General features: G+C 49.6%; 1 protein-coding gene and 1 non-coding gene across 3 annotated transcripts; both read right to left on the reverse strand.

Annotated features, from left to right (window-relative positions):
• Nucleotides 1-9571: 9571 nt before the first annotated feature.
• ITPKB (inositol-trisphosphate 3-kinase B) lies at nt 9572-108767 on the reverse strand. Of its 2 annotated transcripts, none has more exons than XM_066381430.1 (8): nt 108495-108767; nt 105037-107155; nt 24484-24583; nt 23163-23376; nt 18357-18561; nt 16155-16256; nt 14466-14537; nt 9572-12651 (listed from the first exon to the last, which is right to left on the reverse strand). In XM_066381430.1, exons 2-8 carry the CDS (start codon nt 106948-106950, stop codon nt 12430-12432), a joined length of 2829 nt encoding a protein of 942 aa, XP_066237527.1. In that variant the 5' UTR covers nt 106951-107155; nt 108495-108767; the 3' UTR covers nt 9572-12429. The 2 variants fall into 2 exon arrangements, with proteins under 2 accessions (XP_066237527.1, XP_066237536.1); XM_066381439.1 differs by lacking the exon at nt 108495-108767 and adding an exon at nt 107727-108478.
• Nucleotides 59310-59473, reverse strand: LOC136389991 (U1 spliceosomal RNA). Its single transcript, XR_010748523.1, has one exon. It is a non-coding gene; the product is annotated as a U1 spliceosomal RNA (small nuclear RNA).
• Nucleotides 108768-117003: the final 8236 nt, after the last annotated feature.

Consider the following 117003-nt stretch of genomic DNA (forward strand, 5'->3'; position numbering starts at 1 on the left):
GACCTGGAGAGCATATCAACATTGTGGATGAAGGGAACTAAATATATTAGAACAAAACAGAATTCAAAAAGCTCTTGACATCGACCTAGTGTGCGGAGGACCCAGGTTCGATTCCCGGCCAGGGCACACAGGAGAAGCGCCCATTTGCTTCTCCACCCCTCCGCCGCACTTTCCTCTCTGTCTCTCTCTTCCCCTCCCGCAGCCAAGGCTTCATTGGAGCAAAGATGGCCCGAGCGCTGGGGATGGCTCTGTGGCCTCTGCCTCAGGCGCTAGAGTGGCTCTGGTCGCAACATGGCGACGCCCAGGATGGGCAGAGCATTGCCCCCTGGTGGGCAGAGCATTGCCCCTGGTGGGCGTGCCGGGTGGATCCCGGTCGGGCGTATGCGGGAGTCTGTCTGACTGTCTCTCCCTGTTTCCAGCTTCATAAAAATGAAAAGAAAAAAAAAAAAAAAAAAAAAAGCTCTTGACAGGCAGGGGCAAGCTCACAAGATGAAATCTAATCACTAAATCTAATAGTTAAATGAAAGGGCAGTGCTTGGGATTAAGAACACTCCACACTTTTGCTCTTACCCAGGGAGTTATCTGATGGGGCCACTCAGTGTTATCAGCACCGTGATGTGGTTGACAGGACAGATCTTTTGATTTTGGGTGCACTGGGAGCAGCAGGCCGGGCTCTAGAACGAGGCCATGTCTGCAGTGTTGTATTCAGCCCCGGGTACTGTGGGGAGCAAGTCTCACATTCCAAGGAAAGGCTCTGCCTCTTACCATTTCCTCATTCAGCCCCGAACACTGGGGAACTGGCCATCCCGGCCTTACTACTGGTGGTGTTCTGGTCTGTCTATTGAGAGATGTTGCCAGCTCAAGAGCCCTGGTGTGACCATTGGCCAACAGAGTGAATCGCTTCAAAGTACCACCTTTCAGGGAGATTCCAGGCTCAGCCACAGTGACCCTTTCAAAGCCCCAGAAATGATGTCTGTGCCCAGGGTTGACTTGAATCACTGCTAAAGCTAGGACTCAAAGCCCAAGGCAGCATAATGACCCAAGGCACTCTCAAGGTCGCCCAGACACCCCAAGGTGCATTTCTTGATTTTTGTGTGTCTTCCAAATACTGCCTATGCTCAGATTATGCCACAGAATTCTTTCTGCAGAGGTGTCCAGCTTCAGAGAGGCTGGCAGGAAGCACAATGGGAGGGGAAGATAGCATTACTCCACAGTCCTGCCACGTGAAGGGAAGGAGCCTTCAGATACACTGAGATCTCCTCTCCTCAACCTGAGCCAGCCAATGGACAGGAAGACAGACCAAAGCGAGAGAAGAGAGAGGACAGAAGGGAGGGAGGGAGGACGGGTCTGCTGGGGAAGCCGCAGGCCTGGGCAGCTCCTTGAACAGGGTGGCGTGTCCTGTTTGCATGGCTCCTCTCCTGCGGCCATGTGACTTGTCCCTTAATCCTGGCTGGCCAGAGCTCTATGAGATGCTGAAATAGAAAGCTTCTGGAATGGGGGATGGCTGCCAGCTGAGTCAGTGAGATCTTTTCACAGTGACAAGAACCAGGAATTACTGAGATGGTCACTGGGCCAATAACAGAAGGAGAATGGGGTACCTCAAAAAAAAAAAAAAAAAAAAAAAAAAAAAGAAAGAAAGAAAAAGAGGAGACAGCAATGGCTGGTCATGTGAATGAGGAACACATTCATGCCTTAGGGGAGCGGCATACCCCGGGCTGAGGTGCCTTGGATTCTTCTGGTGCTTACCCATGTTCAGGTCTCTGGGAAGCACAGCTTTGCAGTGACTCCTGTGGCCTGTAGCCTGAATGTCCTTGTGATAAACCTGGAGACCTGCATGGCCCCTGGTTTAAGTCTTCTCCGTGCTCCGATGCTGCGTTCAGACCCCCAGAAGGGACTGGCTCTGTGGAGAGTTACTAAGGCAGGGGCCTGCAGCTGCGTCTGAAGTCTGAGCAGTGGGTATTTATATTTTCACCCAAAATAGCTACGTTTAAAAAAATGAACAACTCTAGAAAGCAAAAAAACTTTTAAAACTTGGAATGTCAGCGGTAGGAGAAATTAGCATTTTCTAAACACTTAGAAGTTGTCCTCATCTACAGAAGTTCCAGGATGGGAGGGGAGCCCACAAGTCAGAGAAGAGGATTCGCCTCTACTGTTGACTTTTGGGAAGCTTGAAACACATCCAGAACCTTTTGAAGAGGTTGAAGAGAGGTATGAATTTTATTTTATGACAGACAGAGAGAGGGACAAACAGGAAAGGAGAGAGATGAGAAGCATCAATTTTTTGTTGCGGCACCTTAGTTGTTCATTGATTGCTTTCTCATATAGGCCTTGACTGGGAGGTACAGCAGAGTGAGTGACCCCTTGCTCAAGCCGGCGACCTCGGGGTTTTGAAATTGGGTCCTACATGTCCCAATCTGATGCTCTATCCACTGTGCCACCGCCTGGTCAGGCGAGGTATGGATTTTATTGCAAAGAAATCAGTGTTGTTGCTTTGAGGCTTCTATCCCCCAGCATGGTGGTGGCCCAGAGTCTGCACCTGCTCTCTCTCCCTAAGTGGAATGCAGCCCGGTCCCCCATCAAATGTTCCCTGGCTCCCCAGGCCCAGCTCAAGGCTACCAGGATAAGACCTTGTTTGTTTGCTCTGCTCTTCACCCTGTTCCAGGGGCTAGCTCCTCCCCCTACTTCAACCATGTGATTCTGGCAGTGCCTGCAATCACAGACCCCTCCCCCCCACAAAGCAGGGTTGCTCCCTTCATCCCTCTGTTTCTTTCTTTCCACAAACTTGTTCAAGATGAGCTTCCCTCATGAATACAAGAAAAAAATCTCCACTAAATATTTGCTCCCAAAGCCCCCTCTGACTTATTCTGACTTCACTGTTCTTCCCACCAACAGTAGCCACCATTGGCAGAGCTTCTATAATGTGCCTGGCAGTCAAGATCTTTACGTCTATGACAGCTACACACACACACAGACATGTGCACATGTACACACATGAGTGCACACCAGGCCTGGGCACATATGTAATTGTATTCCACATGTGACGAGTGATGGCTTTGGCACTTACACATGACACGTTTTTGTTCCTTCCAGCCCCGCTCCCACCTTCCCACTCTCCCTGACCTCTCCTGTCTCAAACAGTATTGGAGAACAGTATTTAAAGAAATGTAGCTATATACGTGCACAATGATTTCAATTAAAACTGTTTTGTTTTAAAATATGAAACATTCCAGAAAAGGTTAACATATATGTACCCTTTCTTTTCCCATCAACCCGATTATAGGTGTAGAAGCCCCAGGTGAGGCAGAGCCTTCGGGGGCACTTGGTGAGGCACCTCAGGCTTGTTGGGACTTAGTGGGTTCATAAGGGGCCATTTAAGGGAACGGAGCCTGAAGTCTCAATAAATACCTACATTTAAGTCTCTCCTTTCTGAGCCCTTGTGAAAACTGAATCCAATGTTGGCATTCTGAAGTCCCTGGGAATTCTTGGATTCTTGACCCTCAGCCAAGGTCCCACTGTCTTGCCTGAGAAGTTCTCCACAAAGCAATGCCGGTGATCCAAGTCTCTTCACAGAGGGAACCCGGTTTCTCAGGCACAAAACTCTCCCCTAAATAGCACCACTTCCTATAATATTTTTATTTTCCTCGTGTTACCTAGGCTCTGTTCCAGGTGAACTCACTGCAGGGGAAACGTGCAATTAGAAGCATCAAGTTGCTAATTGATATAAAGTGCACCTGCATATTGGCTGCCCCTGCCCACCTCCTACCTAAAATGGAAGCTATTTTATGCAGAATCCTCTCTGCACCTAGCATAGAAGCAGACTTTGTTTCCATTGGCTTCCTTCCTATCTGGGTTGGTTACTTAGTTAGCCATGCAAATAAGCCACCAGGCCTGGGAGCTTCAAGATTTTAATTTGGACCCAAAAGAAGCCAGACAGAAAGAAAGCAAACATTTAGGAGAAGATGAACAGCCAAGTGGCAGGAAGGGGTGGTGACGCTTTGGTGGCCTGATAAGGATTTCCAAAATAACTTGCAATTTCAACAAAAGCATTTCACTTATACGCTTTGTTCTTTGCTGTGTTCTGTGAGATATTGTTCATTGTGGCCATATGGCAGCCCGGAGTCCTAAGGTCTTAGGTCACGGGGCGGGGGTGGGGGGTGACTGGAAACATTGCAGCTCGCTGGCCTGGGGGGCCCAGCCTGCAGATTTCCCAGGACAGGGAGCCGGCAAATCAGTCTGGCCTATCCCATGGAGATGGATTTTAGTCATGTGTATCAAGTACCTGCGCAGCAACACCAGGTTGACACATAGAACCAACCGCGACACTTGGTTTCTGTAAATGCTAACCATGTTTAAGGCTTAATAAGATAACACACACACAATGCCTTCCAGGGCCGACACAGAGAAGACAAAGGGTGAACGGTGGTGGTGCACAGGAAGAGAGGTAGAAATAATCAGTCCAGGACACCAACAGGGACTGTGGGTGAATTTTCTCTGCTCTATGTACCAGGCTTTTTAAATTCATATTGGAGGTCAACTGATTTTTTAGTTAGGTTTTCTGAGGAGTGATTTCCATGTAGTAAAACTCACTTGTAGTTCTACACACAGTCCTGTGTACAATTTGTCAAACACATGCAGCTATAGAACTGTGACCACAGTGGAGACATGGAATGTTTCCTTCAGACCAAAGAGTTTCCTGGTGCTCCTCTGTATTCAAACCACATAAGGGGTGAGACTGGATCCCAGTTTGAAAATTAATCAGTGCAATTCATTATATCAACAGATTGTCAGGCCAAAGAGGTAGCTAGGTTGGATCAAGTCACAAAAAGAAAGGAACTTTCTCTTCCCCTGGGCATTCCTGGGGGACAGAGGTGGAGGCTCCCTGAGCAATGTGGCTTCCAGACCTGTAAATTAAACAAACTTCTGACCAACTCTGTAATGCACCTAACTGTCCAGAAGGGGGCAGCCTCCCCTGGTGGGGTCCCCTAACTCTTGATTTCACTCCACCATGTGTTCTCAGAAAGCATGACTAAAACTGGGCATTTTTTCCCATTGGAAAAAAAACAGAAAACAAAAAATAGGGCTGCTGGAAACAGCAAATTGTCTCTCTGATACTGTTTGCCCATGATTTGCAGAAACTATTTTTAAAATAACCCAAATACATGTTGCCACATTAAAAACCACAGAAATTAGCATCGCACCCCACCTCTCCTTCACACCCCAAAACTGCTTTACTCATTCACATTCACAAGCTTGGAAGGTGCAGGACAGAAGGTGGAGTTGGAAACAGTCCGCGATGCTAGTTAGCAAGAGGGGGCACTCTTAGGGGCTGAGTTCTTGTGTCCTCCTACCCAAATTCGTATGTTGAAGCCCTAACCCAGGGGTCTCAAACTCAACTCAGCATGTGGGCCGCAGAGCAAGATCACAGCCGTTTGGCGGGCCGCACTAGGTCTACAAAAGGCAACTGTTACGCAACACTTTTCTCACTGCAGTTGAAAACAAAAAAAAAATCAGTACAACAAGCACAATCGTACATGCAGTTTACTCAGTGTCACAAAACGACCAGAAACTGTAGTTCGCATCACAACTGCTATTAACTAAGCTAATATCTAGCTAGGATGCTAGAGAAATGAAAAATACAAGTAGGCCCCTAGGCTTACTTAATTTTATCCAAAATATTTTGAACTTCGTGGATTAGTCTGCGGGCCGCACAAAATTGTTCGGCGGGCCGCGAGTTTGAGACCCCTGCCCTAACCCCTAGCGTGCGGTGTTTGGAGCTGGGGCTATGAGGACCTGATAAAAGTGAGGTCATAATGATGCGGATATCCCAACTGGATAGGGCTGCTGCCCTCAGAAGAAGAGGGAGGGACACCAGAGTTCTCTCTGCCAGGGGAGGACACAACGATAAGGTGGCCATCTGCAAGCCAGGAAGAAGGTCTCACCAGAAACCAAACCTGCCAGTGCTTGATCTTGGACTATCAGCCTCCAGACCCGAGACAAATTCATTTCTGTTGCTTAAGCCACCCAGTCTGTGGTATCTCGTTATGCCACACCTACTCCAGGGAGCACTTCCCTTTTTTATATTATTATTGTTAGCATTATATCAAACTAGTTTTTTTAACCCTACAAGCCCTCACCTCACATTTCATGAGTGTGAAAGTCCTCTTCTCCCTGGCCATTTGCTGTTCCCTTCCTCATTTCTCTGTAGAATTTTTCACCTCAAGCCTGCATGCACTAAGGGGGTGCATGTACTAAATGCCAGGAGCAGGCCACAGCTGCCACAGTAGAGAGAAAAATGACATGCATGCTGTTTCTGGGTGTGAACAAGGAGGATCCGTCTTCTGTTTTTCGGGGTGGGGGGGCATGTGAGCCAGCCCGTGAGTTGGCAAATGAACTTGGTTCTGCAGTCTGTTGTGGGATAGGGTGGGGGGAGGGGGGAGGGGCAACAATGACTGCATGTCTGTGTATCACAGTGCTCTGAGGAACAGAGGGCTGCGTGGGCTGCACTTCCCTGAGGGTCACCCAGAACCTAGAACAAACAGGACTAGTGTCAGAAAGCTCTGATCCAGGGTCCCCACCCCACCCCACCCCACCTCACCTCACCTCACCTCACCTCACCCCACCCTGACTCCTCCAGGCAGTCTGTTGGTCTTGGGGACCAGAGTCAAGGTCTAGGTTTTACAGCTCAGCCCCCACCCCCAGGAGAGGGCTACACTGGGATCAACATTCCCAGGGCCTGGTCATGTTTACAGTGACCAAAACCAAGACTCATGGCTTGACAGTAAGCTGTCCCAGCAATCCTGTGACACAGCTGGGACCAACCCTGCTCTTGGGAAACTCAGTCATGTGGGGTCGGGAAAAATCCTGAGCTTTGATTCTGTGATTTTAGATAAGTTACTCACCCTCTGGTACCTCTGCTTTCTTACAGACCAATGGGGTTAGGAAAGCTCACCTGATGGGAGTTTTTATTAGGATTAAACTCATTAACCTTAAATCACCTGGTATGGTGCTTGACAGGTAGTAATCATCATCAGCAGTCGTCATCATTCTGAGGCAGGTATTGGAGGACTTTTCTATAAAGGCCCAGACAGTAAACATTTTAGGCTTTGCAACTAGCAGTCTCTGGCGAACTCAACTCTGCTGTTTTAGTAGAAAGCAGCAATAGACAGTGCATAAAGAAATGGGCGTGGTTGTTTCCAATAACATTCTGTTTAAAAACAGGTGGGGGGCCCTGGCTGGTTGGCTTGGTGGTAGAGCGTCAGCTCGGCGTGTGGAAGTCCCAGGTTCGATTCCCAGTCAGGGCACACAGGAGAAGCGCCCATCTGCTTCTCCACCCCTCCCCCTCTCCTTCCTCTCAGTCTCTCTCTTCCCCTCCCACAGCCAAAGCTCCATTGGAACAAAGTTGGCCCGGGCGCTGAGGACGGCTCCATGGCCTCCGCCTCAGGCTCTAGAATGGCTCTGATTGCAACAGGGCAACACCCCAGACAGGCAGAGCATCGCCCCCTAGTGGGCATGCCGAGTGGATCCCGGTCGGGCACATGTGGGAGTCTGTCTCTCTGCCTCCCTGCTTCTCACTTCAGAAAAATAAAAAACAACAACAACAAAACAGGTGGTCCCTAGTTCTAAGTGGGTGGTTTAGGGAGGAAAAAAGAGGGGAGCAGAGATGTTGAAGGGTTGGAACATTGTCGGTCAGCCTGGGGAGTGGGCAGAGGAGGGTGGGTGGAGAAGCCTGGGTGAACACAAGGGGCCATGTTTAATGACCACAGGGCAGCACGTGGTGAGGGGTGATCACAAAGCCCCTGGGGTGACCACAGAGGAAGAGAGTGTGAGGTGAAAGGGAGTGAGGCTCATCCAGCTGAAGCCTTATAGGGAAGCACCTCCCCTGGGCAGTCCTTGGTAATGACAAGGTCTACAGTGAGACACAGAGAAGGGACAGCCGTAGGATGAGGTCACTGGAGGAGAGGACCAAGAGGCCAGGGACCCGCACCAACTGAGAGTTGTTCTTCTGCTTAAGAAGGGGCATCCATGCACCCCAACTGCCGTAGTCGTCAGGGGCGCTCAGCCACCCGGCCCAACAGCACTTACTAAGCATCTGTCTCATGCGTGGCACTGTCGGATGCTGAAGAAACAAGTTACAGGATCAAGCAGGGGAACATCTCAATGGAGGAGACAGACCCCAGTGCCACAGATGGCTGTGAACGCTTGTGACCCTGGAGGAGACACTGGCTGGGGTAGCCTTGCTTTAGCTGGGGGATAGAGACCTTTCTAAGGTGAGAACATCTGAGCCAAGACCTAAATGACGTGTCTCTGTCCGGGTTCTCTAGTGAACACAGTCTGAGGGGAGGCTTTTTTCTGCTGCTTTGTTAGAGTGCAACCCTAAGTGGAAGTGAGGGACAAGGCCAGGGAGCCCTGACCCAAGGACAGTGGTCGAGGGGGGCCCACTAAGTGCAGCTGGCTGCTCCATCTCATGGGACCATCCTCTGGAAGGACAGGCAGGCTGCGCCCAACTGCAAGGAGGGAGGTAAATAAGGAAAGACCTATCAAACCTGTTCTTATCTGCCGAGGTGTGAGGTCTGTACCATGGGGCTTAAGTCCCCGGACTTCAGGTTACATAGGCGCAAGCCTGGTGGATCCCAGGATGAAACAGGGTGGTTGTTGGTGGGAGCTCACAGAGCCTGTCGCTGGGGCACTGACAGGAATAAGATACAGATGGGAGAATCTGAAGTTGCCATAGTTACCACGTGATGACCTGGGGAGTGCATCACAGGCAGAAGGGACAGAAGGTGCAAAGGCCTTTTGGCTTTTCTATGGCTTTTCAAAAACGATTTAGGATTCACCCACCCCCAATTAGAGAATTCTGCAAATGAAGCCCCTAGCAGCACAGAGCTGGGAGTGGCCTGAAGTGGGTGGTGGATGGCACTAAGTCCTTGACGTGTGGCAGGTGTTCCTGCTTTCAGCCATCTTCCTCATCAGCCCAGCCGGACGCCATTCATTAGGGTGCCAAGCACTCACTGTGACTGCTTGGTGCCAAGCCCAGTGCTTGGTGCCTGGGACCAGGGCATAGGCAACACAAGCTCTGTGCCCTCACCATGCTCCTCAGGTAGGAAGACAGAATTGGTTTGGAAACCTGGCGATTTCTGGATCCCAATCCCTGCTTCCCACTTGTTACCCAGGTCAAGGTGTTGGATCTTTCAAAACCTGTTTGCCCATCCGTAGAATGGAAATGGCACAGCATTCTTTATCGACTTAATATGGAGATAAAAAGGGACTACAGGTGTGAGCCCCCAAAAGGCTGCAGGGCCTCCCCCACCTGGGAGGAGGGGAAGCACTTCTTCATGGCTGTTCAATGTCCCTGAGCTACTATATAAAGGTTTTGTGGAGAAGGTACAAAAGTCTAGCTTTTGAAGAGAGTTTCAAATCGTTTGCTGATTAAAATGTTATCCAATCTGACCCCACTACTGGGGGGGGGGGATGTCATCATAGGCCCAACTCAATCCTCCAGCTTCCAAACAGCCCCCCACCCCCCGCTGCTTCTCCAGGGCTCGGGGTAGAAGGACCACACTGCAGACGGCACTGTGGTCTCCAAGGCCTTTATTCAGGAAGGTACAGAGCATCTGTGGCCCGACAGGCACCGTGCGTGGGTTTGTAACAGTTCAGTTTTCTCCAAGTTGTCACGGGGAGAGGGGTGCAGAGGACAGGGGACCCTCGTCTAGGGGATCCTCTCCTCTGGAGAAAAGGCACTGGCTTGGGGTGAACACTCTGCCTCTTCCTGAGAAGGGGTCTGGCTTATGTACACACAAGGGTTGACCAGATGGATGCAGAGAAACTCAAGGCTAAATACAGCTAACAGAGGACAGAGTCCATTGGGGGGCGGGGGCGGGGAGAGGGCACCAGGGCTGTATCCAGGCTCTTTCTGCCGAACAAGGAAGAAGCTCAGAAAGAAGGCAGAGCTTCGGAGGAGAAACAGAATCCAGCCTCTCAGTCTTAGTGTTTTGTGCAATTAAAAAACCCAACAAAATAAATATAACTTAAAAACTTCTTACATGACACTAAAGGCAAGTCTGGGACAAGCAGTTGAGAAACCTTCCTGGAAGGCTAAGCATTACTGAACACCAAGAATGCTGGGGTGGGGAGTACAAGGGCAGGGCAGGAAGGGTGCTCACCCTCCTGGCACCAGCATGGCTAGGACCCCAGGAGTCCCTGCCCGGACTGGGGCTGGGTGGGGAAGGCCCTTTATACAACCTGGGCTGGGGTTCTGGAAAATTCTATTCCAGGATCCTTACAAGGGGGTAGGAGGTCGAAGGGTTGAGAGTAGGTGTGGAAAAAGGGAACTAGCACAGTAAATACAAAGACCCGAACCCCTAAGAAATAGAATAACCCTAAAAAGATGACACTTTCACATATAAATGTAACCCAAAGCAAAGAGTTGCCTCTAAGAGGCCCCATGGGTCTCCTTTAATAAACAAATTATTTGCTTACTAGCACATCATTTGCAAACACTCCTGCCTGCTTAAAGTGCTTGTTTGTTCTCTGAAGTAGGTGAAGCTGGTCCTGTGTAATTTCTGTTCATAGCATTAACTTGCTTTAGCAAATGTTTTTCATAGATAGGAGGAGGGTAAATTTTGGTCAGCCCATAGTTGTAGAACCTGGAAGTCTAAATTAACGATGTCCCCTCCCACAGACCACTGGGGTCCCTCTAACCCACAAGTGAGCACAGCACGGGTGCTCCTCCTGCCTTCCAGGATCACATGCTGTCACGAGGTCTCCCCCGCTGCTGGGGCAGGGGTGTGACCTTTAGCAAGTCAGCCCACACAGGAGTTCACCACTGTTTTTGAACAAGAGCCAGGAAGTTGAAAAGTGATTTCCTTTTTTAAAATCTGAACTTATACATCCTTGTGTCCCACCCTCTACCCTTGCCAACTGTCACTCACCCAGCATGAAAGGGGAACCGTGTCACGTGGGCGAGTTGACAGTTCCCTCAGAGACCCTGGAGTGACAGGCAGGTGACCAAGGAAGCCCTCCCTTTGGATTGGTCCTTCCAGGAGCACACACCTAGCACTCAGTCTCCACCGTGTCCCGGAAGCAGCTCCCTGCAGAGCAGCTGGCCCCAGTGTCTGCTGGCCTGGTCCCCAACTCTCCTCCAACAAAGGGAGAGCACGAGGTGGGCAAGCAGCTCAAAATGGCCATAACTGGAATTGTCTTTTAAAGGTCATGCAAATTTTATGTTCTGCTCCATAATATAGACCTTCTTGATTTACAATTAGAATAAGGCTTATAATTGGTTCCTCCCAAATCTCCAAGTGACCTACAGACTCCTAGAATACCCCCTGCTGCCCACCTCGTACCCCAGAAGCTGCCTGCACCATGTTGGGGAGCATGGTCCTTATTTCAGGGGGAAAATCCAATGCCAGCAAGCCAGCTTCCTCCCTGCCCAGTGCTGGCCTGAAGCCCTGCCTGCAACTACTGGGGACTCTGGACCTCATTAAAGAACCCCTGGTGCATAGACAGGGCAACCGAGTGTCACCAGGGAGGTGTGAGAGGTGAGGTACATGAGAGGACTGTCCTATGTAGGTTCTGTCTGTCTTCTGGGGGCTGCCTGTGCCCTGGCCAACCATCACAGCAAGGTCCCCAGGGTGTGGGGGGCACAAGTGGCCCTGGGGTCAGGCTACAGGCCTGGAAATTCAGGTTTGCAGAGGCCCTCTGAATTCGTGGGCGATAATCACAGATGGCAGTCACAGCTCCTGCTTCCAACAGGGAGGTCAACATCAGAGAGCGCAGCTAAGTCGGCTCTGGCCTTCTCCTGGGTCTGGCCCAAAGCTGGAGGATTTCAATACCAGACCATACCTACGAAGGCCACCACACATCTCTGAACCACCAGGGCTGCTAATCAAAAGGGGTTTACTCACGGCTGACATGTGGCTCCCCGTGATTATGTGTCCCAACCATGAGAAAGCTTGGCACTAGGCACCTGCTGAAACATGGGCTGGTACAGCCCGTGCCAGGCGGGGAGAATAGGGCAGAAACAGGCTGTGCTGGGCAGTGGCACTAATGACACCAGCCACCAGGGGGCAGCAGGCCCCCACAGTTAGCCCACCCAGAGGCTGGGGGCTGGACCCCAGGGCCACCTGAGCCTCCATCCAGATCTAAACCCAACTGGCCTTCCCTGCAGGCAGCTGAGCCTGTTTGGGCATTACTCTTCTAGAAGGAGATCTTATTTACAGAGAGAAGGGGGGGCCCTGGCGCCAAAGCCCTTCACTTAGGAAAATAACTGGGAAATCTCATCTCCTCTTCTAAAAAGTGTCTGGTAGTGCAGTTTAGGAGGGTCAGTTCTGGGGCTTGCACCCAGGAAGACATGAAAGAAAAATGAAGGAGCAGGGAAGGGAAGGGGGAGAAAATAGGCCAGGAACACGGTGAGGTGGGCACAGGGCAGCCTCAGGCTACAGGGGCACCAGGGCCCGGGCACATTTCTGTCAGGATGTCGATGAGGTTGTTCAGGCCCGAGAGGTAGCCATCCTCCCGGTTCCCTTCCTGCCAGGGGACGTCGTGCAGCAGTGTCTGGCCCTCGGGCAGGGGTGTGGTTTTCCCAAAGTCGATCATCCACACCTTGGCCTGCTCCTTCTTGTCGTGGATGAAGAGGAGCGAGCTGCCAATGACCTGCAGGGGGGCAAGGAGGTGAGCCGGGCTGTAAGGGTTCACCCCGTCCTGCTCTCCCCACTGCAACCTGGGTCCCTAAGAGACCTGAATGAAATGGGACAGGTCAATCAGGACGCCCAGAGCCGGCAACTCTGCCCCCTTTCTCACCTGTGCAGCAGAGCCTCAGAGAGTGCACACAGGTGGGGGGGGGGGGGGACGGACACACCAGATTCCAGAACAACAACCGCCCTGGTGTGGGCAGGGCGGGGAGGAAGTCCCGGATGGCCGACTACCGCACCCCCTCCCTGACTCCAGCCTGCGCTCTTTCCACTATTTCAGACCACGACTGAACCCTGGGACCTTGCCTTTCACCTCCTTGCCCATGACTCCCCAACATACTGAGTAACTGCTTGTGTGAAAGGGAGGGTGCCAAGGGGATGCCACACTGCACCTTGGGGTAGAGGAAAGGACCCTGTGCAAATGCATACACAACACGCCCAGGAGGGCAGGCAGGTCCAGATCCCGCACCCATCCCACAGGATAACCCCTGGCAAATCCGGGCAGACAGGCCTGGAGGGGTCTCCGAAGCTGGACCCTGTCTGTGGTCTCTCCTGGGCAGCAGGCACCAAAGGGCTCTTGTGCTCTGGGCAGGTCAGAGCAACTGTACAGGGTGAGGTGCTTTCCCAGATAGGAAACAGCCACCAAACCCTCACCTGAGTCACCTGCATGGGGCCAGAAGAAGATAAGGGGTATGAAGAGGGGCTGAGGGGTCACAATAGCTCCTAGGGCTCTGGGTAGGCTCTCTGGGCACAGAGAAGGGACTTCGTCCTAGGTGAGAAATAACAGAAAGCCCAGCTAATCTGGCCTCTTTCTGGACCTGAGGTTTCCTAGTGAGACTCCAGAAGAGTCTGGAGAAAAACAAATTTCAAGAAATAACAGCACAGGTGTTAAGAAAGGAGAGCAAAGGTGTGACACTAAGCCTGCGGCTGCCACGTGGGCAGCAGTGGGGTCCTTCTGCCCAGTGCAGGAGGTCACAGGAGGCTCTGTGGCCTGAAGTCCTTCCAGGCCAGGCCCCGGGCAGGCTGTCCTCCAGAGGGAGCAGGCAGGAGGGAGCAAAGGGAGGCTCAGCGGGCTGCACCAAGACCTTGTGTCAGGCTGGGAAGACAGGGGCCCCAGGAGGAGCGGAGGACCTGAGGACAGCTGGGCTCAGCGAGGCCAAGGAGAGAAAAGGGTGCCCAAGAACATTCCTGGGGGAGTGGTGTTTCTGCTGAGAGGGCTGCAGCAGTGTGCGCACATGTGCACACACATGGGGCTAGGGGTCCTGGACTCCCTGATGTCAGGAGCTTAGAAACCCCTCCAGGGAATCTGCTGACAATTCCCAAATCCTCTCGCAGGTGTCTTGGTTCCTTGTCTGCTGCCTGCTGGCCTTGCAGACAAAGGCAGGAGCAGGCAGAACATCCAGGCCCTGCTCTGGCAGTGGTCCCTGAAGACCCGCCTGCAGGTCTCAGGGTGGCAATGGAGATTATGTGGCTATTCTAGCACCTCAGAGGGAGCTTCTACCATAAGACCCTTGGGCATGTAGACCAGAAGTCCTGCCATAGCCACCTGGAATGGATGAGCCACAGCGGCTGGGAGGGAGAAGGAGGGCATGACCCCAGATCTCCTGGGACAGATGCGTTACGACGCAGTTCCTGCACGAGGCGAGTGGCCTGATCCTGGATGGCACCCAGGGCTTTTGGAGCAAGCAGGTCTATTAACGAGAAAGGCATGCACACACTCAGGCAGCAGGCCCAAAGGTCACAGCCAAACCAAGATGGCAACGCCCGAACACCTACCTCATGGCACTTGAAGAAGGGAGATACTTCCAGGGTGGCCCGAATGTCCTTCAGCCGGTCCCGATAGGCGATCTGGGCATAGTAAGATGACCAGATTTTTAAACACTTGGGACTGGGGGAGGGGGTGGATTTTAAGCCCTATTTGGCTCATTAGAGTCACTGAGTGTCAGGCAGAGGGATCAACTTCCTTATCTACAAGTGAAGCAACAGAGGCCCAGAGATGGCTGGCGGCCAGGATCCTGGTCCCAGGCTTTCTCCAGTCTGCACTGCTCCAGGATGGGGAGGGCGTCCTGAGCACCCGGCCACCTCTGGGAGCTCCTCACATGAGGGTTAAGTCCATTCTGGAATGCAGTGTACAGGCTGGCAGCCCCCTAGGAGTCCAGTTGCCATGGTGTCTTCCTGAATACAAATTTGAGTGCCCTGACTTTTGAAAGGGCAGAGTGAGCAGGAGAACCACAAATACCTCTGCCAGAGGCCTCTCCAGAGCCCTCCACACCCGGGCTGACTGTGCTGGCCCTGAGGGTGCCTGCCTCCCCTGGGGACCGCTGGGGAAGCCCGGGGAATGCAGAAATACATGGTCCCTTAGCGCCCATCTGTAGCAGGGCCAGCCTGGGCTCAGCACCAAGAAAAAACCCTCTCGTCGGGGCACAGGAAGCATGTGCTCTGAGCAGGCTTTGCCGAGGAGCTGGTGAGCCAGCACCCAGAGGCTCAGGCTGGGGCAGGGTTGGGTGCGTGCCCCACGACTGAAGGCTCAGCATGCGCTGGGAGCCACGGATGCCTCCCCAGTGGAAAAGGAGGGAGGGAGAGGCCCCGTTCCAGTCTGTGCCGAGTCTCCTTGGAGACAGGTGTCTGATCCTCCCTTACCGTGCTCGGCAGCCCTGGCAGCCAGTTCAAGAGAAGGTGCCTCTCAGTGCCCATGTCTCTGACTGTCACAGGGTGCCCGGCCTCTGGGGTACAGAAGCATGACACACCCTGCCTCCACTGGAGGGCTAGGGTCCTGATCCCCATGGTCAGAGCACCTGTCCTGTCAGCATGCTGCTGCAGGAAGTCACTTTGTCATGAACTTCTGTTATCCACACCTCCAAGCTGAGTGACAGCTGGTAGGTTCTTCCCAGGAAAGGTACTGCTACCCCTACCCCTGCCCTGGCACACTCTCTCAGCCTAACAGCCTGGGAGAGGCCTGGCCAGGCCTGAGGGCACCGGGGGTGCAGGGAGCAGCAGGCTGCCAGCCATCTGGGCAAATCCTCGGCTCCGTCCTGTCCTTGCTGTGTGTTCTTGACCTCAGTTTCCTCCCCTGTGGAATGGGGACAAGAATGTCCACCCACCCCAGAGGCTGCTGTACGGACTGGATGAGCACCTGGCACAATCCTTGGCAGACGGCGGATGCTAAGGCAACCCGCAATGGAAAGGATTGCTTAAAGAGGATGGAAAATGTTTTCGGGAGCTGGGACAGTGCCAGCTAAGGGAAAGAGTGGGTGAGTGCTCACCGAGCTTCCCAGTTTACCCACAGAATGGGGCAGACAACCACATCACCTTCCTCTTCACCTTCCAAACAGAAGTTTGGGGCCAGGGTTGTATGTGGGCACTGTGGCCTCTGCTGCTGCGGCCGGGCAGCACTCCCCAGAGTGGGCACAGTCACACTGCCTGAGACCTCATGGCCAGCTCCCTCTCAGGGGTGCCCTGACTCACCAGGATGTTCCGGTTTCCTTTAGTGAATTCTCTGAAGGCCTCCATGACCTGCTCCCGCGTTTTGGTTTTCTTGAAGTCCCGGTTCACGGAGCCGTCTTCTTTCTGAGAAGGAGAATCCAGGAGGGGGTCAGCAGAGGGGCCAAGAGGCAGGCACTCTGCTAATCCACCCGGGGGTCTGAGAAAGCCGCTCTGACCATTGAGCAGTGGAGTGTCCACCTGTAGGCTGGCATCCGCACAACCAGGCATAGGGTGGTTCATCGAGTGGCACGGCAGAGGGCAGCCTGTAATGGGACCTGGAGGGTGGGTCCCGTGTCCCAGGCAGAGTGAAGAGCTTTAGGAAAGGTTCAGAGGTGTGAGGGCCACTTGGGCCATTAATGTAGGGGTAAGGCCATGGGAGCAGACCCTCCTGCACGGAAGCAGCAGGGCTGGAAGGAGATGAACAGCCCTTGGGTTCCCCTAGAGAACTTGACTGCCACTACGCCCCTGCTGTCCAGGGGCACCCTCCACCATCCCAAGGGAGAGAAGCACACCTTATCCCAAGTTCAGCTTGATTTCCTGTGTAATTTAAGATTTTTTTTAATCATAGGATCCCTGAAAGCCAACTAATACTGCTCTGATCTCTGGTGTTTACCCAGCAGGTGAGATGGCCCCATTTCCTGAGCCCACGCCATGTCTGTTCCAGGGCAGCACCTGGAGCTTCCTCCTCTCAGAGGAAATCAGTTCTTTGGGACAAAGGGTGAGAAAGGATGGCCCTACACTTGGGCCTGTGCACCACCAGGCTGGAGGTTAGTGAAAGCCCCATGCTACCTTTGAAAACGCAGGCAGGGCCCTGGCTATGGGGGGACAGAGGGCGGATGCGGGGTGGACTTCGCATCTCGACAGAGCCTTTCCCGCGGGGCCTCTGCGGGGCATTCCCTGGACCAAGGTGGGCAGAGGCAGCGGGACTGCCAGTGAAGACAGTGGCTGCCTTCAGAGCTGGTGGCCATCAGTCCGAGGAGAGGGGCTGCTGGCTGTTACTGCAGCTGGACAAGGGACAGAGAGGAGGCCACCTAGCCTGAGAGGGAGACATGAAGGAAAGTGGATTGTTTCAAGTAGATAAAGGAAATGAGCATGAGGAGGAGGAGGAGGAGGAGCATGCTGTTTGCGTCCAGTCTGATGGCTGGATATAAACACACAAAAGCTGGTTTTGGAAGACAGGGAAGGGGGCAAATGGCTTTTTCAGCCCAGAGCTCAAAGAGCAGCTGTCCCAGGGAAGGCGGGCACTTCCCCAGGCTCACCACCATCCGTCGCAAGGCACCATCACAAACTGCAGAACCTCACACCTAAATGCCCTATGAACGAGGCTGCGGAGCTTGCCCTGGCTTTGGCATGCCTGAGTCAGGGCTCCCAACTGCCGGACCCTGATCTATGGCTGGACAGTGAGGACCAAGAATGAATCAATAGGCAACAGAAACCCAAGAACGCTGCAGGGACCACCACCTGCTTTGGAGATGGCTGCCTGAGACCTCGAGGGGCCCAACCCCCCACAGCCCTGCAGCTGGGGGTGAGTGCATGTCTGAGCTGGGTCTTCGGATCCCACAGCAAGGCAGGTGGAGCTAGGGAGTGCATTCCTAGACCCTTCTAGGGAGGAAGAAGAGAGAGCGGCGTGGGCCTGCAGTTGGGGAAAGGCTATGGGGCAGCCTCGCCAGAGCCACTGGGGATATGGAGGAGCACAGCTTGGTCCTGCCTGCCTGGGCAGAGGGAGGGTCATGGCTTGGATGTCAAAGGTGACCAGTGTGCTCCCTCCCTGGCCTGCACCTCACTTCCAGTCTCTGGTTTTCGGGCCATGGGCAGAATGGGCCAGCTACACACACTTGAATCCTATAACCTGGTTCCTGGCCTCCCCCCCATGTCCAGTGGGGTCTGGACTAAGGGCAGCAGGGGACTGAGAGCTGGCAGAACTAGAAGCCACACCTCCTCCAAGGCCCCAGCCCACTAAAAGACCACCCGACCCATCCCCAGACTGAGAAATAGGACAATTTCTCCAAATGTCTGTCCCTGGCTGCCCACACCCTTGGCCTGTGCACAGAAACAGCTTGCAGCCTCTGCAGGGTCCTGAGACCCCTGGGGTAGATGCTGGTGGAGCCCAAGCCCCTTTCCCTTTTATACCTGGGAGCTGGGCGGCCCAGGTAGCTGGGGGGGGGGGCACCTGGCTAGACTCACCTTGATGCCCTCAATCCTGAAGCCGAGTGTGGCTGTGGAGCTGATGGTCTCTCTCCACTGCATGTACCGCGGCTTGGTCACAGCCCGCTGGGCTTTCTCCTCCTCGGTGGGGGCCTCGGGGTCCACCTCGATCATCTTCTGGTACATGTCCTTCCGAAGGCTGGGTTTCTTCCGGGCCTTGGTGAGCTCCTCCTCCAGGTAGGTCCTGCATGGGGCAGGGGGGGGCGGGGGGAGGCGGCATGTGAGACCAGCCTGCCTAACTTACCTATCCCCTTCCCTCCTGTTGGCCCCTACAAGGTTCCCCTTGGAGGAGGAGCGCCTTAGGCTGTCAGGCTTGCCTAGTGGTCTGCAAATGAAGCTGCCCATTCACTCCACCCCTGTTCTTCTTGGTCAGGAGTCAGCCACAGTATGTGTCTACCCAGCCTGAGCATGCCTGATGAAGCTGACCGCAGGGCATCAGTGGGTCAAAGGCAGGGTCCATTCAGGGCCGCAGCTGTCTCTGCTCAACTGCCTGGGACCCTTCCACAAAGCAAGTGCTTCCAAGCCAGCATCTGCGTGGGTCGGAGAGCTCTTTCTGTTCCCCTGCCCCATGCCTCTCCCCATCTCAGGCCGCCTGAGTGGCTGAGCAGGCCTCTAAATGTCTCTGGCTCTCTCCAAAGAGGGGGAATCTTTTTTTTTTTTTTTTTTTTTTTTTTTTACAGGGACAGAGAGAGAGTCAGAGAGTGGGATAGACAGACAGGAACGGAGAGAGATGAGAAGCATCAATCATCAGTTTTTCGTTGCGAGACCTTAGTTGTTCATTGATTGCTTTCTCATATGTGCCTTGACTGGGGGCCTTCAGTAGGCTGAGTAACTCCTTGCTGGAGCCAGCAACCTTGGGTCCAAGCTGGTGAGCTTTTTGCTCAAGCCAGATGAGCCCGCGCTCAAGCTGGCGACCTTGGGGTCTTGAACCTGGGTCCTTCCGCATCCCAGTCTGACGCTCTATCCACTGTGCCACTGCCTGGTCAGGCAAGAGGGGGAATCTTGAGTGCAAAGGTCAGGCCAGAAGGGGGCCTCTCATGGGGCCACTGTCCTGGAGGAGAAGCCAGGACAGGAGGGAAAGGCTGGGGCTCTGTGGTCTCTGTTCCAGTGCAGAGATGCCCCTGGCTCATCCTGCTCATGGACACCAGGCCTCTGCCCAGCCTGAGCCTCCTCACACCCAAGCCCCCGCCCAAAATGCCAGAAAATGTGTCCACCTAAATGGCTCGCTGGCTTGCCCTCTGCACAAGCAGGCTGGGCCTGCCAGCAGACCTGGAGGGGGTTCTCTGGACACTGGTGGGGTAACAGGAGCAGGGACCATGTACAGGATTTAAGTGGCCTTGGCTTTAGCTATCTCCCTTACCCCACTGTGTGCATCTCTTCACCCTTGTGGCCCTTTTCCTGCCCCGTTCTAAACTCCCCTCCTCCATTGCCACACAGCAGACTTAGCTGCAGCCTGTGACCCTTATGAGACAGAAATGTGCAGTGTGACTTGCAGGAGAGGGAAGTTTTATTCCCTGGCCGTGCGTGGGTGGGAGCTGCCCAGAGGCGGCCTGCTGTGACCACAGGCTGGATCCCTATTCTGCTGTCAGTCCCTGGGGCCTTGCTCCATACTTTCCCCAACACCTCCGAGCTAGTTTGGGATCCAGAACAGACTGAATGTCAAATTTATGATTTCTTTAAAAGATACATTTTCAGAAACCACTATATGAACTGATGTAAGCAGAAACCCAAATCCTTGGGTGTAAACTTGGTCATTTAGGACCTTCCAGGGGTGACAGAGAGTGTAAGGAGCACTGCTGGCCCATGGCTTGCACTTGCACACAGCTCATGCCCACGTGTGTGCTCACACCACAGCGCGTGTGGAGCCGGTCAGCGAGGATGAGCTTCAGGGCAGACTCTGCGAGGCAAGATGCGTCTGCGCAGAACCGTGAGAGTGGGTCTGTGTGTGCAGTGGCTGGTGAGGGGCCGCAGGCTGGGGGGCGGCCCCGCTTCTGCAAAGAGCTCGCAGTAGCTCCCTAAACAGGAAGCAGGCCTTGATGTCAAATCCCTTTTCATGCGGGGCTTTTTCCAAAAAAGGGTGCCTGTAGCTCAGTCTGGGCAGAGTTACCCAGCCTCCAGGAGGGGAAAGGGTTGTGCAGAGATGCCCACAAGAGGCACCAGCTGGACAGTGGGGCCGGGGGTCTAGCAGGGAGCAATTTACACTGCCCTGCCGCCTGCCTCTCTCCAGCCAGAAAGGTCAAACCTCCATCTCACATGGTGGGGCTGGTGAGGGGGTGGGGCGGGGGCTGGAGAGCCAACAGAGACACACCAAAGCCATCCACAGCTTCAAACAGGACAGAGGTGCTGGCGACAGTGCTGGTCTCCACCCCTAGACCCTTGTCCGAATGTCAGGAAGACACTTCTGACTTAGTGGCAGGTCACATCACAGATTTACAAGGTCACATCTAAGAAATCTCCCCAGAGTAACGTGAACATCCATCCATGTGGAACCTGAGTCCCGAGATGCCTCTAGAGTAGGACACTACAGACTCCCTCTGGGCTGGAGGCCAGGTTTGCCTGTCAGCCCTTCCACCACTGCTCTATGACAAGTCTCAATCTCCCATGTCTGGGACTCACTGTCTGTGGTAACCCTGGGCTCCCGCCTCCTCCCCCTGCCAAGCACCAGTGACGCTCTGGGGCTGACTGTGGACTGCTGTGTGACCAAGGGTTCTGGGTCAAAGCAGTTGGAAAACGCCACAGCCCTGGCTTGGACGCAGGGCCCACAGAGGCCCCTTGGCAAAAGCAGGGTGGCGTCCAGGCAGATTTGCAGGTGGAGGCCTGAGCTCTGTGAGGCCCTGGGGGCAGGGCTGTGTGGCCATGATGGGTCCCTTACCTTCTGATGCCAAAGCTCAGTCCTAGGGAGACCCTGAGGAGCAAGCACCTAGTGTTGGGGACAGAGGGCTCATCCGTGAGGCCGAGAAGGGGTGGACTGGTTCCAGGAGGCCTACCCCTTCCTCTCCACGAGGGGTCCTCTCTGACCCACTCCTTCGGCCTCCAGACACTGCCCAGGACTAATGAAATGTGTCACGGCCTCGTTGGTCCACTCTGGCTCCCTCCTGAGAGCCCTGGGGTGCAGTGGGGCAGAAGCTACAGGAGGCAGAGGCACAGGGGGCTCCTGTCCCCATCAGCTTCCCAGGGAACAGATGGATTCTCCGGGCAGCCTTGCAGGACTGACTGACTACGTGTTCTTCCCACAGGGTGTACTTTTTTGGCCATGGTCTGAGTGAACACCAATCAGATTATTTATGCTTCCCCTTGAGAGGGCACATCCTCATGCACCCTCTGGGGGCAGCCACTTCCTGGGACAGAAATAAGACTCTGGGGAAGAGCAGTGGCCGAGTGGTGGCTAGAGGGACATTCTGTCTCCTCCCTGTGGGCTAGAACTGGTGAGGGCCCTAGACAGAGGCAGGGACAGTGTAAGAGCAGACAGTGGGACCTGAATCTCCATCCCCCGTCTCTGCCCTGGGGCAGTGCCAGGGGAGCACAGTGTCAGCCTGAAGGGTCAGAATTTAGGACACAGTTCCCAGGAGAAGAGCAGAGAGGAAGAAACCTGGTGGGCTTGGCCTCCTGGCTCCTCCCCCCCCCCACCTTTGCTCTCTCTCTCTCTCTCTCTCTCTCTCTCACTTTCTTCTTTCTCAATCTCCTTTTTTAAGAAATAAAACTGCTTAAACCATCCAAAGCAAACAAGCTCCTATTCTGAGCTCTGCTTCTTAAAGCCTGGCCTACCTGGTCACAGGGGCTGGGGGAGCCCAGTGTCTGGTCATTCTGTCCAGGCACCTGCAGCCAGGTGGCTCTCCCAGGTGAGCCCAGCACACTGGACACCATGAAAGTGACCTCCCCGGGTGACTTGACCACAGCAGACCCAGTTGGGGAGGGAGCCACATGGTGACTCCTGGGATGGAAAGTTGGGGAGGGGATGAGAAACCATACAGCCAAAACAGGGCCCCGAGCTGAGGGCAGTGGGGTCTCAGGGCCTCCAGTTCTGCTCGTCTCACACCCTGGCTCCTCCTGTCAGGTCACCTTCACCTCCGTTCCTCCCAGGTCCTGTCCTGCTACATCTCTGGGCAGACGTCAGGGTCAGCCTGAGTCTTGGGCGGGGGATCCAAAACACCCCTTCCAGCCAACGTGCTTTACCACAGGCCCTGGAGCCGAGCTGGGGCCACCCTCAACCCCAGTCTTCAGTGCGGACCAGCTGGTAAGAGTGGTCAGGGACTCAGCTCCTGGGCTCCCCCCTCCACTGCACCCTGACGCAGGCTCACGTCCTTTCTGGCAAACCGACGAGTTCCACTAGCCAGCTCTACCCATCTCGCCGGCACCGGGTAGGGTGCGGTGGAAGAGAGGAGTCTGCTCCAGTGTCCCCTTCGAAGTTGAGGTGACAGGAAGCTATCACCTTCTACCCCCAGCAACCAGCCCCCACTGGATCTGTAGTCCCTCTGCCCTCTTCCTGGGGACACTCAGCACCGAACCAGGCTACACCAGCTATTGGCTCCTGCCCCACCATAGTTCACCAGAGAAGGAAGGGGACCCTCGGGGGCAAAGCCAGGGTCCCTGTCCCCGCTTCACACAATGTGAGATGGCTGGGGTGGGCATGGCGGGCCTCGTAGTCCACCCAGGCCTGCCCTTGCACACACGAGGCCTCAGAGTCGGCCCAGGATGCCCAGCCCCTGTGAAGCCTTGGGCACAATACCGGTAACTGCCACACGGCTAAGCGTGGTTCGAAGCGAGTGCTCCGAGAGCCCGGCTCACCTGATGCCCATCTTGCAGTCCATCACACAAGGTGAGTCGAAATCGGCCAGCAGGTCGTCCATCTGGTTGTAGCGCTCGCCGTCCTTGACCACGTCACCGTGGTAGGCCGGCACGTAGGGTTTCAGCACGTCGCCCATCAGCCGGTCCAGGCAGCGCTGCTCTGACTCACAGTGCTTCTTCAGGATCCGGCCATTGGCGGCCGCCTTGAAACTCCCTGCACAGCAAGGTGAGAGGAGCCCTTTGGTCCCAGGTTGGCTGAGGTCCGCCCCACTCTGACCCTCTCCCTCCCAGGCCTGCCCCTTCGGTAACAGTGCCTGTGCCCCTCAGGGATGCTGCGGGGGTGGGTCCAGGTCTCCACTGTAAACCGAGCACTTTAAGAGGAGTGGGTACAAGTCCAGGCCCCCCCCACACTGACTGCAGTTCTGCTGGTTCCCAGCTCCCCTGACCCCAGGCTCCTCCTCTGAAGATGGAGGGACCCCAGTGCACCCTGCCAGATGGTCACCTGGGCTAAGGGAGAGAAGTCTGTTTCTTCACTCCTCTCTGAGTTACTGTTAGCATCCCCACCCCCTCATCAATCCTGCTTCTCAGGCAACAAAGGTGACCTCGGTCTCAGGAGACACCCAAGAGCACCTGGCCCCGGGCCAATGTGGTTGGGGATCTGAAAGAAATGTCAGACCCTGTGCTGGCCTGAAGTGATACAGGCCAAGTCCATGGGCAGCCACTGCAATGCCCCTGCAGGACGATGTCTGCCAAAGAGCCCTCGCATGTGGACTAGACAGCTCTGGGGCTTTGGCTCCAGGCGTCCTTCCTCCGTCCCTGATAAGAGAACTAGAGATGACATGGCTGACCTGGTGCCCTGGCCACCTGCACCCAGCACACCACCCTGTCTTCCACCTACGAGTTCCTTCAGGGCGGGTACATTTTCATTAATGGTGTGACCCCTGGCAATGAGAGTATACAGTAGATGCTCAATGAAGGGGCTAGCATTGCCTCTTTGTCCAAATGTCAAGTGGCAGGCAAGCTCTAAGTTCTATGACTTCATCCATTTTTACTGAGTTAAACTGGAAGAGAGAGAAAGAGACAGACTGTGTTTGGGGAGGGGCGGCAGCTGTCCTCGTGCCTTTTCAGGACAGCGTTAAAGCCCCATCTTGAAAGTGTGGCTGCAATTGCCATCGTGACCTCTCAGAGAAAACCTGTTCCCGACAGGGTCACCCCGGGAGCATCTGGGGTCAGTGCCCACCCCCCCACCCTGCCCCCATGTGCTGGGCAACTCCCCAGGGAGCCAAACGTCCCAGGGGAAAGCCCAGGGGAGCTGTGCTACCTGCATGTCCTGCCAGCTGGATCCAGGGGTACTTCTTCTTGAAAGACATGACAAAGGGAGACCAGTGCACCATGTTTTTTATTTTCCTCCATGATTTGCTCTAGAAACAAGCAAATGAAAAGCTCTACATTAGAGAGAGAACTGCTCCAGTCAGGATGCATTCAAAGCAGGGTAACTCTGGAAGAGAGGCGCCATGCCCACAGCGCAGGTGCCTTTGGTGGGACCTCACCTCTGTCAGAGGGGGCTTTGCAAAGGCTGAACAAAACTCCCAGAAGCAAGGGGACCTTCGGGAATGAGGGTCTTACAGGTTTCGGAGGTGGGAGGAGCGGGGAAGAGTGCTTTCAAACCAGGGCTGACTCCATCCCATGTCTGGGATCGAACTGGCAACCTTTGCATATCAGAATGATGCTAAACCCACACTGCCCTCCTTCATGTCCCTTCTCGGAGGCTTAGTTTCTTCATCTCTCTGGTGAGGATGAAACAGCTGGTCCTCCAGGCTCCTTGGCCCAATGGACACTCTAGGACTCTGAAAATGACCTCCTACATTCCAATAGCCATGGCCACTCAGAGGAAGACTAGGGCCACTACACCCACTGCAGTGTCATTTCCCATTTCATTTATAGACATGGTAACAATAGAGACAGCTCTTGCCTGCAAGTGGTTTAAAGAGTGATCTTAAAGGGAGTTTCCCAGGGACAGCACCCTCATCCCCCTCCATAGGCACATGGGGTGAGCAGGCCTGCAAGTCTCTCCTCCTCACTAACTGTGCTTCTCCTTCTGGGTGTGTGTGTGTGCGTGGGCGTGTGGCTCCATGGGCAGAAAGGAGAACTAACATTCATCGAGCACCTTCTTTTCCCAACAAGCATGCAAGGCAGTTACGGCCATTTGTAGAACCCGAGCCTCAAGGAAGTAAGTGGTAAAACTGGCATTTAAACCTTCACCTATATGACTACTTAAAAAAAAATCCCTTCTGCCCCAGCAATAAACATTTCTCTAGAAAAGACATCCCTAAGTTAACTTTAATAAAAAAAACCCAGCCAGATAGCTCAGTTGGTACAGGATCATCCTGATATGCAAAGGTTGCCAGTTTGGTCTCCAGGCAGGGCACATACAAAAACAGATTGATGTTTCCGTGTCTCTCTCTCTCTCTTTCTCTCTTTCTCTCTGTCTAAAATCAATAAATAAAAATTAAAAAGAAAAACAGGCTACAGAGATGGAGATTGAGTAGTTTACCCCCCCACCCACAAAAAAAAAAAAGAAAAAAAAAAAAGAAGAAGATTAAGGACCCCAGACACATGAGCGCCTGACAGGGAGATGAGAACCTGAGCCAAGAAGGTTTCTAACTTCACGAGGAAGTGGACCCTGAGCCACCGGACCCAGAGCCGGACCCAGAGCCGATGCCATGAGGCTCTTACTGGGAAAGGGGAACTAGGAATTCTGCAGAAGGAGGTGAGGAGGGGCCCCACCCTGACATGGGACCCTGCAGATGCGTCCCCTCACTCCCCATCCCACAGCGGCCAGCAACTGCCCTAAGGAGACCTCACAGTCGCTGACTGCGGAGGCTGTTGGAGCCCAAGGTGAAATCAGCCTCTTGTTTTTTTTCTCTTTGCTGAGACTCACCGCTTCTGTCATCAAGTTTTCAAGTTAAAAATCTGTTTAAGGAGAAGAATGCTTCCCCCCGAACCTGGCGATTTCCCCTGATCCCAGAAGCCCTCGTCCTAATGCCAAGACTTAGTCTGTCTTAAGTGAGGGCAGTGCTGCCAGGCCATGTGACTCAAGGGCTGTGCCTTTACAGACAAGGGTGTTTTTCCTACATCCTTCTGATGGAGATCACCAAAGAAGGCTAAGGAAGGCGAGGTATTTCTTATCTAAGCGCCCAGAAGGCTGCATAAACAATCAGGGCAGACAATACCGAGGCAACAATGGAAAAACGTACTGACGCCAGATTAGCAAAGCAGCGGCTTGCTGGGTGCATGGGGAAGACATTAAGGTAGGTCCAGAGGAAAAGTGCACAGCCGGCTGCCACCTGCTGGTCACGTCCCTGCAACCAAGCTCAGAAGGGACAAGGGTCTCAGCAGTCCGAGGGTGGGGGTTGGGGGAGGCAGAATGCTTCAATCCAGGGCTGACCCCATCCCATCCCACCTCATCAGGGAACAGTAAACCTCTCTTCATGCTTCACTTTCCTCACCTATCTACTAAGGGGTGGACAGCTGGTTAACCAGGACTCTGGGAAATGACCTCCCACTTTCCAACAGCCATGACCACTCAGAGGGACTAGAGAGGGTTGCTGTCATCTGCTGCAATGTGTCACTTCACATTTCATTTGTAGACCCGGTGGCAACAGAGGACCCAGGGAAGATGTGTCCCAGGCCAGGGAGGGGTCATGCAAAGACTGATGATGGCCCCATGGCTGCACCCAACAGAGGTAGTCTGGGGAAAGACTTGGAGAGAGGAAAGAAGAAAGGGGGGGCTGTGGGAACAGGTCTGGGACAGGGATTTGGAGCAGCAGGGACCAGATCTGCCAGAATGGGAGCTAGAAGCAATGGAGGAGGAGGCTGAGCAGGTGGGTGTGGTGTGCCAACAGCAGGCCCACCTGGGCCTGAGCCCTGGCTCCGTCCCCTCCTCACTGACAAACCTTGAACAGTGTGTGACCTTCCTTAAGGCGCTATTATCTTACCTGTAAAATGGGGATAACACAGATCTCCCTGATAGCAGGCGGTAAAGCCATCTGATTATGGGGTGTTTGTGAAAGTCTTAGTTCTGTGTTCAGGGAAGAGGGGTCTTTAAGGTTATCCCGGGAGCTGTCAGTCCAGAGCTGAGCGGAGGGGCTACCAGTTACTAAGGAATAAAGACCATGAAGCCTTGGGCTGGGTCAGCCTGCCCTGTCGGGATGCAGCTCTCTACAGACCCATGGTGACACACTGAATGTGCAAGCTGAGACCCTGGGAGGCAGGAGAGAACAGGCTGGATGAGAAGAGGGAGGCATGGACCCAACAGGGCTCTCTTCAGAGGCGAAAGACCAGGGATCCAGCCAGGAGAGGGGCGCTGGAGGTCCCTCTGATAGTCCACGGATCCAAGACTCTTCCGACATCACTGAACTCAGAGTCAATGGGCCATTTTCTGCTCAGCTTCCCCTTTCCCAGTCTCCTCCACGAGGAAGCATTTCTACAACAGGCAAAGGGGCCCCACATGGCCAGACCACGAGAGCCCGGCATGGAGAGGAGATGGAGAGCCCTCCATCCCATGGCTGCCTTGCGCAGCAGAAGGGGTGGAATATTCCACTCAGGCGGGCTTGCGCACCGGGGGACCTCACTGCTGGCAGCAGCATGCAGGGGGTTTTCCTGTGGTTTTTAAATAGCAGCACCCAGGCAGTGCCTCATGGCTGCCAAACATGAAACAGAAGAGGGACTTCCCAATCCAGGTCCAGGTCCAGGTCCACGCCTGGGAAAGGAGCCTGCACAGTGACCCACTCTCCTCATTTCCAGCCCACAGGAGCCAAGACAAAGGACAGGGCAGAGGGAGATGTCAGATCATCAGTTCCTTTCTGGCCCCAGAGACCACGGCCCCCATTCAGGCACTAAACCTACTCGAGGCAGAAACTGCTTTCGAGGCTGGAGTCAGGGCCCGCTAGGCTAAGAGTCTCCCTCCAAGCCCCTCGCTGGAGGAAGCCATGGTCCTCAGAAATGGACACCAGGTATCTCCCTCCCCCTAGCTATGACAGGTGATGAGTCAAGAAAGGAAGGTAGCTCAACAATCTGCAAGAATCCTGTGTAGAAGAGTTGATCCCTGTAAGCTCTGGCTCTCCACCTCTTCTCTCCCAGGAGGTTCTGAATAGCCTCAGTCCCTTCTCTGAAACCGGACCACTGTCCCAAGCTGCCCGCTTCTCAGGCTGAGCTCTGTTAAATACTAAAGCAGCCATCGGGTGCCTTGAACAAAGTGTGACAAAGGGCACCGGGTCTCCTCTCCCCGGGCAGTGCTGGCTGCCTACTGATTTCACTGACCCTGTTCCTTCATCACCTCCCAATCACAGGGGCATCTAGTCACTCTCTGCTGACCCTTCTTGGAGTGTCCCCAAAGTTCCATATACCTGACAGGCCCCATTGCCATCTCACTGGAAGCAGAAGGGCTCAGTTCTCTAGGTGTGCAACACATCCGCCAGCCCGGAGACTGGTGTTTGCACTCAGGACTCTTATCAGTTAAGGAGCTCTTACTACATGACAGGCACTGGACCAGGCACTTTATGGCCATATCTCTGATCTGCAAAACTGCCTGATATGTAGAAGTGTTTTCTCTGTAATGTGAAGAATCCAAGACCTAGCTCATTCCACTCTCCACCCTTGCCAGTATGTGTAAGCTCACCCTGGGAACCTCAAACCAATTCACCAATTGCCACACCTATCAGCAAGCAAGGGCCTCCATCCGTGAGTGCTCCCTGCTTTGGGGAATGCTCTGGGGCTGACCAACCAAGACCCCAGGTATGTTCCATTCTGGGGCTGGGCAGGTGCCATGTCTGGTTTAGCTTCCCAGTAATACAAGGTTCTTCTATGGATCAGATCAGACCAGCTAAACACCTCTAGATAGTGGTAGGAATTCTGCTCTTGGAATGCTCTTGAGAGCACTTAAAGCAGGGGTCTCAAACTCGGGCCCGCCCACCAATTTTGTGCGGCCCGCAGACTAATCAAACTTTGTGGGTTAGTCTGCGGGCCAGTCTGCGGGCCGCACAAAATTGGTGGGCAGGCCCGAGTTTGAGACCCCCTGACTTAAAGGGAAAGGAAAGCACCAAGCTGATTAACTGCTGAGCAGGCAAGGGGCCACCAGGTAGGCTGGAGATACACAGCATTCACCTTGATTCTGAGCTGGGTGGTTAAGCTCACGGGAAGACCAGAAAGAGGTTTTCTTGGGTAGCATCTCAGGTTTATGGGCTTGGAGGAAACTCAACCACACACATGCCTAGGTGATGGCACTTTGGGGTGAATAAGCACTAGTTTTGGCTTTGCTCTGTCTTCTACATGAGTGCACGGCGGGCAGTGATTTCTGCTGATGTCTGAAGCGGCCCTGACCTCCTTCTCTAAGAGGGGGGGTCTCCTACGATCCTCAGGCTGCACAACTCACTCAGAGCAATGTAGGAGGAAAGAACCAGAAAACAGCCAGATGGGGTGTGTGGTCCTTGAAGACCCAGAGTGGCCTGGAGACTTCTGATGTTTCGAAGCTGCTCTGGACAGATCCCTCCCCTGGTACCTGACTTGACAGGTACTAAAATATTCAGAGAATGTGGGGAGAGATGTGCAGTGGGAGAACAAACCCTGCCACAACAAAACCCCAGCCCTCTTTACGCCTGGGGCGGCAGCAGTCACGGGGAAAGGGAGTTTCAGAACCAGGCAAACACCCGTTGAGACCTCTCCAGCTGGAGCCAGCCAGCCTGTCCCTACTGCCCATTCTCCACACACCCAGCATGACCAGCCAGGAGGGCTGGCACCCTTGGGAGGCTCAGGGCAGAAGCGACCCACCGGCCAGGGAGAAGCCTGGGCAGCGTCTAGTATGCTGTGTGTTTATTTAAACCAGATTCCAAGCCTCCTCTTGCGTGATGCTCATGGCTCCTGGGTAAACGCCATCCTCTGGCTGGTTCTCCTAGTCGGGCGTCTCTGCTTAGGCTGTGGGGAAATACCGCCTTAAACAAATAAAAGGGCTAACTGGGATAACAACCTCCAGTTTGGCCTCTGTCTTCCATAAAACAGGCAAAAAGGACTGGAGGAGGAGAGGAAGGAGGGGAAGCAGGGACCCAGGCTGGGGATGGAGGGGCCTCTAGCCACACCGCTCACAGAATGCTTTAGCTACTGATCAGCCCGGTAGATAGACGGGGCCCGGTGCACAGTGAAAATGTGTGCCCCTTGTCCAACAGTAGGAATGTCAAGACGGAGAGGGCAGAGCATGAGCCAAGAGTGGGACCCATTCGAAGGCCTGCCTGACTGTCCAGCTCTCACACCCAGGAATCAGTCTGTTTTGTGGAGACAAGTGATCCTGGGCCTGCAGGGGGCCCTCTGAGTTCTGACCCCCTGGCTCTCTGCTGATGACATAGGCTGCTCTGTTGCTCTTCTCATACTGGGGGCGGGGGAGGGTTGGAGGCCACAGGCATTGGAAGCTATCCTTGGGGGGTCCCAGCAGCGCTCCATACAAGACGTGGCAGGAGGGACAAGAATGGTCACCCACTTTAGGCCTCTCCTCATTCATCTTTCCATGTTTTTCATGGTCTGTTCTGGCTTCCTCCTCCCTCATGGCTTCCTTCTCGTCTATGAAGAAGTGAGGGATCCCTGCAGTGTAGTCTGAGCAGGGGGCCAGTCCAGCCTCCCCCACGGGATGGTGAGCCATCCAGGACTAGCACTACCTTCTCCTCAGTTCAGCCCACAGTGCCCTAAGGAGTCTACTTCCTGTCTTCTGCCTGCCCCTCCATACCAAACGTGTGTTTTCCCATGTGGTCTGGGGTGGAGGGTGAGGGGAGAAAGGGGTGACACCGGGCCAGATGTCCCTTTGCTGCAAGGACTGCTTCACGCAATGCAGGATGTGCAGCAGGCCCGGTGCTCCACCCCCATCCACCCAGGGAAGTGTCTGCAGTTCACTACACACACATTCTCAGGCCTGTGAGATTCTGCGGGCGGCTTCTGGCTCTCTATACCTCTCCCCACCCCCTCAGATGCCACCAAGGGTGTGAGCATCTCCATCAGAGATTTTCACAAGAATGGCCACAGAAGCACACAACTCAGGGACCCCTACCCCATTCCAGTTGCCCTTCCTGGGTGCTCTCAAAATGCCCCAGCGCACCTGCACCCATTCATATCTGAGTGAATGTACGCCTCCTAGCAGCTGGCCCACCAGGCACGCAGCAAGCCCTTGCTGGGTTGTCCGAGAGGCCACCATAGTCAGCCAAGCCACAAACAACAGGTGTGCGAGGGGCTGCGTCTGCCCACCGGGCTTCTGGTCAGAGCCTCCTGAAGCAAGTTCCAGGCAGGTGGGGGTTCCACTCCACCTCACCAGGGCCCCTGTGCTCCTGTCCTGTCAGCCACAGCGACACCTGGACTGCCTTACAGAAGCAGGCCTCCTGAAGACAGCTGCTCACAGCCCCACGGTCACCCCCAGACGGGGCCTCTCCTCCAGCTCCTTCCCACTGACTTGGCCAGGCTGGCCCTATTCCACAGCCCCCACAATGAACCCCTCCCCCCTGTCTGGATTCTGTCTAAAATCCCCTGCTTCTGAGCTGGAGGGGCAGCCCATAGCGTTGGGATTCGTTTCCAGAGCCATGAAGCAGAGCTGTCCAGGTTCTGCTTCCCCACCTCAGGGTTCTCATCTGTAAATTGGGCATGATACCATGGCAATGCCCTGCCCACCCCATGCGGGTCACAGTGAGAACTGATGAGGCAATGGTACATCTTATACAGGTGCTCTGGTGACTGTCACGGGACAGGCCAACCTTCTACGCTTACTTTATTTTGATTCCTCGTCTGTTTTCTCGTTTTTTTTTTTCTTTGTTGTTGTTTTTTTTTAATTGAAATAGTTTTCTCCTCCAAGCCACCATAGACAGGCAAGATTCCAACTGGGCACTGCCACAGGGTCAGATCGTTGCCGAGAGGCAAGAAGACAAGCTGTGTGATTAATTACTTACAAAGCTGCCCCTCGATGCTCAGGGTTGCTGGGAACCCCCTGGGAACCCACAGGGCAGAGACTTCCGTGACTCAGGGAGAGTCGGAGCCGGCCAGAGATAGGTGTCTTCACACCAGTTTCTGGGTCAGAAGATCAGCAAAATTACCAAAAGGAGAGTTTCTCAAAGAACCCCTCTGCCCAGAGGCACCCCTGAGAAGTTGTATTTGGGATGAAAATAGTGGGACTGCTGAACAAACTTCATTTTATCAAGGAGGTCTACATACACTCATTAACCTCTTTCCACCTGACAAATTGTTCCCCCAATTTGTGACTTTCTTCTCTAGCACTTCTTTTTCTAGTTAAACATTTTGATCATTTGGCTCACTTTCAGTTTTATTTCATTATAAAATGTCTCCATTTTTTATTTAAGCATGAAAGAGATGAGAGGAAATCTCTAAAATGTCAGAAAAGGGAAATTACCTCTGGATCATGCGACTCTCCTAAACAATATAACCAGAATTTTTTGCTTTGCTGCATGTGTGTGCACGTTAATGGAGAAACCCTGGCTTGTGGGGGAAAGCAGCAAAGAAATCCCATTTTAAATACCTAACATATCACGGGGCATTTGACTGTGCTAAAATCTCATGTAATCCTCACTCACAACACTGCAACTGTTATCTCCATTCTGCAAATGAGAACACATGCTCAGAGAGGTTAAGTGTGTTGCCCAAGGTCACACAGCTTCCTGGTTTGCACCATCCAATTAGGAGGATCTTGTTTTGTTCCAACAAGATAACTGGGCCCCCATTCTCACTCCCCTGTCCCTGGGCTATCTGCCTCTCCCCCACTTAAAAAAGGGCCACAGATAAACAGCAAGTGCTTTGTCAGAAGAGTGACCTTTCAGACGGGGGAGGCCTGAATAAAGACTGGCTCCCAGAAGGCCTCAGTGACACACATTCAGGGAAGGCACATTCAACAAAGCACTGCAAGTGGACAAAAGGTGCCCCTGCCCAGGGAAGGTTCACCTTCTATCAGTGCCTTGGTTCTGCTCTTGCAAGAGTCTGAGTGAAAGTCACTGTGTTGTCCAAGTTTGGAAAATAAAATGCTTTTTCTCCCCCCTCCCTTCTTCTTCTGTTGGCCTTTCTAAAACAGCAGTTAGGGTTTCCCTGGTGAGCGTTCTTTCCTTCGCTGGGGCAAGGCCTTGCTTTTCCCAGGCCCCGACCAGCCAGCTTTGTCCATTGTGTGCACTCTGGCAGAGCCCTCCGGTGACGGTGACGGTGACGGTGACGGCGGCTGGGTACAGGCCCGGGCAGGTAGGGGGCCCTGGCTCAACAGCTCCCTCCCTGGAGCCCTGGTTAGAAACCTGGCTGGGGCCAAGAGCGAAACCTGCTGTTGCCAAAAGTGAGCTGTGGGATTGGATGGGAGGAGGGAAGGCCTTTCAAAACTAAGACACCAAGGATCGGAAAAATTAAGCCCAAGGACTTGGCAGGGCAGGTAGCTCCGGCTAAAAATAAGTCTGGATTTGAAGGCTAACCATTTGCCCCCTTTAACAAACAAGAAACCTCCCCTAAAAAAATCCAATGCAAAAATGCTTTTTGAAAAAGACTTGAGTAATGTTTAATCCCACCCCTTCCCAGTCCTATCACATGATGGTCCCACCAGCTGGGTGGTTCAGAACACCTTTTGCAGAGTTCATGGCTGGGCACCAGCTTTTCTTCATCTGTCTTTCTGGAAACCCACTCGAGGAGGGATGGGGGAAGAGCTCCCTTGGAATCAATGGCTGGTCTAGGGCAGAGCAAGGAATGTGGCCCTCCCAGCGCCTTGGCCACCGCAGGAGCTAGAGGAACTCGCTCTGTATTCTCAGGGTGAGTGCCGTGTCTGCTCCGCTCCTAATCGGGTCCAAGGGGCTGCTACGCTTCAGGTTGGGAGTGTAGGACCCGGTTGGGACCCCTAGCTCCTGTTGTACAATGGCAGCCCGGGCTGGCTGTTTCTGAGAGGAGCTCCCTTGGTCAGTCAACTCCTGGAAGCAACTCCGGCCAAAGCCAGGAAAATCCTGAGTGGCTGCCTAGCTGTCCTCTCCTGATTAGCTGCCTTCTTCCTGTTGCATCTGGAGGCTCAGTTTCTAGGCCAAGGGCAGCATCCAGGCTTCACATAGGGGTCATCCATCATGGCCACTCTCCCTCCCCTACCATCAGCTAGGATCCCTGCTAGACAGGCTGCTGTGGGGCCCCACTGAGTGCTCCCTGACTACCCACAGGGGGCAGTGAGGTCTCACTGGGGACACAGGGACACCCCAGACCCCTTTCTGTCCTCATTCCCCACACTCGCTCTCTCAGGTGCCCTCTCTGATCCAGCAGGGCTGGCCATCTTCTTGCCTTACACCTGGCCCGCACCCAGGTCTCTGCTCACGCAGGTGCTCTGCCTGCAATGTTCTCCCTCCTTCGTCTCACGGAGCCACATCCTACCTACCCCTCCCGCTGATCCTGCTGGTACCTGAGCTGGCCTTCCCCTCCCCATAAAACTTCTTGGACCATTCCTGGAATCCTCCCCTAGCAGGACAGGATGTGGGTGCTCTGTGCTTCTTCTGTACCATATTGTGTCTCCCAGCAGAGGGGAAGCTTCTGGAGAACTGGAAACGTGGCCTAACGCTGCTATATGCCCCCTAGGCTGGACCACAGTGGGCATATAATAATACATCAGCCATCTGACTGATAAGAAAACTACCGGGAGGAGGGCAGCACACCTCAAGGGAGTGAGTGCCACCATCCCGGCTCCTCGAACCAGCTCACGCTACTTATGCTCACTCGCTCAAGCCTGAATTTTTCCAGAGACATCGCCAGGGAGCAGGAGGGGCACACTTGTGGGAACTTCCGTTCAATCTGCCTGGGGTCCTCTCCATGTCCCCAAGGATCCGGGACGGTTGGCAGCCTGGCCTCTGGGGCCTCCTGACATGCACACATCAAGGTGTGGAGCTCCCCTTTCATGCAGGTTAGCCAGCCCAGCAAAGAAAGCCCTTCCATTATAGACCTTTTCAGATCCACCCCTTCCCCTTCCTAACTTTACTGGAGCTGGCACCAAAGGGGCCCACTCTTGCCAAACGAGCCTTTTTTTGGCAAGAGGTATCCTTCACCCAAAATGGAAATGCCTCTAACACTCCCTGTCGGGCTGGGCCCAGCAAGTACTCCTCCTCTGCTCTAGGAGGTTACTCCTTCCTGGATTCCATCTTCTTTATAACTAAAAATAATGGAGGTCTGGAGGAAAGAGGCAAGAGAGAGGAAGCAGAAGAAAACATAGGAAATGCCTCGGTGCACACAGGGGCCGAGCAAGCCTCACACATCAGGAGCCCGTCGGGGCCTCAAAGGCTGCTGGGACCAGAGGCTGGGGGACAAACAATAGCAGGAAACAGGGAGTGGTAGGGCCAGGGAAGAGCCCTGGGAGTGGGGCTGGCCTCTAGCAGCTGGCTTCCTAATGGACAAAGCTCATAGGACAAAAAGGCTGAGCCTTTCCTCTGGGAAAGGGCATCCGGGGCTCTGCCCAGCTGGTGGGGGCTACCCCTGCAGCACACACCAGGCCCCTTCCCTCCCCAGAGATTTTATTTTTACTTCGGTAAAATGCAAAAAAAAAAAAAAAAAAAGTCAAGTTATGGAGCGTGGAAATTTACTGGAGGTCTGCACTGCTCAGCAGACAACGGGCACTGAAGGTCTGGGAGTACCAAGCCATCCTCATGCCCCTCCCGGGCCAACTCCTGAGAAGGGCCCATCCCACCCTGGGCCCACACACCTCCTCCAGCTTCGCAAAGGCTTTCGATCCCTCCTTCTCAGCCCTTTTGGAGATGTCAGAGTAAGGCCAGGCGGGCAGCGAGTGGAGCTGTCCTAGAACTGGTAATAAATAGCTAATACATACTGAGTGCTTACCAGACACAGTGCTCACTGCTTCATAGGGATTATGTATGTATGACATGAGTATCTCAGCCTATCACACAGGCATTCTCACTCCATTTTCAAGGGGACATTGAGGGACACAGAGATTAAACAACTTGCCCAAGGTTCAATAGATGGGAAGTGGCAAAGCCAGGATTTGAACCCAGACTATCTGGCTTGCAGTGTCCAAGTTCCTTATCCTCTGTTAGGCTGCCTGGTTTCTTGTTATTTGTAGCCTGTAACCGTATAACCAGATAAACCCAGGTTCAGACCCTGATTAGATCCTGGCTGGTGGTTATCAGGCAAATTGCCAAACCTCTCTGAACTTGGGTGTCCTTGTCTGTAAAATGGAAACATCACCAGCCCTGCAGGGTTGTTTTCAGGCCTGAATTCTGTGTGTGTGGCCCCTGCTTCACAGATAGCACTCAGTAAAGGTGAGTACTGCATACCTCTCCTGTGTCAACCTGGTGTCTAAGCCCCGAGGGCATAAGCCTGTATATGGGGTGGAACACAAGGGAGGGGCTCTGTGCTGGCCCAACAGATGTCAGCAGCAGGGTCTGATCTCTTCCTCTGCCCCCAGCCCTGGCCTTCATATCCCACCTTCTCATGAGGACAGTGCAGAGGTGCATGCCACAGCCAGCAGGACGTGGGCGCCCCACAGCAGTCCTATTCCTTGCCATGAAACAAACCCTGGAGGAGGTTGGAGCTTGCTTAGCAGAGTTTTTCTGGAAGTCCAGAATACCCAGGAGCCGCTTTAAAGCTGGGTGGCAGAGACAGCGGGGGAGAGGGCAGCCTCGAACAGAAGCCACCAGTCTGTGCCACCGATGGCACTTCTGTTTCCTGCAGTCCCTCCCTGCCCACCCCCATCTTCCCCAGGGACCTGTGGTCTGAAAGAAGTCACTCTGCTTGTTCCCCAGGAGACCCAGCCAGGCAACAGGACCCAGGCAGCTCAGCCCCAGTGACCCACGTGGAAACAGGCTTCTTTATCTCATGCTGGAAGATGACATTTAAAAAGCCAGGAATCTGAAAGGAAGTTTTCTGCAAAATGATGAAGAATCTAAAATGTCATCTTCTCTCCCCACAGCTCTCACAAGCACAGCCCTGCCCAAGGAAACAAACCTGTCCTGTGTTAGCAGACACTCGCTCAGACTGAAAACCTTCTGGTTATAAATGAATAAGCCCACGGGTACAACAGAACATAGCAGAAGAAACACGATTTCTTCAACCAGCTTGCTAAAAGTTTATTTCTCTGGGCCAAGAATACTAACAGACAAAATACTGCCTTTTAAGTAGCTTCTGAGAACCCAGAAAGCACTAGGAAGAGATCTGGGAAGGGGGTTACTCTGGACTAATGCCAAAGCCAGATTTATTTTATTTATTTATTTTTTTGCTAACTCCCACATAAGGAATTTCTATCAAGGAGACTTTTCAGAAAGAGCTTGAAAACCACACACGAACTTCAAGCAATATATCAAATATTTTACTATATTTAGAAAATATTTCCAAGCAAGAGAGTTGGTGTGATTCTGATTTCTGACAGATGACACTGATTTGCCTGTGGAGAAATGGCGCTTGGCAAATGGGAACGCAGGCAGGCTCATGGAGGGAAGCAGGAACCCCCAGCGGCTTTCCAAGGAAGCCTCTGCAGGCCTGCCCATTGGAGGCCCAGGCACGGTTCAGCATTCTGTATGAGTCACCCGGCCTCCCTCTCCTAACCAGAGCGTTCAGCTCAGCAGTCACAGATGTTCACGTGGAGACTGCCGAAGGCACAGGAAACAGGCTGCCAAAAAAGACATACCAGTGAACCCCCAAGACTCATCAGCTCTCAGAACGCGGCTGTCCCCCGGGTCATCTTGACGTTTGCGTCAGTGTGTGATTTTCATAAACAGATTGACTCATCGTCCTTCCCTAAGTATCTCTCTGTCAACTGGAGCCCCAAGAGCTTACTTAGCACTTTTCTGTGTAGCAAGAGCCTCCCGGGGCCCCTGAGGGGCAGGCTGTGGACCCACCTCCAATTTCCAGAGAAGCAAACAGGGACCAAAGGGCTTAGCCAGGTGTTCCAATCAGGGGATATATCTCGGGGACCTGTTCCAACTCCTACCCTGGGGCAGCCTGCACACCCAGCTGCAATGGGGGGGGTCTTCCATCCACTGGAAGCAGGGATCCCCCCCTAACAACTATTTCCTTCACGTTTTGCTTTAGGCTACAATGAATGAACATTTATTTTATATTGGGGTATTTTTCAGCAGCTTCTAGGATAAATACAAACAGGATGGGTTTTCACAAAACTGCAGTGGGACCCCAGTCTCTGTCTCCTTCCTCAGATTTACAGAGATACTAACCCACAGACACAGCATTGGCATCTGTGTATGGCAGCCAGGTTTTCTATCTGTAGTGTCCTGCCCTCTGCCTCAAAGCCTGACTCAATGTCCTGGCCATGCCTCTTGCCTGCATGGCCCACAGAACAATCCTGGTTCTCTTAGACGCCTTTGGTCTCCCTGCCACAGAGTTAGGGGAAATGAAACGTCATAGAGATATGCGAGTGGGTTATCTGAAAAATGTATTCTGAAACGATAGAGGCTGAGGAACGGGCTTAATGACCTCGGAGAATCCTTCTAGCCAGTGGCCCTGAAGCAAAGGAACTAGAGAGACAACTTGGGGGGCTGCTCAGGGGAGACAGGATTTAGGTCTCACCGAGGTCCAGGCCTCCGTACACAGGGAAGAGGCAGGTGTCAAGGGAGGGCCCCTGTCTGTCAATCTGTGGAGAGAGAGGCTGCTAAGCTGACATCTGGATGAGGCATGGGAGCTGCCCTGCTGGGCAAAGACTTGCAGGACTCGGCCCCAGAGAGAGGGGCTCTGAGGTCTCACGGAGACCACAGCCTTCTCATGGGCCCAGCCCGCTGAGGTCTCTGGGAACGACCCACATTTAGGAACTAGAACATCACTTCTAGGGAACAGGACCAGCTGACTGATCTCTTCCCCTTAACTCTCAGTGTTATTATTAGGGCACATCTGTCTCTGAGTGAAGTCACCAAGGAAAAACGAAATGGCGCTTGGCAAATGGGAACGCAGGCAGGCTCGCGGAGGGAAGCAGGAGCCCCCTGAAGAAAATCTTTTTTTCAAGCAGTTGTCTTTTCAATCTTTGGAAAAGGAAGCGAGGCGATGAACTGCCTAAGGACCCCAGAATTCAGGGTGGCCCAGACGGAAAATGGAAAGGATCTGCCTGGGAAACGTAGGCGGCTGAGCGAGTGACGTGGTGCTTGGCCAGCAGAGTGCGAACGGACCGGCAGCTTCTCAAACTGTTTCCTCTTCCCTTTCCCCAAAGTCGGTTGGAAGTTCCCCCTCAACCCTAAATCAGGCCCAGAGGAGAGCCAGTTAATGACAAGTGGCCCGATGATATAGGGCAAAGATTCCAGCCAGTGGTCAGCCAGCCGACTTATTTTCTTTGGCTCCAATTTTTTTTTCTTTTCTAAATTAGTTGTCAACATTTAATAAATCAGGAATCTTGACAAAAAAAATCCACTTTCTTTTAAATACTGGGCTTGCATTTCCGGGTGGCATCCTGTCGTGGGCTGGAGCTGGACAGTACACCTTGAAATGGGCCTTCCTTTCCCGTCACTGAGCCCTGCGCACCCTTATCACTTGCCTGGCCCTGGACAGCATTTGAGCTGAGCCCCTGGGTTTAGAGACAAAGAGAAAAGAGGCCCAAGGACAGCCTTAGGACCCCTGCTGGTCTTAAGTAGTCTACTTTCTGGCCATGTAAATGTGGACAAGTCACCTATTTCTCTGAGCTTCCGTTTCTCCATCTGTAGTAGTTAAGAGAAGGCATAGCACCACCCATGCCTCTAAGACTGTAGGTTAGGTAGGAAAACACAGGGCAGTGCTCTGCACACCTGATTGCATCACAGATGCAAGGTAAGACATGATCATTCAGGTCTACAGGATCAGAGATCAAATGCCCAAAGAAAGCTGGCCTCTGACTGGACTAGAAGCCACGGAGGTGGGAGTGGGGAAACAGAAGCACGTGGGATGGCTCTGTGGTCACTTACCTACAGGGGCTGAAACAGAAGCCGGGATTTCTGAATCACCCAACCATGGCACCCTGCTTTGCCTGACCCATTTCATTGCCTGCTCACCAGAGAAGTGGAATGTCACTTGGTCAAGACTGAACAGAATGGGCTCTGACTGGCTTCTGCCTCCAACCAGAGCAGAATTCAGAACTGGGGCGCTTCACCTTTGGGACTGCCAGTCATGGCCCAGCCTGGGACAGGAGACACGCACATGGTGTCTGAGCTGGGCTGGAGGAAGCCCAACATCTCTTGGCTATAAAACGCAAAACTGTTGAGCATGCTAGGGAGGAATCAGAGGGCGCAGTGGCCTGAGGATTTCCCAGTGCGGGCTCCAACTGAACTCAGGGCTGACTTGCACCAAAGACTCTTAGTCATCCTCTCTCTTCCCCCACAGGCTGCCAAAAACAAGAAAGAAATGAAAGAAACAGAGTCCAGAGGGCTAGCTACCAATGGGCTTCTTGTAGACAAGGAGGGGCTTAAATGATAAATGTCTCAGTCCCCTACCTGTCCTCAAGTTTTCCCAAAAGTGAGGCATGAGGGCTCAGGCTTTCTGCAGGGAAAGATCAAGAGAGCAAGCAGCTGTGACAAGAAGCGATGGGAGCACATGATCCAGTGGGATCTGGTGCCTACGGCCGGAGGCTAGGGAGGCAGCAGTGATTCAGGCCACCCACTCAGGGCGCCTTTCCCGGAGCCTGCAGAGCTCAGAGGGTGGTGGTGGGGCGAGTTCTCACTGCTCTCCAGACCCACAAGTTGTCTTTCTGCTCACCAGGCCCCCCCAAAGGGCAGGGGCTCCCTCGCTGCCAGTCATCACCCCACCTGCGGTCTCCTCGCAGGTAGGGGCTCGAGAGACACCCAGACAGGTGAACCCCTGCCCCACCGGTCTGAGGGGACCATGCCGAACTAATAAAGATCACAAACTTTGTGGGTGACTGTGAGATATCCTCTTGGGGGACAGCTAAGGTGACCACAGCACAGTTTTCTAGAACATTCAGATCATCAAAGTTGCACAGATCTACCACTCTGGCACCTCCCTTGTCGCCAGCGCCTTTGCTCTTCTTGTCTCTGCTGGATTAGGACAGCCATCCTGCCTCGGGCGCTGCCCTCCTGCAGTCCTCTCTCTACACTTCAGCCCTGGAGATCTTTCTAAAATGTCCATCTCATCATGCCAATTCCAGAAGGTCCCTCCATGCTTTAAATGTCCCACAGCTCCCCAAAATCTTCAGGACAAAGACCAAACTCCTTCAGACAGATTCTCCAGGGCTCCTGCTGGGCCACACCTTTTACCCACGTGCTGAAGCAAAAGTAGCCTATTCGCCAACAGCACTTCACGCTCTTTTGTGCTCCATGCCCTTCCCTCTGGCTGGATACCCCAACCCTAGCCCACTCAGAGGACTCATCTTCATTTTTTTTTTGTATTTTTTTTTTGTTTGTTTGTTTTTGTATTTTTTCGAAGCCAGAAACGGGGAGGCAGTCAGACAGACTCCCGCATGCGCCCGACAGGGATCCACCCGGCACGCCCACCAGGGGGCGATGCTCTGCCCATCCGGGGCGTCGCTCTGTTGTGACCAGAGCCATTCTGAGCCTGAGGCAGAGGCCATAGAGCCATCCCCAGCGCCCGGGCCAACTTTGCTCCAATGGAGCCTTGGCTGTGGGAGGGTAAGAGAGAGACAGAGAGGAAGGAGAGGGGGAGAGGTGGAAAAGCAGATGGGCGCCTCTCCTGTGTGCCCTGGCTGGGAATCAAACCCAGGACTCCTGCACGCCAGGCCGACGTTCTACCACTAAGCCAACCGGTCGGGGCCTTTTTTTTTTTTTTTTTTTTGTATTTTTCTGAAGTTAGAAACGGGGAGGCAGTCAGACAGACTCCCGCATGTGCCCGACCAGGATCCACCCGGCATGCCCACCAGGGGGCGACGCTCTGCCCATCTGGGGTGTTGCTCTGTTGCAACCAGAGCCATTCTAGCGCCTGAGGCAGAGGCCACAGAGCCATTCTCAGCGCCTGGGCCAACTTTGCTCCAATGGAGCCCCGGCTGCGGGAGGGGAAGAGAGAGACAGAGAGGAAGGAGAGGGGGAGGGGTGGAGAAGCAGATGGGCGCTTCCCTGTGTGCCCTGGCTGGGAATCGAACCCGGGACTCCTGCACGCCAGGTCGACGCTCTACCACTGAGCCAACCGGCCAGGGCTTCATTTTTTAAATGTATGCTCAGTTATCACTACCTCCTCTTTGCACATTCCCCCGACCCCGTTTCCCTTGCTTATGCAAAGCAGGAGAAGAGCTAACTGCTTCCTCTCTGCAGTCCTGTTCCTCCACACCTTGCACATTCATTCATTCCTTTGCCTAGAGCGCATTCAAATGACCTGGTGGCACCATAAGTGCCAACCCCACCAGCGTGAGAATTCCTTGAGGACAGCAAATGGCTAATTCATGGCTGAATCCCTAGCCACCAGCACCTTACTTTCTCAGGGTCAGGCATCATTAACTGCCTGTTAAACTAAGCAGTGGGGAGCCCCCCCCCCCAAGACTCAGAGCCTGGCTGGGAAATCAGACAAGGCGCCTTGTTCAGAATCCCTAACTGCAGGGTCTGGCTTAAGGCTGGGGCCCCCAAACTACAAAGGGAACCCTCATGTATGCCCAGAGGTCAAGAACCAGAGGCTGCAGCCTTTGACACTCTATGTGAGGTCCTACCACAGGGCCAGCCCCTCAGGAGCAGAGGCAGATGAGGAGAGCCCCTGAATCAGGACCTGGCTCCCTGGTCTTCCATGAAATGGCTCCTGTCCTCCTCCCAGAGTCAGGTCGCACACACCTTCCATGCTGTCCCTGACTGCACACAACATGCACTGGGGCTGCTTTCCTCCCAGAACCGGGGTAGGGCTGCCGGGACTTGGGATGCCCAGAAAGGAAGAGCCCAGCGGCACCTGAGTGATGCTCTGGACGCCAGAGCAAGAAGTAGCTGAAGTTAGATCCCTTTCAGGGCCCACATGCAGACAAGGCCTTGACAGGGAAGGAGGCTTGCTCGGGGCACAGTTCGGCAGAGAAGAATCCAGGCCTTCTCACACCCAGGCCAATGCTGGTTCCACAAACGTGTCACCTTCTTTCATGAGTCCTCCCCTCCAGAAGGGGTTATCCTTGTTAAAAGCAAACCAGTCCTCCTCTGCCCTCTCCAGGCCCCAGGCCCAGGCCCTTCTCTGACTGAAACAGTCCCTGCTCATCTCTTGTGTCCACGAACACCCAAACCTGGTGGCCCCTGCGCATCGTTCTGCCACCGTTTCCACTTGACCACCTGGGACCATTTCTACCTATTCGACCCCACAATAATACAGAGCAGGCTTGGTGCTAAGTCCTGGGAAGCCCAGTCCATTACAGGGGATGAGCAGAGGCCTGAATAACTACCATGGAGGGTAGAAAATGTCCGTGACTTCAGAGAGGCACAATACTGGGTGTTTGAAAGGAAATTCATTAAGGAAGCTTCAGGGGAAAGCTGTCATTTCAGCTAAATCTTGAAAGATAAGGAAAATGAGTAGGGTGTGTGTGTGTGTGTGTGTGTGTGTGTGTGTGTGTGTGTGTGTGTGCGCGCACACACGCAGAGAAACCAAAAAAGCACCAACAGCTCAGCTAACCTTGGCACCAAGGGCTGGGCAGTGGGTACATTGTACTGTCTGCAGGGAATTTGAAACAGTAGCACCAAGCACACTTATGATTCATCCTTTAAAAAATATTCTATTCTACATGGCAGTTAATTCAGAGAACTTGCAGCTACACAGTCAGGCCCGGACACACAGAGACACAACTACACCTGTTTCAAGAGCAAGTTCACAGGATTCAGAATCATCCATGCCTGACTCGGGTACGGTTTGTTGTCCCCAAATCCTGTGGTACTCCACGTTCCTGAACTTCAAGAGCAGACCAGAAATAAAACTTCAGACCAGAAATAAACACCGGTAGCCCAGGAAGAAGACAAAGAAACAGAACCTGGCTACTTCCATCCTGTCATTCTATGAGATCACTCAGAGTTTTGATTTGTTTCAAGTTTTTCAACAGCAGAGACATGGAATCAATCCCAAAGAAACACAAATAAGGACAGTAACACAATTTCTGGATTTTCTGTGAAATGGGAAATTTGTGAATTTTTAACAAATTTATCTTTATGTTTATGGGTTTTATTCCATCTGTTGCTTCAACTGAAAGAAACTTTTCAAAGTTAAAACTGATAATCAACTAAGGAAAGATAAGACAAATCTGTCCCTGTCTACTGAACATGAATATGCAAATGAGATCAGTTTTTATAAAGCCTGACCAATTTATACAAGATCAAAAATAGCAACGATCGTGTTACTATTCATTACAGCTGGAGACAAATATGTAAGTATCATTTCCCCCTTTTCCCAAAACACGCATTAATGCATTTATCAAGTATTACATCCATCATCGTTTTTGTTGTTGTTGCTTGTTTGTTTTTTATGGCATGATTACGTACACAAAATCCAATAGAAAGGTTTCCCTGCCTACAATTCCTTTTTGGCTATTTCCATGATTTATTTCTTGATTACTACTGAAAATAATTTTTTGTACAGACGAGAAGACTGTTTTAAAAAACTAATATGCTAAATACACCACTGGCTGTAGCTCCTGATAAGAAGGTGTCAGAGAACAGGTGAGCCGAAATCACCAGGGCCTTGACTGCCAGGCCGATGAACTTGGACTAGAGTCTCTAGGTCAGGGGTCCCCAAACTACGGCCCATGGGCCACATGCGGCCCCCTGAGGTCATTTATCTGGCCCCCGCTGCACTTCCGGAAGGGGCACCTCTTTCATTGGTGGTCAGTGAGAGGAGCATAGTTCCCATTGAAATACTGGTCAGTTTGTTGATTTAAATTTACTTGTTCTTTATTTTAAATAGTGTATTTGTTCCCGTTTTGTTTTTTACTTTAAAATAAGATATGTGCAGTGTGCATAGCGATTTGTTCATAGTTTTTTTTATAGTCCGGCCCTCCAACAGTCTGAGGGACAGTGAACTGGCCCCCTGTGTAAAAAGTTTGGGGACCCCTGCTCTAGGTAAACAGGTAGAAATAATGGAGGGAACTATCAAGAGCTCTAATTACACAAACTGTAAAAAATTTTAAGCATCAAAGGCAAAGAAACCCTCAAATTAAAGTAAAAGTCAAATAAACTAGAGGAAGAGAGTTTACAAAATCTATTATGGTGGGAGGGTTAATCCATTTGATACATAAAGAATTCAAATAGGTGAAAATAAGGCTGAGATGCCAATAGGTCGTTAGCAACACACATGTAATTCAACATACACATAATGAAGATAGCAATATACTATTTCCCTATTAAGTTAGCAAAACACAGAAAAATAATCAATAAAAGTGCTCTTGAGTCCCACCAAAATGCCGCTGGAAGCATCCCAAATGCACATGGGGAAAGCAGCCCAGGAATATATTTCAAAGGCCACAAAAAAATTTCTGAACCTTTCATAAATTATTTTACCTCTGGAAATCTACTTAAGGAAATACTCTAAAATACGAAAAAAGTTACAAGCACAGAGATGTCAATTATGCCATTGTTTACTTAACAATAGCATTGAAAATAACCCAACATCCAACAATAGAGGACTGGTTAAATAAATTAAGGGCACATCCTTAGGATTGATCCTTCAGTCCTGAGTAAGAGTTAGAAAGAAAAATGAACATTTTTTAACATTTGGGGGAAAGCACAATAGGCTATACAGATGTACATAGTTTCAAAGTCTGGGAAAACATACACCAATTTATAAGAATAGCTGTATCAGTATGCATTTCTGCATTTTAAGTTTACACTAATTTCGACAAAACTATTTGACCCTTTGCTCTGATTTCTTAGCTATTTATTATGTTCTAAGGCAATGCATAAAAGTTTGTAAGCAACCTGAATCCTTTTTGAAGACAATATAAATTAACCAATTAATTAATAATCAACAGAATATGTTTAGTTATGAGGGTAGGGTTACAATGAAACATATCATTTTAAAAATGTCTGTAATGTGGCTAAGTGTGCTTTACAATTTAAAATGTGTAGAGATCACAAAAGTAACAGGTTAGACAAAGAAATTGCTACTGTGTCTTCCCCTACACCTTCAATACTTCTCCCTGCACGGATCTGAGAACACAGCCCCCTCCAGATGCCCCTTCCTCTGAGAGAGAAACACAGCTTCCTTCTTCTCCATGTAGCTTCCCTGAGGTCAAGACTGAGCCTGTCCCCCCCCAAGGGACCCTATGGAACTCTAGGAACTGAGGAACATTAGCGGAGGACCACTTTGATAACAAGCAGCTAGGGATGGTCCAGGGGAGGAGCCTTCCCCATATTCAAAAAAGCACATTCAAGGACAGGAGTGGTGAAGAGAATGTGGGAAATCTTCCACAGAGAAGGTATCACAATTGTGAGCTGAGAGAGAGAGAGAGAGAGAGAGAGAACTTAAAAGCTCAACAGGACGCCCAACCAACAGCTCAGTCCATGCTGTTGCTAATGGATTCATTTGTTTGTTCACTGATGGGCAAGTATTTACAGACTACCCACAATGTGCCACTGTCCTAGGTGCAGGGATGTTGCAGTGAACACAGTCAAGTCCCTGCCCTTGAAGGGGCTTAGGTTCTAAGTGGAAGGAGGCAAACAATGAATAAATAGATATATAATACATCAGAGAGCATCAAGTGTTTTGAAGAAAAACACAGCAAGGGGGGGGGGGGAGAAAGGAGTGGTCCAGGGCAGGGGAGGCAGGCGTGCCACTCAGCGGGGCCAGGGGAAGGACTTTCTGCAAGAAGTGAAGAGCTGAGCAGAGAGCTGAGGTGCTGGAACCCTCCAGCAAAGGGGGAGTGTGGAGTGAAGCGAGGTCCCCTCACTCAGAGCCCCTCGGGCTGCACTTGGGATTTGAGATTTGATGTGAAGGAGGGGAGGGCACTAGAGGACTTTGAGGCAGGAGTGTCATGATCTTGCTAATGAAAGGGTCCCTCAGTCTGTGGGTAGAGCAGACTCGGGAATAGAAGGCACGTGAGAAAAGGTAAAGCCAAAATAGATTGCTTCTGAGGCTGCTGTAATCGTCCAGGAGGAAGATGGATTAAACAAAACAAAACCCTTTGCTTCAGACCATGACTGTCTTTTGGTTGCTTCCCATTCCCACTGGACCCTGGAGGTGTGATCCCTGTGGAAGGAGGTGCCTCCCAAGGATCTGACTACAGGGCAGCGCGATGGTTCTGGTTCTGGTCCTGTAGATGAAGAGCCTGCAGGTGGGCCTGGGTCGGGGAGCGGCCTCTGGCAAGTCTGGCCAGAGATGGGGTCCTGGAAGAGTTCCAGGTTGGAGCAGGTGGTGCGCACCCCTCACTCTCTTCAGGGACTCCTCTGAGAGGTGTGAACTTGGGCAAACAGAAAGAAGGCTACAGAAACACAGCTTGCACTTGGTTTCTGTACCCCAATTCTAGTAATTAAGAAAACCTGCCATGCTCAGAGGAATGCCCCTTCCTAACCAGCATCCTGTTTCTGATGAGCAGAAAATATGCTTTGCACTGTACCAGGTAGGTATATGACAAGGACATTCTTCCAGACATTGCCACTGAAGATAGGGATGCACTGGACAAGTTATAGACACGTAGGTGCTGTCTTGCCAGGAGTGGGGGTGACTGGAGGAAGGCCAACACAAATCTGCCAGAGCTGCAGGAGGCGCCTGCTTATTCTGTCCAGAGAGCTCTGCCAGCAACCACTGAGTGAATCAGCAACCAGTTCAGCCGCCTCCCAAGTTCTCTTCGATTTTCGAGACGTATGGAAACACCTTTGACATGTCTTCTGCAGCCTACAGACACAGATCAAATACCTAATCCACATCTGCTACACTAGACATATGTCATATATTGAGGTTTCTTGACCTTCAGTTCTATCATGTATCTGCACAAAATTGGTAGGAAACATGACAAGCCTGTTTGCAATGTAAGTTTCTATATCTTGACAGTCTTGCAACTCTGGCAGAGTTGCAGGAAGCTCCTGCTTATTCTGCCCAGAGATCTCTGCCAGATAGGCTCAGAGACTTGCTCTTTTATTGTTCTGTTTAATAAATGTTAAGCACGAACACACACAGAGTGGCTCTACTCCTTCCACCACCACCCCTCCCCCCCCGGCCCTGCCCCGACTCAGTCATAGCCATGGCTGGAGCAGGGAGTGGAAAGGTTATACAGCCATTCACATCTCTAACTCTCCCACTTCCCTACAATTGGGGTGATCAGTTCCACTGCATAAATATTTTCTGATGATGAAATTCCATGGTCTCAAGGATGCTAAGAAAAACTGGGTGGCCCTGGCTGATTGGCTCTGCGGTAGAGCATTGGCCCGGTGTGTGGAAGTCCCAGGTTTGATTCCCGGCCAGGGCACACAGGAGAGGCACCCATCTGCTTCTCCACCCTTCCCCCTCTCTTTTCTCTCTATCTTTCTTCCCTTCCCACAGCTAAGGCTCCATTGGAGCCAGGTTGGCCCAGGTGCTGAGGATGGCTCCATAAACTCTGCCTCGGGTGCTAGAATGGTTCCTGATGCAACAGAGCAATGCCCCAGATGGGCAGAGCATTGCCTGCTAGTGGGCATGCTGGGTGGATCCCTGTTGGGTGCATGTGGGAGTCTGTGTCTCTCTGCCTCCCCACTTCTCACTTCAGAAAAATACAAAAAAAAAGAGCCAAAACAAAACAAAACTGGGGTAGGGACGTTCAATAGTTCTTGTAACCCCAAACCAGCAATAACAAAAAAAAGTATTAAAGTATTTTTTAAATATCCAATAAAATATCTAAAATGAATGCCTCTCTTTAAACACTTTGCTCACCCCTTTACTGAACCTTTCCTTATACCCACACACACACACCCTTTCAGCGTCGGGAACATTCCTGATTGCTCCTTTTCCCCATCACCTAACCACCAGGTCCTGCTCGGCTCCCTTCACCCCTGTCAGAATAACTATGCGAGATCTGCTCCTCACCATCCTAATGACCCCAATTTGCCACCATGTTGTTCACCCGCACGCCCTGGCTCAGGCTCATCCAGTGCCTCTAGTAATTAACAGTTCTCTATTTCTCCTCAGTTGACTCCAACACAAGTCCCTCCAAAATGAAGCAGAACGACAAAGGACCTCATGAGAACTGCATCTGACCTGTGTGTGGGTTTTCTGTTTCCAGGGCCACTGTGAGGTACTCTGAGAACTGTGAACCAGAGGGGAAAGGGACCTATCCTTAAGAACCGTGTGTGTGTGTGTGTGTGTGTGTGTGTGTGTGTGTGTGTGTACAACTAAAGACAAGGGGGAAAAAAACGGAACCCACCGAGGCTCAGAAGGGAATACTCGCTGTAACTGGTGTTTACCACTTTCCACTGGGTGCTGAGGAGGAAGTGGTTACTCTAACCCCAAGGGGGAAATGCTCGCTTGAAACAGGAAAATGGAACTCTTACTACTTTCCACTAACAGCGTGCAAAAAGCTGGCCACACTTGGAAACACTTGTGCAAATACTCTCCAGAGGTGAGTGTCTGAGACTCAGTCCCATCACACCAAACCCAAAAGCACAGATCAAGGCAGAGATACAGTTCCACTTTTTTCCCAGCAACACCTCAAGCACTGGAAAAATCCTCGTTATCACTTCCCTTACCTCTGAGCAAAAGGAATGAATGGCCAGGAACCCCTGGGGAGCCCAGGGGAGGGGAGGAAGGGTAAGAAGACTGGATGGCAGACTGGAAAGAACACTGAACTAAGTAGTCCCGGCTCTGCCATTTACTAGCTGTGGAACTTTGGGCAAATTACTCAATCTTCCTGCCTCTCCATTTCTACTTCCTCTATAAAACAGAGATATTATTAACCGCTCTGCTCATGTCCTTGGCTGCTATGAGACTCCCACTGAATACAGCATAAAGATGAAGGTTTTCTGGACACTCTCATGTGCTCTACAAACACAGGTTGTTACTATCAACCAGATTAAAGTCTTTCTTAAATTCTCTTGAGCGCTGACCTCTGGCTCCTCAAATTCATCCCCTCAGCAACATTTCCACTTGAGTACTTCCCCAACTCACCCTTCTGAGCCTTATTTATAATTCTGTTCACATTTCTGCAGAATTTGGGTAGACTATTCAATACAGTCTGGGCAGAGGAGTATAAACAAGACTGAATAGAAGAAGTGAGAATAAATAAATGAAACTATTTGAACGCAGGCCCCCTGCTCCCACATTCTCTACAATCCAGAGACAAAGACGTCACTCTCAATGGCTTAATTTGCCTGCCTGGAGGTTCAGATTGGCCCCAGTTCTGAGTCATATTTTCCATTTATTAAAATGAACATCTGGCTGCTGTCTGATGCCTTTTGTGCGTAGTCTTTTAACTCACGATTACCTGCAAGGTAATTCTGATGTTTAAAGCAATGTGGAAAGAAAAACCATGGATACCCCCATGCTAACCCATGCCACTATGGCCTGTGGAGAAGCAGGTGAGGTCAGGCACGGTGAAAGTCGGCCATCTTGGTTTCAATCTGACATGTAAATTCTAAGGAAGAAAATAAGGCAGTTCAGAAAACTAATGATGGGCAGGTCACACAAAACATAAAGAACTGGTAAGTTAATTTAAGTTCAAAGGGACCTTGGGTCTCAGGAACCATTATGCTGTTTCATCTCAGTGGGAGACAGAATAGTTAAGAAAAGACTGAGCTTGGATGCTTTTTCCAGACCCCCCCCCCCCCCCCCCCCCCGGTGTGACCTTGAACAGACCACTCAACATTCCAAAACTTTGACTTCCTCATCAGTAAAACAGGGATAATAACAAGGCATGTCCTGCCTGGTTCCCAAGGTTATTGTGACAACCAAGTGAGAAAACAGATGTGAAAACGCTCTGTAAACCACAGAACATCATCATTCATATGCAAGGTATTATCTAGCAAAAGTGCCTTGAAAATAACCCCCAAATCTGAAAGTGTTTTACTTTAATCCCTTAATAGATGTATATCCTATTTTGATTTAAAAAGAATTTAAGGTAGCTGCCCAGAGAAATTTTTCAATAATTTCTAAATAACTGTATCCAAGCAAGTTCTAAAACAACTCCCTGAGTTGGGCAGTAGATTTTCGAATTTTTTTTTAATAGGAAAGCTGAAGATGTTGCACTTTTCTTCTTTTACTCTTATTTTGAAAAGGACTAATAATAAGGAGTACCATGTTGTCTTGTAGGTAACACTACATGTATGCACCTCACACTCACCACCTTCCTTCCTCTCTGTTCCCATTTCTTCCCAAGCACCTTGGTGAGGTCCTTGGCCATGCCAACAAACCCTCCCTTCCTGGGCCCCAGGCCGGTTTGGAAGCCTAGAGCTATTTGAAACAATGCTTTCCTAAGATCTGGAGGCCAAAGGCATCCTCCGTCCCCATTCCAGGAGGGTGTCGCCCTCTGGGAGGGACAGCAGGAGTTCCCAGGACACACAAAGGCTTATTCTGCTCACAAAGGGTTTTTTACCAAATCGGCCCTGCCAGTCTGCCAGGATCCTGGTGAACAGCACAGACTGCCTTCTGATTCACTGCCTGGCAGATCTACCCTTCTCTATTATTAGCACCACCGGCAAGGTGCCACTAGGCTTGGGAGAGAGACCTTTGTGTCAAGGTAGAGAAAGCAGGAAGAGGTGTGTGCACAGGAGACAAGTGAAGGAGGGAAGGGGAGGGGAGGGAAGTGGAGGGGAGGGGAAGGGAGGGGAGGGGAGGAGAGGGAGGAATGGGGGTTAAGGTAGTCTTCTTCCTCCTCAGTTCTCTAACCTCACCTGAACCTTAGACAAGCCCAGCCTCAGGATCAAAAGGCCCCGGGGCCTGACCTGTGGTGGCTCAGTGGATAAAGCATCGACCTGGAAATGCTGAGGTCGCTGGTTTGAAACCCCGGGCTTGCCTGGTCAAGGCACATATGGGAGTTGATGCTTCCAGCTCCTCCCCCTTTCTCTCTCTCCCTCTCTCTCTCCTCTCTAAAAATTAATAAATAAAAATAAAAAATAAAAAAACTTAAAAAAAAAAAAAAAACAAACCCGGCGACCTCAGTGTTCCAGGTCGATGCTTAAAAAAAAAAAAAAAAAAAAAAAGGCCCCGGGACTTAGACCCACACTGGCTGTGGCTCCAGGTGGGGAAAATGTGCTCCCACAGAACCTTCTAGGCCTGTTGGGAGTCACCCCTGCTGACTCCACTGGGTTCCGGGCTGTACCAGAGGCTACAAGATGTGAGAAACAGAGTGAGTGGGGAAGCTGGAGAACCCCTCCTTCTATGGCCAAAGGGCAACTTACCGCAGCCCTAAAGCACATATGTTCCCTCCACTTAACAGCTATTTAAAGAGCTCCTTCAATATACTGTCTCAGTCCTCCAGAGTAGAGTGTCATCCTTAGTTATGGATAAGAAAACAACCTTTTCTTTCAAGTAAGGTGCCCAGGGGAAGAACATGGCTAACAATGAGAGGGACAGGGATGAGGGGCAGGCGATTAGGTTCCCTTTAGACATCTTGTAATGCATTAATCCGTCTATACAGGTATTTTGTTTGTTGTATTATTTCACTCACTATATCAAGTTTGTATAGGCATTATGTGAATATTATGAAACATATCAAATGAAGGTATTCAGAAAAAGATAGGTAGCCAGTCAGTGGTGGAGTCTATATTTAAATAGATTTGTCGGGTTCTGGAATAAAGTCTCTGGCCACACCTCCACACTTGTCCAAACCCAAACCATGACATGGATGTTGACAAGATTATTTTTCTTACATTACTCATATGGAAATCTTTAAAAACAAACTAAGTAACAGTTATTAAACAGGACAAAAATGCCCTGTGAACAACGAAATGACACCAAATGAAAATCAGCTGCTGTGAAAACTCAGGACAGAGCACAGGAAGTAAGGCCCCTGCCTCGTGTGCAAGACCCCAGACTCTCACTGAAGAAGGAAGAGATTAAAATTCCTGTGCAGACGGCCTCCATGAGCTGCCACACAGTGCTACGGGCCAAGCCCCCGTAGGAAACCAACTAGTCTCGTCTAGTGGTTTGAAAAGTGGTCTCTGGAGCAGGGCTAAGTGTGAATTCTGACTCCGCCATTTATCAGCTATGTGACTGTGGGCAAGCTTGTCGGTGTCTTATCCATTTCCTCATCTATAAAATGAGTGTGGGACACTATGAGATGGCATTAGACCCTCGCTAGGTGTTCATTTGTATTATCATTATCAGTCCCAGCCCAGGCTAAGGCTTTGGTCAGGTTCTTACAGGGTCTTGAAAACCCTGTTCACAACAGACTTATTTTAGGCTGCTCAAAGGAAGAAGGTTTCCTATGTGGTGAGTGATGCTTCCCAGGAAGTGACACAGAGGTGTCAATGAATACTCCCTGCAGGTAAAGTAGGGGACAGGCCCCAGCAATAGTGCTACTGGTGGAGGAAAGGAGAATGGTGACTGGCCAGGGGGAGCCCATAGCTGTCAGGAGTTAGGCTAGGGGGTTCATGGGGCCACCTTCTTCAGGACTGGTCCACATGTCCCAAAGAACTGGGTGCCTCATCTCCTTGTTGGTGTTTTCTTCCAGTGGGCACAACATTTACTTTGTCTTAGAAAATGTCACTTTGTTCACATTTGTAAAAAAAATTTTTAAATGTATCAAAATTCCAAATGAAATGGTCCCTTTCTATTATTTCCTCTCTTCCCTTCCCTACTTTGATTTTAAATTTCCAGCCTGTAAGTAAGTGGTCATATTCAGTGCACCTGGAGTTTTGGAAAGAGCTCAACTTCCAGGTAGAACGTCTGGGATCTTATGCTTCCAGTCTTCCACTAATTAATTAGGAAAGCCCTAGCAAGTTGTGCCACTGCTGAGTATCAGTCCACAAAACGGAAGGATTAACCACATAAACTCAAAAATAATACCCGACACTGAAATTCCGTGGTCTTAGGATAGTCTCAAAAAAAACTGAATTGTGGGGACTGACCTGCGTTAATATTCCACTTCCCTTTTGAAGTGGTTTTTAAGGGAGAAGGCAGATAAGAGAATGGAAATTTTCTTCTTTATCAGAGTAACCCAAAAGAGTATCCTTAAATAGCATTTTGACAGTATGAAAGCACTTTTTAAAAAATGCTTAGAAAAAAAAAAGTCCAAACGGGTGCGTATAGGTGACTTTCATTTCTTTACAGTTCTCTAGATTTATCCAATTATCTACAATGGACGTATAACATGTTTCAAATAAACAGAAGTTATTGCTTTAAACTATTCTTTGCTGGGGATTGGGTTAAGAAAGAGTCTGCTGAAATCTCTCTTTTCACCAATATTAAATGCCCTCCCTCCAACAGGGAGAAACCAGAGAAGAGTTCATTAAAGCAATGCCAGGAGGGGGAGAAAGGGAAATGCAAAAAGCTCCCAAAATCTGTTGTTTTCCTACTGATATGGACACCTCTGCCCTGTGTCTGAGCCTCTGACTTGCTTACGGAGACCAACCACCTCCTAATTCTAAACTCCAGGCTGAACTTCAACCCAAAAAGTGCTAGTAAGAGTCTCCTCGTTTTGCGGGTCCAGGGACCATGTAACCGGACCAGACTCTCGCCGCCTTTCCAGACAGGACGCTGGGCGGAGCGTGGGTGGGCGGGGCTGAGCGCCAAGAGGGCGGGGATAAGCTCAGGGGGGGCGGGACCAAGTGCGGGACCCACATTCCGGCACCCAATGGCCCAAATCAGTGTGACCCCCAAAGAGCGCCCGGCTTCTTGAAACTTAATTCGCATTCTTTTGGATATGAAGGGGAGCATCGAGGTTCTAAAATCCTTGTTGGCAGAGGTGGAATGTAGGAAAGTCTGAGGGCAGCTGAGCACTGACAGGAATAACAGAAACTCTTCCCTTAAAGAGATGAATGCTGAATGTTTTAGGGTCCTTGTCCAGGAACATTTGGTGAAAGAAGCACTGGAGAGTTGACTTTACCGTGATTAACTGTATTAAAGTTACCCGCTATTCTTATTTAAAAGGACAGCAACATCTCACAGATTGGGAAGGAAGAAAAAGGGGACAGCAAGGGCATTTGCAAAGAGGCTGACATCTGTGACAGAGAAGAGGCGCAGCTTAATTGGGATGTAACTCAAACCAAAGGAAAGTCAGATTGAGGAAACTGAGCCAGGGAAATGTTGTGTGAGAGACATTTTAAATGCCTTCTCTCACCAGAAGGATTCACACTGCTCTCTTGCCTTGTTGCCCACTGGGCACAGGAGAGCTGGCAAATTCACCAAGGGTGACAAGACTGTTCACCCCAGAGGTCTTTCAGCTGAGCCCCTTGGTCAGAAACACAACCATCCACATCCTCTCATCATGTTAGACCCAGGGGTCTAGTGAGAGGATCTAAGTCTGGGCACTTCTCAGCCCAGGGGACTATTGTGGGTTCTCAGGGAGAAGCCAGATGGTTCCTCTCCTCCAAGCCTGTTGGTAACACTCCCGTCTAGGAGCTCCAGTGGCGCAATTGGTTAGCGCGCGGTACTTATACAACACTCCCGTCTAGACCAGCCCTTCTGTTCTTGACAAGTTTTATCTCAGTTACCATTTACTTCATTTACCATTGTGTTGACTAGCAAGTTTACTATCACAGACAGAGCAACAGACATCCCCATCACTAAAATGGGGCAGGGGAGGGAAGAGAATCCAAATGTGTTGGGCGTACGCTCTGTGCCTGGCACTGTGAGAGAGGTTGAATCCATTCTCCTTCATCTTTACAGCTACTCTGGCAAGGGCGCAGAGTTGGTAAGTGTAGAAACTTGAATAATTTCAGCGCCCAGATCCAGTCGGGCTGCCTTCCTGCAATTGCCAGAAGCAACCAGGGAACACCTATTCAAGGTAATATATTTGATTTAAAAATTAGAAGTCATTTATTTTAAAACCCAATTTTCATATTTTTGCATTGTGCAGATTTGGATCTGTGCTTTCTCCTTCCCACCTGCAACATTTAAATGCCCACAACCTTGGCACTGGACTAGTAAGCGAACGCAGGTCCAGCTGGCCATCGTTTTGGCAACCCTGCAGACACAGCCCTCCTGACAATACCCCACCTCCCCCCTTCAAAACAAAAGCCTGCGTTCCAGCGTCTATCTCTGAGAAGCTCAAGCTGGGAGTTCAGGTGCTGCTTATAAGCTTATAGGCAGAATGACACCATTAAATAAAATGTCAGTCGCAGAGCTATCTGGAAAGAGTGTGGCAGTCATGGCAGTGGGCCACCTAAAAGGGCTGCCTGAAGAACTTCTTGGCCTTCTGAAGGATCCTAGGCAGCTGCCACCATCCCACCTCTGTAACTCAAAAAAGCAGCACCAGCCGATGGCCAGGTGGGCGAGTGCAGTGGGCCTTAACATTGGCTTCCCGTCAGCCTCACCTGGGAGCTTTATTATTGCTGCCCGGGTCCAAGTCCCAGGGGTTCTGACTTACTGGGTGTGGGATGCTGTCTGGCTACAGCTCCCACATTTCTAACATGCAGCCTAGGTGAGAACCACTGGGCTGGTGGTTGGTCATATTAGCTTAAGAGAGCTGGAAAAACGTTAAGTCCCTTCAGCAAGCTAGTCAGGGTTCTGGAGAACAGGTAAAGCCCAAAGGGACTTCTGTTGATTTGCAGTGAAAGGTAAGATGGCATGGTGGAGCAAAGGTTTTGGAGCCAATCAAACAGAAATTTGGATCGTAGCTCCAGCCTTGTGCCTACTGTTTGACATAGGCCAAACCACTTAATGGTTCTGAGCTTTAGGTTCCTTGTCTATAAAACGGGGATGATGATAACACTTCCCTCGCAGGGCTCTTTTAAGAACCAGCTATACTAGGACATTGCTGGCATGTAGGTCCTCAGTATGGGGTACCTATGACTGCAAACAAGCAACTGCACCTGGGAATAACTTGCATGAGGTCTGAAGAGAAGTGAAGAGAAGATATGCTGTGGGCTGACAGTCCCCTTCAGAGGGAACTCTGTGGGAGAGCGAGACTCATACCTGCTCGGGGAGGAGCCATGGAAGCTAAATGAAGCTAAGAGTGGTGTGGGAGACAGGGGGGGCCGCTGCAGCCTCCAGGACACCCCCAGGCCCTTCGCCAATTCCAAGTACAGCCTCAAGAGGAGGTGTAATATTTACAGGGAAAGTCCAAATGCATTTGGCCGCAACTCTAACTCCCAAGGTGGGTGGCAATCAGAACAGATTGTGTCACCCTGGATTGTGTCACCCCAAGCAGCTCTGCCCAAGACAGGTCTGTCTGCCCAAGGACCCACACCTACCCACCCTCTCCCTTCTACTTTAAACCATGATGCTCTAAGGGGAGCGAGGCCCCAGAGGGGCAGCCAGCATGGAACCTGTCACCTGTTCTGTACAAATGTGTGTAAACCTGGGTAGAAGAGACAGACCTTGGGAATCTGTGACAGTGTCTGAGGGAAGAGGAGGTGTGCTCTGAGCAGCCCAGCTAAAAGACCCTACTTTCAATGTGATCAGTTCTCCTTTTCATCCCCTCTCCTTCAACATCTGTAGAGCTGATGAAGCTCTATCACGTATGTTATTTTTTTATGATGCTCAAAACAGGCCTGAGGCAGGTGATGGCAGAGACTAAGTGCCCCGATTCACCAGTTAAGAAAACAGAAGCTAGGAGATCCCCTGACTTGCTCAAGATCATAGAACAGTCAGAGGCAGAACCAGGACATAAATCCATGTCTGTGTACTAGAACCCATGTCTGTGTATCAGAACCCATGTCTGTCCACCATGCTGTGTCCCCTGGCCCCCTATAAGCCAGCCGTGAAATGGAACGGAGTGGGGAGGTGGCTGGTTCACTTCTCAATTCTGAAACTGGCTTGGACAACACACCATTCCCTCTTTTCTGCTCCTCTCTCCTATTGTCATTTGAGAAATAGCAAAGCTGCTGCCCAATGCCAGGGTGAAGGAGAACTCAGAAGACCCAGCCAAGCACAAGGTTTTATCTTACCAAATTTCATATTAAAAAACTAAAGGAATGAGGGCAACACAAGGCATTTTACAAAGAGAGTTTATAAGTTGCTGGTCCAAAGTGGGAAATGTTAAATACAGCCAAAGAGGGCACGGCTATCCTACAAATACCAGAGGCATGCCCCATATTGACAAGCCATCTGGCTTTCTGGGTCTTGGGGAAATTTCCAATACAAAGAGTAAATGAACTTCAACTAATAGAAAAACAGCCCCTTTTCAGAACCCAGTTCTCACCAACTGAGAATTGCCTCTTACCCTTGGCATGAACACCAATGTTGGGGCCATTAGGAATAAAACCAAGGGAATGAGATGCAACCAGCATAGCATTACAAGAAGGGAATATGGAAGCAAGTGCAGAATCACCCCAAAGAACTCATGCCACGAGGCACCCTTGTTCATCTATTACCAGGCGCTCTCCGGCCAGCCTGCCTGGCACAAGGTTTCCAGGAGAGGGGCAGCTAGCTGGTAGACACCCCAACGTCCTCTCTCAAAAGCCTGTGTGAAATGCCCACATGTGGAGGAGAAGACAAAAGGTAGCACTTCTTTTTAAACCTGGGACACTCACGGGTGCAGTCCACACAAACCCAAAGTCAGTCTTGTCCCAGAACCGGAATCTCTAGGAGCCCTTCTCAGGCAGGAAGTTCTCTCCACAATGAGGAGCCAGCCCTTGGGAAGGCCAGCCAAAGGGATATACAGTGTGTCCGTAAAGTCATGGTGCACTTTTGACCGGTCACAGGAAAGCAACAAAAGATGATAGAAATGTGAAATCTTCACCAAATAAAAGGAAAACTCTCCCAGTTTCATACCTATTCAGTGCAGTGCGATGTGGGCTCATGCACAGATTATTTAGGGCTCCTTAGGTAGCTATCCTGTATAGCCTCTACAGACTCGTCACTGACTGATGGCCTACCAGAACGGGGTTTCTCCACCAAACTGCCGGTTTCCTTCAACTGCTTATCCCACTGAGTAATGTTATTCCTATGTGGTGGCGCTTTGTTATAAACGCGCCAATATTCACGTTGCACTTTGGTCACGGATTCTAATTTATCGAGCCACAGAACACACTGAACTTTCCTCTGTACCGTCCACATCTTGACTGGCATGGCCATGGGCTGCTCTGCTGTATACACGGTGTTATGTCATCATCTGTGCATGCGCACATGCTGCCACATCATCCTACAGAAACTGGAAGGGTTTTCCTTTTATTTGGTGCAGATTTCACATTTCTATTGTCTTTTTTTTTTTTTTAGGGGAGAGCGCGAACACAGTCCCCCACTACCACAAATTATGCAGTCGAGTTTCCCACATTTGGGGAAATCGTAGGGGTCAGCACATCCGGAGTGCAATGGATAAGCCTCGCCCTGGGAAAACCACCTTCGTGATCATGGTATCTCCCCTGCCAAGTAAGTATCTCTATTGTCTTTTGTTGCTTTCCTGTGACCAGTCAAAAGTGTACCATGACTTTACAGACACACTGTAGATCAATGCATGCGAGGTTCTCAGGCCTCACGCTTTTAAAATGACATTCTTATCCAGTATTTCATTTGCTCTTCATGGAGACCCCAGAAGGTAGGCAGTCATTCACATCTAACTACAGATAGGGAAACCCAGGCCGAGGGCTCGATGACTTCCTGGAAGGCACACAGGTGGGCTCGGAGTCCAGAGGAACCAAGGCCACAGTGCTGTTCTGTCCATCACAGGACCCCGCCTGCTCCCACCATTCACACACATGGAGTACTCATTCCTGGGGCAGCAGAATGTGGAACTCAGAACCAGCCTGATTCTCAGGTCCTATATGGTGACAGCAGAATGGGGTCAGGAAAAACTGTTGGTTTCTGTGTCCCTTAAAGCCTGAGCAGACACCGAGACCAAGGTGGAGAATGAAGGAGGTCACCTTCCCCACGCCAGGAAGGAAATGGTCCTTCAGTGGAAACCCAGTAAAATAGGCAACCAAAGTCCCTGTCACCAGTTACCTCTCCCTGCCTAGACTTACTGATGCCACTTTTACAACTTGACATGTCCTCTTGTCACCTACAGGATATTCTAATTTTCTGCAAGAGCTGCACTTCAAAATTCAGCTCATGCTGAGCTCAACAGCCAGGACACTGGGCACACATGCTCCAGCTCTTCCCCACCACTGCCCCAAGTCCTGGTGACACCAGCCCACTCACCATCTCCTGGTCCCGCCACCTTCTCTCAGGTGCCTTGGCTGCTGGATCTTTCTATTTGGAATCTTACTTCCCTTCCTGTCCAGCCACTGAAGTCCAAGTCAACAGGGAAGACCTGGCTGATTGGCCTGCTTCAGGGAAACCTTCACAGAGAGCTCTCATTTGGGGCTTCCCAGCATACCCCGGGGCTGTGCCACCGCCCTGTCCCTGCACGCCTGGCTCTGGGATGATTGCACATCGCTATCACCAGCTACACCTCCAGCTCCTCCGTCCAGGGCAGGCACTGGGTCTTGCTCAGCTGGAATATTTAGCATGTAATACATGTTCAGTTCAGTGTTGTGAACTAAGGAAAAGTCCAAACATACTGTAGAAGAGGGGAAAAAATTCCCTATCCTTGGTCACAAGGCCCTAGATCTGGGGAAATGAAGCCACTTGCCTCTGAGTGCAGTGGCTGATGACAGGGGTTTTCGGGAAGAGGCTGCTCCTGGGCAGATAAGTGGGGAGCATCCCAGAAGCTAATGATGGGTGCAGACAGTGGGGGGAAGGCTGGGGGAGGATGGAAATCCCTATCCCAGATGAACAGGGCAAGCTGCTACAGGAAGGGGAGGAGCCCATCCAGCATGGCAGATAGGCCGACACAGAGGGGGCTTCAGGAGAACCAAGGGAGAGCCATGCATGCCAGCAGGCTTCCCAACCAGTTTAGTCTGCTGTAATGAGGTGACAGAGGTGGGTGGGCAGGGGGAAGGATACAGAAGCACCTGACCTTAAGTCAACAGTGAGGTTCTGACAGGCAGAAGAACGTCTCCATTCCCTGGCCACCCAGTGGGCAGGCCGAATTTAATTTCTGGCATGTCTGGTATTGATTAAAAAGGAGGTCATGGGTAGTTACCAAAGGAAGTGGAAAAGTTCCCCTGGGCTCACAGAAATACCATGACAGGACTTGGGTCCCCACATGTGTTTTAATAGACCGGAGCTGAGGATGTACCCGGGCTTTGGGGAAATGGGAAAAATTCAAAAAGATCAGCCCAATGAAACCATTTCCCTCCTTAAGCTCCTGGGGAAAACAAAAGCTCCTACACTGTCTATTGCCATCCTTATGGAGGCTTGAACCTCCTCCAGCCTGTGGTGTGACAGGCCCTCTACCTCAGCACAGACCTAACACAACAACCAGCCCATGTACCCTCAATTCTGAATCAGTGCTAAGAGGCTAGCCCCCTGACTACGTGCCCCTTGTCTAACCAAGACTGCTTTTTGAAATGGAATATGTAGCTATGTCTGATGTTGGAAAAAGGCATCCCAAAGGGCTTGGGTGTGTGACCAGTCTTCCTAAGCATAGTCCTGTGACCTGCATAGTAAGTGTGAATTTGCCATCATGCCCCGGGGGGCTCCATGCAGCTGCTTAAATGCTGACTTGGAGGCTGGAGCAGAGGGTGAGGTGCAGAAGGGCACAGAGAAGGAAGAGTTACTTACTGCTCATCAGGCTGTGACAGTGTGCGACAACAAAAGCCCCTGGAGCAGCGAGCCGCAGGGTGGGGTGCCTGAGCCTAGGCTGCGTTGAAACCTTGGACCCTGCTGCCTCGCAGATGTGGCACAAGTCATTGGCTGCCTTAGGTTTCCAGTACTGTAGTCAGGGTGCAAAAAGGAACCCTTAAAAATGGTATCTTCCTATAGTATCACTTACACTCGGCTGAAATAAATTCAGAGTGGAGCAAAACAGACTCTGGTCAAGAAGACAAGGCAGAAATAGAGCAGAATTCTGTGAATATAGACTGTGAGATACAGAACTGTGAATTATTAACGAAGAGAGCTCTCTCAGCATCACGAGTCTATGACTCTCATCCTTGGAGGCAATCAGATCTCACCAGCTGTGCACACTGAACCACCAATAAGTGGGCCTAAAAAGGGACCAATAGGGCCTGGGGTCTATGTGCAATCTGCCATGGGCCCACACAACACCCAACTCTCTTGTCTCTGTTCTCCAGCTCAAGGACCAGCCTGGAAAACACTCTGCCTTTCATCCCAGGAATAGCTTTTTCCACTGGGCACTCACACACAGAGAGGGAACACAAGTGACCTCTGAGACCAGATCTGCTTCTGAACTTACCAACCTGAGGCCAGCAAAACCAAGGAGAGTCCTTGAAAACCCAGTCCCACCAGCTCCACTCCTCTGGAGACACGGCGTCTCCTCCCATCCTGAGACCCTGCTTAGCAGAGACAGGACCACACAGAAGCCAGCGGCAGTAGGTCCTCTAACCTGGGCAAAACCTAAATTGCTCCTCACTTTGAAGGGCCACCTATGTGTGGCTCTCTGCCCAAGACAACGAAGACCGAGGTCCTAAAGCACCACTCCTGCACCTCCCCAAGGAGCTTACCAGCTCCCATAAGCATTTGGGGATGGTGAAGAGCTGCTCTCAGGAACCAGGAATCTGCCACCACCAGCTGAGGGAGTTTCTGCAACAACGCTTCTCTTTCCTTTCCTATGTTTAATAAGAAACAGGAGAAAGTTCCCAATCTGCCCAAGTTTTCCTTAGGATAAACAGACCTAAGTGGAAAGCAATACCAAGTCTGGCCCAAGACCAAGGAAGGAAAAACACTGGACTTAACCCCTTCAGACAGTCTTAACCCTTCTGATTAAGCAAAAATTCAAGTCCCTCTGAAATGACAGATCAGGTGAGTGACACTACTGTGAAAAAGATATCTACAGCCCTCGGGGTCCCAGAAAAGAAGAGCACCCCCTTTTTAACTGTAGCCCCTGTCTGTGACAGGTGCCATGCTTTACAGAGCTGCTCCTGGTGACTCAGAATGTAAATTCTAGGCTCTTCCAGGGCGGTCTTATTTGTTTCGGGTCCATTTTGACAAAGAGAAGAGCCACCCACATTCTGCTGTATTTGGCATTAGATAATACTAAGGGCCACAAGGAGAAGAGAAGAAAAGAGGTCTCAGTGGCCAAAGCAACCCCACCAGCAGCAGGAACCCATCACGATTAACAGGTGCTCAGGGGCCACCTGGACCACAGAGCTGCTGCCACCTTCCCTTGTGCTGGAGGAGACTGTCCAGTCCACCTGGAGCTTTGATGCTAGCACTTTATCCTCTGACTGTTGTCACCTGGCATTTGGAACCCCACCAACAACCCTTGGGCCCTTGTCTCTGCTTGAGCCACAACCTACCCATGGAGGCAGATATAATTCATTGGTCAAACCAAAGACAGGTGCCCTTGGTGGGAGTGGGGGGTTCAGAAAAAAATGAACTCTCTTTGTTCCCATTATCAACCATTCAATCCCCCCCCAACACACAAGTCCTCCCCACTTTACTGACATCTTGATTTCATGCCATCAGCTTGGGACTAAGTTAGGTCTCCGACCTCCTCGGGGTATTCAGCAACTCTTGATCAAAACAGCCCCTCTCCAAGGAGAAACATTTCGCTTTATGAAAATTCCTGAAGCCATTGGGATATGTTTTCTTGCCAATACATCTGACAACAGGCCTATTTTTAAAGTTCTAACTAATAATCTTTTAAAAGCACTCCACGTACAAACAAGGAGGCAACGACCAAAACAGTAATGAGGCCAGGATTAGGTTTTTGTTTTTCAAACAAGCCAGAATTTATCCATCCAAATAAATAATATTTCATTCAAAGGGTCCCCTTAGGAGGCCCTGCATTCATCCCACTTGTGCTGTGTTTGCTCAAATCATTTTTGAAAACTGATGGCTGTGGAACAGCCGTTGTATCACATACGGTGTCCAGCGCAACATTAGTAAGCCTTCACCTGGCACCCACCACTGCGTTAGGCAAAGTTTAGGCCCTGGGAGCCATGATAGTATGAAACAAGGTGTCTCCTGGCAAGGTGTTCACTATCTGGTGGAGAAGGGAAGAAAAAGTGAACAAAGATTTTTTTTAATGCATACCAAAAGCCTGGTACTAGATTAACAATTTTTGATATGTTGTATTTTATACGCACATGCAAAAATCCCCTTAAATACAAAGACTGAGGTTAAAAGAGGTTAAGTGACTTAGCCAATGTCACACAGCCAGGAAATTACAGGACTCGTTCTGGCCCAAGACTGTCAGGCTCCTGGGCTGGACCTCCAACCACCCCCTCCACCCGGGCCCTGCAGTAAACAGGTCATCCCAGTAGAGGAGATACAGCGAGGCTGGGAGAGGCTGCTCAGCTCAGTGAAGCTTTGTCTGGGTGGTTCCAGGACCCAGGGGAGGAGCTGCCACTGTCTTCTCACATCAGTACTGGCCTCACATGTACCTCTTGTTTACTATCCTTTCATCAAGGGGTTTTTGACAAGCCAGGTAGGCAAAGTGACTTTCTCTAGATACAAAACAGAACTTTTTTTTCCTGACCTGTGGTGGTGCAGTGGAGCAAGCATGATCTAGAATGCTGAGGTAGCCAGTTCAAAACCCCAGACTTGCCCAGTCTAGGCACGTATGAGAAGCAACTACTGTAAGTTGATACTTCCCGCTCCTCCCCTTCCTTCTTCCCCCCCCCACTCTGTAAAATCAATAAATAAAATCTTTAAAAATGACAACAGGACTTTTACACACCCTATTTACATAAACTCATAGATGGACACTCAAACACATTCGCATATACCTCCTTCACTCATACAGAGAATACTGCCTATTCATTCAATTTGTCTACCTCTCAAGGAGGCAGAGAAAGCAGGCCTTCATCTCAACATGTCAAAAGTAGTTTCTTACAACAGCCAAAAGCTTGGAAGCAACTCAAGTGTCTGACGGATGAATGATGAACAAAATATGCTATATCCCTGGAGTAGAATATTATTCAGCCTTGAAGAGGAAATTCTGACACATGCTACAACATGGATGAATCTTGAGGACACTATGCTAATGCCAAATGAAATAATCCGACCACCAATGGATAGATACTATATAAATCCACTTATAGGAGGTGCCTCTACTAGTCAACCCAATAGAGAGCAGCAAGGTGGCCACCAGGGAATGGGGAGCTGTTGTCTAATGGCTACAGACTGTCAGCTGGGAAGGTGGAAAAGTTCTGCAGATGAACAATGATGACGGCTGCACAACAGTGTGAATGTACTTAATGACACTGAACTATATACTTAAAAATGGTTAAAATGGTATATTTCATGTATATTTCACCACAAATTTTAAAAATCTAGTTTATTCTCTTTGGAGGTAAGGATGCATACTCTCTTCCTCAAACTAACTTCAGACATGTTTGTAAGACCAATTTCTTCTATTGTCTTCCCGATCTTGGAGCATGAGGCTTCCAATATGGCAGCAGGTGGCAGGCAGTGGCCAAGTATGGCTGGGGAGAGCTCTGCACACACAGTGAGTAGGTATTCTAAAATCCCCAGAAAATCCCCCAAATGTACATGAAAGCTTTAGCCTGGGCTTGAATCAGCAGCAGGAAGGGGAGGACATAGAATTAGCAGGTACTCCCGCCTCCCAGTTTGCAAAATAGTATTCTGGCTAGTGCATTTGGCCCAGTGAGAGCAGAGCAAACAGTTTTAGTGGAGGAACAATAAAAGGAGACTGCTAGTCTCAGACTTATGTCTTACAGGAAATTGTTCTCTGCCCAATTTCAACTTTCCCTGATAAATAATAGCACCGTGATGCCAAGCTGTCCGTTATGCCATCTCAACAGTGGCGCGCTCTGCTTCCAAATATGATCTGTTTATGTTACCTCCATTTCTCCCAATTGCATCATTGTACTTGATGGGTTCAACGGTAATGACCCCAAACCAGAGCAAACACGGAAGAGCTGTGGGAGCAACACTAGACTGCACCAATCCTGATCTTGAAGGCAGGTTTCAGTGGGTCCCCGGAGGCCCAGCAAGAGCCCACCCACAGCTCACAGTACTCTCTGTTCTGGGCCCCCAGGTACATTCTGTTGCTGAAGCCCAAATGGATGACCAACCAATGGCCAGTATCAAAAAGTAACAGTCCTAGGAAGACAAGAACAAGGTCTGAGGGGAAATCGGTATTTATCAAGGGCCTACTACACACAAGGAAGTACAGTATATCTTTATACTTTTCATGGAGCCTTCACAAACCTGTAACTGTCAAGTGTTAGAAAGGAGAAAAGATTCAGCAATAAGCCCAAGGAGCAGAGCTAGAACTCAACTTGAAGTCATCTGACTCCACAAAATTTACACTCTTTCCATTACACTAAGGCTGCCTCTCAGAATGCCTTTTAAAAAGAAAAAAACAACCATCTTTAACTTCTTCAAGTTTTCCCTAGCCCCACTCAGCCCAACTTTCCATTCGGGTAAAAAGAACATCATCCCAGTTGCTATGTCCCAAGTCCCATGAAACAGTGGGAAAAGATTTCATAAACATGCGTTCAAAAGCCTCTTTAAATAAATAGGAAAGTGGAAACCATTTTTCAAGGGGTGAGCTTCTAAAGAAAGCACTCCCGTTCTGCAGCCCTGGAATCCTCAACATCAACCAGCATGGGTCTGCACCCTGCCAGCCACAGAGCTGCCGAGCTGAACTTGGCCTCCAAATCCTAAGTCCTCCAGAGAGCCTGGTGTCCAGGCAATAAGCGTGCTGCCTTCTGAGCCAGACACCGTTGGAAAGTCACATCACACCACCACCTGGCTGGAAGCAGCCTGTCATTCAAGTTCAAGACCTTTATCTTTCAAATGTAGAACTGCCCAAAATATAACATAAATAATTATTCAGGTTTGAGAAACATGCCAACCTGGAAGGAAGGGAAGGAAGGAGGGAGCGAAGGAAGGAGGGAGGGGAAGAAGGAGGGAGGGAAGGAAGGAGGGAGGGAAAGAAGGAAGGAAGGAGGGAGGGAAGGAAGGAGGAAGGGAAAGAAGGAAGGAAGGAGGGAGGGAGGGAGGGAGGGAGGGAGGGAAGGAAGAAGGAAAGAAGGAAAGAAAAACTGTTCATGAAGTAACACCGCTTTGTGTAAGTATTTCTGTCAATGTTAACACTGTCTTTCATTTGTCCTTTTCCTCTTTTCCTAATGAGCACCAACAATCAGCAGACAAAATCTCAACATCTGGCTCCTACATCCACTAGCTTTGTAGTCTTCTCCTGGACGCTGGGGGCTCTTTCCTCAGCTGGAATGTCTGACCAGCTGCCTCAGGCCTGACTGCAACAGAGCTTGGCTGGTCAGGGAACAAAGAAGGCACTTTGGTCCTAACTCTGGTACTGCTTTCGTCCAGGGACAAGGAACCCTTCAAGGCAGCTCTGTTACAACAAGCCCTTCTGGTCCACTTCTGCATGCAGGTAGCATAGAGTCCTGCTTTCCCAGAAGCTGGACTAGTTACTGATGGGAACGGAGAGACCTGGAAGCCAAAAAGGAGAGTGTGGAAGATACTTAGCTAAGGACTGTCTTGGGCTTCTGGAAGTAGTCAGGCCCCCTCCATCATCCCCTTCTTCCTCTCCTGCCTCTGCCTGGCTGGTCTAAACTGAACAGTCAAGGGATTCTGAAACCCTCTTTATGACACAGAAATTAGGCAACACCTAAGAGTTGTTGTTTTAGAAAGTAGCCCCGAGATGTTAGAACTACTTCTGATGTGGGTCTGTAGAGACCACCACCTGCTGCTCTCCCAACCTTTTTAATTGTGAGCTTTTGTAAATAATCAAATTTATAGCATGCCTCAATATTTTCTCAAATACACACATAAAACTGAGAACAGCAGTTTCACAAAACAATTACCACTGCTTTGTGCAATGTACTTGAACACTTCTATTCTATACTATTATAGTCTACTTAATCACAACATGTTGGTCATGACCGCCTAAATAGACCTGTTTGAGGGTCTTGATCTACAGCGGTTCACGGGAGTCAAGCCCCCCTTTTTAACATTATGTGCTGACATCACGGGTCAGAGAGAGGCATAAATTAGTCGATTTGTATCTTATTCCCCTTTCCTGGATAACTCAAGTTTACCTATAAAGCTCCACACTGGTGCTTTTTAGAGAATTCAAATAATCCGATGGCCCAGCCACAGTGGGTTCTCATGGCACGCCTTGCTCACTATCCTTGTCTTCAAGGCAGCCATGAAGGAACTCAACAATGTGTTGAAAGAACCATTGCTGGTAACGTTTAAGACAGCACAGAGAATCTGAGGATGGTCAGGGGACTACAGATGGGCAAATATTTGCCCAATGTTTTGCTAAATTGGATTCTGGAAGCTTCCTACTGGCAAACACAGCACTGAATTACAGAACAGGTGATCCGTGAATGTTTGCAGGGAAAAGTAGCAATCACTAACAGTTGATATGGGTTTACTAAGGAAAAGTCTCAACTAACCCATCTCATTCCTTCTTTTGAGGCAGACTATAAAACCAGGGATGTGTTGCCTGGCTTGTAGTGGTGCAGTGGATAAAGCGTGGACCTGGAACGCTGAGATCACCGGCTCAAAACCCTGGGCTTGTCTGGTCAAGGCACATATGGGAGTTGATGCTTCCTGCTCTCCCCCCACCTTCTCTCTCTCTCACTCTCTCCCCTCTAAAATGAATAAAAAATTTTTAAAAAATAAAAAATAATAATAATAAAACCAGGAATGTGTTTAAGACCTCATCAAGTTGCATGAAACAACAGAAAAATAAATATTTGCATCAGAGTGTGATTGAATATTTTAGAAGCTGTTTGAACAACTATACCCTATGCTACTGATAATAAACTCTTAAGAACCTGGAAGAATGCTTCTATTGGAACCCCAGAGGATTCCTTCCTCAGTCCAATTTTAGTCAACCTTTTAATCAATGACTTCTTTAATTTGTGAATAGCTACACTACTAACTGGTGTCACGTGCCCACAATCATAACTGATAAATGGTTGAACTGAGCACCCATACAGCACTTTATAGTTTTATCAAGTATTTTCACAAATCTTACCTCATTTGAGCTTCCCAAACAGGGAGCCACGTATCGTTACATTGATTTTGCAGTTGAAACCCAGATATCAGGGTTTCTCAACCTCGTCCATAGTGACGTTTCAGATAGAGAACTTCTTTGCTTCTCTGTGCACTGAGGAATGTTTAACAGCATCCCTGGCCTCTACCCACAAAATCCCAGTAGCACCCCCCTCAGAGCTGTGACAAACAAAAATGTCTCCAGACATTCCAAATGTCCCCTGGGGGTCTAAATCATCCTTGGTTTTTCAAACGCTGGGTAAAGTATCTTGACCTATGTCCAGAGTTTAAAAAGTTGTTATGGCAGCACTGGAATTAAGTCTCCTCATTCTTCCTCCCCTCTCTTCGTCCCTTTATCCCTTCTTGCACCTGACTCCAAGTACCAGCTTAGTCCATTATCCACCCATTACTGTCCCTCCTGGGAGTCTTTGGAATTCAGAATACTTGGTTAAAATCCTGGCTTCACCAATTATTAGCTGTGTGCTTTGGGCCAGTTATTTCAACTCTCTAAGCCTTAATTTCCATATCTGGGAAATGGGGGTAGTATCTACCTCATAGTTTTGCTACAAGACCTAATAAGAATTAGGCCAGCACCTAGAAGGTGCTCACCAGTAGCTAGTATTTAGTTGTAACAGAAAACGCTGGCATGAAGCTAGTAATCAGTCTACTTACCTGAGTGCCAGCCAGCTCTGCCTCTGACAAGGCCAAGGCTTAGAGAGGAAACAGTGGCAGGCCTGGCCCTGTGCTTTCTCCTCTTTCCCAAGGACACATTTTCTAGTTGGAGGAAGAGCTGTTAGTATTTCTCTGGGTCCCTTTGGAGACAAAGTGACCAACTAAAATGACTAACTTTCTCCAGAGATTTCAGTGCTGACATTAGCAATGAGTAAAAAACAACAACACTATGATACCTGAACATCCGGTGAGGGTTGTATTTCCTAGGTTTCTATCCACTTACTAAGATCACAGAATCTCAAAGTGGAGACACTGCAGAGATGTGGTCCAAGCCTCTGCCCTAGGCTTGAGTCCCCTTGCAGCCCCATACTGGGGGCCAGGGTTGTTCCCATAACTTGTCCCCACTCCCAGGAAACCATCCTAGCATGGATCACACACTCAATGAAGCCAGCTTCTTATAGGGACAGCTACAGTGTCACTAATTAAAAAGAGGACACAACCCTGAAGTTCATTCATCCAGGCCTTTGGAAATAAAGCATACATTGCACCCCCAGATCAAATTGGTTCACCTTAATTTGGAGGTGTTATTATGAATAATACTATATAATTCACTGAACCAGAAAGCATGGGCAAGCACTGACTGACAGTTGGTAGGTTCAGAAAGAAATTCACTGATTCAGGCTACGTGCCTGTTGCAACCTGGTTAACCTTTCTGAATCTCCTTCCTTGTCTGAAAGGTGAGGGAAATAATCGTCAGGAGGCATGATTTACAACACGATGTGTTTAAGGGCATGGCGCAATATCTGGAGACTATTCAACAAATGTTAAGTGTCTTTCTCTTTCCTCCACCAAAGCAAATCTGAAAAAAAAATCACAAATACTCAGTGTAGAAAACATAATTTCCATAATTTCCCTCTTTTAGATGAATGAGCACTTGCAGTCGACATAACCCCGGTATCGGGGAACTATATGTTCCCTGGGCTTCTGTCTTCTCTCGGCATGGCTTTTTTGGGCCCTGCAGTGAAACTGCACACAGGATGATAAAATGGAATGGCATACCCTTTCCAGACTTATGATTCTGAAAGGTCACCGACATAACCCCGGTATCGAGGAACTATCTTCATGTCACCCCAACTGCCTGAAAGGCAGGTGCAGGACTCTCTTTGTGCCTGAAGACAATGGCACCCTGCTTCAGGTGGTGTCAGTGAGAGAGAGAGAGCTCTCCAGCTTCCTCAGCACAGGTCCCAGAACTGCCCTGTCCTGGCGACAGCTGCCTCAGGAATGCCACGGTGCTCTGGCCTTGCCTGGTACTTCGGGCACCGGCCATGCCCCGTGCCAGGACAATCAGCTAGGGTTGGCTGATGTCTCTTGGGAGACCTCACAGGGGTGGGTGCAGGCCCAAGGACTTAGGACAAATGGGCAGCAGGTTCAACGCCTTCCTTCCCTGAGCCAAACACTCAAAGGAGAAAGTAACTGCCAGAACCAAACCCTGATGGGGACACAAAATTTGATGATGTAGCCAGCCCTCTGCTACATATTATTCCCCAAAGAAGTGCATTTTCCATGTCCACAGAAGCTGAAGCACCCCTTGGAGATCATTCCAGGGAAGGGGCCTGCTGGATTGAGCAAGAGCAGCCAGTAAAACAGATATGCCTTTCCATCTAGGGGTAGAGCGTCCCAGAGAAGAGCATAAACCCTCCTGTGAAACCCTGTCACAGCCACCAGACCCAAATGCTGGCTCTCCTGCACTGCACTTTCCAGACAGATGGCCTGTGCCACTGCCCTGAGGCAGGACAGCACTGCAAGCTAAAAGGCAGCTTTGGGTTCTCTGCCCAACCAGTTAAATCTTGTTTTCTGTCCCTTAAATGTCATGGGTGTAACTGTCAAGGAGCCAAGGGAAATCACCACACAACAGTTCCTTAAGGGCGGGTGCTCTGTTGGAGTTCTTTGTGTCCACAGCACCTAGCATGTCGCCTGGCACTGCCTACCTGCGTGTTTGGGAAATCCTTGCCGTGGTGAAAGAAGAGAAAGGTCTCCGACTCCTTACGGCTCCCTAAGGCAGTTACAGCTCACTTCTGGACTGAACACAGCTGACCTCAAGGCTGAGGGGCAGGGATAGGGAGGCTGAATGCATGCGTGACCAAAAACCTCTCTGTGAATGTGGATGCTCTGAGCCAATCAGAGGAGGAGCAGTGACCTTTCAGAATCATAAGTCTGGAAAGGGTGTGCCATTCCATTTTATCATCCTGTGTGCAGTTTCACTGCAGGGCCCAAAAAAGCCATGCCGAGAGAAGACAGAGGCCCAGGGGACAGACAGTGCTCACCCACATGTGAGTGGGTCAAGACTAATTCCCCAGAAGCTGGAGAAGAATGGAAAAGAAAGACCCTCTCCTGGGGATGGCCAATCCCAAAGCTAGGGAGGGCGCTGTTGACCGGGGTCCCAGGTCCAAGGAGGAAGAAAGAGGAAAGGCAGCATCAGTGGAGGTTATGGAAAGCAAAGCTGCTTCCGGAAGCAGCCACCCTCCTGGCTTGGTCCCAGAGTGAGAGCTCAGCTCTGGACCTGGCTTCTCATTTTGTCCTGCTGACTTGGTACTCACACATCTACCAAAGGTCTCCAGTAAGAGAGAGCCCTAGGATGCATCTGCTTGGCTTCTCTAGTCATATGTCAGGATGGTGCCCACACCACACTTATATGCTTAAAATTTAAAAAGGCTGAGAGCCTGGCAGCGCAGGGAAGAGCTGGAAAACCAATATTAAACCACTGTCATCTGGGAACTCCAATAACAGCCAGGGAGGACCCAGGGAAGAGCCACTGGGCATAGAACAATGCCTTAAGTTTTCCTCAGTCCTTGAACTCTCCATGGCCCTCGGGCCTCCTCTCACCCCCACCATCTCCCATAAAGAACAGCCTTTGCTTTCTAACATGTTGATAATAAGGGCCTAGCAGGCCAAGAGGGAGGGAAAGATCTCAGCCAAACAAGAGCTCAGTGGACTGTTTGTTCAGTAGGAAAGCTGAATGCAGCAGCCTCCTGGTCACAGTGGCACTATGACAAAGTGAGCAAAGGCATAAGGGCAGAGCGCCTGGAGGATGACATCTGAGGGTCTCAGCACCGTCAGGCACCCCCACAGGCTGCTGACAACATTGATTCCCTGACCTAACCGCCTTTGCTGAGAGGCAAGGTAGAGCAGAGCAGTTAAGAGCCCAGACTACAGGACCAGGTTGCCTGTGTTCACATACTAGAATCTTTCCTGACCTTGAGAAGTTACTTATCCTCTCTGTATCTCAGTTTCCTCATCCATAAAATAGACATATTAAGAGCACTGACCTCACAGGGCCATTTATGAGGATTAAATATGCCAAAATACTTGAGCACTTAGAACAGGGGTCAGGAAACTTTTTGGCTGAGAGAGCCATGAATGCCACATATTTTAAAATGTAATTCCATGAGAGCCATACAACGACCCATGTACATTACGCATTATCCAATAAAAATTTGGTGTTGTCTCGGAGGACAGCTGTGATTGGCTCCAGCCACCCGCAACCATGAACATGAGTGGTAGGAAATGAATGGATTGTAATACATGAGAATGTTTTATATTTTTAACATTATTTTTTTTTATTAAAGATTTGTCTGCAAGTCAGATGCAGTCATCAAAAGAGCCACATCTGGCTCGCGAGCCATAGGTTCCCGACCCAACTTAGAACAATGCCTGGCACATATTAAGCACTTGATCATCAACCATCATCATCTTTACTGTCAGCTTCTGAGAGCAGTTGTTTCTCAGATATTCCCCATAGCGTCCAGTCAAGCATGGCCTCATTCATTTAAAAGCAAAAACACTCAGTGCCACTTACCACGCAGACAAGGCACTTTACGTCCATCTCCCCATCCCCCCATAAACCCAGTGCAGGAAGCATCTCCACCGAAGATAAATATCTTGCCTAAGATGACATTAGTGATTGGCCAGGCTGAGATTGAAACCCAACCTCCGACTCCAGAGCCTGGCCCTTCTTCCCACAGGCTATACTGCCCGACCGCTGGACACCATCTACCCAACACAGGGCCAGAAGGGAACAAGAGCCCAGAGAGGTGTCAGGCAAGAGGGGAACAGAATACAAGAAGACATGCTGTGACCTTCAGAAGAAATTCACTATCTTGTAAAGGCCTGTATCTTTTTCTGGACCTAGGTTTGGCACTATTGGTGGCTTTCCCTTCATCTCTGGATTTTAGATTACACAGGGCATTACCTGGCAACACATAGCACCTGCAATTCTTTGAAATTCTGCAAGAATTCCAAATGCTCTTGGCATTCTGATCAGAAGTAAGCAGGGTCTGTGTACACTGCAGGCGAGACTCCCTGCTGCATAAGCCAGAACTCCTGTTTTTGAAATAAGTGTCATAGTTACAGTACAGAAAGCACAATCCCAGCAGAATTCCTATAAGACTCAGCAGGTTCTAACAACTTGCTAATAACAGCTCTACTTCAAAAACTTGACTTTCCCTGTTTCCTCCAAGGACCTCATGTTTTAAGCTACACAGATACACAGAAATCTACTAAGTAAACTGTCAGCATGCAGGGAATAAGGGGAGTAGGGAGTTTCCCCAAAGCCCGCTGCTGACTGGGCACTCAACACACCTGGTTGTGATGAGAGAGCTCAATGTCAGGACCAACTGAATCCTAACTGACCTCACATCAGCACCAAAACCTTCTGATTCTGCAGAACAATCAGTACCAAGTTGCCATTTCCTGCTCCCCAATTGCTCCTTTATCATAAATCTTCCTCCTCTAACCCCCATGCACACACAAAGGGGATCAGAAAAGGAAGTGCTTGCCTAAGATCAGAGAAAATATCAGGGAAACAGAAAAAGACAAGAAAATGACATAAAATATTTGTTGAGCAGGGCAATTATTTAGAGATGGTTCCTCCTGTTTCTTCCTGGTGAGGCTCCCAGAAAGAATTACCGTCTGCTGGACTGCCTATATTCTTCTCAGGGCCACAACTGCTCTGCTACAAAGGCAGAAAGCAACTGGCACCACAGCTAGAAAAAGATGATCTGAGAACCACACACGAACAGTAAGAGCATAGCTTGAATTCAATCATTAGGTTCCAAGAAATCCAACTCCTCTAAGTCTCTTTACTGGGCAGGTAGGTGCTAATGAAGATCAATTACTAGGGAGCCTTCCCCACTTTGACAGCTAGAACCATCTAAGACTAGAGTGGCAGTACAACTGGGAAGCCTGGAGCAGCAGGCTAAGAGCAAGGAAGTCAATTTAAGGAACACTGACCTACCAGGAGCCAAGAGATACTACATTCCAATAATGGTTTCTTTGGCTCCTCGTATTTTTTTTTTTTAACTTAATCTATAACTGTTCCTTGTCCTAGCTTCCCCCCAAGTTCAAGAAACTGGGAGCTTGAAACATTTTATTTTTTTATTAAACATTTTTTCCTCCAGTAGATCATCTACACCAGGGGTCCCCAAACTACAGCCCCGTGGGCCACATGCGGCCCCCTGAGGCCATTTATCCGGCCCCCGCCGCACTTCTGGAAGGGTACCTCTTTCATTGGTGGTCAGTGAGAGGAGCATAGTTCCCATTGAAATATTGGTCAGTTTGTTGATTTAAATTTACTTGTTCTTTATTTTAAATATTGTATTTGTTCCCGTTTTGTTTTTTTACTTTAAAATAAGATATGTGCAGTGTGCATAGGAATTTGTTCATAGTTTTTTTTGTAGTCCGGCTCTCCAACGGTCTGAGGGGCAGTGAACTGGCCCCCTGTGTAAAAATTTTGGGGACCCCTGATCTACACCAACCCTATCGAGGACAAATCTGAGCTGGTTTAAGTGCAGGACGTGGTTTATTTTCACAACAGTAAACTACCTAAACCAATGACTCCCTGTGTTTCACCAGCTTAAACACTGAGGTCTCAGAAGATCCTGAGACTCCACTTGCCTTGCCAAGGGCTAAGTGAGCACGTTTCACTGGAGAAAGTGATTCTGAGGAATGGCCGAGTAAGCGCAGGAAAAAAAGTGCAGGTGCCTGACCAGGCGGTGGCGCAGTGGATAGAGCGTTGGACTGGGATCCTGAGGACCCAGGTTCGAGACCCCGAGGTCGCCAGCTTGAGCGTGGGCTCATCTGGTTTGAGCAAAACCTCACCAGCTTGGACCCAAGGTCGCTGGCTCAAGCAAGGGTTACGCGGTCTGCTGAAGGCCCGTGGTCAAGGCACGTATGAGAAAGCAATCAATGAACAACTAAGGTGTCGCAATGCGCAACGAAAAACTAATGACTGATGCTTCTCATCTCTCCGTCCCTGTCTATCCCTCTCTCTGACTCTCTGTCTCTGTAAATAAATTAATTTTTTTTTTTTTTTCATTTTTCTTAAGCTGGAAACAGGGAGAGACAGACAGACTCCCGCATGCGCCAGAGGGGGATCCACCCGGCACGCCCACCAGGGGCGACGCTCTGCCCACCAGGGGGCGATGCTCTGCCCTTCCTGGGCGTCGCCATGTTGCGACCAGAGCCACTCTAGCGCCTGGGGCAGAGGCCACAGAGCCATCCCCAGCGCCCGGGCCATCTTTGCTCCAATGGAGCCTTGGCTGCGGGAGGGGAAGAGAGAGACAGAGAGGAAAGCGCGGCGGAGGGGTGGAGAAGCAAATGGGCGCTTCTCCTGTGTGCCCTGGCCGGGAATCGAACCCTAATTAATTTTTTTTTTTTAAAAAGTGCAGGTGCTGCTGGAAAAACGAGAAGGCACACGAAGTCCCATCACCTAAGCATGAGAAAACCGAGTGCTGGCACCCTAGATGTGAAGGGCTGAGCTTTCCCTGAACCCAGCAAAGGCCAGCACCCGGGACTCAGGGATCCCCGCCTGGTTTCTTTTCTCACTCGAGTTTACAATCAACAAACAGAGCAGCGGTCCCTCCGCCCTGCCCTCCACCCGGCCGGGTTCGCGCAGCCCGCCGTTGATGGGCCGAAGCGGGAAGTCGTCCGGGGAGGTCGGAGGGGAGCCAGCTCAAGGAGCGCGCTCTTCCTCCCGGCGGTTTCTTCTTGGCCTTGGCCGGGCCCCAGCAAGCACGCCTCCAGCGCGCCCCTCCCACCGCCCACCGCCCACGCGCGGAAACCCGCGGCCTGGGAGGGGGCGCCGCCTCCCGGCGTGCTCCACGGCGGTCACGTGACGGGGGCGGTGCCCGGGAGGCGAGGCAAAGGTTGTACCTCCCCGGGAGGCGGGCTGTATGCTGTTTTGTGCGTTTGCTTTGTAACCCCCCCCCCCCCCCATTGGGAAATACTGCCGCCTCTTACTGCAGAAAGACTCCCGGTGCTGTTTGCCAGCTCCGTGGTCTTGGGACAACTGGTCTAAATCTCGGTTTTCTCTTTGGTTAATTGGGTAGAACAGCTCTTTTGTAGGGATTTTGTGGGACCTGAAAAGGACAGTCTAGGCCTCCTGACATAGTAATTTATTGAGTTAGTAATAATTTGTAATTGGCATTTTACAGCATGCTAACCAGATTTTTCTGAAGTGTCTACACAACCAATGTTTATACTAATTAGCTTAGCAGCCGTTTTTCATACTGCAAAGTACGTTGAGTTGCATTCAGCCTGATTGAATTATCAAAATTGTCAGCCCTTAGGTCTTACCCCCCAACCCCTATCACCTCCCAGGAACCATCTTTGGCCCCAATATTAACTAACTTTGTACAAGGACTTATTACCCTCGACCCCTCAAAGAAAACCCACTTCATTTCTCAGACAACACTGTGCCCAACTCCAGGGAGAGCTTGTAGATACTGGTTCTCTATCCCGAGCTGTCAGACTTTAAGTTCATATTTACTTAAACCTCCAACAGTGAGAATGCAAGGTTCTTATACTGTTTGTTCAGACCCCACAGAACTTTTGATAAGTCAATCTTAGGCTGAACCCAACATACTCTGTTCTACGGTAAAAGGAGGCTGCTAAACTAATGAGGAGACTGCACATTAACAGTACAAGCACTTCAGAAAATCTGTTGAGCATGTCATAAAATATCAATCACAAATTATTCTTATTAAAGTCAAATCCAATTTAATTATACATAGCCAAGAAGGTAATACAACTACTCACCCTTTTAAAATTTATTATATAATCCAGGCTACCCACACCATAACACCCACCATAACCGGCCAAATTTCCTGTGCAAAACATCTTATACAGGAAAGATGTTACGAGGCTGGAGAAAAACACAGCTGGTTTCTTTCCTGGGTCACTGTGAAAAAATTGAAACTCGGGTAACAATGAAAATTGTCTTCTGGAAGACTTTCTGGGAAACGCATTTTCTCACTCTGGAGAAAACAAACAGACCGCGACTAAGCACTGGGGATAAAAATGACATGGGGAAAGACAGTTTACAGTGGCTAGAAGCAAAGCAGTGCAACATTTTGGCAACTTTACAGCCAGGCTTTTCTCAGAGATTGGCAACTTAAACAAGTAGGTGATGAACGGTCAACAAGGCAGTGCCCAGTCTAGCAATAAGAGGCTTTTGCCTCCACAGCTGATATGGGAAAACCTGTGACTTCACACAACTTCAACTTCATTTGAAATCATAAGCTGGAATGAACTTTCTTAAAGTGGCAGACTCTTGCACTGTGAAACAAACTCTTCAAAAACTTAAGAATGGGAAGAGAGTGCTACTGGTCAAATTTTGTTATGTGCTTTTAAAAATAGTTCTTGTTTGGTCAAAAGTGTTAAATGTTCAAAGATGAATTCCAGAATAGGCAAGAAACAAGAACAGAACCTATACCTATAGTAGAACTGTGTGCATAAGATTCCACACTCAGGTCACTTTCCCACACAGCAAAATCATCCTAAAATGTTGTATAGTATTTAGGAGCTAATTCCTTTATCACTCTATGATTTACAGAAACATTCTGGTGGCCAGGAGCGAAGGGATTCCAGGAACATAAAATTGGGGTTGACCACTCTACTTTACCCCTCCTGCCCCAACCATGTCAATTTCCTGGGTCAAACCAGAGATTCAGAAGCGCCTGTGGACGCAGACGCACGCACACGCCTTCACCATCCCACAGCAAGACTTGTACCCGTGACTGTCTCCACCCCATTTGAGCAGACAGGGCTAGCTTCCACAGCTGGAGGCTGTGGGCATCTCCCCTCCAGCTAAGGTCAAATTACACTGGGAACTTTTTCCGGACACCCCCCCCCCCCCCCCCCAGCCATGCCTTCCCGCTCCCTCTCAGGCAGATCATTGGAAGAATGAGAAAACTCCCTGGGAACTGAAGCAAAGCCTCTTATCTAAGCAAGCCAAGAGGTGCTGAAAAAGCACTCTGATCAACCAGAGGACATTTTTCTCTCTTTTCCGACTCCCAAACAATCATTTGCTCATAAAACATCAACTCCACCAGCTCGTTTTCTCATGCTCCAAGCTGCTAAAAGCTAAGGGGTCAGTAGGCAAAAGCTAATAGCTGCTGGCAGCTGTCAGAAACATCTGGGCAGAGTTACCTTCCCTGTGGCATGAAGGTCAAAAAAGTATTTGGAACCCTCCTCCCCCCTCCACAACCCCCCCCCACACACACACACACTCACAAAACTGGAAATATTGCAATCATTTCAATCAGAGGCAGTATAAAATTTTAAAAAATAATAAGATGAAGAAAAAGAACATGGTATCACAAAGTTGAATTCAACCCTAAGAAAAATAACAAACAATAAAAAATAAAACTATCTGATAGTAAAACCCTGGCCGGTTGGCTCAGTGGTAGAGCGTCGGCCTGGCGTGCAGAAGTCCCGGGTTCAATTCCCGGCCAGGGCACACAGGAGAAGCGCCCATCTGCTTCTCCACCCCCTCCTTCCTCTCTGTCTCTCTCTTCCCCTCCCGCAGCGAGGCTCCATTGGAGCAAAGATGGCCCAGGCGCTGGGGATGGCTCCTTGGCCTCTGCCCCAGGCGCTGGAGTGGCTCTGGTCGCAACAGAGCGACGCCCCAGAGAGGCAGAGCATCGCCCCCTGGTGGGCAGAGCGTCGCCCCCTGGTGGGCGTGCTGGGTGGATCCCGGTCGGGCGCACGCGGGAGTCTGTCTGTCTCTCCCCGTTTCCAGCTTCAGAAAAATACAAAAAAAAAAAAAAAATCTTTTGGGCTGGACAGCTGTTTCCTCCACTTCATTGTGGGGTTCCTTAACCAGACAGAACCTTACTAGATCTGGGGCTTTCTGAGCTGAAAGGGATCTCAGAGAGCACCAAGTCTTTGGCTTCTAAAGCTGCAGGCTGTGCACTGGAGCTAAGATGTGCTTCTAGCAGTAAATGTCCTGAAAGGGCACCCAAATTGGTTTGTGAAATGTACATTTCCCCATGGAGAGGGTCTACCACTTCCAACCACTTTCCAAGTCCCACAAGACCCAAAAGGGTTTAAAAAAACCACTGATCTGATGTGGCTCTTGGCTTTGGCAGATGAGCCCCAGAAAACTCAATTGAGTACTCCAGGTGACAGAGCAAATTATATGTCACCTTTTAAAGCTGGTCAGGGCCATGGGAGGAGGAGGACACCACATGGGCTAACAGGCCTTTTCCCTTTATAATTATAAGGATTCCATGAAGTCTCCAGCCGCCACTCTGTCTGGCTTTCTGGGTCTGGGAGTGTTGGTCACCACTCTGTTGTCAAGGTGTACAGATGGCCAGAGGGCTGGGGTTGGCTGAACACGGCCAGTGGCCAGCTAGCTAGCACCCAGGCACCAATTTGTAACCAAATTGCTTCCTGAGTGTTCCAAATGTGGTTTTTTTAAAATCCTAGTCTTCATAGGATGAGGCACAGTTCAGTCCTCTCAGGACCCATCACAAAAGGTGTTTGCATTAAGAAAAATTAGTAAAAATAATTGCCTTCAAGGACCAGATGGTCCCTATTTCCAGGCCGGGCAATTAACAATTTTACAAAGGAAATAAAAAGGATCTATTAGTAAGTTAGAGTGAGAACATAAGTTGCAAAATAAAATACGGTTTTAAGAACGCCACAGAATAAAAAAATATTGTAAGTAACAATGGACTATATAAAAAGGCTATCAGCAGGTGCTGCCATTACATTCAATTCCACGCTTGCCTCATGGTATAAGCAGGCAGTTTACAAAGGAGTGATTAAAAGTCCTCCTCACAAGGACACATGCAGAATCCCACTTGAAAACTGAAGAATTACATGTTGATACTTGCAGGGACAATTAGACAATATCAAACTACAAAGAATACCCTATGGTGGTAGAAAAACAGGGGGAATTTAGACTTCGCAGATGCCCCTGTTGTTGTTGGTTCAGTCTTTCCAGAGAGCAAGGTGGGACGATGACACAGCCAAACATTCTTCTTGGGCTCTGATGATAATAACATTGAGGGGAGCACTTTCCAAAAGGAGAGGAGAAAGGGTAATTTTTACAAAGATGCTCCCTGCTACTGTAGTAACAACTACAGTAAAACATGACAGCAGAAATTAGGGGTCCAAAGTTCAGACTCAGGAATTAGACTGCCATCTGTTTCTAAATACTCTGTGCCTCAGTTTCTTCAGCTGAAAATGGAGTGCTATGAGAGTTAAGAAAAGCATGTAAAAGTCTGAGAACAGTGTCTGATAGATAATAAGTACTTGATAAAAGTTATTTGCTATTGTTATTATCCATTCACTTAAAATGACAAGCATATGACCTATGTCGATTCATAAAAATGAAAAGTACAATCGGATTACAATTATGTAAAACAAAATGAGGCAGCTTATCAAAGACTGAAGTGCATGTAAATGAGTCCAATCATTTGTTTGGTCAGGGTTTTCATTAGTTTCTTTCTCTGTAATATTTAAGATTGTGTTAAAAAATCAAAAAGAACAGCCCTAGCCAGATAGCTCGGTTGGTTAGAACATCATCTCAAAGCACAGAGGTTGCCAATTCGATCCCCACTCAGGGCACATACAGGAATAGATGTTCTGGTCACTCTCCTGCTCTCTCATTAAAATCAATACAATAAAAAAAATTTTTTTAAATAACAAAATAAAAAAATCAACACTGTCTCAAATCCTTTGTAGGATGAGGTCGGGAACAGAGCAGAAGACCTGACCTTGTTTGGGTGTTGACATCGCCCTTGAAGAAACTCAGCAAAATGGGTGCTTTGTAGCGCAATTCCAGGAGTAAATACTAATTGTTTTTAAGTCACTCTGATGCCAGGGGCTGACCTAGGCACGCACATGTGACAGAGTCTGATCAATGAGACACAGGGGACGTCTGCTAGGTATCTTCTGAGAAAGATGCCTTAGACAGGAGGAAGACCCACCTCTCTTTTTCCTCCAAAGGGTATCACTGTGTCCATGCAGGACACTTGGACCCACCATCCTGTGACCCTGAGATCAGTCAACATGCTGTGAGGATGGGGCAAGTTAATGCAAAGGACACAGGCACCAACAAACTACCCTGCACTAAAGCTGCCTGCTCTGGACTTACTAATGCAGGTGAAATAACACATTTTCTTTAGAGTACAATCCAGAAGAGTGGCAGTTTTCTGTTTCTTACAGCTGAGGGCATCGTCACTGATGAGGAAGGAGCTTGAACAGCCGTCTGGTAGAGGCCTGGCAAGCCCTCCGATCCCTGGGCTGTACGATTCTGCCCGGACTCCTCAATGTACCCCATCCATGGAGAGAGCCTAGAGAAGGTGGAAGAAGAGCAGGCCCTGGCTTTCCCCTCCCTATGTATAAAAGTGCTCTACCCAGGCCCATGGAAACTCAGATGGCACAGCAGGCAGGTGACAGCACTGGGCACAGAGCCCCAGACATCTGGCCTCTTAATAGGGGACTTCCAGAGGTCTCCTGGCCACAGCGCTCTCTATGCTGGATTCACACATTTCACCAAGGCTGTGACAAAACAGCCGTCTGAAACAGGGCTGCTGGAAAACATCCAGTTAAGTTTGTATAAGTACGATAAACAGCTTTTTAGTATAATTATGTCCCCTCTGTGAGGCTTCCAAGCCCTTCCCCCAGCTGTCTTGCCTCTCTGCCAGACTAGGGACAAAGGCCTCTGCCCGTACAGTGGGTTTAGAGATGTCCTCCCTGCCCCCGGTCATCCTCTGGACTGCCGTGCATGTGTCTGGCCCAGAGGTAGGAGGGTGGCCGGTGTCTGGCCTCCCAAGGTCTCTGATGGGTCTAGGGAGGTCTGATGTGCATTTTATAGTAACAGACAAGAAGTGGCGGACACTTAAAATGGAGGGGTGGGGCAGGCTTGCCTGCGGTCTTGAGAGGTCTGGAAACTATGCAGCAGCCTGTGGGAGGAGGCTGGGGAGGGAGGGAGAACAGTGTCTCCTGACAGCCAATTTCCCCCCACAAGAACTTCTTAGATGCAGAAGATACAATATGTCCCTGACCCACCTTACTTCAAAACAACTCTCATGACTTTGTCGACAGACAAATGGTGATAAGTGGCCGCAGGCAGGGCCCTGTCCTGTCCACTGTCTATAAATTCACCCTATCTGCACTCACCATGGTCTAATGATCTTTCTCCAGTAGGCCATGTCTTATAGCATAGTCCCCCAGGCCAGGGACAAGGTCTGTTTAATTTGCTTGGTGTGGCACTATCTACCTGCTCACCAACAATCCCTTAGTGGAGTTGGCCCATGGGAACAGGACCTCCTTTCCTGGAACTTCGCTTTCTGGTACCCCTGCAGGGTCCTGCCAGGGCCGCACCTGCAGGGTCCTGCACCCAGAACTGCCACATAGCAAGTGCCTGAGGAGAAACAACTCATTGACTAAGATTCAGCACCAACAGGCCAAAAAATTCAGTCAAGTCCTAGCAACAGACAGACCAATGACCTCTCCCTGTCTCTCTCTGGCCCCTAGTTTGCTACCTCCTATAGAAGATGCTGCCCCAAAAGGCATTGTGGGAAATGAAGTTTGGGGTGGAGCAGCTGGTGACTGTGACTTTCAGAACAGAAAGGAGAAGACACAGGGAATCTCCTAAATTTACAGTGATCTCTTTTAATTAGTTTCTTTTTTTCTTTCTGGAAACGGGAAGGAAAACTCAGAAACTGCAGGTAAGATGTGTTGAGCAGGGCCAGTGCCAGATCTGCAAGGCCTGGTGCAAAGTGAAGATATAGCACCTCTTGTTCAAACAGCAGGAAGAAGGGCCATGAAAGGCAGTGAAATGTAAAACTCTTCTTTCTTCTGCAGCCTCTGTCTCAGCCTGATGTAGTGTTGCTCATTTGCTATTTCATGCCTCTGGGCTAGACCCTCACAGGACCCAGGAGCCTCACTCCATGGCTCTGGCCACTCAAGGGAACTGAGTATTCCCTCCAGCCAGCCACCAGGTCAAAGGCAGGGAGGTCTCCTTTTCCCCCAGGTCTCCCTAAGGATAGCAGCATCCAGAGGGATTACCACCCCTGCGTGGGACATGGGTCTAAGGACATGGTCTGAGGACGGGGCTCATTGCCACCGAGTTGCCTCTTTGTGGCCCGGCCAGCCTGAGGTGGGAATGGCACTATGCCCTACCTTGTGACATCACAGGCACAGATACTGGCCTTCCCTGATGGGCCCAAGAACCACAAGATACAAAATGACCGGCCTATGTCGGAAAGTCACAAGCAATGAGAACTGTTCTACTCCAAGTGCCAGTGATGCCCCGTTTGATAAACTGCACAGGTAAATTTCACGTAACCATGGAAATCTATACACACCTGGACTGCCTCTCAATTGTTACGGAGGCAACAAGTGCACCAATAGAAATCCCTCAGGAGTATTATCCATCGTCTCTTCAAGGTTGGAGCTGAACCTACTAGTGTGTCTGCCATTACCCGGCACTCCTCACACCACCATTTCCATCTCCAACCCGGAGGCCCCATGTATAATGGCAGGAAGGGGACCATGCTGGTTACTTTTCTAGACACCCATAGTCCCCTAGCCCTTTCCATGCAAGCCCTGCAACAGGCCTCCCTGGGGAGAATGTTTGGTTTCTCAGCAAGTGTCCCTGAGCTGGCCCTGGGTCTGGGAAAAGGGTGTCAGGAACTCTCCCCATGGTGTACAGTAAGCCACCAGGGTGGGAACGTAGCAAGAGTGAAATAATAGTCTTGGTTTATATATAGCACCTGTGTCTTCTGGAGACCTCAAAGCATGGGGTAAGAGCAGGGTTTAACCTCCTTCCCACCAGCCAAGGGGTGGGCAAGGCTCACTTGGAAACATCCCTTCTCAGAGACCTCTACTTCCTGGTCCCCAGCAGTTGAGGGCCTCTTGCTGGGCGCTGTCAGGTCCTCGTGAGGTCCACAGCAGCCTGGTCCCCTGCCCTCCTGGTCACTGTGGGCACAATCCCATTCCTAGGGCAAGCAAAGGGTAAGCAAGCAGCCTGACCTCACTATGTGGGCAATTGAGAAAGAAGGTGATGAAACGAAGCTATGAGAGCCATGTTGACAGGCCTCTGTTTCCGAAATGAATTCCCAGAGCAGGTGCATCTGCAAACACTTCCTGCTCGGAGTGCAGCCTGCCCATTTCCCAGCTGAGAAAACAAAGGCATGGAAGGAACAGTGGCCATGGTGGAGGGAGCACTGACTGGAAGGGGAGCACCTTGCCCTGGCCCTGCACCCGGCAGCCTGTAACCTTCAGGCCCACCTGCCTGTCTCAGTCCATGAGCTCTAAGGCTTATTCCAGTCTTACATTATCTGGTTCTGCATAGCCTACTGAAGCTCCTAGAAGGGCTCCATCAGCCTTGCTGCCCTCAGAGTGAGGAAAGAAGAATACAAGCTGGGGGGTGCATCACGGAGCACCCTGGAGTACCCAAACAGAAGGAGGAAGCACACAACCCCATTGAGGCAGCTATCAGCAAACCACAGGATGGTCAGTAACGCTCACCCATCTGCACAGCCTTCCACTGAAGCCCTCCCCTCAGGGCCACACACATGCACATGTACCCCTACACCCACATGCACACACATGTGCTTCTACGCACATGTTCCAGCAAGACCCTGGAGGTGAGGTGACTCTGGACCTCACTGGCTGTTTCGGGTTCTCAACTATGGAATGCCCCTACCCCCGAGTTCCCAGACTATTACTAAGTCTGTCTCCCTTTGAGTCAATTCCCAACACCCCATTGCTGTCCACCTCCCTTGCCCTGGCTCCTTACTCACCCTGGTGAGAAACAGTTCAGAAATACAGTGGAAACCAGGTCTGGAAAGAGCCCTTCATTGGGGAGGGAAGTGGCCAATGATGGCTATTTTTATTTCTATTTTTCTAAGACCTCTGTGTCCCCTCTGTCAGGGGGTGACAAGGACTGCATCCTCCCCACAGGTTTCCGGTTTTATCCCATTTTAGATCCACGGCAGCCGGGCTCTGTCTCTATCTCATCACCCCAGGGCTGCAGTCTGAAGGAGTTTCTAACAAGGAAAATGCTCCTGCATTTATAAAGCATGTGCTTAGCTTTTCTAAAATCATCTCGAAGGCTCTCGGGGGCTCCTGCTCTCATCTAGCACTTTTTTTATATCTCAGAACAGCCCCATAAATGTAAAGCTCACAAAGGACACCAAGGTACTACATGACAGTTGGCTCAGGCTTGAAAGCTGGTCTGTTTACTACAGAAACAGCCAGAGAAAGCATTGTGGGTGTTCGGCTAACTACCTACCATTGTCCTGAACAACTACCCCCACCTCATTAAAAGAGTCAACTGTATCCAGGCCACAGTGACTTGAATAATCTCTCCCATTCTCAATGTCCTAACTCTAAAAATGAAGACCTATGACCTGGTACTAACCCACAAGGACCTCTTGGACTTATTCAGAGAATTCATATTTTTTAAAACCTTGATAGCCCAATTTTTCTCTTTGCTCATCAAGTTCTCCCTGAGTTTGAAATGGTCATTCTTAAAGCTGAGCTAGGAAACCTTCAAAGAGATGGTGAGTTGTCCATGCTTGTGTGTCCCAGGTGTGGGCCTCTGACACCTGTGGGAGAGATTAGTGTGGTGCTCCCCCAAATATTTCCAGTTCTTCTGGGCATGTGGGAGGACTCGACTCCCATGCCCTCTTAAGGTTAGGTGAGAACCTTAGATTTGCTTGGTCAATTAATTTTTTGCTGAAGTGATTCATGCTACTGTCTAGGCTGAAGCTTTACAAGCCAGGATGTGATTTGCCATACTCTCATTCCCTCTGCCACAGTGACCAGCAATGCTGCAGACAGTGACTGGAGCATAATGGCTGCATCATTAGCCTTGCTGACAGGATGAGGACAACATGTAGCAGAAGCCATGCCTAATCCAGATCAGGTAGGTAGCATGGGCAAGAAATAAACCTCTGTTGTTTCAAACCGCTGATTGTGAGATTATTTGTTATTGCAACATAACCTAGCTCATCCTGACCAATACAACACCTTTGACTGAAAGAATCATATATCTGTTGTGAACCCAGCTTGCTGCATGAGCAGAGCAAGAGGGGGAAGTGAAGGGCCCATAACAAACTGACATCTCTTGAACCTGCATTGTTTTCTCATGGTTTTATGAGTGTGAGTCCTTCTCCCCTTTCTCTGCCTAAGTAGGATTCTTTCCAAATCTATTCAAACAGCATAATTTCTGAGATTTTTCTTCCTGATAACCCCAGATAGAGTGGCATCTATCTGTTCTTGGCTTCCATCAGGACTTGGATGGACTTGTAACCATAAACACATAGATACTGCATTACAGCACTTTCTAACTGGGAAGCCAGTGTGAGTAGCAGTTAAGAGACATGCTCCAGAGCATTGATTTTCAACCAGAGGCGACTTGCCCCTTCAACCAGGAGTGACTTGTGTCTTTCAGGGGACATTTAGTAATGTCTGAAGACATTTTTGGTTGTTATAACTGGGGAGGTACTACTGGGCAAGGATGCCGCTAAACATCCCATGGTGCACAGAACAGCCCCCCAAAACAAAAAATAATCTCACCCAAAACGTCAATACAGCCAAAGTCGAGAAACGCTATTCTAGAGTAAGAATGCCTGGACTCACATCCTCAGTCTTCCATTACTCGTATTTTAGGCAGGTCACTTAACTCATTCAATGCCTACCACATAAATAAATCTGTAATAGATTCTAGATATTGTCATCTGCCTCCTCTATTGAAATGAAAATTCCTAGAAGCTGTTGAAGCTTTACTTATATACAGACCCCCTACCTGCCAGCATAAGTTCCATGCAGTCAGCACACAATAAAAGTTTATGGACAGTATGAGTAAGGAGCCCACCCTTTCCTGAAAGCTAGCTAATTACAAATCGTAGATAAAACCCTCTGCCTGGTCCCAGAAAGACAGTTTCTGCATTTATTAAAACCTCTGATAGTTTTAGTGTATCTTACTACTTCTGGTTCATTGCAAATGCATGTATCTTAACTCTAAGTTAACCAGAATTTTTAAGAAATGAGAACAACATACACACCATCTTGGAAGAATGCAAATTCATGGGAAATAGATATTATGTATATAACAGTGACTTCTGGAGAAGTGACTTGAATCAAAATGTACTGCTCACCAATAGCCCTAATACATTTAATTTACTCAACCTCAAATCGAGCACAAATATCAAATTTTAATCGGAACCAGGAATGTAACAAGAGGTGTTTTTCCCCCTTTGACCTCTACTGAACAAAATCAAACCAGAATCAAACCTAGGTTTTCAAAAAGTTACCAAAGCAGAATATTCTGAACCAACCCATCACACAATTCAGCAACATCCTTGGTTTGGGGACCAATCAAAGGACCGTTAAAATGTGCTCACATATTTCCACAGCCCACGGGGACTGTGTGGAAAGCCTGTGTCCATCTACCTTCACAAGACTATGTCTACTGCTCAGGATGGGGGTGGGGGGCACATGTAACACTCCTCTGCCCTTTCCCAAAAATCCTCTAAGCTGGCTTAGAAAACAATGCCCTCTTTGTGATACATTGTACAAATGCACCAAAGGAGATTTTGCAAATATTATACTTCGTTATACCAAGGAAGAAATAACCATGGCTTTTCTTCTGATGACTCACAGAAATGAAGACTGAGCATGCTTATTTCACACAATGCAGAGTCCCATGCACATTGGCAGGCAGAGAAACAAAAATAAATACATGAGTAAGCAGATGGCATCAACCCTGCTTCCCAGTAGGCACCAAACCCTCCAGCAGGTCCTGAAACTGGTAGCAGTCAGTCCCAGGAACTCAAGACCCCTTCCCTCCCCTCTGCCCTCCCCAGACAGAGGCAAAAACAAAACAAAATCACTGCCAAATAGCCCAGAGTGAAAGGTGCAATTCAGTTTTTTTGTTTGTTTGTTTGTTTTTGTATTTTTCTGAAGCTGGAAACGGGGAGAGACAGTCGGACAGACTCCCGCATGCGCCCAACCGGGATCCACCCGTCATGCCCACCAGGGGCGATGCTCTGCCCACCAGGAGCGACGCTCTTCCCACCAGGGGGCGATGCTCTGCCCCTCCGGAGCATCGCTCTGCAGCCTGGGGCAGAGGCCGAGGAGCCATCCCCAGCGCCCGGGCCATCTTTGCTCCAATGGAGCCTTGGCTGCGGGAGGGGAAGAGAGAGACAGAGAGGAAGGAGGGGGGGTGGAGAAGCAAATGGGCGCTTCTCCTATGTGCCCTGGCCGGGAATCGAACCCGGGTCCCCCGCATGCCAGGCCGATGCTCTACCGCTGAGCCAACCGGCCAGGGCCGGTGCAATTCAGTTTTAAAGAGAAAAATTACTTCAGTTGATACAAGTCTTTGTAGTTTTTAAAATTTTATATACATTTTACCTTTTTTTTTTTTTTATTAACCTAAGGGAAGTGTTTCTGGGACCTTCAGTGTGACCGTGTAGCAAAACTAAAGCTGAAGTACAGGCCCAGCTAGAGACAGAGAGAAGCGCAAAGGGGTCTGCCTCCCCAGAGAGGGGGTCCTGGCCACAGCCTTTCAGAGAGGCCCAGAGGGAGGCCAGGGGAGGCGGCAGGGAGACACTCTACATTTGTTCCTTTGTTTTTCTGTTTATGTCCAGGCCCGAAAATCCATAGACAACTTTCCTTTAATACAACACCTGTGAGTCAGCTATGGTGGGATCCTGTGTAGACAGAGAAGGGGAGGGAGTGATGTACGTGGGTGGAGTCCCAACCTGGGCTTCCTACACACCATGTCCCGCCAAGGGGGCGCTGCTCTGGGTAACTACTCTAGTTAGGGTCAGAGAGGGCTGGGGCAGGAAGGGAGCTCAGAGATGAACACTTACCCTCACCTGAAGCCTTCTCGGAGAGAGGCTAAGCTCAGAGAGAGGTGGGAGGTGCGGTGGGGGTAAATTAACACTCAATGTTTTGACACCCTGCCCGTGTTCTCACAGCACCTCTGTGGATTATTATTTTTAAGCCAGATCATTTCATTGAAGTGGATACACAGGCGGCAAGTAAGTACATAAAAAGATGTTCAATACCTTTGGGGTTGAACAAATTAAAACCACAAGGAGATAGTGCTACATAACTATCAGAGAGGCTAAAATAAAAAAATAGCAACACCAGCAAGAGTTGCAGAGAAGCGACCACTGACCACTCGTACACTGCTGGTGGGGATGTACAACAGTGCAGTCACTCTGGAAAACAGTTTGGCAGTTTCTTAAAAAACATATATACACGATGGCCATGGGACCCAGTAACTGCACTCCGGGCCGTTTAGCACCAAGAAATAAAAGCTCATGGTCACACAGAAACCGGTACATGAATGTTCATGGCAGCTTGATTCATAATAGCCAAACAACACACATCTCCCCTCCTAAAAGTGACAGCTTAATCAGAATCTCAGATGACCAGGCCCAAGGCTGAGTAATCCAACATCAAATTAAGGAATCCCTGAGAGTGTGGTGGCCACAGCACTTATAACTGACCTCGTCCCATGATGGGTTGCTCACCGACCCATGTGACACTTCCATGGAAGCCGCCTTCATGTGGTGACACTGATGTGCTCCCCTCTACAGAGGCACCACCCTTTAGTCTCAGCTCTGCCTGCCAAAGCTATGCAGAGAAAGTCTCTTCTTGCAGGTAAAGAACCTGGAGACAACCAACCATCTATTGAAAGCCTGGAACTCCTATCCACCTGCCCCCTTGGAATAAGCTTTCTCCTTCAGCTTGTTCAGCGTCTCCTAATTTAACTGAAGTCTGTGGGCAAGTAATGCAATTTGATGCACTCAACTCCAATGCAGGTGCTAATGTTACATCTGAAATAGAAACCCACTGCAGGCTTTTACCTGTGTGATTTAAACAGGTCCAGAATGTCTCAGCTGTGCAAAATACCATATCCAGCGAGCCCCAAGTCATGAAGAGCCCCTGGTGCTCTCTCTGAGTGGCCTGAGAAAACTGGACACATGCAGAGCTGTGCTCTCTACGTGCTGAGACCCCACAGGCAGTACTGACCCCCGCGGGCAGGGGCAGGCAGAGTCCCAGAGTGGGCTTGCCCAACGGGAAGCCCTCTCCTCTCTCCACTGTCAGGGGCTTGCTGCCCAGCTGTCTGCAGCGGTGAGGAGCTTGAACTTTTCGGCTGTCCTTTCAGGTGAGAAGCTAGCTCTCGGCTTCCCTTCCCGCCAGGCCTGGGGCCCTCGGGGCAGCTCCTGAAGCTCCCTACCCTGCGGTTCTGTCTCCTGAGTCTGTGTTTTTGTACAATGCCCCATTCATTTAGAAGAAAAAGAATCTGCTCTTAGTTCTGCATTAGAAAAATGATCCTGACTAGACTAAAGTGCTACTCCAGGGCAACTATGTGAAGACAATTCCCTTGCTACCCGTCCCTTCCTCCCCCAGAAGTAATATGTCCAAGGCGATAAGCCGCCCTAATTCCCTCGACCATCTCCAAGGCTGTGGTTCAGACCCCTCCTTAGCACCCCCATTTTCTTCTGCCTTCAGTAAAATCCTCCCCCCATCCTCCTCAACAGGAGCCCAGAACTAAACTCATCCCCAGGGGAAGGCAGGAGAGCCTCACTGGGAGCTGCAGGGGCCCTATGGATGGATGTGAGTCAGCCTAGGGGGGAAGTGACCTGAATGTGCCAGGTGGCAGGTTGCTGGCGATCATTGGCCTGGCCTCCACTTGTGGTTTGTGGACATGCGGCACTGACTTTGGAAAGGAGATTTCAAGAACTTCAGAAAATAGTTTGTATGACTCTCGTGACCCACCCACCTACCCTACCCCTGCACAGAGCTGCACATCCTCTGCTCTCCAGGTGACGGGTGATGGGTGGCAGGGAGCAAGGGGCAGGGATCCCAGCCTGGCCACTGACCAGCTGTGCTCCTGGGACTGGTACCCTCATCTGTCTAACCCTGAGTCTGCTCAGCGTAAAAAGGAGGAAAAGAAGACACATCTTGCAAAAATGAAATGAAGTCATTTATGGCACACGCCTGGCACATGTCAGATACTTCAGAAATCATAGCTATTATGTCAGTATCCCTGTGCAGCCTAAGAGGGCTCGCCTTATTAACAGCTGCTCCACAGTTTAAGTGTGCTGAATATTTGGTGACATCATAAGCCCCAGTGAATTTCCTAAGAAATATTGACCCTGAGTGCAAGAGTATTTTTAAAACCTCAATTCAGGATTCACATTCTCTTCTACAAACCGGTCACAGGAGTCATACGAACTATTTTCTGAAGTTCTTGAAATCTCCTTTCCAAAGTCAGTGTCGCATGTCCACAAACCACAAGTGGAAGCCAGGCCAATGATCGCCAGCAACCTGCCACCTGGCACATTCAGGTCACTTCCCCCCAAGGCTGACTCACATCCATCCACAGGGCCCCTGCAGCTCCCGGTGAGGCTCTCCTGCCTTCCTCTGGGGATGTGGTATTTGAGGCCAATGGTGACAGGCAGGAAAGCTAGGCCAGTCCAGAATGCCAAAGAAAGGATGCCGGAAGAACCTGTGGACCTGGTTGGTCAGCTTCCTGGTGTGAACCAGCAGCCTGCAGTTTAGGTGGGAAGGGGCTCCCCAAGGGAGCAGGCCGATTTAATGTACCGTGTGTTACCATAATGTAAACAGCATCCAGATGCTGTTCCCCGTGGCTTTAGCCTGGGATTGAATCTAATTACGTCCTGTGTGTATTTCCAAGTTGGGGCAATAAGGGAATTACTGTCCTGCGCGCTCCCTGTTCTGACTGCCTCTGCAGTCAAGGCTGTCACATACTAACAAGCTCTTTTGGTGGTTTTGTTCCTCTCAGATGTCACCCCCTCCACCCTTGCAGAGAACAAGAGGCTGGAAGGAGCTTGGAGGAGATGGTAGGGTAGGCCAGGTCTGAGATCCAGACCTCCAGAAGGGCACGTGGCCCCAAACTGTCACATGAAGGAGACTTTTTCTCAGTGCCTGAACACGTCATGTCAATCTTGGAGCGTTGGAAGGCTAGGCAGGCAATAAAGATGGGAACCCCAAGGACTGACACTGCAGGCTGCCCACCCCATATCACAGCCGAGAAGGTAAGAGGCATCTCCACATCAAATCTCTAGCAAAGCAAAAGCCCATGTTTGTCAGGCAGGGTGCCCAAGACTGTGGTGATGTCTAGCCAAGCAACAACCTAGCTGCTCTGGGGGGAACCTGTCACCACATGGTCCTACCTCCTGTCAGAATGCACAGTTGCACAGGGCCCTGGGACTTCCTGAAGACTCCTAAGTGAGCTGGTATGTTTCGGGTCACCCACCTGGCCAGGTTTTCCCTCTACACCATCATCCACCATCTCAGCCCTGAGGAACAGTCCAGAAAACCAAGTCTGGCCTGGGCTCCTTGCAGCTCAGTCAGGACAATGGCAAAGAGTGGCCTTCTTTGCTCACTGGAGAGAGGAGGTGGGGTGGGGAAAGTGGGCTGCAGAGACCCCCCCACACACAGCATCACGGCCTCCATTGGATGTGTGGTGAAAGAAAGCATCTCTTTACTCTGAGAAAGAGCCTATTTTAATAAACATGTGCACCAGACACAGCACAAGGAAGCGATGCAGGCCCTTAAGTCACACACGTGTTCAGCAAGAGCCACCGCTGTACATAGTACTGGTGAGATACATATATTTCCTCCTCTCTTATGAGCCATGGTGACTCTAAAAGATACACCAAGAAAGCAGAGGAGTCCTGGCAGGGGAGAGAATGGATAGAGACTTCCACGCCCCCAAAAGCTAGGCCTTCTGTGCCTGGATGACCTCAGCCAGTTTCTACCTCCAAAACAGAATAGAAAGGTGGGGGGGGTGGTGTTGTATTGTAACCTGACACCCCTCACAGCTGCTGAATACAGTGGATTGTTTTTAAATTTCAGGTTCTGAGCTCTGGTAACAAAGTGAGGCCTCTCCTGCAACCGAGTAACCTCCGTGGAAAAATAAACTGTGCCGCCTATTTTGTCATCATCATGGACAAGGAGCTGCACTGAGGTGTGGTGACTCAGTGGAGGCAAATTAGTGTAACAACTGGGGGAGAGGGGCCAGGACAGGGGGTTCCCTCCACCACGCCTGTTCTGTGCTAGGCACTTGAGCCACATGATCTCATTGCATTTTCACAATAGCCCGTGAGCCAGGGTCATTGCAGGCTCAGAGAGGTGAATCCCTGCTAAGGTCTGGGACAGAGGGAGGGTGTGAATTCAGGTCTGGCTGGCCCCAACTCCCACTCTCCAGCGGACAGATCATCTCTCATCTTCACTCATCAGAACAATCCTACTGTAGCTCGTATAGCCTACAAATCAGTGTCGAAGAGCCCCCAGACCCTACTTCTTCAAGGGGAAAAAGGCCACCAGCATGCTATAGTCCCTCAGGTTTCACCCTTCACAACCGCCCAAACAAAGACAATGGTGGAAATTGCAGGCCCAGCTAACATGCTTAGGAATGACAGCATGGCTGCCTCTCACGTCCAGGTAGTTTAGCTGCTATTTATTGAGCACGTAGGATGTCCAGATGCTGTGCTAGGCACCTCACACATGTGATCTCACTTACGACTCACAACCTTAAAGTGGGTTTTATCCATCCCATTTTACGGATGTTGAAACTGAGGGGCAGAAAGGTAAGACATGTCCCTAGGGTCACACAGTTAGGGCGTGGCAGAGGTTAGCCTCAAACCCAGGACTGTCCCTGACTCCACATCAGGGCTCTCTGCTCCTCCTCACCTCCCTTCAATAGGTTCAGGCTCAGTAAACACCTAGTGAACAGAAGTGCCTCTCCTGTTGTCATGACCATGTCTAGTTAATTGGGGTGGGGTTGGGGGCGTTCGTGTGGCCCCATTTTAGCTTCATAAGAGCACATTGACAGTGCAGCTGCCCAAGCACTGAACCTTTGTCAGCTGAGTGTCAATTTGTATGGAGTTCAATACAGGGCATCAAGACTTGGGGGAGGGGGGGAGCTGCCCTTCTTCCCAAACTCCTGGAATCTCTGGATCCAGAATAATCCCTTTGCCCCACTTCCAACAGTAAACTCCTCAAGAACTTTACCCAGATTCCTCCAAAGGCTGTTGCCCAAACTTAATTCCTCTTCCCTGTTCCACAACACACACTGAAGCTTCCTGCATGTCACAGGCCAATACCAGTCCATTATTTATTAACTCATATTTAATAAATGTACTTGTTCAATGGCTATACAACTTGTTCTTGAGTTCTGCAAATCAGTTTTGCTTTGAGGGCAGATCCCCAAGGACAGGGACAGCATCAATTAAGCCATTCTCTTTGGCACAGGTATGTGCAGACAAGAGGCGATAGATAAATGCCTGCCGTTTGGGCAGCCACTGGGATACAAGACCACTTTGCAACGTGGGTGGCCACCAGAAAAGAGTTCCAGCTCTGTGCAGAGGTTTCTGGATCTAGCCCAGGGCACAGCCATACTTAGAAAGTGCCCACTATATATTTGCTGAATGTGATATCTGCTTAAAAGCTCAAGACTTTGCTGAATTCCTCTTTCACTTCCCAGGACACAGAAGAGAAAACCACCACATGGTACTTGAAAAATCAATGCTCCCATTAAGTATACTAAAGCTCTAGGTAAGTGCAGTGTCCTCTCAATTATTCATGAGCTGAGAACCCTGTTCCAGAAACATCAGATTTCTGCTTTATAGCTCCCTCCTTGCTCACTTGCTCCATTCTTCCCTCTTGTCCGTCAATGGCATTTCCGCCTACAAGCTAGCAAACCACAGGGGCAGGAAGCTTTGTTCACAGTCTGCACTGGTCAAGATGGTCACTCAGGCAGGAGGAGGCTATATACTGAGCAGCGGAAGTAGAACCAGAATAGATCCAGAATGTCTGTCTACTCACCCCCACTTTCCACCCACACTGCAATGTCCATATCAGAACGGGCCCTGCTGTGCACCTAAAGATTGTTTCTGGCACAGTTCTAACCAACTTCTTTCAGCAACACAGAGGTGGAACTATCTTACATGAGTACAAGGGCTTGTCCTTGTCCATTATCTTTTGGAAAGCTTTAAAAGCCACATCAGAGTGCTCATAATTAAAATTAATTCAGGCAGGAAAGAATACGTGCTCTCTTTTTTTTTTTTTTTTTTCATTTTTCCGAAGCTGGAAACGGGGAGGCAGTCAGACAGACTCCCGCATGCACCCGACCAGGATCCACCTGGCACGCCCACCAGGGGGCGATGTTCTGCCCCTCTGGGGCATCGCTCTGTTGCATCCAGAGCCATTCTAGCGCCTGAGGCAGAGGCCACAGAGCCATCCCCAGCACCCGGGCCATCTCCGCTCCAATGGAGCCTCGGCTGCGGCTGCGGGAGGGGAAGAGAGAGAGAGGAAGGAGAGGGGGAGGGGTGGAGAAGCAGATGGGCGCTTCTCCTGTGTGCCCTGGCCGGGAATCGAACCCGGGACTCCTGCACGCCAGGCCGACGCTCTACCACTGAGCCAACCAGCCAGGGCCAAAAATACATGCTCTCAAAATGACTCCGCAAAGACTATCACATTTGAAATTCACAAAGACCACATGGAGTTGGAAGACTTCCACAATATACCCATTTTACAGATGAAGAAACCAAAGCCTATGGAGGCCAAATCTGCGAGTCACTGGTCTTCCTAGCTCATCATACTCCTAGAGTATGCCATCACACAGGAGACCCCGAGTCTCCTAAATTACTTGGAATTACCCAGATGCTCAACGCTCATGAGTACTTAACGCTGTGATGACCACGATAATGGCAAAGGGGAGGAAAAGATTTCAGTGGCTTCAGAGAGACTCAACTCTCCATTGTAATGCATTCAAAATGTGCCCAACAATTAGCCAATTTTGTTATCGGCAAGGAGTTTTCCGTAGTTTCTCAAACCCGAACACTGTCTTCCTAACCTCCCAGTTTTAATACCCGGTAGACAAGTTTCCCACCCTCAGCTCAGCGATCCGGGTCTCGGGATTTGCTGTCCCAACAAAACCTCCCAGCCATTTCTTCAACTATTGGCTGCGGTTGGATTTTCCACTTGACATTGTTAAGAGATTAAACTGTTTATAGCATTGTCATACACAGGCCCTCTCAATTTCCTGCTAATAGATTCAGGTTAGATAAGGATTACAGAAGTGATATTCCCGAGTTCTTCTCTATACCCCCAGCCCATGTCCTTTCTGAGGCATGTTTTATTAAATCCACTCTTCAGACAGCTAACTTGCAAGAGGAAAAAGAGTACACAGCTATGCAGAACAGAGAATTAAACACCAGCTCCTAACCCACTGTGAAAGAAGCACTTAGGAGATCCCACTGAATTAGACTCTACAACTCAGTCATCAATTGCCATAGAGAAAGGCAAAACAAATTGAGCTGAGCCTGGAAAGAATGTCAGCGAAATTGGAAAAACATTTGCTGGGATCTGCCTGGGGGTACAGTGACCTCTCCTGTAATTGCCGGGGCCCTACCAACTCCCAGCACACCAGGAGAGATTACAGCGTGGACTGGTGGATAGCCAGTCACCACGGAACCAAATCCTTCTGCCCTGTGGCAGGCTGAATACTCCCCAGAGTATCTGAAAATATTAAGTGCTCATAATATAAAATGTATTTCTTGGAAACAAATACACTCAGTTTATTTCTGATTAAATGGATGGAGGGGGATGCAGAATGCAGAGAATCCCCTACCCTGGTTGACAAACTGCGGCTTGCGAGCCACATGTGGTTCTTTGGCCCCTTGAGTGTGGTTCTTCCACAAAATACCACATGCGGGCACTACTTCGATAAGGAATGTACCTACCTATATAAGTTTAAGTTTAAAAAATTTGGCTCTCAAAAGAAATTTCAATCATTGTACTGCTGATATTTGGCTCTGTTGACTAATGAGTTTGCTGACGACTGCAAGGAAAGAAAAACTTGTCAATGCCTCCTCCAAACAAAGGCAAAAGTACCTCATCACTGTCCTCTGATGCATGAAGACCAACTTTATAAATGTGGGCAAATGGACCACCCTTTTGGAGGGGCTCTCCTGGGCCAGGACGAAACCATACCCTGCGTCGTTAATGCATATCATCATTTCTGGGTGAGGCAAACCCAAACCTTAGTCACCAGGTCAGCGGAAATAATCTCAGTGTCTCTGTTTGAGATGCCGTATCGCTTGATTTTCCCTTTCCACCCAGAATCTTACCACAAAAGTCAAATGCTAGATTAAAAAGATAACCCCGATCTTCATGAAGGAGGATACTCTTTAGTCACAAATTAACCATCAATTAATTCTCACCCCCCCCCCCCAGGTTGAATGCCAAGATCTTTTATACATTCTGAGATGGGGAAATAAAAACATGTCCTCTCCCCACACCCCCAATTAAAACATAGTACATATACATATACAAATGGTAGAGGTTCATTCTGCTTGTTTCTGTCAATAGTTCCTACTTTTTGGTTACTTATGAAGATTATCAGCTCGTTAAGTGCAAAATAGAAGTAAAAATTTCAGGAAATAAACAAATGTAGTACGTATTGACTGGTAGCCTTTTGTTGAATAAATTTCTATTAAGTGATATCAAGTCAAGAAAATTAAACTCAAGGGAGGGAAAAGATTGGGTTTCTAACAGTGACTTCTTAATGAAATTGTTAAGCAACACACAGCAGACTAGTTTAGTCAACAGCCTGCATGTTGGTTTACCAGTAAAATGATGACGATGATAGTGATGGTGGTGGTGATGATGATGATGATGATGATTACAAGTCACTTCTCATCAGAGAAAGCTTGGAAGGCCCTGCCTTCAAGTGGGAAACATCGGCATGGTCTTCCCTGTAAAAACTCAGCAAGAGTATCACTGACCTTACCCCTTGAGGCCTGTATACAGTGTACACTCTGCTGCAAGCTCTTCATCTGCATGTCTCTTGGATTTCCATCCTTAAAAGAACCCCTCACCCAGCCTGACTGGTGGGATGTTGAGGTCCCATACTCGAAACTCTGAGGTCACTGACTTGAGCATAGGTTCACCAGCTTGAGTGCGAGGTCATTGGCTTGAGTGTAGGATCATTAATTTGACCCCATGGTCGCTGGCTTGAGCCCAAGGTTGCTGGCTCTCTCTCTCTCTTTCACTTAAAAAAAACCCAAAAGAATCCCCCACAGAGCAACTGGCCAAAAGGAAACTGTACCAAGAAACAGTCTAGATAGGAGGTAAGACCAGCCATATTCTCAATGTTCCATGAAAGACACTACATGAAACTGCCGTGGTTCTACAATAGCCTGTGTGTACCAGCCTTTGAGAAATTTAATTTCATTCCAACCTTTCTGGCTGAGGCTGAATCATTTTCCAGGATTGTATCGAGATGAAAGTGGGACCAGGATGTTAAGACTACTTATAACACCACCATGCTCAAAGAACTGGACATACAAAATCCCAAATATTCAGATAACAATATGGCAGTTGGCATGCTAAATAAAGGGCTTTTCATATTTTAAAAGAATTCACAGTTGGGTCTGGTGTGATTTTGTAAACAGTGAGCTCCCCTGATTCATGAGAATTGCATGTGCCAATTCTACCTAGTCAGGAGAAAAAATCATTGCAAGGCATACTGGTCACAGATTTGAGGGCAAAACATGAATAACCCCAACGTCAAGGTCTCATCTCCTATCAAAATCCACAGAACCTTCCACATTGAAGGTATGACCCTATCAGGATTTAGAAGAATTTCTGAGTTCATTCAGGTTCCTGACAAGGTACCTGAAGCCTACAAAGTTTTTCTACCAAGATATAAAATTGTTCCCATTAAATACTGTAAAAGTCTACCTTTAGATAACAAAGTCAAACCTGACAAAATAAAATAAGCCTAAACAATGTTATCAATGCTCCTAGGAATATAAACTACACTGAACTAATCTAATCTGTGACTACAAGGCAGTACTTAGAAACAAAAGTTCTGAAAATGATTTATCTTACACCTGAAATACAATTTTCTCAAAGCAGCAATTGATTGGTTTAATATGTTTTTCTTATAAAACCTAAAGGCTAGGTGAACTTGAACTGTGTATCTGCAATGTCTAAACACCGATCTCTCTTGTTCTCTATACCCCACACCTTTATTTGAAAGAATTTTCAGCTAGTTGAATTACTTTTATCTTTGATAAAAAACAAAAGACTTTTGAAATGTTTCAGTTCTGTGTAGGCAAAGCCTCAGCTTCCAAACTGAAATATCTGAAGAGGACAAAGCCCTCAGATAACAGCATTTTTTACTTTTCAGGTTAATGTCCTGGCAGCCTACAAGCACAGCCTCTAACATCAGTCTAATTATTGAGAATCTTGGATATCATACTGGTGATTTATTTTAATGATGCTTTTTTCAATGTGAAATTACAAAGAACCAACCTTCCAGGAAAGAGAGAGAAGACAGACAATTAATGCGTCAAGTAAAAGCACAAAATTAGACTGACCTGTGGTAGTGCAGTGGATAAAGCGTCGACCTGGAATGTTGAGGTCACCAGTTCCAAACCCCAGGCTTGCTCGGTCAAGATACATAAGGGAAGTAACTACACTGAATGAGTTGGTGCTTCCCGCTTCTCCCTCCCTTCTCTCTCTAAAATCAATAAATAAGATCTTTAAAAAACAAAATTTTTTTAAAGCACAAAATTAAATGTGCCCAGTTTTAGCCTCAATGCTCAAGATCTACACCAAAAGTATCCTGTCACACTTCCAGACACCTTCAAGTGTCATATACACCAACTTTTAAGTCAGATGTTTAGAATTACAATATACAGTCACAGAGAGTGAGAACTAGACAGACCTCCACAAGGTCAATCTCATGCAATGGGCACATTTGAACAGAAAGAAACTGAGCCAGAGTGAAGCCCAGGAGTGTGTCCTTGGGTCCCTTTGTTCTTGGTTCCCTTGTCCCTCCCTACACAGGTCAGAGTAACAACCAGAACCTCACAAAAATGGCTCAAGGTTCTATCATATCAGAAAGATGCTGAGGCCTTGCCAGAAAAATCCTCTCCATATACCTGGCAGAGAAGGGGGCCCTGTCTCAAGAAAACTGCATAGTCCACCTGAATTCAGATTTCTCCCACACCCAACAGGGCCTTCAACATTCTCATCCAGAAAAGAATTTTGTACTTAAAAGTATTCACCACTCCATGTATTTTTCAAAAGTAATCCCCCAAGGCTTTTAAATTTTAATTTGGTTTGCCCACAAACAAAAATTTTATACTTTTCAAAACTACATAAAACCCTTATAAACTGAAACTTTTAGCACATGTATGAGTTAGGCCTGCATTGAACAATGACAACAAAGACAGGTACTAGATGTATCTGGTGATCACTTTGTAAATTATGTAAATGTCTAATCACTATGTTATACCCCTAAAACTAATACAATACTGTATGTAAACTGTCACTGAAAAGTAAAAATAAAAAGGCAACAAAACTAATCCATACAAAAAAAAGCAAAAGAAACAAAACTCCTATGGCCCTTAAGAGTAGTAAGCACCAGGAAACCAAAGATTTTGTATTATACTTCTTTATATATCCGCTCTTCCACCTGACAGGTAACTAGGCCAATGTCTTGTTTTGAGGGTTTTTTTTTTTCATACCCATAATTGATAGTACAACTTTGTCATAGTCAATAAAATCTACTTTTTAAAGTAATATGCACACATAATTTAATATAGTACTTTAAGCCTGGTGTTTCAGTGGCTCAGATACTCTTAACTGGAATAATGGAGGAAAGTAAAGAACTGCTGATTAATTTTGAGTTACTTTAAAGAACAAAAGAGAAAAACACCACCCTTGCTTAGCGCAGTTTACTTCTATTTAGATCCCAGTGAAAAATAAATGTGCCCAAATTTAAGCCACTGAGCACAAGGCATGTAATACAACTTCTGAGCAAATTTCAAGTGTCCGATCCTTTATAAACAGACATCAGGTGCAAAAAGTTGGGACATTCTATTTCAAGGACAGATCTATCTGTCAGTCTCATCAGAAGACACAGAAAAGAGCTGAAGCTCTTAGCATGTTTCTGAGGAGGTCTTTCTATCCCCTTCCCTGGAAGCAAATGAGGAGAGTGGGTCTTCTCACCACATCCCCTTCCAGTAAAAAGGGTTTTGCCAATTTGCATAATCTAAATGGTGAAGTAATTTTCAGAGTGCATTTCCAATCGACTTGGTTTTCACTGTTTTTAACCATAGGGAGGTCCTCTGAATGCCCCAGCACTGGCTGAGACTCCCAGCAGTGAGGAGCTCAGGGGGCCCAGGCAGGGGAGCTGCCAAAGCAGCCCAGCAGCAGGCTCTCCAGGCTGTCACCTCCCTCTACACACGGTCATTCCCGCCTGTGTGCAGCAGACAGAGAAGACTTCACTCTGAGGAAAAGCAGAGCTGCGTCACAACCCAAGGAGCCGGGGTTGTAAGGCTGAACATGCAGCTTCAACCCTGTGTGCATGAGTGTGTCTGCATGTGTGTGAGCATGTATGAGCATGTGTGAGGGCGTGAGGGTAAGCATGTGTAAAGTGTGTGTTAGGGAGAACATGTGTGAGGTGTGTGAGTGAATGTGAGAATGTGAGGGTGAGGGTGTGTCAGTGTGTGAGCGTGTATGGGTGTGTGAGGAGGAACACTTGTGAGGTGTGTGAGCGAATGTGAGCATTGCTGAGGGTGTGTACACCTAGAGTGCAGTATAACCAGCAGCAAAGGTCAGAGAGGAGAACAGGGTATAGGCATTGTGGTGCCCCAGATAGAGCTGGCTCAGGTTTTATCTATGAAACACTGAGAAGCCCAACCAAAAAGCCCAGCCAATCAAGACGTCTGGTCACCTCTAGACAAAATATCAATATCAGGTAATGAAGGGATTGTTGACCCAATGGGCAGATGTTACGGTGTCACAAATACGGCTCCACCATAAAAATCTGTACAAGAAAAAGAAAACTTAGCTTATCATGCAAGCAAAAGCTCAAATGTCCCTAGGGTCCCATAATTTCCAGTGGGTTACTTACCCTCTCCACCCCCCCTCCACACGCACACACTCACCATCAGCCTCATGGGATTCAGAGGGCAAAAGTTGGCAGGGGACTCTTCCCTGGCGCTGCTCTATGGGGGTCTGGAAACCTGCTTAAATGTGGAAGGGAGGCTGGACTTTCATTTCCACCTCTGGACCTGTTAGCTACCTTAGAAACATCACTCATCCTTCTGGTTTCTCAACCAGTTTCCTGCTGGCAAATTTTAAAAAAAGTAAGGATCACCTGTCATTATCTCCCCTTTAACTCACTTTTAGGCAAGAGCCCATTTCAAACATCATGACTGCACAAACTGTTTTTGAGAACCAGCCAATGGGAGCTGCTAATCCACCACTAGAAAGGGCAAATGGAAAGTTGGAGAGTAAGTTAAAGCACCTTGGCTGTGCCAGCGACGCTTCAGGGTTTAAAAAGCAATGGGCATCCCTAAGTGCAGAGGTAGCTGGTTCTACCCCCAGTCAAGGCACATACAAAAATATAGCTTGATGTTCCTGTCTCTCTGTCTTTCTCTCCCTGCCTCTCTCTAACAATAACAACAACAAAAAGCAAGTGAGAGGAGTGAACAGAGGACTATCCCCTTCACTGGGCCTTTAATTGTAGGCAAGAAGGCAGAGGAAGCTGGGCCCCATCCTCAGTGAGAAGCACTTTCCACCCAACCCTCCTCTAAAGGTGATGTGCCCATGTCTGAGACCCTGTCCTGGCCACAGAATGCCAGGCTGACTGGTACCAGATTTTGCACACACATCTGCCTCCCAGTTATCAACAAAAAGCAGAGTTTCACGAAAAGAAATGCCTAAGTCTTCAAAATCCAGACTGATTTCTGAAGTGGGAGTGAGAGGAACATGATTTGAGGTCCAAAATATCTTAGACAAGGATGCAGAGTAGAAATGTAAAGTTCTCAGCTGCCGTGTTTTAAGTCATTGAGGTGTAACAAATAGTAAAGGATATTCAAGATGAAATCAGAACACTACCTACTACAATAAACTGCAGACTTTCCCCAAGGTAGCATAAGAACCCCTTGCGCGCTGAACTAGGAAATTCCCCATACTCTGGAAAAGCTGAGAGAAAGTCCAGACCTTTTCAGAAGTGTTAGTTTTAACTCTTACATCTTCTGTAAGACACTGATCATCCTAAGAGTGAAAACAGCCGAGGACTGAGATTAACCACAACAGAAATAAACTCCTATCTACTGCAGTAGAGAGAGCAAGATGTCAGTATTAAGAATCAAAATAGATACTTGAAAAGTACCTGTACCAGTCAACAAGCATATCCATTAGGTGGTGCCTACCCTAGACATATCACCTAGGTCCCTGTATCAGGTAATTCGACCTAATGTAATATTCTGTGATTAAAAGTGCAAAGCATGGTTTTCATTTTAATTCACACATCAAACTGTATCTTAGCTCTGCCAGCCCCACAAATATTGCAGTGTTCTGACTTAATGAGGCTAAGTGGTTCTTTGCCCAATAGACCCGCCACAACCACATCTACAGGTTTCAGGGTCCTGTCACAGAATCACATCACTCATTTTCCTGGCCTCTTAGAATAGAGGCTGAGTTAATTCAGTAATGTCCTAGAGAAGAATCACAGTTTTAAGCAGTTCACCTGATCAGACAAATGCTACATTTAGCAGAGCTGTTTACTACCTCTGGGGATTAATCAGGAAGGTTTTGGTTATTCAACATTCATGAATATTATCTTCCTAATAAGATATTATTAGCAATTAAAGAAACAGCAATTAAAGAAACTTGGGTTCACTGCCCAGGCTACCAAGTGCATGGTCAGCACCTGCCATGCAAACACATCTGGAGGGAATAGTTAAGCTGTGACTGCCCCAGAGCCCCTGTCAGAGTCTTCATGACTCAGTAGAAAGTCAAAACTGTTTTTCTTAAGAGAAAAACAGGGGACACATACAGCATGAAAACAGTCCAAGTGCTAGAAAAATCTCAGGGCCAGACTTACCACTCTAGGCTTCTGCTGGTCCAGGGTATGCAGCAAGGCGGAGTTGGGGTCCAGGCAGCGCTCAGGGTCACTGGAGATATCCTCCTCGGAGTCCTCATAGGAGGAGGAGAAGCCAGTGGAGGAGGCAGAGGAAGAGGACAGTTTCCTCAGGGGCAGGCTGCCCAGCAGGCTGCCCTGAGCCTCCTCCAAGACCCCGTCTTCCTGGGCACCCATGTCTGTAATGATGACGGCAGGTATATTGCTGGGGCTGCAGGCCTCTCTCCGGGAAAACTTGTCCTTCAGATCTGGGGAGAGCAGCTCTGGGCTGGGGTGGGTGGCTCTGTCCTGCGGTAGGCTTCCCCAAATCCTCTGGGATTGTACCCCAGTGCCACATGTCCAGGCCAGATGGGCTTCCTCCATGGGGCCCAGCCAAGCCCTGGAGCTCTCAGGCTGCACACCCACCCGGTCCACAGGAAGGCACTGAGGTTGTTTCGCATCTTTTACTGCTTCCCAAGAGGGCAAAGGCTCCAGCATTCCGCCAACGGGAATTCTCGCCTCTGCCTTTCCCGGGCCCGGCTGTGCTGGGCGGCTGCTCCCACAAACGCCCAGTGCCGGAGCCCCTTCATCCACTCTGTTCAAGCGCTGCGGCAGTTCCCCCACCACCGGGACCCCACTCTGGGTCCCCTTGGGCACTCCTGAGTCCAGGTCTCCTAACGGCCTGAACCAGAGCGGGGCTTCAGAGGGCCCTGAGCTTTGGGCGTTCCCAGTCCTCTCCTCTGGCCTTTTTCTCACTTCAGACTCCCCGGAGCCCCGGGGTAGATTTCCTTTACCCACCTTCCCAGGAGGCTCTACACCGCCCGGCCCGCCCCTGTCTGGGTCTGGGCTTGTCCCACTGCCCAGAGACTTCCCCTGACCCTCCACCAGGACCGAGAGATGTGCCTGGGGATGCACACCCCCAAGCTCCCGGAGCCTCTCAGATAGCTCAGTGAGGGCAGGGTCGTGTGGGTGGTGTGGCCCGGTAGATGTAGCTCCCGTTGCCACTTCTGTGGCCATCACGGAGTTCGCTCCTGCCAGCCCAAATGAGGGCGCTTGGCAGCTCCTAGTTCCTAGAGGAGAGACCCTCCTGTCAACTTCCATTGCTAGGGGTGAGCCACAACGGGGTCTGGCAGGGACTCCCTTCTCAATTCTCACCGAAGCGGCTGGACCCTGAGCCCCTGATCCCGATAGGGAGACCAGGCAGGGAAAAGGTGCCACTTCCTTCTTGTCCTTGCAGAGACCTGGGCTGGGCGCCCCTGAGCTCCTCCTGGAGTCGGCCTCTGAACATTGCTCCCCCCAGGACTTGGTCCTCCGTTCCTCGCTCTGGGTCAGGACCCTTCCTGGGGGCTGACTGCTGCTACGTAAGGGGCACGGGGAGGGCGACCGTGCCCTGCCCAGACGCGGGCTGCGGGGCGCTTGAATGGCAGAGTTCTGAGCCTGGATGTGCGCCTCGAACATGCCCACTTTCTGGTTCACCTGCACGTTCTGCAACTCGCGCTGCAGAATTCGCAGTTTCCTCTGGGACTCCTCCGGCCCTGGAGGAGAGAGGAGCCCAGCAGTCACCACCTGCTGCCCATCTCCTCTCGCGCGACCCGTCCAACTCGGGCTGCCCACGCTGCTGCTGCTGCCACTGACACTGCCGCTGCTGCTATTCAGCCTGCGCCGGCCACTCCGCCAGCCCCCGGGGCTCCCGGGCTCCTCAGGCGACAACGACTCGGTTGGGGGGAAGAGGAAAGAAGAGCCTCTCGCGGGGCTGAAAACGCTGCCAGGGCTCAACACTGCGCTCCCCGGCGGCGGGGTTGTCTCGTTGCTGTTGGGCCGGGGGACGCCGCCGCTCTTCACCTGGTTGGCGCTATTCATGATCACCAGGCTGTTGAGTGCATAGCAGTACACAGCCATAGTATTGGGTCCCGCGCTGCCCGCCGTCGCCGCGGCTCCCGCTCCGGCTCCGCGGCCCGCACCTCCTCCTCCCGCGGGTCCCAGCTCAGCCCCGGAGGCCCGGCGGCCACGGCTCCGCGCGCAGATGTAATGGCATGGCCTGGTCGGCGGGTGAGGGGCAAAACCGCGGGCTCAGCCCTCTCCCAAAGATCCATAAACAGCGCCGCTGTGGAGAAACAAGGAGGAAAGTCAGGACCCCAGAAGTAGGATGTGGGGAACAGGGAGGGGACGCCGGAACTCGCGGAACCCCGATCTGTCCGGAGTACGGTGGCCGTCTCACCTCCTGGGATTGCGCGAGGACACTACTAGCCCTGGGACGTCAGTGGCCAGCATGGTGGTAGGTGTGCCTTTCCCGAGTGCGCTCCCACCTCTCACCCTAGTTTGTGATGCGTGTGGAGGTGCCTTCGAATTCCTAATTCTAAGACTCGTCTTCGAAGCCATGCGGATGGGCGGGGGACGATGTGCAACTATGTACTTGGTCCCTAATTGTGCTGTGTGCAGGGCTGCTGCCTCCGAAAGTGAGGACATCCATCCACCCTCTCTGGGTCTTCGGCCTGAGCAAATATTGGTTATATTGGGTAAAACGGGGCCTTCCTCGCCCCTGGACATCAGGATACCCCCGCTCCACCCTCTCTGGTCATCTGAGACCGACTCAGAGGGAACCTGAGGGAGACCTGCCTCCCCATCCCCGCTGCCAGAGCCCAGTTCTGGGAGTACCCTGCGTGCCTGCCCTTTACCTTCCTGACCCTGGCCTTGGGGCTGCGTTCCTCAGCCTAAGGTATGGGCGCGCCGCGGGGCCGCAGCCGACGTATTTTTCAGCATGGGCTTTGTCGCCTATCCCCAAACAAGTGTTTTGTGAGTGTGGGTGCGCCTGCGCGCTCCCGGGGCCGAAGAGCCGCACATCCCCTGTACCGGAACCAATACTCGCTGCCCCCTGCCGTCGCCCCCTGCAAGGAGCGTGTGTGTGTGTCTGTGTCCCCGCGCGATAGCAATCAGCCTGCGCACGCCCTGTGGCCCAGGACGCGGCTGTCTCTGCGGGCTTCGGGACCCGCGCCTACTCGGGGGACTCCAGGGGGTTCGTGGCTGCAGCCTCGCGGGAGCCCGACCTCTGCAAACCTCTCAGGGGCCGGAGATAAAAACCCCAGGCAGCGCGGCCAGCAGCGCGGCCAACTGCAGGGCTTCTCTGTATCCTGGGCAGCCTCACCCTGCGCCCACCGAGCCGCAGGGCCGCCCGAGCGGGGGGACGCCTGGAGCGCACCGGGGAAGGCGGCGCGGAGCCCGCGGCCCGGAAGGCCAGCAGGAGAAACGCCTACTACTCGCCTATCCCTGCTCTCCCCGCACCCGGACAACGCGCCACCCTCCCAAATCAAAACCCTTTTCCCAGTCTCCCCAGCCCACCTTTCTGCGCTTTTTCAGAACCCAGAACGCTCAAATTCGCTCCAGAGCTGCGAGTGAGGGGAAAGAGGGTTCAGAGGCGAGAGCCATTAAAAAGCCGCCAAACTTACCTGCAGTTTGTCAGATTCCCGGATCCCGTGCAGACTACATGGCCCAGGAACAAGAGGGCTTTAAAAGTCAAAAAAACTCAGAAATGCTTTCCTCCACGAGCTATGGAAGACTGAAAAAAAAAAAAAAAAAAAAGGAGAGTGCGAAAGAAAGAAAAATGTTCCTGGGCTGGGCCGGGCGATCCCGGCGGCGGCGACGCGGGGCCGGCCCTGCACGCCCTTCTCGGCGGTGGAGATACTACCCTTGTCGGTGTCTGCTCTGGCTACTTCAGTGTTTGTTCAATGTGCGATTAAAAAAAAAAAAAAGTGGAGAGGGGGGGCGATGGAGGACGGAGGAGGGTGAAAGGCGGGGGTTTGGGGGAGGAAAGCAGGAAGGAAGTTGTGAGCCTGTCTGGGGTTGAACTCAGCGGAACAAGTTTTTCTTTTCTTTTCTTTTTTTTCTATTGCTTGGCAAGACCGAGGGAGGGAAACACTTAAAAAAAAAAAAGTTTCCATTGTTAGCTAACAAAAAAAAAGCCTTTTAACTTTTGCGGGTTAAAGATATACGATTCATTTTCCACCCCTCCGTAGAGCCTTGACGTCTAGCCTTATGAAACTCTTTTTTGAAAACTGTTTTTAATAAAGTTTTGAGTGTGCATTTTAAGCAAAGCAAATCATGAAGACCATTTTTTCAGCATTTAAAACTGACTAAATCCCATTTAAACGGTTTGTGTTCTTGTACACAAATATGCAAATTCAAAGAAGGGATTTTGCAGGCAGTTTGTTGCAAAGTTGCACATTTTAAATGCATCACACTAATATTTTGGAAGACTTGTTGGGCTGTGAGCTGTTGATGGTTTTTGCAGTGCAATTGCTAGTGGAATAAACAGGCCTTTACATTATGTTGCACATTTATCTGTTACTAAATGCACACGGCAAAGTGACATTTGCATATTTTTGCACTTAATTCTCAAAGTGATATATATTTAAAAAAAGATAGACCTGGAACTAAGAAAGCCTGAGACTCCCTTCTTCAGGCTCCTGTAGCTCATTTTCAAGGAGCCATCCCTTCCCCCCACCCCAAATCAGCAAAAAAGGGTGAAGGTGCATTGGCTCATACTAATGGACTGGGGATCCTACCCCATTTAAACTGTGGTGCTGCAAGTGTGTTTTGCATAATTCTCTAAATCCTAAACTACAGCATTTAGTGAAAAGAGAAGACAGAGTTGCCAGGCTCAGGAGATTTAAAAATCTAAAATCTGAATCAGTCCTGATGTTCCCATGAGCTAGAATATAAACGGAAAATATGACTTACTGGTAGCAAACCCATCTCTTGCTTGTTTATGTAACAATACTGTTTACCTGAGCAAAGTATTGACCACCTACCACCTGCTGCTCAATCAGGAAAAGACTCATGTTCAATCTAAAATCAAGAGAGCTCCTAGCTAAGAATTCCTGGGAATTAGACACGGTCTCCAGTCCTTTTTAATTTTTTTTAAAAAACATACCATGAAAGGATTGAGCAAAATTCTCTCCCATCTCCAATGGGGCCAATAAAAGCCCAGTGTATATTCAGGTGGTGACTCAGGATCTGGGTAACTGTTAAGGCAGAAAAGCCAACCCTATCCTTTCCCCTAATTTAGTTCCCTAGTGGCAAGAAAGAGGAGCTGCCAGTCCCGGAAACCCACTCCATAGAGTTTATTTCTGACTATTCTGGGAGAGGCAAACACCATGTCAGGTGTCATGGTGGAAGCAACTGGAGGACCTACCTAGCAGTGCAAACATTGAACACAGAAACTTAGTTTCCCAGCCCTGGGAAATCTTATTGTCACCTAACAGGCATCATTGGCCTTCCCCAGAATTGAGAAAATCAGGCTTACTGAATGTACAGTCAGCCTGAAGAATTTTTGCTCACAAGGCAGCCAGCAGCTGGTCAGGTGCCACATAGAGAAGGGATTCCTGGGTTGGAGATAGAATTAGGTGATAGTTCTACCAGCCCAAAATTCTAACTGTGCTACCAAGAATGGCAGGGATTAGGTTAAAAAAAATGGAGCAAAACCCATATCTGGAAGTCAGGATGACATCCTCAGGCAGAATCTAGTTATTTTTTATGAATTTTAGGTGAACATAAAAAAAAATTATATAGCACTTATTATTAGCCAGGCACTATTCTAAGTATATTATAAATATTTATGTATTTTAATCCTCTTAACAACCTAATGAAGTAGATACTATTATTATCCCCATTTTACTGATGGGGAAATTAGAACACAAAATGATGAGTAATTTGCCCCAAAACCCACAGCAGTTAAGTGGCAAGGGTAGGATTTGAACCTGGGAAGTCTGGATCCAGAATCTATGTTTATCACTATTTTTCCATATTTTATACTAGTTATCTACAAATGTAGGGAAAGTTTGCCTAACTTATCAGGGTTCTCACTTTCCTACTTTAAAATGAAAATTTTTAAATCATAGCTACGAGGGCCCTGGTGGATTAGTTCAATGGTAGAGCATCTAGTAGAGCATCGGCCCGGCATGTGGATGTCCCGGGTTCAATTCCCTGTCAGGGCACACAGTAGAAACGATCATCTGCTTTTCCACCTGCCTCTTCCCCTCTTCCCCCTTCTCTCTCTCTCTCTCTCTCTCTCTTTTCCTCAAGCGCATTGGCCCCTGGGCACTGAGGATGGTTCCGTGGAGCCTCCACCTCAGGTGTTAGAAATAGCTCCATTGTGAGCATGACCCCAGATGGGCAGAACGTCAGGCCCAGACAGAAGTTGCCGGATGGATCCTAGTCCGGGCGCATGTGAGAGTCTATCTGTCTCCCCTCCTCTCACTTGGAAAAGAAGGAAAAACAAATCATAGCTATGAAACTAGCATAGAAGGGAACTTCTTCAACTTGATAAAGGACATCAATGAAGAAACCTATCACTAACACCATACTTAATGGTGAAAGTCTGAACACTGGCCCCTCATGATCAGGAACAAGGTAATAATAGTGCCTTGTTCATTCAACATTGTATTAGATATCCTAGCCTGGGAAATTAAATGAGAAAAAGAAATAAAAGGCAAGTGAAATTCTCTGTACTCAGTTTTGAGCTCTAGTGTTCTTATGAAGATCTATAGTTAATGCAGAGTTAAACACTTCAAAAATATACATTTTTAAAAAGCGGGCTCCCACCCCCATAGTATCTCATATCAAAAATATCCAAGAGCAATTACCATCCAGGGCACACAAGAGAAGCGTTCATTGGCTTCTCCACCCTTCCCCCTCTCCTTCCTATCTCTCTCTTCCCCTCCTGCAGCCAAGGCTCCATTGGAGCAAAGTTGGCCTGGGCGCTGAGGATGGCTCCATGGCCTCCGCCTCAGGCACTAGAATGATTCCAATTGCAGCAGAGCAATGCCCCAGATGGGCCAAGCATTGCCCCCTTGTGGGCATGCCAGGTGGATCCCGGTTGAGCTCATGCAGGAGTCTATCTCTCTGCCACTGCCCTCCCCCCCCTCTTCTCACTTTGGAAAAATACAAAAAATAAAAATAAATAAAATAGAAATAACTCTTTAAATAAAATATAAATTTAAAAAAAGATCCAAGAGTTAGTGGATATGAGGATTAGCCTTACATTTAACAGGTACTCAATAAATACTTGCTTTTAGAATGACCTTTTTTTAGCAGCCAGAGACCCCTTCTCCCTATATTGTTCTGATTTCCTGGTGATGATGATGGCACCAGTGATAGTGGAGGGGTCTGTGGTCCTACTGAGCAGTTTGTCTTTGCTCTATCTTCAGAAACTCTGAAATCTAATGACAACAATATGGCTATGCCCACATCCAGGTGTAAAACTATATAAGAGATGCCTATTTGCAGCCCACTTTCCCTTCCAAACAAATATGTCTGTCCCGTTCCCTATTAGAAATGCTGGGAATCAAAGAACCACTCTGGGCCTACAGCTAACTAGACCAAGGTGGACAAGGGTCCCACAGACAGCTAATCCACAGGCTGGTTAAGGACCTGGCATGAAAACATGAGGCAGTCAGTTGTATTTCTCTCTTGGGACTTTAGAGTCCTTGTTATAGGAACTGAGCAGAAAGGCCATGTGGTAAACCTGGAGTTCATGAAGCATGTGTGAGAGCTATAAAGGAGAAACCAGTGGCCTTAGCAGGTTAGCTCAGAGTGTTGTCCCGATACTTCAAAGTTGCAGGTTCAATCCCAGGTCAGAGCATATATGGTAATCAATTAATGCATAAATAATTGATGCATAATAAGTGAATGCATAAATAAGTGGAACAGCAAATCACTGTTTCTCTCCCTTAATCTCTCTCTAAAATCAATTAAAAAATAAAAATAAAGGAGAAACGAGTAATGAACAAAGGATGTATAAATGAGTAGATAGGGTAGTAAGGAGTGGCTAGTGAGGAACAGACATGTCTAAACAAAATAAGCCATGGTGCCTCATGCAAGGCATGGAGAAAGGAAGGCAGGGAATCCCCTGGCTTGCTGCTGGCTTCCCAGAATGCATTCCCAGGTGCTGGCAGGTTCTGTGTCTGCCCATAGATTATGTGAGCAGCTATATCATTTCTGTGACAACCCCACCCTCCCCCAGCCACCCAATACCTTGTCCTACACATAAATATTTACTCATGATTCCTTAATCTTTCAAAAACACTATTTTAAAAAAGATAGCCTTATTTATTTTAAACACACACAGAGTCTTGCTGCCCTCTGCCACTACTAATAAGTTACAGAATCTGGATCAGCAAAATGCAAATGGCAAATGTTATGTTTCTATGTTGGTATCAAGAGGAAAAAGTTCATTTCAACACTACCTCCCCAATCCTAGTTAAATGTCTTCCTGGACACACCTCATAATATTGGGGCTTCCCTGTATTATAATAGATGAGAGTTTACTTACCCACTTAGCAAAGGTTTCCCAAACACCCTCCTAATACATACTCACACTATGTTGTAACCTGCTTCCTTTTGTTTCTTTCTCATTGAGGCAGAGAATAATAATGCTTATTCCCATTGGCACCTGCAGTTCCTGCTGTAGAGGAGGTAGTTGACAAATGTTGGTTGAATGATCACTGTTTTCAACAAGTGGAATTTTCTCCCTCTTCAAAATCCAGAGGGTATTTGGGAGGAGGTGCCAGAAAGGGAAAATAAGCCGACTGTAAATATTCCCGCAGCAAAGTATATGACACTTATGGTTGTACAGAACTCCACTTACATACATATGGACACTGAAACAATGATCTACTTTCAAATGGACTTTTCAAACATTCAAACAACTGATTCTGTGCAGTGGGATGGCTCTGTCACAAATCTGACTCCAGTGCAGAAACCCAAAAGTTGTTGCTCAGCCATTGTCTGAGCCAGTGGTTTTTATAAAGACTATATTTTTCATTGTCTGGAAACAACTGTGAACTGATAAGAGATGGATTGAAAGGATGCAATCCTGCTTTTCATCTCTAACTGTGAACTTAGCCAATTTAAATAATCATGTTGGAATGTGGGGGCAAGACTGTTTCAATTTAAACTGAGTCATTGGCTGTCAGTTGAAGGTATTGGCTGTTTGGTTTTGCAGCACATATACCCCTTCCCCCAGGAATCTATCTCCTCCTATTCGCTGGGACTGTTTATGACAAAATGTTGCTTAATGGTGAAGGGCTGACAAGCCGCCTCACTATCTACATGCCTCCCGTGTCCTCTTTTCTGTATAACTGGATTAGTGGGACATCTCTACTCCCCCTGTGACAAAAAAAAAAAAAAAAAAAAAAAAAAGGAAAAAAGAAAAAGGCAATGGTGAGAAAGAGTATTAAGGACATGTAAATTGCTTGAAATTTATAAGACATTTTCTCTGAGGTTTTGCTGTATGAGGTAGGCCTTCAAGTGGTCTTCATGAGCAAGTCCAAGAGAGCCAGAGAGGGCAGTTGAGTCCAACCTGTCCCATCAGTACCATTGTTTAGTATTGTAGAAACAGAAAGGAAGTGTAACCTTTACATACTGGGTCTTTCAGAATGAAGTCTCAGGAAAGGTCACTATGTAATGTTCTAACACAAAATATCCGGCTATCCCCAGCAGAAAGAGGAAGTTTCTTAGACCTCCATCTCTCCTGTCCCTCACAGTGAACGAACATGAGATTTTATCTCTAGTGTTTGCAAACCACGCTCCAGCAGTACTTCAGGTATCTACAGAGCTTGTCCTGTATACCCACCAACGCAGCTGATTAGCTCTTGTTTGGCCCCTGAGTGCCTTGTTTCAGCCTTGGGTGTTGTAATGAATGCTGTTTATTTACTCATTAACCCATCCCTGGGTTTTCCAGGCAAGGAGAGGGGAAAGAGAAGGACCAGAAGAGGAATATAAAAGAGGATAGAAAAAGGATAGAAAATTCTTCAGAGAACTCACAGCCAAGGTTAAAAATAATTATAACTCAGTGTGGTACATGGTATAATAGCACTTCAAGTACCAGGAGGGCACAGTGGCGGCTTCCCTTGAGCTAGGGGATGAGGTGGGAAGACTTCAGGAGAGGGTAATAATATACCTGGTCATAAAGAGTCACATAGGAACTCACAGAGCAAAGAAGGATCTTCTAGGCAGGGACACAGTGTGAGCAAGCGCTATGGCTTGTGGAGGAGCAAGTGGAAAAGTGGTCAGTTGGTGTGGTTGGAGCATTCTGCGGTAGGGTTGAGCAGTGAAGGAGAAGAGCCTGGAGTATCGGTTTGGCGACATATGACAAAGTTCCTTGGTTGCTATGCACTGGATAGAGCATTAACGTGGTACACTGAGGTTGCAGGTTCGAAACCCTGAGGTCACCAGCTTAAGTGCAGGCTCACCAGCTTGAGTGCTGGGCCGCTGTCTTGAGCATGGGATCAGATACATCAGTGGTTCCCAACCTTTTTTGGGCCACAGACCAGTTTAACATCAGAAAATATTTTCACGGACCGGCCTTTAGGGTGGGACAAATAAATGTATCACGTGACCGAGACAAGGGTCAAGAGTGAGTCTTAGACGGATGTAACAGAGGGAATCTGGTCATCTTTTTAGGGTTTTTTTTTTTTTTTTTTTGTATTTTTCTGAAGCTGGAAATGGGGAGAGACAGTCAGACAGACTCCAGCATGTGCCCGACCGACCGGGATCCAACCGGTACGCCCACCAGGGGGCGATGCTCTGCCCACCAGGGGGCGATGCTCTGCCCCTCCGGGGCGTCGCTCTGTTGCGACCAGAGCCACTCCAGCGCCTGGGGCAGAGGCCAAGGAGCCATCCCCAGCGCTGAGACATCTTTGCTCCAATGGAGCCTCGGCTGCGGGAGGGGAAGAGAGAGACAGAGAGGAAGGAGAGGGGGAGGGGTGAAGAAGCAGATGGGCACTTCTCCTGTGTGCCCTGGCCGGGAATCGAACCCGGGACTTCTGCACGCCAGGCCGACGCTCTACCACTGAGCCAACCGGCCAGGGCCGAATCTGGTCATTTTTTAAAAATAAAACATCGTTCAGACTTAAATATAAATAAAATGGAAATAATGGAAGTTATTTATTCTTTCTCTGCGGACCGGTACCAAATGGCCAACAGACCAGTACCGGTCCACGGCCCGGGGGTTGCGGACCACTGAGATACATGATCCCATGGTCGCTAGCTTGAGCCCAGAGGTCGCTGGCTTGAACCCAAGGTCACTGGCTCGGCTGGAGCCCCCTGGTCAAAACCCATATGAGAAGCAATCAATGAACAACTAAAGTGACATAACTAGGATTGATGCTTCTCATCTCTCTCCCTTTCCGCCACCCTACCTCTCGCTAAAAATAATAATAAATATAAATAAAGAAATGATTTTGAATTGTGAAATGCAAAGAGTGGAAGTTGCTAACCTCAATGCAAGGCAGATTATAAGAGGTTAGGAAGGCTTGTAAAAAGTCCCTCCTGTCTCCATGGTTGCTGCATGCCCTTACCCCTGCTGGTCTGGCGCTTCTTGCAAAGGGGGGTCACAGAACACAGTCCTGGAGTGATCAGGATTCTTAATGGCAAGCAACAGAAACTGTTTTGCTTCTATAAGCAGAAGATACATTCATGATAAAGGATATTGTTGAGCTTATAAAATCACCAAAAATGCCAGAAAATCAGACTTGAGAGATGGGCAGGAAAAAGACAGGCTTCTGAACCCAAATCTTGGCCCCAAACTAGCTCAGTGCCATGCATGGCATTGTCAACACAGCTCAGACTGTGGCCCCTGCTACTCCTAGAGCCTGGCTCTGGCCACTGCTGCTGCCACCAAGGTGGCTTCTCTAGTCCCCTGCTTCTTTGAGTGTGTCTGAGAGGCTAAGCCTAGTCATGCATCTGTGCCCACCAAAAGGGAGGCTGGGTAACAGACATCTGGGGCTCAGAGGCTGGGCAGCTAAACAAAGAGAGTGTCCACTGGAGCCCCAGAGCTTATATCCAGGCCTCATGGGCCTTCTCTCTTTAAATGATTAAAAATAATTATATATAAAAGGGGAAGAAGAAAAATTTATTCCAAAAACATTATGGAGCAGCTATATGTCAGATGTATAC

Source organism: Saccopteryx leptura, chromosome 1 (assembly GCF_036850995.1).
Source record: "Saccopteryx leptura isolate mSacLep1 chromosome 1, mSacLep1_pri_phased_curated, whole genome shotgun sequence".
Taxonomy (NCBI): Eukaryota; Metazoa; Chordata; class Mammalia; order Chiroptera; family Emballonuridae; genus Saccopteryx; species Saccopteryx leptura.

Coding starts and splice junctions, on each gene's coding strand:
- ITPKB (XM_066381430.1), bottom strand. CDS start 106,950: ATGGCTGTGTACTGCTATGCACTCAACAGCCTGGTGATCATGAATAGC. Junction 16,257..18,356: donor TCAGGATTGAGGGCATCAAG/GTGAGTCTAGCC, acceptor TCTCCTTCTCAG/AAAGAAGACGGCTCCGTGAA. Junction 14,538..16,154: donor AAGGAAACCGGAACATCCTG/GTGAGTCAGGGC, acceptor TACTATGCCCAG/ATCGCCTATCGGGACCGGCT.